This window comes from Scleropages formosus, chromosome 5 (assembly GCF_900964775.1).
Source record: "Scleropages formosus chromosome 5, fSclFor1.1, whole genome shotgun sequence".
Lineage (NCBI taxonomy): Eukaryota > Metazoa > Chordata > Actinopteri > Osteoglossiformes > Osteoglossidae > Scleropages > Scleropages formosus.
The window spans coordinates 14,956,241-15,078,136 of NC_041810.1; the positions used below are offsets into that span (position 1 = coordinate 14,956,241).

General features: G+C 48.5%; 5 protein-coding genes across 11 annotated transcripts; 2 read left to right on the plus strand and 3 right to left on the minus strand.

The window, feature by feature from the left end:
- Positions 1–1,333: 1,333 nt before the first annotated feature.
- Positions 1,334–6,762, minus strand: spry1 (sprouty homolog 1, antagonist of FGF signaling (Drosophila)). 4 transcript variants are annotated; one of them, XM_029252426.1, is made up of 2 exons: positions 6,691–6,762; positions 1,334–3,058 (listed from the first exon to the last, which is right to left on the minus strand). In XM_029252426.1, exon 2 carries the CDS (start codon positions 3,001–3,003, stop codon positions 2,047–2,049), a length of 957 nt encoding a protein of 318 aa, XP_029108259.1. In that variant the 5' UTR covers positions 3,004–3,058; positions 6,691–6,762; the 3' UTR covers positions 1,334–2,046. The 4 variants fall into 4 exon arrangements, with proteins under 4 accessions (XP_029108259.1, XP_029108258.1, XP_029108260.1 ...); XM_029252425.1 differs by lacking the exon at positions 6,691–6,762 and adding an exon at positions 3,956–4,590; XM_029252427.1 differs by lacking the exon at positions 6,691–6,762 and adding an exon at positions 3,344–3,551.
- A 129-nt stretch (positions 6,763–6,891) lies between these two features.
- On the minus strand, positions 6,892–89,712 carry afg2a (AFG2 AAA ATPase homolog A). Of its 2 annotated transcripts, none has more exons than XM_029252422.1 (16): positions 89,518–89,711; positions 89,199–89,326; positions 88,398–88,555; positions 87,828–87,886; positions 87,037–87,612; positions 86,757–86,886; positions 86,492–86,548; positions 85,755–85,878; positions 84,132–84,387; positions 74,622–74,776; positions 71,642–71,851; positions 70,164–70,217; positions 69,878–69,957; positions 68,557–68,683; positions 21,548–21,712; positions 6,892–7,081 (listed from the first exon to the last, which is right to left on the minus strand). In XM_029252422.1, the coding sequence occupies exons 1-16, from the start codon at positions 89,639–89,641 to the stop codon at positions 6,905–6,907; spliced, it is 2,580 nt and encodes an 859-aa protein (XP_029108255.1). In that variant the 5' UTR covers positions 89,642–89,711; the 3' UTR covers positions 6,892–6,904. The 2 variants fall into 2 exon arrangements, with proteins under 2 accessions (XP_029108255.1, XP_029108256.1); XM_029252423.1 differs by lacking the exon at positions 6,892–7,081 and adding an exon at positions 13,548–14,728 and having other exon boundaries at positions 89,518–89,712.
- Positions 89,713–90,066: 354 nt separating this feature from the next.
- On the plus strand, positions 90,067–103,074 carry nudt6 (nudix (nucleoside diphosphate linked moiety X)-type motif 6). The gene is made up of 5 exons (XM_029251628.1): positions 90,067–90,356; positions 90,575–90,778; positions 97,611–97,666; positions 101,034–101,088; positions 102,679–103,074. Exons 1-5 carry the CDS (start codon positions 90,131–90,133, stop codon positions 103,062–103,064), a joined length of 927 nt encoding a protein of 308 aa, XP_029107461.1. The 5' UTR covers positions 90,067–90,130; the 3' UTR covers positions 103,065–103,074.
- A 661-nt stretch (positions 103,075–103,735) lies between these two features.
- On the minus strand, positions 103,736–115,569 carry fgf2 (fibroblast growth factor 2). Of its 3 annotated transcripts, none has more exons than XM_029251630.1 (5): positions 115,440–115,569; positions 114,667–114,754; positions 111,312–112,097; positions 107,481–107,584; positions 103,736–103,941 (listed from the first exon to the last, which is right to left on the minus strand). In XM_029251630.1, exons 3-5 carry the CDS (start codon positions 111,487–111,489, stop codon positions 103,756–103,758), a joined length of 468 nt encoding a protein of 155 aa, XP_029107463.1. In that variant the 5' UTR covers positions 111,490–112,097; positions 114,667–114,754; positions 115,440–115,569; the 3' UTR covers positions 103,736–103,755. The 3 variants fall into 3 exon arrangements, with proteins under 3 accessions (XP_029107463.1, XP_029107462.1, XP_018615176.1); XM_029251629.1 differs by having other exon boundaries at positions 114,632–114,754; XM_018759660.2 differs by lacking the exon at positions 115,440–115,569 and having other exon boundaries at positions 114,632–115,087.
- Positions 115,570–116,209: 640 nt separating this feature from the next.
- Positions 116,210–120,370, plus strand: cetn4 (centrin 4). The gene is made up of 5 exons (XM_018759658.1): positions 116,210–116,515; positions 117,211–117,366; positions 119,101–119,229; positions 119,632–119,769; positions 119,883–120,370. The coding sequence occupies exons 1-5, from the start codon at positions 116,513–116,515 to the stop codon at positions 119,970–119,972; spliced, it is 516 nt and encodes a 171-aa protein (XP_018615174.1). The 5' UTR covers positions 116,210–116,512; the 3' UTR covers positions 119,973–120,370.
- Positions 120,371–121,896: the final 1,526 nt, after the last annotated feature.

A 121,896-nucleotide genomic window follows, 5' to 3' on the forward strand; every position in this document is an offset into this window, starting at 1 on the left:
TCCATTTAGGGGAGGAGGTTCTGGGACCGAAGACTGCTGACCAGCACAAAGTGATATCGTGCATGTGTAAAAGCTATGCAGCATGAATCGTTTCAACTGCAAAGGAAGAAATATACAGAATTCTGCTCTGTAATCATATCCGAATACCATTTACGATTTTTAAAAAAAATTTATTAATACACGACTGTTCCATTTTTTTTTGAGGATCTAGTAAAAACGACATGCCGTCGCACGCTTTAGTATTTGTTTACCTTGATAAACCAGAACTGCAATTATGCGAAATTTCATAAGCACACGATCCAAAAAATACTAACCAACCCCAGTGCGCTGGCCCCAGGGCTCCACCATAGAAATCTAAAAATACCTTGTGGTTAATTACTCATTCTGGCTTTTCAAAGGCAACCCTCGCATTTGTAGAGGTCGCCTGTGTTCCCCGTCAAAGCAGAGCGGCTTCCTGTCAGATTCAGTCATCCAGCAGACAGGTAACTTCCCTCTCAGGAATGCAAACCTCTTCCAAGCGACAAAATCACCGCAAGAACTCAAGCGGTGTGGTGTCAGAGCCCTAGCAACAAAGTGCAACCTATAAAAAATACTAGTGGTTTATTAGCTTTGAGCAAGCAGTCCCGGTGGCAACAAGTCATTGTCATAATCACATTTACGTGTCGGAACTTTGACCGCCTACACAGATTAGGCCATTCGGTATGAATCAAACGTTGCCCTTCCTCACAAAAACAAAACTCACCTTTTCATACCTCGGTTTTGTTAGACACTCTGGTTACAGCTAAGCTCAACATGCTTCTTTCAGTAAATTCCAACATACAAACGTGTGAAAATTGATAAAACCCAAATGAGTGAAGACATCAGATACCAACAACCTACTGTTACATGAATGAATGGGTCTAATTTCACCTCACACTAAAATCTCTCTCTTAAACTATAATATACTGAGCAGGCATATTCATCAATGTGAAAATATGACAACACAAACTATTCAGTGTATGACCATCACAGTCCTATAACAAAACCACTTTTGGATACAATGACAGTTCACCTCCTTTATATAAAGTTCCTAACAAGAAAGCATAAGAAATTTTATACCATTTCATACTCAAGGACATTCTAAGTTTGCGTTTCTTCCTCTTCCTGTAAAAACCCTTGTGACCAATGGAAGGCTGGACTGAACTTTTCACTTAAATCAAATTTTAAACAGATGTCTTCCAGACCAAAGCATTAACTGTGCAAAATGTAAAGATTCATCGTAAAAGCAAAAAAAAAGACAGAAGGCAGGATACATTTTTCATTCATTAATATATTTTCTGTATTATAGTTAACATAGTTTTTCTTTTGTGCCACCCTTTAATTTCAGTAAGTATTGATATTGTTATATTCAGACATGAGTAAATTTTCAAGACTGTTTTCTGCAATAAATATCATAAAATAATAGAGCTTCACATAATAAATATTCTTTACAACAAAATGTTTAACAGACTTTTTAAAAAATAGCCAAAATTATCTTTAGGATTTATACATACAATTTACAAAAGAATGCCACAGAAAGAACATGGATGTTGGAAATGGGGGAAAAAGTCCAACAGAAATACTACAAAAAAATGCCACAAAAGCAAAAGAACAGCGTTAACCACAGCTTTAATGCAGTACCAACTGATTACATAAAAACAATCCTGGTTGCTATGGATGTCTGGTAACAGCTACATATTGTCTAGATAGTCCTTCACAGATTTGGTGAGAGGCTGCTCTCACACGAAGCGTTGGAGAACTCGACCAGACTGAAAGGAAATTCTTTGCAACGAGTCAAGAGTGTTAATGAGTAGCTGAAGACGACACAAAGAAATGCTAAGGCAAACACTGGTTCGTAGAAAGGTCCTGAAAAAAGTGGTTTCATACTCCACACGCTCGCTCCAAACCGGATCCCTCGGAAGGGAGGTGCTTAAATGTTTGATAAACAATTATTATTATTGTTATTTTCATTATTATTACTTTTTCAATATAATCAGTCATGACAAATCTTTCTCTTGACACCGAGAATCACGCGGGCTTCTCCTGGCCCCTGGGCGACCAGCTATCTAGCTTGCAGTAGACCGTGTTGGAGTTCTTGCACCGGCAGCCGGGGCGACTGACCCGGTCGTAGCAGCCCTGGCAGGCTTTCACGCAGCCCTTAGCTGGCGGGTAGCACAGTAAACAAGGGAAGAGCACTGACATGAGCCCCATGCACAGGAAGCGGGAGCAGCAGTGTGACCGGGAGAGCGAGCACGGGCTGTCGGCACACGAGTCGCCTTCGTCATCGTTGGAGCAGTGGTAGAAGATGCCTTTCACCAGGCACATGCAGGTCCCATGCTCCACGGCGCTCTCAGGCGAGCAGAGGCAGAGCCCGCGGCAGGCCAGGCACGAAGGCAAGGTCCGGGGAGCCGTGCACTCTCCGCACTTACACCGACCGCACCGCTCACAGATGAACCGATGTCCCGACGCGTCCCCCCGGCCCGCCGGCTTGAGCGAGTCCTCCGGAGGGGCCGGAGCCTTCGGCTGCGTCCGAACGGGGCGCTCAACGCGCTGCGCCGGCCCAGGTCTGGGCTGCAGCGAACGAGGGAGGAGACCCTGCTCGGAGGAGGCACTGCTGCCGCTGCCTGAGCTGGCGGCACTCCCGGTGCTCGTGGAGCGGCTCAACACGGGTCCTCTTGTGCCAGGGTAGGGCCCCAAGGGGCTGCTGACCCGGTGCTCATAGTTGTTGTTCACGTTGACATGTATAACCTGGTGAGTCCTCTCCTGCTTCTCGGGCCTCTGCGCCGTCCGTGCCGTGGGCCTCCTGGCCACCGAGGGCCCCTCCGTGTACTCGTTGTTGGAGCGGATGGCCTTGATTTGGTCTAGAGAGAGAATGGCCGCGTGCTGAAGCTCCCGCTCGTAATCTAGCCTCTGCCTGCTGTCCGAGGACGGCTGCTGGATCGCGACTAACGAACCGCCGGTGCCATGTTGACTTTGGAGCTCCATCTGGGGTGATCAGGACTGCCGATGTTCACCGCAGACTTGGCACGCATCTGAAATCCTGCAGAAATCAAGGCAAGACGAGAGAAACCGTAAGAGCGAAGCCATTTAACGGCACGAGGAAAGATCATTAAACCGAGCCACACATCTCCACCTCCGTCACTGTACTTTGAGCAAAAAAAAAAAAAAAAAAAATCGCAGACACTTAAAATATAATCAACTGATCACAAGCTCATTTTGCGCCACAATTCCCATACGCTAATGAGGAACATAGTTCTCGCTCTCTGCTAGGATCAACCTTGACAAAATAACACGTTAAAATGAGGAGTTCAAACCGACAGCACACCGTTCAGGGAGTGCAGAAAATTGTGAGTTCAGCAGCAGCCGCCTTCATCATGTCCAGCACGTTTTGCAAAGGGCTCTTTCCGCGAACGCAGAGTGCAGGGCAGGTCGCTGAGGTTCACCACGAAGAACTTTAAATGCCCTGTTGGACACGCACACATCCGCACTGCACGACACGACACGACACGACACGACACAACACACACTTCCCCGCTCATTTCCATGTGTATGGCTCGTTTACATTGAAATGGGAGGGGGGGCAACGAAATGGGGACAGTGTGACAATGTGATCCGCTCCTTTGAGGCTCCAACAATGGTGACGGAACGCATCTGACAGACACATTGTAACGCGTCGGAACACACAGGGGAGCGCGCGCGCGCCCCAGCTTCCCGGGCTCGCGGAACACTTCGGTCACCAAGTCCGGACACTTTCCATAAACACGCCGCCGAAACACCGCGTCGCGGGGGGTGCCGATTAGAACTAAGCAGCCTCATCATGTCAAGTGCATACTGGGATCATGTCGGACCGTGGACCACACATCTCCCTCCGCAGAGGCGGCGGCGGCGACGTGATTTAACTGAGCGACGAACCGCGATACGAGGGGCCCTTACTTACCTGGATGCGCAGCCAGTGCGAGCGGGGCAGCGATACACTGCAGGACCATCTGCTGGGCGCTTCAATATAACGACCCCCCCCACCCCCACAGCCCCCTCCAGCCCAGTCTGATCGCACGGAAAAGGGTCCGAGTCTCAAGGACACGAGCGCTAACGTGTTGCTGGTTCTAACAAAACTCAGGAGGAGAGCGGAGGAAAGAAGCGCAGCGGCGCCCCCTGCGACGGCAGCCCGGGAGGAGGGGGGGGCCCGTTTGATGAACGGAGAGCACGGGAAAGAAGAGAAAAGTTATGAATGAAAACAAGCGCCGTGGGGGGAGGGGTGTTTTGTCGAGTTCCGCGACCATCCGAGAGCGCGAGCGCCTGCTTTCCTTTTTCCGAGCCCCCCGGCCGGGGGGGAAAAAAAAAAAAAAACAGACGCGCAGGGAAACAACTGGACTGCAAAGTCGCAGGACTGTCGAGCTCCAGAAGTTGCACCCAAACTTGTCACACGGCACAAGTCAGACACGCAGCGCGGGCGCGGGGCACGGATATCCGCCTCAGTCACACCACCATTTATTCCCCCCCCCTTCGCTTTATTCATTATTCCTTCCCGAGGGAATCGCGTCCGTCATTTCTCCGCACGCTCGCACGTCAGAAACACTTAACGAACTCTCACCTATGGGTAAGCGTCCATGTGGAATCCATCAACGAAAACATGAAGAAGGGCCGCTCCAAAGACACTCACTGAGTCAGTAGTACGTAACGCGGGCACGAGCACTGATCCTGTACATCCAAATGCATCAAAATAATATTCTGTCGCTATTTCTCCGTCCACATGCGAGCATTTATACACCGATGCGTCCCAGGTGTGGTAAATCCATGGTGTAGCTCTGCAGATCGACGCACTCAGTGCAGCACCGGGGTCTCTCTGCTCTGAGCGCTGATTTCGTGTGTCAGTCAACGCTTGTTTTGTTACTGAGCGCAGCAGCAAGCGCAGAAAAATGAGAAAGAGCAAAAAGAAATTGAACTGATTCGGGCGCAAAGCAAAAAGGGAAGGATGCAAAAAAAAAAAAAAAAAAAGTCAACGGTAAACTTGTATCCGAAATCGGCGTCGGTTTCTTTTTTTTTTTTTTGTTTTTTTTGCGCTGGTTTAGTGGCGTGGAAAAACTGCGAGACGCAGAGCGCTTTCTCCAGCCGCCGCGAAGCTGTGTGTGTGTCGCGCTGTGTGTATGTATGTGTGCGTGTATGTGTGCGGGTGGGTGGGTGCGTGTGCGTAGCTATGTGACGCGCACACAACCCGCCCCAGCAACTGAATGAATGAGAATGCGGAGAATGCGGGGCTCTGTGTTTGTTCCGCAGGCCGCTGCCCATTGGTCGGCTCTCGCCGCTGAAAAAGGATACATCGCATCCGCTCTTTGCTGGTTGGCCAGTGGCAGGAGGCCGGGCGACGGAGGGGGGCGGAGAAGCGCTTAAGGAGGACTGATTTGGTCGGACAATAAACACGGACGACGTTCCTGCTTTTGTCACTAAACCCATAGTGCCGTGCCTTCTGCGACACTGAAATACTGGCACATTGCAATGTAAAGTGGTATGAAGGGAAGGGCACATTTTCCAAGATCCGTCTTCGATCACTAAAATTTGATCCTTCCCTTAAACTATAATAAATCATTTGGGTCAAACATGAAAAATCTAAATCCGATAATATATCTTAAAAACTGGACAAACGTGCCAAAAGTTCAAATATCAAAGTAAGAAAAATGTGATTTCGAGCAAACGCATTGTGTCGTTTTCAAAGTAACACGTGGGCGCCACCTTAAGAAGTGCCCAGCGGGAGGGAGAGAGAGGGGAAGAATAGAAAGAAAAGAGAAGAAAGAAAGAAAGAAATAAAAGAAAAGAAAGAAAGGAAAAGAAAGGAGAAGCGCGCCCGGCGGCTCCTTTCGCCCGTGTCCACCATTCATTACATCCGAAAGCACGGCAAGAAGTCGTCGCTTCAGTTCATGTCTTTCAGATGGAGAACTCACTCACTCACTCACTGTAGTCTGGCAGTGGCTAGTTCATGTCATGATCGCCTTCAAAAAGACACAACAAGCAGTACATTTTTGGGCGAATCGAGCTGACGGAAAAGTAGTGCATGATGAAAAAGAAAACGCTAGGATCGCTGCTGCTGGTGGTGGTGAATTACTCTGCAGTCCTCGCGTTGAATGAGAAACTGACGAAGCGGAGGTCAGTCAGTGCTTCAGTTGAGCATGTAAAGACGCCGGCGTGTCTCATAATAATGATGAGTGAAAGGATCCGCTTTGGAAACGACCTAAAACGACTCGTCTTGCAAGTTTTAGCGCTCAAGCTGTCAGTGGACAGTAAACCCGCGCTAATCCCGCTGAACCGCATCTGAACCGCATCCGAACCGCATTTGAACCGCAGCTCAACTAACCCGCCGGCTTCGTTCGCTCACTGCACGGGTTAGAACCGCGTCACTTAACTCTTACAGATGACAATCGCACAAATCTTGCAGACCCAAATGAAGCCCCCCTAGAATTTTCCTTTACCACGAGCTATTTTTACACGTACTATATTAATTTTTTAAACATATTTTTTAGGCCTGTTGTTTATTGCATTTTACGAAAGCGAAATGTGAGGACATAAAGGACATAGCTGCAGACACACGTAGGACGATTCTACTTTGCGTTCCACAAACAATAAAAGCAAAACGGCAAGGAAAAATGTCAGCATTTATTTCAGGTTTTAGGTGAGCTTCACCTCGGTGGCTTGAGAACGGCTGCGGTGGTGCCAGCAGTGACCTCCTACCACCAAGCACCGCTGTCATGGCCGCGTTCTTTTCAGCAACAACTCCGAGTACCGCGGTACAGCACCTCCCGCGCCCCTGACGGAGAGTAAGAGCGCGGCCCGACGGGACGCCGGCGGCTCTCGTCCGGACAACCCGCTTTTAGTTTTTTGTCCTCTCCCAGGGACGTCAGAGGACGCGCAGGCCTCGCTGCTGCCGGTAACGCGCGTACAGCTGGACGAGCGAATCCGGGATCCTCGGCTTCACGGCAGCAAGGGCCCTCTCGAAGTGCCTTCCCGCGATGCGCTGAGCCCGGATGTCGTCCTGCAAGGCGAAAAGAGCGGCCTCCCTGCACACGGCGCCGATCTGCAACGGGAGAGAGAGAACGGACCATTTCAGACGTTAGCCAGCTTAAGCGAAACGGTAATGCGTGTATGACGACGTGACGCGTATGAGCGCTGCTCGTTCGTTGTTCATCGCTATTAAAAACGGGGGGACAAATATTTAGCATTTGCGCATCTCGATTCTGGGTGCCACCATCTGCAGCGTTTTTCCGATCGTGCCCGTTTCCCCAGGAAGTACGTATGCAAAATATTAAAAGCGAGCGACGGATTCGAAGGCCGACTTCGTACGAGGGTCAGGAGTTCAGATCCAAGGAGGCAGGACCAACCACTAGATCCTTGACTGTAATGTTTTCAGTAAACATCGAGCTGCAGCAACGCGCTCCCCTGCGAAACCGTGGACTCTGCGCGGTTTTAGCTGTGCGCGCGCGAAATAAGAAAATAATAAATAATGATGACAGGTACAAGGAAACACTCCGAGCCCCGGGTCAGAAATGCAGCACAGGAGTGTCTGCTGACACTTTTTAACTTGCATTTCACTGTCAAAATACCTGCGCTATTATGCATCTCCTCAGGTTTCAACCCTAAAAGCAGCTCTATGTCTATAGGCTGATGAGCATCAACCTATTTGGCAGGGACACGCAGGCTCCTGGCACATTAAAACAAACATTAGAGAACAATTTAGAACAACACTCCTACGCATACCTGCAAGGACCTAAAAATAAACTCATGCCACCGGTTGCAATTCTGGGCATATCGCAGTGCTATTCGGCGTTTGTTAACGTGTTCTTTCTCCGGCTACTGTGACGGTTGACTTCGCACTTGTGTTTTGTTTTGCAGGCTTGCGATGTGATACTTGAGCAGATGTTCTCGAGAGAAGGAAGAGCACGGAGCAAACTGGCGCAGAGGAGCGCGCCTCTGAAACGGTGACCTCGGGGAGGATTTCGCAGCGCTCAACATCGGAGCCGCTCCTTCCCCGAATCCCCGGAAAAGACGGCCGGTGGAGCCGAAACACGCCGAACAAAACCCGAACCCCGTAGCCTCAGTTGCGGATGCAGTTAATTTGCTTCTTTCTTGAACGAAAGAAATACGAAAGGCTGGCCTGCTTACGTTGCTGACGAGAGCAGTTTTCGCGTTGCTTGCGACTCCGAAACGGAGTACGGCCGCGAACCGAGAAGTGGCTCACCCGTCGCCAGCATCTCACGTGGAGAGTAAGAGTCTGAACATGTGATTTTACTTTAGTTGCTCATCGCAAGCTCTACCTACATCTTTAAAGCTAAACATTTTACCCATGTGGTCACAGCTGTTACATTCGGTTCACATTTACATTTATTCGCTTAGCAGACGCTTCTCTCCAAAGCGACAAACATCTCATAGAAAATACTATTTGTGGGTTACCTTAGAAGAAAGAGACATTGGCTGCAGATATGTGACTCGTAAGTACAGTTCATTTAAAAAATAAAACTTTAAATCCTCACTCAAACAAACAGCAGGCCTATCGGGACCGTGGCATGCGACCTTTTGTTTGCGGGTCTGTCCTTAAGTATTAAGCAACCTGCTGCCTGCTGCCCTAAAGAAAGCACTTAAAACTGAACTTCCCCACCAGGTTGGCTGTTGTTCCACTAAACCACGTTTATATAGATCTGCTAGGAGTGACATGTTCCCTGATCACTGCGTAGAATAGACCGTACCGCAGTTAAACGAACCTGGCTGTGCCGGCAGGCGACAGGTGTTGGTCAGATGTCGCGAAACTCATTTTTCTTTCTTTCGAGCAACTGGAAAACGAGCCACGGACTCTGTAAAGTGACGAAGGCTAATCTTCTTCAGGGCTTCCCATCCGCCGTGGAGCCGAGTTTGTCGTCTTTAAGTGGAGATATGTAAGTATGAGGTATGCAGTCGCAGAGTGGTACAACAGAGTGTAAAATACAGGTTGTAACGCCAGCCCTGCAAAACTCAGGCAGACCAAGAACGATCACAAACTCAACAACACAGCAAAAGCACACATGGTTTCAAGTATCTAGCAAAGGCATACAGGAAATAACATTTTCCCATATCAAAATGTCTCTCTTTTCAACCCTTATTTTAAAATTTAATGCCGTTTTGACTAGGATCTGCTTACCAGGAATACAAGCAGTATTACTATTTAAAAACCATATACATTTTCATAATTACTAGTTCCATGCATCCTCTGGAACTGGGGCAGCTTGTCGGTGCCAGCATGGACTAAAGGGTCCGTTCCCTTCCTCATTAGCCAGGGTAGAGGGAACGGAGCCATGCCATCCTGAGCTCTTAGCAGCTGGATTATTTACTACGCTGCACACTGGAGCTGAGTGGTCGTGAAGGTGGATGCCAGAACCGCAGGGTCCACGCAGGTGGGTTCTCTAGGCGGTCATTCACAAAAAAGGCTCACCGCAACGGCTGCCTTATCCTCTCCTCCCTCCATGGAAGGCAGTTCCGCTTTCCTCAGCAGATGTAGCGGCAAACTGCCGTGGGCGCAGCTGCTCAGCACCTGGCAGCACCAGCTAAGAACCCAGGTAAATGACACGTTGAAGCACGCTGCTTCGGAACAGATTGAAACCAAGGGCTACGAAACAACCATTCCCGGATAACAGTGATCACGATCATAACTTCTGCCACCTGCAGAAGGTACAAAATCCCATGGGGACACGTCCAACTGCTACTTGCCCAAGCTTTAGGAAACAACTCGGCAGTGCCTTGATCAGAAGACAGTATGAAGTGGCCCAACATTTCAGTCATCCTTCCCATTCATCCACTGGGGACTTGAGTCACAAGGAAAGAAACCTTGCATCTGCGACACAGGAGAGTGCACCTGCACGACACGTGTCCCTCCGCACCCACATTTTGGTATTTCGACACGCGGGGAACACGAAGCCCGACGGATCTGGATGGAGAGGAACCGCACCTTGAATCTGCGGTCTTCGGAGGTCTTTCCCAGTTCCGACCGTTCTCGTGTCTCCAAGAGTCCGGTGTGTCTGGACCAGCAGTGGCACTGAACACGTTGGAAGAGAAGCGAATGCGCAGACGATTCATCGTCCGTCGTCATCTTTCCAACCACAGGGGGAGGGAGAGGGGCAAAATGGGGGCCATGTGTGACCATAATGATACGTCTCCACAGGTTGGTAGTCACATTTATTTTTGTTCTCGACTGGTAATTTAATTGGGCTGAGCAGGGAAGGCAGCTGTGACCACCCCAAAAACGGTCCCTGCGGCGAGCATCCCCCAGAAGGGTCGGACCAGGGCGGGATGGGATCTAGGGCTGCGCTGGGTGACATCACGGCCGGTGCGTGGACGGTGACCCGTTTGGAAGCCCGTGCCATTCCACTTCCCACGCATCCCATTCTCAAGCGGCCACGACACGCGTCCCCTTTCCTCGCAGGGCGCCGGAACCCGGGCCCCAGGCCCCGAGCTGTCGTCCCGGAGCCAATTCCAGCAAGCCCTGCGCGGCGGAAAGCGCTCCTCTGCTCCTGCGGTATCTGGCGAGGGTGGGGGGGGGAGCTCGTCATCAGCCGCGTGTGCTTCGCCAGCGGTAAAACCACTACTCAATTCCGTTCAGATGGAGGAAATCTCTCACGTCAGTTTATTTTTATCAACAGTGTGGGGGGGGGGGGGGGGGGGGGGGATGAAAAAAGAAAAAAAAACCCAAAAACAGAGATGAACTCACCAGCGATAGTCAGTTCTGACGCTGTTAAACCGAAACGACGCTCCACCTATTTATTATTCAATACCCTTTTCCGTGAAAATGCATGTAAACACACAGAATGGCAATATTAATACAGAACAAATCTGGTTACATTTTTAACCAAAAACACAGAAGTATTTGAAAACACAACAAACACAAGGTTATACCACACAAAAATGTAAAAAGGTGTTTCTACTTTTTTAATTAGTATTTCTTTCTTTCTCAACTCTTGTATCAGGGCAGGTGGCAATTTGTTCAAGGCTACGTATGATACGTATGCAAAAATAACAATCGCTTATTAACGGTAGAACTGTTATAACTGACTATGACAAAGCCAGTTTTCATTTCAATTTCAGAAATTAATCGGGCTTAAATCCGATCTCTCGTTCTTCACCGACACCAGGGCACCGTCAGCACATCCACATCTCCCGCTGAGAGAAAACCCGAACGGCCGAACGTCACGACCGTTCCTCTCTCCATCCGCGAGTCAGTTGCGCTGACTTTTAAATCCAATCGTGCGATTTATTGCGGGCTTTCGCAGTAATATTTCTCGCCCTGCGTGGTGCGTTCGGTCCGCGTAAAGTAGCGGAAAAGCCGTGCGAGTTATTAGATCGCTTGCGGGAAAGACTACCTCTCCACCTGAGCAGAAATTTTTTTGTTTTTTTTTTATTATTATTATTTTTATCTGAATGCCAAATTAAAAGAAATGGAAAACTTAGTATCCTAAAAGCATTTGTGTAAAGAGCTACAAGGGCGCTTGTAAACAGAAGGTTGCAGGTTCAAAGGCCCTGCTGTTAGTACCTTTGACAAAGCTTAAGTAAAATATGTTCAGGATAGCTCAGGATAAATACATAGCAGTATAACAAATAACAAGAAGCATAAGAGCAGAAACGTGACAGAACGGGTCAATGGGTCTTACCGACCTGGCACCAGCAGGGTGCTCGTACTCGACTCGCCGGCATACGGCACGGGCCACGCGCGTCGTCTCGCGCACCTCCACCGGCGTGCAGCAGCGCGGGTCTCCAGCGGCCCGCCGTCCAGCCCCCCCCCCCCATCACTTCGCATTACGGAAACACTTACATTCTCCTTTCGCTCAAAGTCGGCCTAATCAGGCCGACATCTCGCGCCCGTGATTACATTGGCCCTGAAAGAGTTCTTAAGCAAATGAAAAATATTGACTTCCATTCCTAAAAGCCCTGCTTCCAATTTTCTGGAGGAAATTAAATAATGTATAAATCAAACGGTGGGGCGCGGGCGTGGGTTCGGCCAGAAATAAAATGTTTCATCCTCCGAAGGCAAAGAGGAAGTGTCTGCAGCAACAGGGACATGCCAAGAGAAATAAGGCCTGACCTCAGTCCCATGTGAAACCCATTTAAGATAATCAGGCAGCGGGTGCGGGGCTGAGGCGGTGGGGGGGGGGGGGGGGGGGGGGTTGTTAAAATGCCTGCACGCTTCCAAGCACGGACGCATGCGAGTTCGGGGGCGGCGGATACACTGCAGTCCCGGCAAAGGGGAAACGTTATTCGGTGAAAAGGAAATGAGAAAAGAAGGCGTCTCGAGGGACCGCACCGAAAGCGAGCGCGGATGGGTCGTGTGCTATGTGCGTCTTCCGCTCTGCACGCGTCCGGTTCCTGGCCAAAGGTTCAAGAGAGCGGAGCAGATGCACCGCAAGCGCTGCGCTCCTCTACCTCTGACATTTCGGCAGCGTCGCTCACGAGGGCTCGAAAATCCAAAGTCTGTACGAGCTCAGTTTTGGCTCCAACGTGCTGGAATTAACTGCCTCCGTCCCTCAGAGCTGCTGAATCCCTCCAAGAATTCAAAAGACAGGATTTCAACCCATTCTTTTCAGACCTGGTTCTTTCCTGTCAGTTACATAAGAGTCCATCCAACACCATCTGCTATGACTATCTATTTGCTATATGAATGTCACTCCTACAGGCAGCTACTTGAGGGACGTGAACCAGCAACGTGGTGGTATCAGACAAACGAGCTGTGTTTTGATGATTCCGTGTCTGTGCCTAAAGCTCCGTTTGTCGACATACAGCTTTCTCACTCTGGGTTCTACCTCATTCTGGAGAAAAGTGTCTTAAATGCATAAATAGAGTATTTAACATGCAGCTTCCTTCAGTTATCGATACATGCAAGGAATTCATCTTTCATTCGAAAAAGACAACTTATGACCCCGTCTGCTTTCAGGTGCTCTGTAGCACAGCTCTTCCAAGGCAGCCAGGATGAGTTTTATTATTGTCATTTTGCTTCTGTCCGACGAAATCCGTACACGAATAATAAAGGCTGGAATTTTAATGACGCAATGAAGATTAAATTTGTTTCTCTAGACTCCTGTAGGAGTGTCCCGATCACGATTTGGTCCGGTAACCTTAAAAGCCACTGTCCTTCATCTGGACACGACCAGGTGTCCCGGGATCCAAGCAGGAGGACAGCGAGCCCAGAAACCAAATACGCCGAGACAGAAAAATATACTACAAGGTCAAACGCGACCAGGACCCGAAACACAAAGGTGTTTATATTGCCAGGGCACAAAAGGAGCTGAGAACAGGGAGATAAACGCGGAGGAGGAATGCAAACAGGCCGAGGGCTTCCGCGGAGCAGGAACACCTGCGGCGCGGCTGGGGGGCGAAAGCTGGGCCGCCGGTCCGGGGGATGTTTGTCCTCACCCCTTCATCTGTGCAATGAAAGCTGTGCATTCTCACTGCCCCCGTCCATGATGGCGTATTTACCAAACATGCCCGCACCGGATCAAGCTGGAGAGCTGCGTGTGTGTGTGTGTGTGTGTGTGTGTGTGTGTGTGTGTGTGCGCGCACACTGACATGGCCTCTTCCTGCCCATGGTGGCTCAACCACAGTGGATGCATTGGCTGCTCTCTCTCCGTAAATGCAGGACAAAAAGAATGGGAACAACCGCAGTAACTATTACCATGCTGTAATATCCACCACACACTGCTGAGAGGCAAAAATGCGTGTAAGCGCAGTCGCTTCGCGCAAACACACACCTGGGGAAGTAACGCCAGGACAAAGGCTCATTACAAGGCAGCTGTTCCCCAAGGTGTCGCTCAGAGCGTGCGCTTCCTGCGTGCGGAGCGCCAGACAAAGAGTCCTGTGCCGAGGCGCTAACTGCCGGCCGTGGGGCGGGGGCTGCGCCGGCGGGAGAGGTGGAGGTGTTGCGTTACCTTAAGCTAGTTTAGATGCACAAAAGGCCCCCGCCCCGTCGTACCCTCCCCAAATGCGTATTTGGCCACGCTGGGGGATGCCCGCTGCTGCGACAGCTTCTTCAGCGACTGCGGGGCATTCCTTCTCCCCGGGACACAGGCACACTACGGTGGAATTTGGATCCGCACCCCTTCCTCTGGAAAATTCCAGTTTGTGGGCTGCGCGTTTAGCTGCAAAATGCGGTCCACTTTGCTCATGTTACTCTGCCTACAGCGATTTACCCATTTTTACTGCTGGGTAATCATTACTGTATCAGTTTACGGTACTGATCAAGGGTGATGCAGTAGGAGCTGGGATTGGAACCAACTCCTTTGGCTGCAACACAGCAGATCTAAGTAGTCCGCTACTCCTGCACTTCGCCAGTTATCAACAAGGCTACTTCCTCTCGTCCGATCGCCCCCTGGAAGGAACCGCGGGTCACCGGGTCGCCCAATCTCCGCTCGCCATCAGGGCTTCAAAGGCCAGAGGTCCCAGCAGGGTGGGAAGTGGTAAAAGTGCGAGTGTTTCTGGGAAAGGCTATATCACTGCCCAAAGGAAAGGATGTGCGTTCGCAGTCAAAGGTGTGAAACCATCATTAAACAAGCAGTTATAGGAGTCTGGACTTCAGCTCTCCTACTACGAGAACATACTTACACTACAAGGTCCATCCATCCATCCATCCCTGCTTGTCCACTGCAGGGCCACAGTGGTCCTTTTCTGGAGGCAGAGAGTATAAGGCAAGGAACATGCTGGACAGGACACCAATCTGGCAGAGGTGAACCACACACACACACACACACACACACAAAGAGCAAATTGGAGTTCACCTGACACACACAAAGGTGTTTGGACTGCAGAAGGAAACCAGAGTACCTGCAAGAAACCCACATGAACACAGGGAGAACATGCAAACTCCGCACAGACTGAGCCGTGTCCGAACCCACAGCCCAAGACCGGCGAGGCACCAGCGCTACCTGCTGTGCCACAATGCCACCTGCACAGTGAGTTTAACAAACATTCCGCAGGATGACTTTTACTTAAACCCATCACTAAAATAGCACCAGAGAAATGAACCGAATCGAAGGGAAAGAAAACACCAGGTGCGGGGAGAGAACAGTTTGTCTTGGAAGAGGAAAAACACGACAATACCTATGCCATTGTGCTCTATTTTTTCTCCGACGCTAAATAACCGCATTTTCTAAACAGGTTTTGGCTGTGAAGCGAGTCCAGGGTTTCCGGGCGAGGCGGACCGGCGATCGTTCAGGACAATGGAGGCACTCAGTACATTCTAGAAGTCCTGTGTAAACAGCTTGACCTCTGCTGGTGTTACATCACCGCTGGCGGGACACGCGCCAGCCCAGGGGCTTTCCTCCTCATCGCATAAATCTGTGGACACTTGACTTAACACACATCGCCTGTTTTCTTACATTCCTCTCTTACGCTTCCCAAAACACGAGCGCCGGTGCGCCACTGCCAGCGCCAAAATGATTGTGAAAATCGGGGGTGTCCCTCATCTGCAAGCCCCAGTGCGTTTATTATTATTATCGTTATTATTATTATGATTATTATTCTGGAATGAAAGTCCAAACGAGTCCCTGATGTAAAGATCTCCTTTTTTCATCGTTGTGTTTTTCCACAAACTTCTCAGGCACGCTGTCCACCTCCCATCCTCCGATCGCTCAACCTTTACTGCATGGAGATTATCAAATGACCCTGTTGACCTTTTGAGGAGGAGGAAATGGACCCTGGATGCCCGAGCCCCCACCCCCCAAATTAACACCTGTGTTCACTACCCCTGGGTGCTAATCTGTTTTTAAAGCAACATTTGGTGTCGGTGTGAACAACCTGGAGATGAGGACTAATTTGCAATTTATGGCTGTCCAGAACAACAGCATACGACATACAAATATCAAAATTTCTGCTCAAAACGATAATGAACAAAATGGACAGCTGGTTGTGTTGAGGGTAGAGCTGCCCAAGGTGACAGGTTCAAATCTCATCCCTGGCTATAGTACCCGTTAGCAAGGTACTTACTCTAAATCGCTAAGGTAAAATTAACCAGCTGTATAAATGGGTAAATAACTGTAAATAGATTAACATTGTAAGTTACAATGGAGAAAAGTGTCAGCTAAATGAATAAATGTAAAATCACAGTGGACAAAATCATAAAACAGAAGATAAACGCAGTGATTTCCTTTAAAAGAATATATTCACACTCAAGCAGCAAAAAAAAAAAAAAAGGGGGGGGGGGAGGACTTCAAATTCACTTAAGGCTCATCATCCAGATGGTTAAGAACACGCATGAAACCTGACCTTCCTGGTCTTAAAAACTGCTGCAGAGATTTAAAACAAAAAAGGCAGATCGTTTTCCAAAAATAAATTTTTCATGTGACAGCGAGACAGATATTCTCACATTACAGTGCTCAGAAAGTCCGGGCAGTAAATCTGCTCTGATTTACATGAGGCCTATTAAGCTGAGATACAGAAAGACCGACAGGGTTAACTTTCAATTACTTCCTTTTATCTATTTTTCGGACACTTTTCTCCAGAGTCATTTACAGCGACGAGTTTTTACACTAAACCCTTTTATTCAGCTGGGTAATTTTAACTGTTTGAGTTCAGGCTAAGAACCTTGACCAAGGGTGCAACAAGGAGATCGGGGATCGAAAGCGAGGACCTTACCCAGCACGCTCCCTGCTGTCCCACATGTGCGGTTAGTGACCATTGTGCGCATTTTCCAAGCAGTGTCCGGTTCTCTAAGTGTCAGATTTACACTCCCGGGGAGACCATGACCCCCTTTACCGACCAGCATCTGTCAGCCTTTCTGGCATGGAGGAACTGCACTTGTACACAGTTCCCTTCGGACTGGTGAAGAAGTGAGAAGAACACCGACGGTTGCCGCAGGATTGCTGGGCCCATTGGAGCGGACCATCCCCGAAAGCCACCACTTCCCGAGGCGGACAGACACAAACGGCAAACGTTTCCGCTGCGTGGATGTTTGGACTGCTGCCACCTCGTCCTTCGACTGTGCCGTGGAACGCCCAGAATCCTTCAGGAAGCGCGTTTGAGGGAGCCCCGTGCGTCGCGCTGTTGCGAAACCACGGTGAGCCGCACCGTGCCCGGAGCCAGCGATCACGTTCGCCGTCAGAAATGTCAGCCGCGAACGCCATGTGTCAGCGTGGGGCACCCGCTCTGCACGCCACTCCATCAGTCCTGTCGCTACTCCTGTCAGGGCCTGATCACGAGGCGGAAAACGAGACGGTGCGTCGTCCCCACGAGCTACAGTTCCTCACGACAACACATCGCAATTACGGTATCGGATGTTGCGCTTTGGACAGATGGGGGGAAGGAGATCTGACTCGGGAAGCCAGATGTCACAACGGGGCCCGGTCCACGCGGAGCAAAAGTCGCTTTGAAAGGGCTTGTGGCCCCGAGGGGAAGACAAAGCGAAGTCCTGAAGAACGCAATTAAAGTTTCCACCCTGGGAAATCTCCTGAGGACCTGTCAGCCGATCCCCTTCGCTCCCAGCTGAGCATGCTTCCACTTGGGGCCTCTATTTAGGTGGGCCGCCTCAGGAAGCCCCGGTGGCTGATGGGAGCGCTGGAGGGCAAACCGAGAGCCAGCCGGTAGCATCCTTACTCTTTTTTTATTCATTCATTCACCTGGCGCTTTTCCGGAGGGACTTACAATGTCACCACAGCAGTGATTTACCCGTTACGCAGCTGGATCACTTTCGCTGTACCCATTCGAGGTAAGCGCCTTCATTAAGGGTACTGCAGCAGGAGGGTGGATTCGAATCCAGGCGCCGTGAGTGCAAGGTGAGGGACTTAACCGCTAGGCCGCCCGCTGTCCGGATGGCTATGTGCAGAAGCCCTTGAGAGCACACAAAGGAGCTGCATTTTGCGGACTACTGACAGCAGCAGCAGCAGCAGCAAGAGCACACAGAGAAACTGTGAATACATCCACAAACATGAAAGACAACTGCAATATTTCAAACGTGTAATCAAGTACCATTATCCAAGAGAGAAGACGCTTTTCAAGGCCCTGTATAAAACGAAGCGTGTTAGAATAAGTTCTGCAGAGCGTCCCCTCGGTCCTGCATCGCGTGGCACGAAGGCGTGCGCCTTTTCGCAGGGCCGGTGCTCTGGCGTCGTACCGCGCCTCCGGCTCTCCGAAAGCCCTTCCGATCTCAAGAGGAGAAGGGCGAGATTTACCGCACCCTCCTTGCGCGAGTGCTTCCCGCTAACGTGGGGATGGATATAGAGCAGCGCTAAGGGTGGAGGGGTGCGCCCCACCCGCGCGTGCGGCCGCCAGGGGGTGCAGGGCCAGAACAAACACGAGGGTCTGGCTGCTTCTTGGACGGAGCGCGGCAGCTCTTCTCCGAGCCGAACACGGATTTCATTGACGTCCCGAATCCGATACGGCTGTAAACCAAGATCCAGTTAATGTCACCTTCAAACTGTAATATTAACTACGCACTGAAAATGTATCGATGCAGGAATTCCATGATTTACGCGAATAATCCGTTCCAGAAAAACTGTGCACGTCACATTTTTCAGATGGCGAGAACCTATTTTCCATTTTAAATGGGAAAAATAACAATGTGTTCCCAGCCAATCCGAAACCCCAAACTAGTTTCCCCAAAGATCACTAAAACACTGGAAAACATCTATATATAACGCAAGAGCCGCTATACCGAAATTTGGGATAAAGTGACTTGTAAATGGAGAAATGCCCGCATGTGAGAACCAATAATGAGCATGTTAATAGGATGTCCTTTTCAAAGCAACTTACAACGTTACGTTTATACATTAAGCTACTCACAGTTATTTACTCATTTATACAGACCAGCGACTTTTACTGCGTCAATTCACGGTAAGTACAGTAGGCAAAGGGACTGGGATTCAATCCCACCTCCTGCTGGTCCAAATAAGTCAAAGAACGTTTCAGAAACCTCACAAATCAACAGTTTTGATCCTAATAATTACATCAACCCTAAAAATGAAATGTATTTTTTTTTACTAAATAAGCCAATAAATAAAAACGGAATGAACATCATGAACTCGCACGAGGCAAAATGAAGCACGGTTCATGTAACTTCATGTGCGCTTTGCGTGTCGTTCATGGAGTCGCGGTGCTGAATGTCGCCATTCCTAACGTCAAGCTGCACTTCAGGGAGCGATTCTCTGTTCCTGCGGCATGACGGACTCCTGCGCAGAAAGGCATTCGGAAATGAAGTGTGCAGGTGTCCGATGTGCGGAGATAAGCGACGTTTAAGGCAACGAGGCGGCACAGACCTCACAAAGGCTCGGCTCTTCCGCCACTCCAACCGCTCGCGTGAGCCGGAGGAGCCCGTCGGCCCGCGGCCCCCGTTCCCATCGGAGATAACAGGTCAGCAGATGGGTAGACGCCCCCGCTGCAAGGTGACGCGCTCCCGGAAGCACCCCGGGAGGTTGGCGACACGCGATAGTGACGGATCCGGTCCCAGGAAGGGGAGGGTGGGCTATTGGGGTCGCACAGATGCTGCGGTGGTACTCGACGGTCGCAGAGCGGCCGGTGAGCACGCTGGTCGTAAACGGATTTTGACGTCTTTCAAGCACACTGAGAACTTGTATAGTGCCAAAACAATTTTCAGCTTGTTTATTAAGTTACTTGTAATGCCTTACTCATTTAGAGAGCTGGGTAATTTTTACTGTATCGATTCAGGGTAAGTACCTCGATCAAGCGTACTACAGCAGGAGGCAGGACTGAACCCGGGCCCGTTGATGGCTCTAACCACAATGCCACCCGGTGATCCTGTCAGTCACCAATGTCCCTGTAAACACATGAGGTGCCCGATACTCCTGTTTAATCGTCAGTCTTCCCGTCCTCTGGCTCCCATCCTTCCATCCCATAACAAAGCTTAGGACGCGGTAAACGGAGCTTCTCCAAGCAAGCATTACCTGCACAATACTAGTATGTTAAATAGTCACAGAAAGTAATTGCTGCATTATTCAGTTTACGTGACCTAACATCACCTTTCACGGAAGAAGTAATATTTCAACAATATTACCGCCCGTTAAACTCGTCGTAGAGTCTTCCAATATTCTCTGCACACAAGTCGGCTTAACAAGGAATGAAACTGATAGCTTTCCGTGTGTCCATAAAGAAACGAGTAAATAAAAGATTAAAAGAGCATTTCACTGCAGGACCTTCGCACAGTTAATGATCATTATAAAAAGTGAGGAACCCTGAGCGAGGAGACCGAGAAGAGTGACGACGACGAGCGACCGAAGGGGCGGATGATGTGGGACGATGTAGGACTCATCAGGGTGGGGTCACGGGGCATTCTACAGAAGATAAACATCATGCTCGTGCAAAACGGTCATAAGCTCTATGGCGTTTTTACTTCTCAGGGTTTGTTTTTTCTTCGGTTCTCAGGAATTTGGCCTGCTGCCCGACGATCAGGGTGAGAAGGTGCCGAAGGGATCTGACCCTCACACCTTACGGAGGTGGCGCTGGGAGAGCGACGGCGAGCCATTTGCTGCCTCCAGAGCGCCTGTTTACGATAAGGGGCCCAACGACACGTGTCCACGCGGTGCGTATCTCAGATCACACACCCTGTGCGCCACATTACAACCCATGATCCCTGTAACATGTTCTCGCGTGGGCTGTGCTGTCGCAACGATGAGGTGGAGCCGAGCAGAAACAAACCGGAAGGTGTGAAGCTCCGCCTTTTGCTGCTCACGCATTCGGACACCCGGGCAGCTCCGTTCCTCACACACGGAACACACACACACACCACAGAACGATCAGCAAACAGTCACCTCGAAGGATTAACGCTTACAGCTCATACAGAACACACCTGTGTGTTCCCTTTTTCTACCCTCTCATCATTTATCCTACTCTATCATTTTCTCCATTTTTTTTTTATTTCTTCTGTACATTTATTTCTTTATCTGATGCTTTTAAAACGAAGCGACTTACAATGTTAAGTTATTTACATCTACTTACCCATTTACACAGCTGGGTGATTTTACTGGAGCAATTTAGGGTAACTATCTTGCTCAGGGGTTCTACAGCTGGAGGCGAGACTTGAACCTGTGACCTTTGGATCCAAAGGCATCGGCTCCAACCATTACGCTACCAGCTGTGCCCCGTCTTCGGGAATTTTCTCTTGTAATTTTAAAATGCCGACATTGTCCATTTCCTTGCTCCGGATCTGCCGCACACAGCTCGTTTCAATGTAAATGTAACGTTTTATCCCGATTTACCCTGCTTTTCATCTCAGCTTCAGAGCACAGAAAAGTGAACGGTCCTCACAGAATCTGAATGACAATAGACGAAGTGAGGGGGTAGTTAATATTTCCACATGAAATGCCCCCTTGCACCAAGCGCTCAGCTACCGCTCTTCTCTGGGCACAAAGGACCGCTAAAAGAACACAAAATTGAGACCACCAGTGACATGCTCTAGTATGGTATGTCAAATAGCTGTTTGTTCACTGATTTACATTCTTCAAGGGACGATGCTTTTGGAACGTAGGGGATGATTTTCCAGAAGGAAGGGGGCAGCAGCGCCAGCGGCTACGATCCCCGATCATCTCACCTCAGCCCCCGAATACTTGTCTGTCCGGAGCACCAGGTCGTCGAGCGACACGTCCTCGGCCACGGGCATGCCACGGAACTGGAGCCGGAAGACCTCCCGTCGCGTGCCGGCATCCGGCAGCGGGACGTAGATGATGCGGTCGAGACGGCCGGGGCGCATCAGGGCCTGGGGGGACAAAAAGATGGACTTTTACCTTCTCAGGATCGAGGCTCAGTGGCATCGAGATGCAACGATTCCAGGTGTTTCTGATAAACCGAGTTTGGTTATCGAGACCAGGGGACTCGTGAACCGTCCTCCTGCTCACATTAATCCAACAGGAGAACGTAGCTCCTTCCCCAAACAATACTGTGCCGACACCGCCGGGGCGACGTGGGAACCTGCCGCTGCCTTTGTCCTCATCGGAGGCGAGCGTCCAGGTCCACGCCGCAGGACCGCGCCGCAGGACCACGGCTCCTTTTTTTTCTTTCGTAAGCCGGAGATCGGCGCGCTGCCGGAGGCGGCCCCGCCCGAGTGGCGGGAATGCCCTCGGCCGCGTTCGTCTGTCGGGGACGGGCCGTTTCGAAGTCTTGACACGGGCGAGTCGACCATCTGCGCGGATCAGAGGTAAGCCGCAGGTATCGGGGGAAGTCGTTCCTCGGCGGGGAGGGCAGAGGGTACGCTGCTGCTTTGATGTTTGTTTATACCATTGTCACTCTGCAGCAGACATCTTCAGGAAGGCTTTGCCTTCTAGGGCTTGAGAGGTGCTATTTAAGTATCCAGAACTAATCCTAATAGCAGTCCCCCCTGGAAGGGGGTGGCGGATTCTGCCCTTTTTTCAGGAGGAAAAGGAAACATGGCAGAATGGAATCATTTGTAGGGGAAAAATGTTTTTCACCGTTACAGATGGGCTGTGCTTCCCGTGCTTAGAGCTACGATGTCGATACGATGCAGATACGCAGAACTTTTTCTCTTTTTTTTACATTTACATTCATGCGTTTAACGCACACTTTTCTCCAAAGTGACACACAACTCAGAGTAAACGACAGAGGGCTTAGAGACACACACACAATCACCAAAACACAGCGTGTTTGTTTCATACAGCTGTTGTCATAGCGCACACACTCCTGGAACTACCTATAGAAGTGTCACATGAAGAGGACAATAGGTTGGAAAAAATTAACAGGTGGTGAGGGACTAATTCACAACAGTTTCAGATGGGTTTTGAGACCCGTATTGAAAAATGGCAGGGATCCAGCAGCTCTGAGGGACAAGGGTACTTTGTTCAATTACATCAGAGCAAAGACCGAGAAGTAAAAAAACTTTTTTCTGTCCTCCTTGTCGAGGACTTGGATTAGGGTCACCCATTAAAGAGGTACGGAAGCTCTCCGCTGTACTGAAGAGGACGAATGAGGCCAAGGCCAAATGCAAAAAAAAACATCTCCCACATTCCAGCAAAACTAAATCCCTGAAAACATGAGATGACAGTAGAAAGTTTTAAAAGGAAAAAAACCACCGTTTCCGAAACGATACATGCGGCGCAGCGTGCGGTCTTTGAAAAACAGAGCCAGGGTGACATGAGAACGTGCCCTTTCCATCAGTGTTGTCGCCACCGACGAACGGTCTGTCACCGCGGAGCTACGGGGCGGGCGCGGTTCCACGGCTTGGCGCGCCGGGGACACTTCCCGTGCGGCTCTCGCTGGACGTGCGCGTGACAGATACGGCGACAAACCCCGCGACCCGCCGCATATTTTCCCGCTTATCGAACGGCCCCATATGCGTGCGGAAAAACCGCACACCGCCGTGCATTTCCAGCCTCCGAACGGTGTCACATTCGATAAACAAACCAGGGAACAGGGATTATTCTGGGAACATTCTGATGTTTTTGTTAGGAGGGTCGGCTGCCACTTGCGCTCCATCACCAAACGCGGAGCCGCAACTTTTTCTCTTCCCGGTTTTGCGATACGGAGCAAATCACAAGAACCTGAAACATGATTCTAAAAAGATATGGTAATTTACCGACAAGCGCCAACCGCGGCCTGCAACCCCGGGGGCCGCGCATATTGCTGACTGAGAACCGAGGTGAGAGGAGCTCTGAGCGGGGCTTTGGGGTAATCCTCCTGTTCACATTAATCACACGGGAGCCTGTAATTGCACAGGCCTTCTTAGAAAGGTGGAGATCCTTCCAGAAACAATGCTATGTGCCCAGGCTCGTTCTTCACGCAGCGAGAGCTGCTTATGTAAAGCCAACGCATATATAACACATAAGACGCAGCCTCCGTACATCATCGATAAGTGCTTTCCCAGGGCAGTTGTCGTGGTTCAGGGTCCATCCTGGCAGTGCGAGGCGCGAGGCAAGGTACACCCTGGACTGGACGCCAGTCCATCACAGTTCAGTCACACACGCTCGTTCCCTCACACGTGCACCGCGGGCAATCCGGTCTCCCTAATCCACCCGAAACACGTTTCTGCACTGCGGGAGGAAACCCACTTAAACACGGAAACGCCACGCACGCCGACTGAGATCCAAACCCACGTCTGAACCCACGGCCTACGAGTCGCGCGGCACCAGCGTCATCCGCTGGAGCCACCATGTCAGATAAGTAAAACGAATAAATATTAAGAAATGCATGTATATATTCCCAGAACTACCTAATTCGGAGACGTGACACGGGAGATTTTGTCTTGGGGGGATATTCGCATGGAATCCCACGTTGTGCAGCGTTGCTTTCGGACATCCAATCTTACACACATTCTCGAGCAAACGGGAGTCACGCTGGAATCAATACATGTGACCACGTGACACACACACACACACACACACACACACACACACACACACCTGCCTGCAAACCCCTAAGACGGAGAACGACTGCAGAACTCATTTCATTGGCCCGGGGCAAAGCCTATTCTTCCTCTTCGCAAAGCAGAGCCATTCATCACCTCGCAGAGATACTTCCTGTTTTCAAGCTGTTCAGGAGGTAGGACTTCCAACCTAAATACTTGGCTTGGCAAGTCGAGCCAGCGTTGACGGCCGCTTTTATAACCGCCCCATTCCACCTGAAACGGCAGAGCGGCAGCGGGGGAGGGGCGGCGGCAGCTGCACGGATGGACCGGCCTGCAGGGAGGACACTTGTGCGCAGAGGACAGAGAAGACATTGTGGGACTGACTGTACGCGGCTGTTCTTCGACTGGCCACTTTCTCCAAATGTTACTTAACCTTTATAATTATTATTATTATTATTATTGATTAATCTGACCCTTTTCTACAGGGGAACTTGCGGCGTTAGGTTTGTACATTAAGCTACGTCCAGAGATTTACCCATTTACACAGCAGGGTCATTTTTACCGCATCAACTCGAGATAAATAGCCCGATCAAGGGTACTGCAGCAGGAATGCAAGGTGAGGGCTCTGACCACTACTCCGCCTGCTGTCCCGACAATCCGTGGGGAATTTATTAAGGGGCCGTAGAACCCTGCAGCGAGAGGAGAACGTGTCTTCCCGACGCCACCGCTTCCAGTGCGCGTGAGAGAGCAGCGCGAGCGAAGCGCAGCCCAGGAGACAGTTCGGGGTGTGGAAAAATACCACACAGCTGGCAGCCACCAAAACGGATATAATTACTTGTTTTCTGCTATAGGCACAAGAATGTTTTACCCGGCGACGCATTGTTGTCAATCGCCAATTCATAAAACACGCGGCTCCCATTTCGCAACGTGCACGGGCCGCGAAAATCCACACGGGCTCCGAACATGTACAAACAGAAGTGAAGAGTGCGTTCCTGAGAGTGCGAACCGCTGCCAGAACGTTGGGGGGTTTGGGGGGGGGGGGGCTCATCCGCATTTTGTCAGTCGGTCCGATCGAAAGAGAGGTCGTTATTGGCGAATATTCACGCACAGGCGCTGCAGTAAAAATGCCGGGAGTCTGACCTCCGGGGGGGGGAGGCGCGCTCCGTGACGCAGTTTCTCGACCCATCGCACCCGTGATGGTGCACAGAGAGCCTTTTCAAAGCAAGCGCAATGTCTGGAATTAAGGCTCTGTGTAAACGGCCCTTTCTTTCCGTGTCCCATCGTGCTCTCCCGCGCCACGCGTCGGCCTGGCCTTCTCCGCGCGCCTCTCCGCTGGGCCGGGCTGGAGCCGCAAAGGTAACCGAGGACGCTGCTTTTTAACGGCCGTCACCGCGTTTACCGCACCTCCGGCGAACAAAGCTCCTGCTCTTAGAGGGACACGGTCCGCGGGTCCCCACCCGGCCTGAACGTGTCGCTGAGCGAGGACTGCCTGGTCAGATCGGCAGGGATCCATCACCTCCGAGACCGTGCACCGGACCTCCGTGGGACCTCGGCCTGATTTTGCTGGGCCGCCAACGAAGCTCCCAGTCGGCGACGAGGCGCACGGCGCAGCAGAAGAACATGCTGGATGGTGAAGGGCATTAGGAGGTCTTTGCTCGTACTAACCACCATCAACCATCATAGCAACGCATTCACCATCATAACGCCATACAGTTTATTATTACACCAACCCCTTTGTCCACAATTACTTGGTTATTATTATTAGTATTATATTTATAAAGCAGGTAACTTCGTGAGATGTTTGCAGGGATACTGGCTGTACAACACTCTCCTTCAGTTACTTTTTTATTATTATTATTATTTATTCTTTCATGTGACACTGTCCTCCCCATCAGCTGACCCCTATATCCAGCTGGGTAAATCACACACACTTTCTGACCTGCTTGTCCCATACGGGGTCGCGGGGAGCCAGAGCCTAACCCGGCAACACGGGGCGTAAGGCTGGAGAGAGAGGGGACACATCCAGGACGGGACGCCAGACCGTTGCAAGGCACCCCAAGTAGGACGTGAACCCCAGACCCGCCGGAGAGCAGGACCCGGTTCAACCCACTGCGCCACCGTGCCCCCCTACGCTGGGTAAATCTTACTGCATAAATTCAGGATAGGTACCTTAATCAAGGGTACTGGGGAAGGACTGGAATTCGAACCCAGGACCTCCAAGGTGACAACAGCAAGCGCTACACGATCCGCGACCCGTAACTGGGCGTTTCCTGCACTTGTACGAAACACAGGATGTGCACGTATTCGCTATTGCGAATTATTACGGGCGTCGGCGCCAACGAAGACGCGTTCTCGCTCCGAACGAGGAGCGCGTCACGCGGCTTTTATAAACGTCGGGTGCAAGGTCACGCACGCCGGTGCTCCTTCAAGAGCAGAGCTGTGCCGCCGCGGGAAGCCGTGGAGGCTCAGTTCGCGTCTCCTCCTCAGTCACCCAGCGCGCAGGAACGGGACCACGGCGCACCATGGCGAGACCCCCCCCAATCACTGCAGGGCTCTTCTTAAGGAGCCCCATCCCATCCTATTACAGCTCAGACTGTTTACACGGGTGAATAAAGACACGCGCTCCGCATGCATGTAAACCCGCGACCCGGGGAGGCGCGGAAAAGGAGAGGAAATTGGCCAGAGTGATGTTGAAATTCCGGACCCCCGAAATAAAGCAATAAAACCCCGCCATAAAAGGGGCATGTGTTTGCTTTACGAAGAGGCGTTTCCTGCGAGTCGTCCGCGCTCGTGACCCCCCCCCTCCTCATCCCCCATCCCTGCTTTCCACAGTCCGTCAGGTCCCATTAGCGCGGTGGCCCGTTGCGGAACAGGGCCCTCAGCAGGCATGGAGCTGGGGCACCGCTGCTGCCAGGACAAAAGAAATGTCAGGAATTTTTTTTTTTTTTTTTTTACTGCCTCCCCCTCCCCTCCCGTCGCCCTTAATTCCCCCCCCAGTCTGTGAACACAGGAAATGCTTTCAGTAAACTGCCTCACAAAGAGCCCGGTCCCCTATTTCAATTAGTGAGCGGAAGTCCAGTGAAGGAGGCCCAGCCTGATCAGGGTTTGGGGAGGATGGGGGGGGGCTCTGGGTGCACACATTTAAACCCCCCCCGCACACAGACAGCCATCGTGGAGTCTGGCTCCGTGCCAACAGCCCTCTGTGTGACAAGCAAATTACAAGGAGGTTGAGTGAGGGAGGCCGGAGACGCACGCGCACACACAGAAACACACACACACACACACACACACACACACACACAGGCAGGCACCAAGGTCGGACCACTCAGCCCCCCCCCCCCCCAGTCTGTCCTCACTCGCTTGCTGCTGCTTCGGTAGTGATTAATGGTTCGAAGGCCAAATGTGCTGCTCCTAAAGAGCGTCTCACTATGAAACTGACAAAACAAATATGGCAAAACAAAGAGTAAACACTGATGGGAAATTAACACTCTGCCCCTAATAACTCTGTCTTTGTGGGAAAACTTTGATGAATGGAAGCTGGGTTGGTCCCCCCCCCCCATAATGCGTAACAGGACAACAAGGGGTTAATCCGGGGAGCCTGCGGCTGCAGCCCGTGGTGGGCGGGGCCTCCGCTGCCGTGGGCCCGAGAGGAGAGCACCGCGGGACGGCATCTGGACGTATAGGAGATGAAAGGCCGTCCCGCCACGCATTCTAATGGCCACCCGAGGAGCAGGAAGTGCCACCCAGACGAGTCTCCCCCCCCGCAGCACGCAGGTGCCTCCCCGCCCCCGGAGCTTCAGTCAGTCAGTGCACAGCTCAAACGCTCCCAACACACAAGACCCCCAGTGCTTTGTTTCCTCCCTTCCTCCTCCTCCTCCTCCTCATCCTCCGCTCCACCCAGCCTCCAGCATCTGCCCCCCGCACGTGAAACGCTGGGGCAGTCAGAGCTCCCGTGACTCTGCTCAAATCCCTGTCCTGGTGGGCTGCTTGACCCCTGACCCCACCCTCCAGCGCTGCCGCTCTGCACCACGCCTGCCCGCAGCCCTCCTGGCAATCTCATTATTCGCACGCTGGCACGGCTTTTGTCAGGCAGCGCCGCACACTTCCTTTTCTTTTTAATGCTCAACCAGCAATCACTGCAAAAAATGGAAATGTGGAATTAATGCACAGCGCTTCCTGTCCCGCCCCCTTCGAGGTGGGGGGGGCGTCACGAGGCTGAGGAACCTCTGCTCCGTTACACAACTGATGAGCACGGACGAAGAACAGAGTGGAGCCGGCGCTCAGCGCGACGCACATCAGCGGTGTATTCACACTCGCACACTTCTATCAAAGTGACAAACAACGGAGTTTGGAAAAAAGAGCAGACGGCAAACTGCGTTTTACCGCGATGCCGCTGGGACAACGCGGAGATTTACACTGGGTGACAGAACAAGCGTCTGACAGCACCTTTGTCACCTACCAGCACTTCCTCAAGCACGTTTAAGAAATGCGAGCGAGCGCGTGGGACGAAGAGGTGCCTCAAACAGTGCTGACGTCTGCTTCCACCAGAGGAGCTAATCCTTCGAGCCATTATGCATAACCACTTGTCCGGTGCAGGGTCGCGGTGACCCAGGGCCTACCCTGGAAACATAGGGTGTGAAGCAAGGAAGGGACTCCGGGTCCATCACAGCGCAATCACTCACACACACACACACACACACACACACACACACACACTCCGGGCAATTAGAGTCACCGATCCATCTGAAACGCATCTTTTGACTGTGGGAGGAAACCAGAGCACCTAGAGGAAACACACACCGGCTCCACACAGAATTGAACTGGGTCCCAACTGCGCAACTCAATTCCACTGTGGCGTCACACACGGCTTCTCGGCAATCTCAGCCTCGACCCCTCCTGCACCCGGATACCGCTCAAGGCGGCGTGACCAGGGTTGGATGCCCTCTCAAAGGGGAGGAGCCGTGCAAGCGGTCCCCCCACCTGTAAAACTAGCTTCTGGTGGCAGAGCGCTGACAGATACCCCTCAGGAGCACCGCCGATCAGCACAGCTCATCCTTTCCCACAGGCACCGCCCACCGCTGACGGACGGCACCTCGCCCACTGGGGGCCCGGGGCAGCGGCCGGATCTGTGTTTTTTCACATCTGTTAGGCGGGTGCAGCTGGAGCCCCCACCTGGAAAGAGCTCGGGCTGCCTGGAGGGCAGGGATACCAGGTGGGGGTCTAGGGCAGTGGTTCCCCATAATTTTGTTTATTCATATCTTTTCAGTGAGTTAGTTACCACCGCACAATAATTTTCAAAGGGTTCTTTAACTGAGTGAAGTGAAAGACAAGTTTAGATGACAAAGACACTTTATCGCACAATTTGAGTCTCGCTTTGTGGACGGGCCTCTAAATTCGGTAAAATTACGGCTCCGTCGATATCATCGCGTTCGGCTCAGGGCGAGAAGAGGCTCCTCAGCAGCCTGCCTGGCACACGACTATGAAGCTGGGACGTTATTTATAAATATATACTACATCAATAATCCTCCATAATTTCCCAGCGAAGTAAAGCAATCCCCTTATTACAGTAATATTTCTGTTTTTGAGACTAACCCATGACCTTCAGGGACATGTCCTTCAAGTCGTGAAAAGGCTTTGGGAATCACTGGTGTAAGTAACCTGGAGAACTTGTAAGCAACTGAAAAACCGCCCCCCGCCCCCGGAACGGGCCACTAATACACCAGCTGTGTCTGCACCCCCCGTGAGGGGGATACCGATCGCAGATCACAGGCTGGACACACCTTGCCGACAGTGCCAAGCCTTCCACACTCGGCAAACACAGACAAGGGTTCCCTTTCACATACCGGGGATCGGAAGATCAGTTCCGCAGACCCGGCCGCACCGATCGGTTTCCCCACCCCTTCCGAACCCACCGCAGAGGGGCATCACGGCTGAGACAGGGGGCAGCGGCAGCACACCTGGCTTTGGAGAGAAGTGGCACCAACAGCTAACCCTGTGCCAGCGGAAAGTGGAGAACGTTTTAACATGTGGAGCATCTCCTAACTTTGTTTCCCTTTATTTTGCTGACATTTTCTGCAAAAGTGACTAATAGCGTTAAGCTACTTATGGCAATATGGGGGGGCGCAGAGGGATAGGCCGAGGCCTGCTCTCCGGTGGGTATGGGGTTCGAGTCCCGCTTGGGGTGCCTTGCGACGGACTGGCGTCCCGTCCTGGGTGTGTCCCCTCCAACTCCAGCCTTACGCCCTGCATTGCCGGGTTAGGCTCTGGCTCGCCGCGACCTCACTTGGGACAAGCGGTTTCAGACTGTGTGTGCGCGCGTACTTACAGCAATGTACTCATTCACACAGCAGGGTAATATTCACTACATCCATTCAGAGTAAGTACCTGGATCAAGGGAACTACAGTAGATGTGGGATTCAAACCCTGGTCCTTTGGATGCAAGGCGGCAGCGCTAACCACTGCGCAGCCTGCTGGACACTTTGGGTCCTGTTCCAATGCACCACAGTAACGGCACTACGAAGCACCGGGGTCCAGCCAGCAGGACAGCAGCTGGTACCTTCAGAGCGGTGAGAAAGTACACCTGCATGCAGCCCCGCCATCAGCAGCCCCCTCATCCCACCACTCCCCCCAGGGCAGCTCCCCATCCAGAACTCCACATGTGGAGCCCTCTTCCAATGGGACGCTTCCAAGCGGGAAGGAAAAAAAAATGAAATAAATTAAGCATTTGAAAAGCGTCTAAGGCTAAAAGCTGAGTCTCCGGTCCAAGTGCCGAATCGGAGGCCAAAGCCACAAGCGTGTCGGGGCCGTGGAAGCGGCACGCCGCCCTCGCACGGCGCCGGGGTCACATACAGGGCACCCCTGCCTCTCGCTCGAAGTTGCCCTTCGGCGACCCCCCCTCCCCCAGACGCCGCACTCATACGTGGGCATTTGGCGTCTCCGAACAGGCAACAGCAGCGCCGCCCCGAATGCAAACAAGGGGCAACACAAGGTGCTCCAGCGCTCGCTCCAGCGCTCGCTCCAACGCGCTTTCCCATTTATTTTATCCGTTTCCAGGACGCGCGCACAAAGAGGTCGGATCGCTGCGGCCCCCCCCCGCCCCCCGAGACCGCAGCCGGGGCCCGGAGCGTCCCTCCGCTCACTGGAAGCAATTTGAATGTGTGCAGCGCAGATAATTGTCAGGATGCGAAATGAAAGGGCTTTGCTGCGGTAATTACGGGATGCGCTGCAGAGGCAGGCGAAGGGGTGGGGGTGGGCCGGGAGATGACAGGCAGGTATTAAAATTAAAAAGGAGAGAGGAAGGAAGTTCCCCCGCAGACATCAGGATGTGTCGGAACAGGGGGCCCGAGAGGAGAGCCGCGGGGCCCAGCGGAGGGCGTTCTGGGGCTGCTGGGACACGTCCACGGCCGGACTGAACTCTGTAGCGTGCGTGCGCGCGCGTGCGGAGGGAGCAGGGTTTTAGCCGGAGTTGCCTCATCACATCCATGCCGAGATCATCCTTTTGCAGTACTGTGTTTTTTTATGATGCGATCATTAATCTTCTTGCATTTTTTTCCACCCCATAAACCAGCACATCAATTTCGCTGCTCAACGAAACGCTTTTCAGCCTTAACAAATCGGTAAAGTGGCGGTTAAGGAAACAAACCTGGAGCTCGAAGGCTGCGATGTCACATTCCCAGAGGGACCCTGCTGTTGTACCTCTAAGAAAGACAAGTGACCGCAAGCGCTTCATTCACACACCAAGCGACATAAAGTGGTAGAACCGGATAAACACAAAGTAAACATAATATTTTCCTGGGGCAACAGTAGCACCGATACCTCACAGCTGCTGGACTGTGGGTTTACATGTGTGTTTAAATCCAGCCCAGTCTGTGTGGAGTTCGCATGTGCCCTGGTTTCCTCCCGCAGTCCCATGTTTTAAGAGAACTGGTGACTCTAAATGTCCCATAGTGTGTGTGTGTGTGTGTGTGTGTGTGTGTGTGTGTGTGTGTGTGAGAGACAGAGAGAGATTGACCTGCGATAAACTAGAGCCCAATCCCGAATGTACCAAACCTAACACCCTATGCTTCGACAGTAAGCTCTCGACCACCACAACCCTACATACAACAAATGGCACCCAACAGGACACGGACGGCTGGTACCGTAGCGATCAGAGCTGCTGCCTTTGGACCCAAAGGTTGCAGGTTCAAATCTCACTCCCCAGCTGTAGTACCCCTGAGCAAGGGACTAACCCTAAAATTGCTCTCATGAAAAAATTACCCAGCTGTATAAATAGGTAAATAATTGTAGAAAGATTTACACTGTAAGTTGCTTTGGGGGGGAAAAAGCATACAGTGGTTATTGACTATTCACAAATGAATAAAACTTTTCCTAAGTCCATTTTTACACACACCGCCTGTACAAGTCTGTCCTCCGATTTCATTACGGGTGATTTAATCTAAAATTATGTTTTGATTTTCAACTTTTTTAAATTTATAAACAGGAAAAAAAAGATTTTATATTGAAATTTAGCGGATCCATTTCCAAAAGTAATGAGCGTGTTCACATGGGGAACATTAGTGTTTTCGACTGGTGCCAAAGCTGTCAGTGTAGCTCCGGAGACGGCGGCTCCAAGTTGCAGCGGCGATGCTGATGACCGCTCCAGGACCGCTCCGAGTAGATTAAGGTTCGCGGTGATAAACAGCCATCTCGTCTCACGTTTGGCCTGCCACACTCGAATCATTCCGAAACGCTGTGACCTCTAACCCCTCCGGGGCGACAGCGCGGAGCCAACGAGGCAATGTGCCACGGGGGTCCTTCCACATCATGGGTTGCTGGCGCCGCTCCATTAGGCTGTGCCTTGCCTAAGTGAACACTGAGTCCATGCTCCGTTAACGTAAAAACTTCCTTTCGACAATTGTCTTTGCCTCGTTTCCCCCGTACATCGCCAGGGCACCCGAAGAGGGATGTCCGGTAGCTTCTGTAGGTTCTTTCTGGTTGGTCAGCAGTAGTTCTACCAGGAAAAGCCGGTGGCGTGACGGTTAGAAGTGTCATCTTGCGATAAAAGGAGCCGGGTTCAGATCCCAGCTCCCTGAAAATTACCATGCTGTATAAATGGGTAAAATCTGCGTAATTAGCTTTGTGTATAGACGTAACAGTGTAAGTAGCTTCAGAGAAAAGCGCAGGATAAACTAATAAATAAAATTTTAAAAACCATTCACTTGCACTGGGGATCCAGAGCCAATCCCAGAAAACCCAGGGTGCCGGGAAGAGATTACCACGGTCCGGTTACCATGATCGAGACTCCAATTCAGAGTCACTTAAGCAACATTTCTTTGGACTCTGCACGGGAGGGATGGTTTGCACCAACAACCCTGGAGCTGTGTTGCACTGACGCTAACTGGTACACCGCCCTACTGGTCTAAAACACTGCAGCGAACAAATGGAAAACAATGGGGAAAAAAAATCCTCCAACTTCACGTTAAAGTTTCTACCGTATAACACGAGAACGCATGCAACACAGTTCAGGATATATGGTCTATGTGACATGAGCCTGAGACTAACCCTAACCCACAGATCAGAAACTAGGAAGTTTTTCCAGGAATTCTCACAGGAAATCAGGGAGAAGGAAAAATACAACAAAAACATAAACATGAGTGACCTGCTAGTTTGGACGCTGCCAACTGTGGGGGAGGAGGGAAAAAAAAAAAAAAAAACACTGCTAATTGAGGCTTTCGGTTCCGGAGGGGCGACCTCCGGGGAGCAGCGCGGCGCTACGGGTCAGACTGGCTGTCGCCATGGCGATGACTGAGGGGGGGTAGGCGCTAACAGGACCGGAAACCCGTTAGCGAGCGGTCGAGCGCAACGGTGACACAAAGATGATTCATGAAGCTTCGGGCTTCTCTCAGGGTAAAACCGCTCGCTGTTCATCAGCAGCGTTGCTGTCCATCTCACAGCCAGGCTGGTGTGGGTGAACACCGTGAGGGTTTACACCGCTGGGAATCTCTCTCTCCCTCTCACACGCAAACACAAACACGCAGAGAGAGAGAGAGAGAGAGAGAGAGAGAGAGAGAGAGAGAGAGAGAGAGAGAGAGAGGGAGAGGGAGAGGGAGAGGGAGAGGGAGAGGGAGAGGGAGAGAGAGAGGGAGAGAGAGAGGGAGAGAGAGAGAGAGACCTCGGCCAGTAACAAATGACACTGAAAACAGGACTGGCCTCAAAGCAGTTCCTTGCGCTACGGCGTGCAACGCCCGTTTTTCTTGTGAAAAGAGCTCCAAGAGCCGGCTGACAGTGACAGATACGGCCCATTTTCCGGCAGGATATCAATTTGCACTTTTCCGCGACCTCGCGTGACCCTGCCGTAACGCCGCACCAGAAAGGGCTCGCTCGCAGCGTTTCCCTCTCGGCGCTCAAATCCCACGTTTGCGGCTCGTCCAACGAACCGACGCTCTTCTGCGGGTTGACAGTAGTGTAAAATTGGACTGAACGAGCGCCTGAACCGGACCAAATGACCGAGGGGAGAGTCAGTCCAGCGTGTGTAGAGTTGAGGTTTTTAGGGCCAAAAAGCTGGGACGCAACTCCTAGCGCCGCGCTCCGAAGGACCCAGCAAAACTCTGTAATATAACATTTTCTTTTTGTATTTTCTTGATTGGTCCGACACTTTCCTGAAAGGTGACTTTCAATGTGAGGTTTGTACACTGCAATAATTACACCGATTCACTCTTTTATACAGCTGGGTAATTTTGACTGAATCGGTGCATCCCAAGTACCTGAATCAAGGGCGCTACAGCAGGAGCAGGGTTCGAACCCAAGACCTTCAGATTTAAAGGCAACGGCTAAGTGATCCCAACCTGCTGCTCCACTCGAAGGCTCAGAAGCTTATAGGAGGGTAAACTACTGCACAATGACGATCCACTGTCATCAGGACCATGTCAGACTTCTTATCCTATGAACTGTTCCCACTGTAAGATGTTTTTGGGTTTTCGGTACGGCGCCCTCCTCTCCCGGCTCTGACATCAAAATATTATCAGTCACTCTGCCCGAATCCCTCAGTGTGCATTTAAAAACACGCCTCTTCCCCAAAACATATCACTACTGGCTAAAATGCAGAAAAACTGATGGCCAAATGATAGCGGAGTCTGATATGCGACTCCTAACGGTGACTAATAACAGATGAACTGAAAATAATGGTGGTGCAGGAGTTGGATGGCGAGCTACGCCGAAGACATGTCCCAGGTCCATCGCAGCGAGCCAAAGTCCATCAATAGCGGCTCGCAAGTTGCCAGGTTCTGCTCAACTCTCATCATTCTGGAGAAAAACGATCCGCCAACTGAACGGACGGCTCAAAGAAACGTTTGGTTCGAAAGCAAACTAAAGCCAAATAACGCTGTTTTACGTACAGCCATCCAATACCTACAATCGCTAGTTCAGAGCAGGGTCACAGCGCTCCGAAGTCTATCCAGGAAGCAGAGAATGTGCCAGATAGCACTTTGAAGACATATACTTCCTTGGGATTTTGAAAACGGGAGAAATGCAAATTAATACCCTGTACCATCAGTGTCTACGTCCTTCAAAAAAAAAAAAAACCGCATACACTGGACATATGAGCATTACCACAAGGTCAAAGCAACAATCCTTTACAGGTAACACCTCAAATTATCGGGCTCAACAAGCCACCTACCTACTATCTATGCTCACTACAACACACAACTGCTGCTACAGTGGAAATAAAGACATCAGATTTAAGCCAATGAAAGGCAGGGATTGACCGGTGCTCATTGCTCTCCCCATTCCTCACACCCACACGCCGAAGACACCGCCCTTCTGCTGGACCGGGGACTCATGGACAGAGGCATTTGAAGCAAAGGACCGAGGCAGGACAAAGTACTCGGAACCTTCAAAGTGCTTCCGAACGGTCCTCGTGATCCGCCCTTCCGATACTTGACATTCGGGATTACCCGACGTGCCCGGCTCACCACAGCAGGTCACCTACTTCCAGGCGTGCGCATCCAGTCAGACGAAACCATCCCACAGGAAGGACGACGTAACAATAAACACAGGCTTACGTTGAACACCAAGAAGAAGCAACTGCTACAGACGAATTACTGAGACACTGGCCCGACCTTGCTGCTACAGCAGAAATAAACAGGAAAATAAAGTTTAATCGCTAACCGTATGACATTTACGTTTATTCATTAAGCAGACGCTTTTCTCCGAAGCCACTTCCAATGAGTACCTGTTCACCCAAGGCGACTATCGATGTTAGATACCCTACTTACAATGGGTCACTCATCCACACGTCAGTAAAACACACCCTCTCCGTCAGTCGCACACTGCTGGTGACTTAGAGTCATCAGTCCGCTTGACCAGAATGTCTTTGGACTGTGGGAGGAAACCAGAGCACCCGGTGGCAACCCACGAGGACACAGGGAGGACGTGCAAATGCCATACAGACTGAGCAGGGATCGAACCCAGGCGCTGCGTATTAACGTCTGTGTTCAACATACTGTACACTTGATACAGAATTCACGAGAGCGGTTTAAAGCGGCGAATGCACTGGTGACTGGGGACACTTCCTCATGGATATCATTTCGCTCTGGGATCGAGAAGCACCTGGAAGGAGGAAACAAAGGAGTGCTGCTCTCCAGCACGCAACACCTCACACACCATTCACCTCCGTCCCTGTAGCTCACCAAAAACAGGCTATTACTGGAAGGTGCACCCCCGCCCCCCCGTCACAAATGCATTATCTTGAGAAAACACAACTAAACCAAACCAAACAGGGGTTCTGAATGGTGCGCCGATGCAGTCGGAAGGCGTCTCCCGTTCCGGCTTCGGTGGATCTGCCGGGCGGCCGCGTCCCCCCCCGCTGTGCAACTCCCCCCAGTGCGGATGCAGACGATTTGCTTTGGCAAATGACACTCTTTGTGTATAAAAATACTCCGCGCTGTTTTGTGCGCTCTTTGTTTGCAGATACAAGAGCACAAAGCGCCCGAGTACCGTCGGGGAGCTCGGCAGAAACGCCGTTCCCTCGTCCACCACCGATGGCCGCAAACCGAAGGGGCGTCACTATAAAAACAAACGCTAAATATGCAAACAGAAAGAGGAACCAACAACCGGCCCGAGACCCGCAAAGCCAACCGACAGAAAACAAACAGCCCCTTAACCGTTATCTAACAGCAGGGAATACAGTCACATTTTACTGGAGGGAAGTCAGTCTATTTTTTGGATAAAGGTCATTTTAAGGAAAATGTTTAAAAATATGTCATATGCTCTTGAGACCTAGCAAAAAAGGGTTTTTAAGATATATACTTAAGATTTCTAAACAGTTGCCAAAGCTCCACCCCACACATGTGGTATCATTTAAAAACACGGAATGTCCTCCGTCAGGTGCACTGCAACTCGGCATGTTCACAAGAACAGTGTTGGAGGTACAATTTTATTCACGTCCTCAAGAGTGGACAAAAATTAGTGGCAAATTTCAGATAAAGCCTCTTAAAAAAAGCCTTATCTTATTTTAACTGTTATGAGAAGCATCCATTCATTGCTTGCATGAGCCACTGAGGCACGGGGTGCAAGCACACGCTCGCAAAGAGACACTGCAACCTCCTCCTTCACGCAAACGACTTCACGATGTCCAGGTTCCCCCCCCCCCCCTTCTTTTTGTTCTGCTAGGTTATCTTGGAGAAGAATGGCTGGATCTGGATCCTTTGCTGGTGCTGCACACGAGGTGAGGATCACAAAGGAGACACCTGGAAAAACATGGATGTGCCACCCTAGGCCCCCCCCACAATCCGCTGCCTTTCACAGTGACTTTGCCCCGCAGCCACGGGAACGGCAAGCAAGCGCCACGGGGAGTCCAAAGGACAGGAAGTGGCATCCGCGAGTACAAGACGGGGCAGAGCGAGAGACAGAGGGACTGAGAGGTGACCGCGCAAACCGAGACACGCAGACACACTCAGAGGAGGACGAATCAAAGAACGACTGGATAATCTAAAGAAAGACATGTGCTGTATGCACAACGCACACACAGCCAGGACCCGGCAGGTAATGCATAACTGATCCAGCACGAGCGCACGCGCTCATCCGAACCAGGAACAGAACCCAGAGCTTAAAACAAAAAAAGATTAATTAAAATATTTTATTTATTCATGCATTTACCTGATGCCTTTCTCCAAAGCGACTTGCACTGCTAGGAACGCACTCTAAAATATTAACTGCTCCATTTACGCAGCTGAGAAATTTTTACTGTATCAGTTCAGGGTCAGTACACTGATTACGGCTACAAGCGCGAGCGGAATTTGAACCTGGGTCCTTGGAGGGTGAAGCGACCGCTTTGCCTACGAGGCCACCCGCCTCCCCAAATACATACTCAAACGCGCTGCGCGTGTGGAAATATATAGACGAAAGGGCAAAAAGACAAAAGTATACGACATTTCTGAAATAAATTCTCATTGAAGTAACATCATTCCTCACAGTGTATTTTTCACACACACTCAACAGAAAAGTCCCACAGCTAAACCCCAAATCCACGTCAAAGCTAAATAGTGCCAGTCTGTGGAAGTTGCCAAAATCCATCTGGCCAACATCCAGACTCAGTAAACACAAAATAAGTCTCACACCTTGAGCTCACAGCACTTGTAGTGCACCCACCAAACAGAGAGGTTTCATAAAAATGTGCTCCGCACGGCCAATAACGGATAAATTCGATATGACTCATGCAATTTCATTTTTTTTTAAAAAAATATTTATTAATCATCCACCTTTGGTGCTCGGTGTGTGTGGTCTGCCATCTACGTCGCTTTGGAAAAGCATCTGCTAAATGAATAAACGGAAATGTCAAAGTGGATTTATTGTAATTTCATCCATAAACAGCTGGTAAAGTATACAGTGAAGCGAAATAACGTTCCTCCAGGATCATGGTGCTACTCAGAGGAGTAAATGTGCGAGGAGTTTTTGTTCGGACGCCGTTGTGCGGAACCGGTCCAAGTGGCCATTGACACATTTACACAAGAGCGGTGGCAGTAAGACGACTCCAGGAAGGACGAAGGTCGCAGAGAAAACAGCAAGGGCCGCTGTGATAAACAAAACGTCACGGAAACACACATCAGATGTTGTGAAGGCATTGGGGAGGGGGGGGAGGGGGTTATGTGGACTGAAAAGACTGGTCTTTTCGGTAATGGAGAGAGAGATGCCGTATTTTTACACGGCAGCTTTCGAACCGAGCCCCCCGACATACACACAGACACACACAAGAAGTGCCTGTGTGAAGAGCCCAGCAGCATGGCGTTATTTTTAAAGAGCAGGACAGATCCAAGCGTCCAATCAGGACGCTTCCAGCAGGACAGATCCAAATATAATAAAGCGCAACTGAAGACGTAGGGCACGTTCAGACTCTGCTACGCCTGTTGTCTTCACTGTCTGTTAAGACAGAAGAAATGCAGGAATACAATTATTGCATGATGAAAGAAACATGATCTTTACATACTTCCAAGCATGTGCAAGTTACATATAACACTAATCATATTTCTGTTTCTAAGATCATATATATTTTTATAGATTTATGTAGAGGTTCATATCTCATCGGTCTGAGGTCTCCTCAAAACACATTTATTCACTTAACGGATGCTTTTCTCGAAGTTGTCTTACAGCATTAGGTTTGTTCACTAAGCTGCTTACAGTGATTTACCCACTTACACAGATGGGTAATTCTGAGCTCCTTTCAGTTTAGGGTATGTACCTTGATCAAGGGTACTACAGCAGGAGGTGGGGGAGATGAAATGCACAGACCTGCACGCTTCAGACTGTAATGAATGGGTGTGCTGTACCTCTCCGCAAAATAAGCAGTGCGACATTCCAGAGTAAGAGACCAGCCGGGTTACGGCGTACGAGAAAGTCCGTAAGTTTTCAGTCTTGGCCCCAGCGTGGTGGAATGAGCTCCCTCTGTCCCTCAGAGGCGCTGAATCCCTCTCAGCATTCAAGAAGAGTCTTAAACCTCATATTTTTTGGACACATTTCCCTGCTGAGATCCTCACGCATTCGTGAGTTAGCCCTTCACCACCTGCAACTTACTGTCTACCTCTTCTATTTTTCTGTCACTTCCACAGGTAGCTACTGGAATATGCGGTATCACAGAAACTGTCCGTTGACGCCCTTTTCTTTACTCTGTAAATAAAACGTAAAGCAGAGAAACAGGACAATTCGTGCTGATTGAGACCCGAGTGCAAGGAATTTGCACCAAGCACAGAAGGAGGCCAGCGAGCAGCCCGTTTCCAGCCACTTGCACGGCAAACACACCGACGTCTCCCAGGAGTTGGGGTTCCGACTCTAGCAGGCCAGACGAGCCACACCTGGAAAGCAGGAAGAGCCACCGTGGACGAAACCGTCCGTGCAAAGCGCTTCCGGAGACTTCCAGAGGCACAAAATATAACAACAGGCTGGGAGCCAACTGTCTGAAAATTTCGAAAAATTAAAAAAGAAAAACGGGGAGGAGGAGAAAAAGTACGGGACGCACAATGGAATCAAAGACTTATTGTTGAGGGGCTTTAAATAAAGGAGACAAACGAGGGGAGGACAGAGAGCGAGCTCTGGGGCCGTCGCGCATCAATGCAGGTACCGTAAAAACACCCTTTTTCAACCCATGCAAAAGCCAGGATGTTCATGTGGAAGGGAGAGGGGGGGAAAAAAAAAAAAAAAAAAAAAAAAAAACACAACTTATCGCACAGGCGCATCGAACCCGCGCCCTCTGCCTGCATGGGAGCCGGGCCTGCTGGGAAACGGAAAGGGATTCTTATCGCAGGTAGAGGCAGGGGCCATTATGGTGGCGCTGCGGGGCCATTGTTCCCCTCTGAATGACATCAGACGAGCGGGGGGCCGTCTCGCGGCTCTGCAGGTGACATTTCTGGAATTCCGCGGAGCTGGAGTGCGAGGGAGGGCCAGAAACGAGCCACCGGGGTTCACGCCGATGGTCATGGCACACGAGAGCAAAGAGGACTCGCCGGCCGCTTTTTAAATGCGACTATACAGTGACGCACACCGAGAGGGCACAATCCACATTCCGCTGTCAGCTCGCATGCAGATGTTCTGCTTGCGCTTCGGCAACAAAAATTCTTCTTTAAAAGTGACATTATATCATTCATTAATTTTAATTTGTGAGGATTAAAACAAAAGGATAGAGAGCGAAACAACACTTATTGCAACGATTCATCTTCCCCTACAGGAATAATGACAGAGCAGCACAGTGGTGCAGCGGGTGCGGATAACAAAACTGCCCCGTGCGTGTTTTGGTTTCCCTTCTGAGGACTGTGCAGGGTGTAGCTCGCATCACACCCTATGCTTCAAGGATAGACCGTGGACCACCGTGACCCCACATTGCACAAGCCGTTATTAATAATGGATGGAATAAACATTTCCTGCCACTTTTCAGGCTCCTTGACACCTAGGTTACCAGATATCGCAGCCAAACTGACACACACACACACAAAAAACCAACTGGAAAAAACATACATGTGTGTACATACCGGCAGGGGGGAAAAAAAAAAAAAAAAGGGGGGAAAAAAAGAAAGCACACACCCCCTCAGTACATATAGTTTAAAGCGCTGTAGTTTAGCACACTCAATTCTGCAAACACACCCAATCTAACACACACACACGGAGCTGCGGCCTGGGAAAAGGGACTGACATCTGACGACCGGGGACTTCCTGAGGGTTTCCTTTTGACGGCACCGTTTCCTCCATGACCAAACTTCCTGTTTACAGCCAAAATGGTAACGTGCTGCTGTGGCTGCGGGGGGGGGGCCGGGGATGAGGTGCTGACTGTGCTCTCAGGAAAGGATCTGACAGCTATACAGCCCCAGAAAGTATTTATAACGCCAAAGCTTTTCGAGGCCCAGCTCAGGAACGGGGCGCGGGGCTGTAACTCCGAGGCCCCGGAGGCCCGTAAATCCCTCGCAGGAAATTTCCGCGCATTCGGACGGCAGAGAGTGCAACACGCTTTCCGTGTGGGCAACAGTCGCTCGAAGACATCCCATGTAACGATGAAAAACCATATTGTTTTTACAGCACTGCCTTAACAGCATCAAACAAACCGCTCAAGTTTTTCATTCTTACTCAGGACTTCTTCCCTTTCAACTTCAAATTTAAATTTATTCATTTAGCCGACGCTTCTCTCCAAAGTGACTTAGGACGATTTACGCATTTTTACAGCTGGGTAATTTTTTCCTTTTGCCATGTGAACCTCTGCGTTCCATATTAACTCCATGTGCTAAAACGCTATACGGAAGGGGGGAAGGAAAAAAAAAAAAAAAAAAAAACAAAACTTATTTCAACTCATGTAGGTCCATGAAACCTTGTGCCTTCTCTCTACATTTAACCAAACGACAACTTCTATGTCAAATGTTTACGTTCTCACTCGCCGTCCAATGCAGGGTCACGGGGGTCCGGAGCCCATCCAGGAAGGACAGGGTGCACGGCTCGTCCGGGTGCGCGTTGCAATATCTTACCAAGACCTATAATTACCCCGGAGGTGTTTTAGAGCAGTTCAGAAGAACTGCGCGTCTTCCGCCGTTTGCCAGGAGAAGAGGTCGTTTTCACATATTTGGAGGTAATCGAAGAGTTTAAGGGTCCTGAGGGCAGCCGACCCCTCGCAAACACCGAGGGGAGGTACGCGGCCGAAGGACGCGGCCTTGGACGGATGTTCGGAAACATCTCGAAGCTCATCCCTCCGACTTCCTCTTTTCAGTCCGCTGACTGTCGGCCCTTTCCCTCCTCTCGCAGCGGCGCAAAAAGAAACGAGGGACCGAGAGACGAGCTCACCCTCGTCCGTTCACAAGCGCTGCCTTGAATATCTCCACAGCGACGATAAAAAGACTGAGAGAACAACCAGGGGGAGAGCAGGGGGCATCGTGGTTACAGCAGTCGCCTTACAGTCAAAAGACCCGGGTTCAAATTCCACCTCCTGCCGTAGTACCCTTGATCAAGGTACTTACCCTGAACTGATACAGTAAAAGTTAGCCAACTGTATACCATCTAACAGGTAGCTCACTCTAAGTAGCTTCGTGTACAGAACTAACAAGTCACGTTGAAGAAAAGTGTCAGTTAAAAATGGTTAAAAAATAATAAAATGTTTAATACAATACAAGCCACTGTGATAATAGTACGAAGGGAATATGACTTATTCGTATTCGTGAAAGAACAAGGGAACGGCTGCTGAGCGCAAACCGAGAAACGCGTGGAGAGGCCCGGAGAGGAGCCGCTGCGGAGGGTTGTTTGCGCTGCCCAGCGAAGCGCATCCTCAATAATGAAAAGCCATTCCTGGCTAAAAAATGGGCATTTCTGCCGAAAGACATTGAAAAGGCAGTTCCTGCTTTAAAAAAGAGAAACGGTCAATTAGCAGGCAGGCCTCTGGCCGGCCGTCTCCGGTGCGCTTGCGATTTTGATCACGCCCTATGGTGCGTGCCGAGTAACGACCGCAACTATTACGCTGAACTGAACCGCTCCGATAGCAGCTGGGAATAAAGTGTGTTTCAGGGCATGCAAATGGATGTATAACGATCTCCTCCAAGTGCTTAGTAAATCAACAAGAGCGTATCTCATCCATCTAAAAGTCAACCGGAACAGCCTGCTTAGAAGTTTTCATGTTCCACCTTATTCATACCCCCCAAACACTACTGGCTGAATAGTTAAAAGCCATCGGGTTTCGTTTCAGTTAGTCTTCGGCTTAGCCACATGGTCCATTCACGGTTCAGGGATGGTACTCAATGCCCAAGCAAGAAGGTAGAAACTGCACTTTGTACTTAGCCAATGTTGAAAGGTAATGCTCTACCGCAGCACTCTCCCAGGAAAGCTCTGCCATCACACGGAGGAGGGATGCTGACAGTGCTAGCATATGTTTCACCGCAGCTGGAAACAAACGTCACACGATCTGCGTTCACACACACTAATTATTTACCGTTATTTATGTGACACTTCCAAGGCAGCAATGTAAGTTTGTACACTAAGTGCCAGTTATTTGCTCATTCATATAGCATGGTAATCAAGTACCTTGATGAAAGGTATTACAGCAGGAGCGGGGATTCAAACCAACATTGTTCAGATTGCAAAACGACTGCCCTAGAACCCATACCACCCACTGCAGCCATCTGACATAAAGTCTTTGAATACTTAAAAATATGAGAGAGTCATCCACAGGCGCAAAAATATTTGCAATGAAGGCGTTCGGCCTAAATGTGCCCATCGCGCAAATTAAACGTATTTGTTTACTACGTTTGAGAGAGTCTCCCGTTCCATCTCATGCGTTCTCATAAAGCTGGACTTCCGGCACCAAAATGCAGACCTTAACCGAATTCAGCCCTTGAGCGCTTCATCCCAACATTATCACACAAGAACATTCGAACCTCTGACTCCACTTGAACGCAATAAAAGTCAAACCGGACAGTGACAAACGGGTCCAGGGACAGCGGACTTCACTTCGCACCTGAGACTAAACACTTTCCCTGCCAGGGACTGTTCTGAGCCAGAGACGTCCAAAGGAGGAACCTCGACGAGAAGCGGCTGGGAAAGGCCCCGTTTCAGCTGGAGCTGCGCTGAGCACATCTCCTCCCGTCAACCCTAAAGGTTTCATCAGAACGAGGAGGGGGACGACGAAGCGGAATAACGAAACCCACCGACCGATGGTGTTGAAGACATCGGAGTTTAAATCTATGCAGCAGATTTCTAGAGATGTTTCCATTTGCCGAGACCTAAATAATTTATTTCCTTTTTCTAACTGTTCAGCAGATATTCTATAGTCGGGGGCCGGCTCCGAGCAACGCGCAACTGTTTTTCCAGTTGTCAGAATGCATCCTCGCCACTCTTCAGGCCTCACATGCTGTAACTCACATGCCGTGACAGCCATATGGAAAATTACTTTGCTCTTTTATTCCACAAACATTTCTCTTCATGTCAAAAGAGTAGAAAGTTGAAATACTCATCTATAGGATTTCTTTCCCCATATCTGATCAAATATGCAAAACGTTCAAGATGAACTTTACAGGAAATGCATTTGGAGGTCCTTGGAAACATATTACTTCTTGAGCCTAAATAGTCTCCCAGTTGCAAAACCTCGCTAGTTCTTAATCGTGTGAAATGTACAGCTTCAATATATGAAAAATTAGATATTATTTTCTGACTCTTTTTCCCAAGCAGCTTACAACGTTAGGTGTCTTACGATGATTTACTCTTTCGTACAGATGGACAGTTTACCGTATAAATTCAAAATAGGTACCCCGATGAAATGTACTACAGCAGGAACTGGATTCGAACCCGTCCCTTTCGATCGATCGCAAGGTGGAAGAACTAATCACTATGCCACCGGCTGCCCCATAACGCTGATAAACAAATACACACCGTTCAGCATTAATGTTGAGACCTGTGGCTCTAATTAGTCATCACACAAAAACTGGAAACAATTTGTACTTTGGCAATACACGTTCCAAACGAAAAATAAATAAATTAATGGGGGGAACCCCAACCACCCCATCACACCGCATATAAGAACAATCTGACAGTTCTGTTCAGGCCGAAACACAAGGTCACAAACATGCAGCATTTGTTCCAGTGTATAAATAGACTGGCACTGGCATTTTAATGCCTCATTTCTCCATCACCCTCCATAACCACACGCCCTCCATCCTCCGTGGTGTCGCCCTCGGCTCCGCTCAAATTTTCAGTGCTGGTAAACTCGGTTTAGATGAGGTCATTCCTCTGACCGTTTAAGTGTCAACAGGAACAAGAGCAGGAAAATAATAATAAAAAAAAAAAAGTTTAAAAAGAGAGTAGCAATGTAATTCTGGTGCTAAACCCAAGGGATGGTCCTCCTAGAAACAGATGGACACAAACACAGCACCCCCCACCCCCAGGCACAAGCCACCCCCCATACGACAGCAAGTCGCATCGAATGGCTTCAGAAAATGTCAAGTGAAGCGAAAGAGCAATTCATACGTTCACAGAAAATAGGTGGCATAGAGGTTAGGGAGCGGGGTTTCAATCCCACCTCCCGCTGTCATACCATTCTTTAAGGTACTTACCCTGAATCACTGTAGTAAAAAATTCTTAGCTGCATAAATGTGTAGAACACTGAAAACAGTTCAGTAAGAAACACTAAGGTGATGTGGTGAAAAGTGTCAGAGAAATTAATAAATAACTCCCAGACAGTTTTTCGTGTGACTTCGGGAATCCGATTCCATGTGCTCACCGTTTATTCCCAGTGCGGGGTGGGAGAGTGAGGGGGTGTGCGTCTGTCAGCTCCTACCAAACTCCTGGGTTCAGGGAGTTGGTGGTATGCTGCTCTCAACCACAGGAAAATGGATGGTCAGAGGTGAAAGGGCACGCGGGGGAATACACAGTGGAATGCAGAGACAAGAGCTCTTGAAGCACACGACGGATATCGCTGTCAATTATCATGGAGGGGCGAATAGAAGCAGCTGGTCAGAGACACTCTGTTTACCCATGGCCAGACGATTCTGCTGCAGGAGCATCATTTGTAACCCTCACCGGCCATAAGCGCTTGTCTAATTCAGGGTCAGGGTGGTGTGGAGTCTATCCTGGAAACACGGAAACGCCCGTCAAACCCGAGCGTTGAGAGCGCTACGTGGACGTGGCATCCTGTTTTGTTGTGCCGGGACACAGTAAGGCGCAGAGGCGGCCTGGCACTCAGGCTGTTTTTGTGGAAATGCTGATGCTGCCACTCCTGTGTCGGTGGAGAGGATGCACGCGCAGCCCCGTCTCGCATCCCTACCAGAGTCCTTATCGCTTTGGTCTAATCAGTGCTCATAACGACAACTGTCAGGGCTGTCAATAAACCCCCACTGCAGTCTGGTATGTTAATTGTTCATTTATTTATTTGCCCCCCCCGTAAACCAAAGCCCCTCCATACACAAGCATACGCACACACACACTTGCAATTATGGCTCTGGCTCTGTTGAAAGGCACTAATTGCTCCATCTCCTGCTGCAGTGTTTACTTGTTAATTGGAGCACTTCCTGAGGCAAAGGCCACAAAGAGCTCAGGAATGTGTGACTGGGGGCCACTCAGATGGGTCAGTGTCTGCGGGAGGGGGGTGACCCCCTAGGGAAGATTGCTTGTGATGTCATGGCTTTGTACCACCTTCCAGAGAATGAGGGAGAAAATAATGAAGGAGAGGAATAAGACAGGGAAATTAGGAGAAGAAAAAGTAGTAGTAGTAGTAGTAGTAAAAGGAGAAGACGACAAACTACAAGAGGTGGAGGGAGGAGAAGATCAAGGAAAAGTAAAAGGACGAGAAGCAGTAAGAGAAGACCAAAAAAAAGTTGTAGCTTCAGTCATGTGACATTCCATATTTCAGGACGGTTCGTCTTCGAGCGCCTATAAATGGAGCCCAAGCCTTGACAAGAGTTACCATACTGTATTCTCCCTCCAGTATCCATGTGTTTGGTGTTGAGGCCCTTTGATGACATACTACAGTCTACTGGCCAGATTAAAGTTTCCAGGTTTACAGCTCTGAGGGCAAGAAACAGTTACGCTCGTGAGAGGTAGGTTGGTCACATCCTTGGGTCCACGAGTATCAGCCCTGCTGAACGGGATTCCTGGACTTGGATGGAGTTCAGAGGCGAACGCCTGACTAATGAGGTGGGATGGGGGTCCACGTGGCCCTCTGAGGTGAAGTATGTTAGTCACTGAAGGAGACACTACTGCCACAGATTCCTGACAAAAAGACTATTTACGCAAATCAGTAACTGAAGAGTCTCCTGTCCCATTTACCAATGCCAATACAAGACATTTCCAGTTGAGGGAGAAATACACAGGGCTGGGGGACAGCAGAGGCCACACCATCAGGCCCAGCAGTGGGGGCAGAGACCTGGCCAGACCCTGCCTGAGCCTAGCAAACAGGATGTCTGGGTTCAGGACATCCTCCTGGGCCAGCGAGGACAAGAGGAGGAGGAGGAGGCGGCGGCGGCGACGCGGGGTTCTCTGGCACACGGTGCTGTAAATGCCTCAGAGGAGCACTTTCCTCTTCATCGTTTAAACAACCGTAACAGAGATGGTGGAGATGGACCCTGTCCAGCAGGAAACTCTTCTGTCTCCTCAGCGTCACAGATGTGCGTCAGCATAGACAGGGAGAGCGCATCTGTTGCATCTCATTTAAAAGCTGTAAAAATATTTTACCTTGATTATTAATACATTTGCACTCCTACGAGAGTGACATAAACCACTGGAAAAGCCGGGAATTAGATGTAAAACCCCATTACATCTACATTCATTCATTCATTCAGCAGATGCTTTTCGGAAGAGCTGTACAACAGAGTAAACAAGGTTACATCAACAACAGACGAACAGTTTTAGCTACAGACACGGGAAAGTCAAAGTTTAATCTCTTTCTCCAATACCACCATTTTTGCCAGCGCACATTATACATATAGCTGTGTATAGAGTTGATATGAAGTATAGAGGTCATTTTGACAGGTGGTACCATACAAATTTCTGGATGTGTCAGAAGATCAGAAAGTAAGTAGATCCAGGTGTTGGGTTTCGAAACCCTTTTTGAATTCAGAAACAGATTCAGCAGCTCTGAAGGACAGAGGGAGTTTGTTTTATCATGTTAGGGCAAAAACCAGTTTACGGTTTTGGACCCCTTAGGAGTGGCCAGAAGTGGAGATTCACAGTGCTCTTTCTGGGTGTAGGAAGTGATTGGGTCCTGCAAGTATCTGGGTCCTGATCCTTTGTCAATCTTGTATGCCATAATGAGAGCATTGTACCTGAGATGGGCAGCTAGAGGAAGCCAATGGCAATAGACAAGGAGTGGAGATACACGGCAACACTTTGGCAGGTCAAACCCAGCCTGTGCCACAGAATTCTGCATCAGCTGGAGATGCGTGATAGTGGAAGACCTGACAGAAGAAATCAGCAGTAGTCCAGTGGGATATCACCAGGAGCTGTGTAAAGTGTGTTGTGAGATAAGGACAGATCCTGTGAATATCATAGAGAAGGTATCTGCAGGATCGGGTTGTGGCTTCAATGTGCTGTGGAAAGCAGAGGTTTGAGTCAATTGCTAGTCCCAGGATCTTGACCAGTGAAGTAGATGAGATGAGTGAACTGTCCAATTTAACAGAATTCCCAACCGGTCAATAGGCTTGCAGGAAGTTGTGGGAGCTGAGTCTTTTAAAAACTGAGCTATAGATGGTGCTTTGTCATGGAAACTAAGCTGTCCAAAAGGCAGACTGTGATGCAAGAGGAAAAATCTATGGCGGCTGGAAGAAAACAGAAGAAGAGCTGGGTATCATCAACATAGCAGTGATAAGAGAACACTTGAGAGACAGTGAGCTAAGGGAAGTAGTGTAGGTGGAGAAGATTAAGGGGCCACGCACTGAGCCCTGAGGCACACCACTTGAAAGAGACAGAGGGGAAGACAGGGAACTATGCCAAACCAGCTGGTATGAGCTACCCATTAGGCAAGACTCAAACCATTTCAGCAGTCATTTGATGCCAAATGTGCCAGCTGACTATGTCAAAGGTTGCAAAGACATTGTGACTGACCAAAAATTGGACGTGCTGAAAAGCCCTCTAAAGACCTCCAGCAAATGCAACAAACAATGCAATAAAACTGAGCAAGAAGGTGTCTTTATGATGTTTTATCAGCACACATTATAAACACTAGACATGAATAGCTCGCCGACAAACATCACATGGTTCCAAACTGGTTGGAAGATGGGTCTCTTTCCTGAACAACTGTGTTTGAGGGTTCCTCACATTACTGCAGTAAACAAAAGATAAAGGATTCATCTGCTTCTGAGACATTAAATTAACAGCAAGCGCAGCTACTCTGGATCACAGCTGATCCTGACACGTGTCCAGGGCATAAATTAATCCGGAGGACTTGCAGCTGGGCAACAAACTGTCCAAAAATAAATGCAAAAAAGGAGGGAGGCAACAAATAAAAACACATGTGTAGCAAGTGTGTGGGGGAAAACAATGATTAAGAGGATGGGCACTTTGAAGGCAGGAAAACACCTGGCAAACGCTCATCTAGGGGGCGGATGGAGGAACCATGCACACGCAGGCACGATGCTCCCCTGGCATCGCAAGACACGCCAAAGACCACACCGGCCTCGCCAAGTAAACTGTGGCAGCAGGAACGGATCTGTGGTCCATGCTACACCTCATCCCAATTGCTGGCGTCAAAGATGGGCAATTAAAAGCACAGTTACGTGGATGGATGAGCACACGAGCAGCCATTACCTATTGCCCTGAATTCACTCTAAACGGTCTCCTCAATACCCTGAAAAGCCAGTGGCAAACTGTAAGGTTGAAGTAGGCAGCATAGTGGTTAAAGGCATCATTTAGCAATGAAAAGCCCTGGCGGTAGTTCTCTAGATCAAGGTACTAACTCTGAATCAACACAGTAAAAAATTACCCAGCTGTGTAAATCATTTTAAGTAGCTTAGTGTACAAGCCTAACACTGTAAGTCACTTTGGAGAAAGAAATCAGGTGAACAAATTTTTTTTAAAAAAAAAAAAAGAAAAAGAAACTGCATCACTGGTAGCAGTGATTCTATAAAGACATGATTAAGGTCAAGAGAAGGTCAAATGAGAAGTAAACATCCAAAATGACTCCTTTAACTCTCAGTTCGCATGCATTCAGCAATGAAAGCAAGTCCTAAACAGAAACGCTGGACACAAAACGGAGGCGTTAACACTTCCACTCATCCTGTGGGGTATGTTTCAAGGGTTGTTTGCTCTGAGGCATGGCCAACAGATCAGATCCATTTACACTGGAAACTCATGGACCACCAAGCTTCCACTTCAAGGCCTGAATCCCAGTCACCATCCTGCATTTGAAATCAGGCCAGAGGACACCAAAAATGACATTTATCCACAGCTCCCTGGTGCAGAGTCATGTCTGTTAAATGCAAGTGCGAATAGGCCAACAAGTCATGTTGGAGTGGACGGGAGGAAAAGAAACACTGAAAGGACCATCCTGAAACTGGTGCCGTTTAGTCTGCTGCCCTTCTACTTCCGTAATTTTACTCGTATTTCTTTTTGTCGGTTAAATTTTTGATCAGTACCTATTTTCTCGCATCTATCACACCTATCAAGTAGACTTTTTGTCCATTGTTCAGAAGCACCTCCTCAACATTCCTCCAGGAACTGTCACCCCAAACATGGGTGAGATACCTACCTCAGACTTCAAGCAATGTGCAGTAATGAGGTTAATCTGAATGAGTGGTGCAACCAGGATGTGACCTGGAGGTTATCTCCACTGCAAGGAGAAGGCTCAGTCCCAGGTTCCGGGCAAGACAACAGCTCCTGATTGCACTCTGAAATCCCTGATCTCTCAGGATAGCACCGCTGGGCCCTATGAAGATGCCGGCAGTGGCGTTATCTGCTGGATGATTACCCACATGACTGGGCAGTGGCCACTTAGTGCACCACGTGCACCTTTTGGGGGAGTTTGGAGGTGTCAAACGTTCACCGAGGACAGCTGATTAGGAGAGATACCTACATCCCAAACCAGACTCAACATCTCCTCACACTTCCAGTGGAAAGCAATACAACTGCTTCTCAGACAAATGCCAGAGATAAAAAAGAAAAAAGTGAGTATATGAAAAATTCAGTTAAAAGCACTTTTGGGACAGAAAGACCATAATTCACAGAAACGCTTTTACAGTGACTTGGCAGAGAGCCCCTCCAGAGGGGCTTGCAGGAAGCACAAAATCTCACAAACTCAAACTGACTGAAGTCACTGTCAGGAAAGGACGAGGGAGGACAGGGCAGAAGATGGCATAATGGTCAAAGGTACTGCCTCGCAAATGAAGTACCTGGGTTTGAATCCCAACTTCAGCTGAAGTACTCTTGAACAAGGCGTTTACCCTGAACCTTTGCAGCAAAAATCACCCCAGCAAAACTCACCCAGCTGGATAAGAGTAAATCACTGCCAGTACATTAGCGTACAAACCTGATTGATGCTGGAAGTCACTGTGGAATAAAGTGTCAGATAAAATCAACAGATGAAAACAATGAAAAGATGTGAAGCCAAAACCTATTGGTAACTGTCCCTCCAGTGTAATGGGAACATTGTCCCCAAGAACACATTTATGTCAATACTTCCGTTTTCTTGTATTTTCTGCTTATTGACTCTTTATTAGGCATACACACTTTTCAAAAGACAGCCATCACAGCAGTTAGAAAAGCAAAAAGGATGGATCAAGGCATCCGTACAAAAAGAAAAAAAAAATACAAACTGTAGCATAATCCAACATCTGACCCTGACCACTAAAACAAACATAACCATTCCTAGTTCTGGCTCGTCTCATTTCTTTTCCTTGACACTTCCTTAAACAAAGGCGCATCCTTATTTTCCGGCATTTCTCTCACCGCCAGAGAGGTTGGAAATAATTAACACATCACTATCTGTGGTATCACAAACGATTCTTAAAAACTAAATAAAAATAGTTAAGAAATGAACGGTGAAGTCGGCCGCCTGACAAGACGCGAGTCTCACGGAGGTTAATCAATACGGTCAATGTCAACCACTTATCCTCCTTGTAAAAGTAATCTGGGAATATGGCACATCTGTTTTCCGACCACAGACAGATATGGGAGCACATTTCCTGCAGTCCATCAGCACTGGCAAGAGCAGCAATTTTTATTTATCAGCTTTGATGTACGACGGAAAAACTCTGAAGGAGAACATTCCGGCAGCCGAGCTCGAGGAGAGCCGGACGGACGGGTAGCGCTGGCCTCAACCGATGCCTGGTTTCGTGAACTCTGAGGGAATCCGACATAATTTAAAGTCCTGTAGTTTTTAAATGGAAAATTGAAAAATACGTTCTACCTAATGCACTTTTTTCGCTGAGCTTAATTGACCATTTTATTATCCGCCCATCAAAGTTGTGGGCAGCGGCTGCAAGCTTAGCATAACTTCTCAGTGAGATTTGTCAAGAGGATTTCCTCATGAAGTTCAACGTACGCTTTCATTTAACCGCGTGGATCTAAAGCCTGCCATAAATGCTTCATCCCCACAAGTGGAGCCCCAATCTATACATCAATGTACAAGTCTGTAATAACTCCCTGTAGTTAAAATCGCGAGGGCGGCACGGCGCTTCAGCAGGCAGCGCTGGTGCATTAAAGCTCCTGAGCTGTGGGTTCAAATCCACATCAGTCTGTATCGTGTTGACGTGGCTTTCCTCCAGATGCTTTGGTTCCCCACAGACTCCAAAGAGTTGTGTTTCAGGTGACCCGGCGATTACAAACGGTCTGTAGCGTGCATAAGGGGCAGCCGCTTAGCGTTGTGGTTAGAGCTGCTGCGGGTTCGAATCCCAACTCCGGCGGTTGTACTCTTGAGCAAGCTACTCACTCTAAAAGTGGCTCCAGTGAGAAATTCCCAGCTGTATAAATGGGTCAATAATTGTAAGTAGCTTAACATTGACAGTCGCTTTGGAGAAGTGTCTGCTAAAGGAGTAAATGTTGTGGAGTAAATGTGGAGTAAAAGTGTCTGTTTTTACCGTGAGATGGACCAGTGTCCCACTCAGGTTGTACCCTGCCATACACCCTGTGCTTCCCGGGGAGGCCACGGACCCTGTTCGGGAGCAGCACCCGACGACGGAAGGAAGGAGGCGAGCACTCTGATCCGGGGTTCTGGGTGTTCTGGCAGTTGGTCCCTTGTGCTGCACTGGATTCATTACCTTCAGCTGAAAAGCCAGTAGGGTACTGCTTCTTTTACTGCCTTCCCAGATCCAATCCTGGCCACTGGAAGGTCAGGGCTGGTCCTCTGGGAACAGCATGGCAGTGGAGCTGACCACAGCACATATGAGCCTTGGCAGAGCCAGGAAGCGGGAGAGGAAGAGGAACCGCAGAGCAGCTGGCAGGCCGCACAGGCGCGCACGCGCGCACACACACACGCACCTGGCATGCATGCTGCACCCTAGGATGAGTGGGGAAGCTGCAGAACTGTCAGTGGTCCAACTCCCCAGCACAAAGAACCACACCAGCGCGAGCGTTACCCTGCAGCTCCCCACTGACAACGGTGCTCTGTAGTGCTGCCAGCTCCCTAACGCCACCTCCATTAGAGCAGCCTTTTCACCCTCTGTAAAGTTGTACAAACAAAGTAGGGAACAGGAAGAGCAGCAACTCCCTTCTGGATTTGTGCAGTGGTGGGACAGAGGATCAGATCTGCAGAGTGGATATGGCAGACTCTCTGAAATCATTCACTGTCCATTTGAATTCGCCAACGTCGAGCCCCGCCGGGTAACGTCGAGGGCTGCGATGCAGGAATGGGACACGAGCACATGGCTCACTGGTCATCATGGAGATACACAGTCCATTGTGGAGATACATGCCACATCAAGAGAACAGATGCTCCCTTGTGGATTCATGCCCCATGGACATATCAGCACATGAGCAGATCTATCACACCCCTGTGCTAAAAAAAAAAGTCTCATCAATCTGCATATCTGGTGCACTTTTTTGTCTAGTTCTTAATAATTACTTATATAACTGTTGAAGCCACTCATCTTGCAGCTCGTGTGTGAATGGTGTGATTCTGCCTCCACCATAAAGGAGATGGGCTAAAGAACACCCTTCGTCCTATCCCGTGTTGGACATTTCCTACTGCATATAAAGTGCTGCATGGAAAAAAGTTCAGGTCCAGAAGGACTTCCTTTGGTTCTCCACTCTGGGAAAACCATCAAGGAGATACAAGGAAAGCTACAAGGTTTCCATTTTTGTTGCACGTATGTATATATATTTCTTCATCCTCCCTCTCCATTCTCCTTCGCTTACTCTCAATACCAAGCAACCCCCATCCGGTAGGGGTGTCCGGGCCCGGTAGGGAGGGAAGAACGTGACGACAGAGCCAGAGAGGCCTTTCTGATTGCCATATGGGGCCGACCGCAGCGACAAGGACAAGTGCGTTTGGATACGGACAAGGGGGGTGGCTGTCCTGCCAGCAACCCACTGATGGTTCACCTCGTTCATGGTTCCTCGAGACAGAAAGAGGGATAAGTGACACTCTCTCCATTCTTCCAGAGAGTCCAAGCCGGAAGGAAAGCACCAGCAGAGCCTGCAGCCTGGCCAGGGGATCCATTAACGGCGGCTGTGGAGCCAACACCGCGCGCGCTTGTCCGGGCTTGAGCTCTCACGCCTCCAAAATCGCCGGAGATTCCTTGCAAAGCAGGAAGCCAGCCTCTGAAAGGGATGACTAAAGACAGACTGACAGGCAGGCGAGGCATGAAAGACATGTCGGTTTCGCTTGGTGAATGCAAACACAGATCACTGTCACTCGCTATTAGCGCTCTTGCTGCATAATGTCCCATCGAGCCCCACAGCTCTGTCCACGAGCTTTCGGCCTAGTTTTCCGAGCAGCGCCTACCTTCCCATCGGTCAGAAGGCATTTCTGAGTCTGACAGAGTTGGGAAAACGATGGCGTCAGAGCCGATTCGCGCCATTTACGACTTACGCGCGAAGCCATCGGAAACAAGCAGCTCAAAATTGAGACAAAGGTCATAATAACAGTAAAACTATAATTCAAACGACACTTTAGGACTCCTCAGCCAGACAATGGTAGGATCCAGATCTAAATTTCCACCCTATTTCAAAATAAACCAGATAAATCCAAAGCAAGGAAACAATATTCACCCCGTGTCAACATAAAGACAGGTTTTTCGCCACATGTTTACATTTCTCTCCTTTGGTGAGAAATACACCAGAGCGCTTTTCCTGTTTGATCCGTTTGCACTGTACGATAGCTGGAAGGAGACGACTGTTTAATAACCGCAGGACCGTGACAGAAAGCCAACAACGGTGTTACACAAGCTTAATCAGAAAATAAAGATTTCCTTGCTTTCCGCTTGACGGTTTCAAACCTCGCGGCTGTTCCTGCCACCCCCTCGCCGCTGCTCTCCGAGTTTTTTTTTTTTAAATGAACCAGTCTGGTTAACCGCCACACCTCTTAAGCATAATGCAATCTAGTTTGTTAAATTCATAATAGTACCCTGGCAGGGATCCATAAATAAGTCATAACTTTACGTGCAAGGACAGCTTATGAACCACATTTCCGTAAACACCTATTGAGAGAACACAGCAGGGCTTTGTGAGCTGCACCAACGCCGGCACTAAAAAAAGAAGATCAGGACAGTGCGTGCATTTGTTTTTTTTTTTTTTTTTTTTCTTTCTTTAATGCTCTTGTTAGTTTGGAAGTATAGACGCAAAAGAGGGCAACTTTCCCTTCCACATTTAAGCACAAGAAGGCAGAATGGCCAAAAACCAAAATTACAACCCAAGCAGTCAAAGAGAAAATAAAATTGATGCAATCTGTAGAGCATGTAGCTTTTAATTAGTGGCTTCCGTCCCCTAATTGGCTTCTCCCTTCTTCCCCCCTCCAGAACGCGGGAGCCTTTCGAATCACCCATATTTAGAGGCTCTGTTTGTCTTTCGGAGAAACCGTACACCATAATCAGTGGACAAAATGACCGTCCTAGACACAGCGCGAGCCGTATCAACGACAAAGTCAAGTTCCTGTTTCTTTCCTCTAGCTGTTGCTCTTATTCCCCTTTCCTTGTGCCCAAGATTAGCGCTGAGATTCTCACCGACACGACAGCCTCTTGTAACACAGAAGAGTGCACGAGTTATCCTAACAGTACGGTAGACAAAGCAGATTTTCAACACACTTCTGCAGAAGAAGGTCGTCGGTTTAAATCCTGTGGCTCACTTACTTATCACAACCACACTTGACTTATAATAAAAGCTATTGCTTCTGTTTCTATTTACCGTAACTAGTAAAACAGATGCCAGACTATTATTACTGATAATTAGCTTCACAACTGAGCCCTGATCGAGGGTACTACAGCTGGAGAGGGATCTGAACCAAGAACCTTCAGGCTGCACCGCAACGGTCCTAACCGCTATGCCGGCAGCCCCACCTTTTCCTGAGCGGAAAAACCCAGTCCAGGGAACATCAGGGAGGCCTCATCCCAGGAATATGGAATCACAGTGCAGATCCCCCTCTTACTGTCCACTTACACACCGAGCTATTTAAGAGATCAGCACCGGAAAAGCCCGGAAAGTGCCGTTAGCTGGGGAAACGAAACAGGAGTATTACATAAACCATAACAAATCCAAATCGCTACATACACATGCAAAGAGATGTAAACAGTACATAAAATAACAGGACAGCAAAAACGTAAACTCGACTGTAATACGTTTATGTTCCTGGGCAGGGCACAGCAGCGAGGCAAGGACACCGGGCCACGTCGCCTCCATGGCGTGCTGCGGCTCAGTGACACAGGAAGCGAGAAAATAAATGTCACCGCTGTAATCTCTCACTTCCTGTCAGCTCTGCTATTTGTCTCTCTCGCGAAAGATAAATCACATTTGACCTTGTCTTTCCTTCTCGCCGTGGGGTCAGCGGGAATTGCTGCCGACAGCGAAGAGACGCTGTTGGTTGTTAACATGCCGACTTGATAACACTGTTTATCCCCAAACAAACCTCCACATAAACAGAGACTGGAGAGAGCCCCCGGCTTTGCGTAAACACTGTGGGAACTTGTGTGTTTGGGGGGTGGGCGGGGGCTTAGATATTCGTCTGCGTCTTCCAGAGCTGCCCGCCAACGAAGGGGTGAAAAATGCCGTCTGAGGTCTGTGGCCACGAAACAGGGCGGACATCTCAACAGTCGTCCGCAGCTCTGGATGTTGACACACCCCGGCGACAGTTCCTGAGCTACATTTACCGTCACCATCAGCAAAGCCTGTTCCCAGTGTGAAACTTTACACAAGGTACATATCTTGGACAGAGGGAGCATATCTGACTAGGTCTCTCCCATCTAACATGTTGAAACCACATGGAGATAAAAATCAATGGTAAATACAAGGCAAAATACAATGCTGAAATACCGCACTCAAATTACACAAGAAGTTGTTCAATGTTCCAGGTGAACTGCAGAAATATTGATGAATGTGTAATAAAAGTGTGTTTGAGGTTAAACACGATGATTCATTGCGTAGATGTTCTGGTGATGCTGCCCTACATCAAAAGCAAAACAAATCCGCACATGCGGCCGGAGCGCAGCCATGCGTAAGGCGTGTTACCGCCATTCAGCAGCTGTTGGGGGGTGTGTATGTTGGGCTGTGGACTGTCACTTTTTTTTCTGCCAAAGAAATTAGCTATAAAACTGAAATTTTCTGATTGTTGTTATTCTCATCATCATCCTTTATCGAAGCAGACATCTTTGTCTGAAGTGACCTAAAATGTTATACTGTCGATTTACAATGACTAACTCATTTATACAGCTGGGAGTTTTTACACTATCAATCCAAGGTAAACACCTTGATCACTGGTACTAGAGCAGGAGTCATGATTTGAACCCGGTTCCTTTGACCGGAAGGCGATGGCTCTAAAAACTCAAGCCACTTTCAAGTTTTGGTCAATTTATTTTGACGTGACTCCAACCCAGACAAGAGAATAAATCGAGGCAGGGATCATTCAATACGTCCTCTGAACTGCTGACCATCTGGGTACAGTTACCGCAGACCAGCCTCCGGCGAACAGCACCTCAAGGCCTGCAAGCGTGGAGCCCTTTCTCCTCGGGATCAAGGGAGCTGTTGGCGGAGATAAGGAGGAAGGAAGGAAAAGGGAGAAGCTGGCGAGGCAGTGTCACCCGAGGCAGCGGGGCTTCAGCTGAACTCCGCCCCCCCAAGGTCACCTGTCTCTCAAAAGCACCTCCTCTCCCTCTCTCCTGAGGTAGGAGATGAAAGACTCCGGTTACGGAGGACAGCCAGTGGAACATGTGAGCCGCTTGAGCTCAGGCCCTCTGGAGAAGGCCCACGCCTGCCAACAGCACAAGCCTCGGACAAATCTCTGTTTTTTCCCTACGCCTCTGTAACGCAAGCCATCTCTCCGAGTTTCGATCACATCCCTTCGTCACTTGAAGGTGCGTTGACAACGAGGTAACACGGTAAATTAGAGAGGCCAATCAAACCACTGTTCCCTCTGAGCTTCGACTAACAAACACACCCAACCAGAGAGCCCATTTATAAGGCGCAGTAGTTAGAGCCGTCACCTTCCAAGCAAAGGGGCCGACTTTGAATCCCACGTCCTGCTGTAGTACCCTTGCACCCTGCAGTATAACTGGGTAAATCAGCGTAGGGAGTGGAGCGTAAAAACCTCACACTGCAAGCCACCTTGAAGGTGTCATCTAATAAACAGAAAATTGTGTTCCGACGTGTTTTTTTAGCACATGTGCACAGGCCTGCGTTTCCAATCCCTCTCCAGGTGCGGGCCAGCATCGGAAATGTCTGCTCTACGGTTCAGCGCTGCTCTTATAATGCATCCTCCACTAGAAACCCCCCAGGAAGCAAAGCTCAGGACAATTCAATTTTCACAAGCTGCTGCCAGAAGCCGAGAGCTCTAAACCGAGATTTCTGGACGAGTCTCTCATTTCTCCATCCCCCTCCTTGGGAAGTCATTAACATTCATCTGACACAATGGGTGAGTCCACTCCATAAAATCACTTTATTCTGCACAATCCGTAGGAGTATAACAGAAAGCTTGACTTTCTCAGTGCAGCGAGATAAGGCCTATTTCTTGACTGGGGCAGCAAGTGACACGTTTACAGTCATCGCCTTGCACTCAAAAGCATTAGGGTTAGGGTTTAAATCTCCGTTCCTGCAGTAGTGCTCTTGATCAAAATGCTTATCCTGAATTGATAACGTGAAAATTAGTGTGCCGCATAAATGGGTAAATCGGTGTAAGAAGCTTAGAGTACAAACCTAACATTGTAAGGCACTCCAGAGATAAATGTCAGCTAAATACTGAATAACAAGATTAAAAAGTCCACACCAGGCTCCTACACGGACCCTCAGTGACAGAATACGCATCAAAACTTGTGCTCACATTAAAAGACCAGTTGAGATCACGCCGTGATCCTCGCCTAAATTAAGATATAAACTAACGGAAAATTACATTGAAACAGTACAAACAAAAGATCGACGTGGCGCTCGGTAGCAGCAGTTGAAGCCCCCCTCCCCATTCCTGTATACGTTACCTTACGGTACAACCTATCGCCAATGGCAGCTTCTTGGAAACACAAATGCAAACATGCTCATGACTGGAAATAGCTTCTCTGACAGCCAAGAGGGCCTTTCAGTGACCAGGAGATATATTTCAGCTCCTTCACAAAGGGTAACCTAAATCTCGAAGACGACCGAGCCGCGCAGAGGACATTCTCACACACGCGCGCGCGCACACACATATACGCGCAAGATGGGATTCCATTACGGGCGGCCCGGCGCTGCCGACTGTTCCCAGACAATAGCCGGCTTGTCTGTCTCCGGCACAGAATTGTCCTTGTTCTCGGCACTTTCCGTCGACAAGGCGCAGCCTGGCCTGCCGCCCCTGCCCACATCTTGCAACTTACACCTAATCCACCTGTAAGCGCCTCTTAATGCGGACCGGGAGCCGCGTACGCCGCTGCCTGGTGGCGGTGGGTGAGGGCGCTGCCGCGAAGCGGCACGCACAAAGGAGCGCTTATTCCCCACTTGTTTCGAACCCAAACCGGCTCCTGTTTGGGGACCTGTTAGAAAAATGCTAACATGCCAAGGAATTTTTTTACGGGCCATTCGGTTAGGATCGAACACACGGTGTAAAAAGAGCAGGGGCCCGATGGGCTCGGGACCATCCAGGAATCAGTCGAGGCAAGCAGCATTTTTCCCAACTTTTATAATTGTTTCATCAACAAAGCTGACAGTCTATGAAGCAGAACACCCTAAAAACATTTCTTCTGTTCATATTCTGTAAGCTAAGGCCGTTTCATTTCAAAATCTCCCGTCACGATGCCTCCGCGTCAGAGGTGACCGCCGAGGGTGCCGATTTGAAAATGGTGATTGTTGGAGGGTTTAAAGACGCACCGTTCGGGGAAAAAAAACAGGAGATTTCCTGGGCCGAGGGCATTCCGGGGCCCCTGCGCTGCGCGCTCGCCGAGGCAAGACGACACACGCCGCCCGTGTCTGCCAGGCATCGGAGCACACAAAGGACCCTCGTCCACGGCCGCTCCGCTCACACACCAAACAGGAAGCTGCAGGCACATGTGGGTGAGCGCCTGTGTCGTGTAAACACCTCTTTTCAGCCGAGCCGAACCTCGATTGTTAACCCTTGCGACGGGCAACGGCGTTTCCTGCAGGAACGAGTCGCGTGCGCGCGCACACACACGGAGTACGTTAATTGCCGAAGGCCTGGAGTTACAAGCAATTCTGGAACTTGGGCTGATTTTAACTATGAAACTTAAGACCTAAAATTTAATTACATAAAACTCAGGACTTAAATTTTATGCAGCTGCATATCTGGGTAAATATGGGTGCAGTTTCCTCTGGGATTAAAAACATGCTGAACTATCTATCCATCTGTGTATCTATGCATCCATCCACCCAGAGTTGCTAAATCCCTTTACAGCTCATCAGCTATACAATTAAATACTGGTTAAATATTAGCAGCTACAGCTCAGGAAATCTCAAATTCTTTTTTCATAATATCTTCGGGTTAAGGTAAAACAGAGCAAAATCGACTGACTAAAGACGGACTATTTTTTTCAAGGACTCAAACAGTTCCAGGGCGCTCCGGGGTCGGCTGTCGTGAGAAAGCGGCGCGTTGGCAGCGGTGCCGTGCAACCCAACACCAGCGCGGGCCTTGAGGTGTGATCCCACGCCAGGGAGCCACGGGCCTCGCGGGGATCGGGTCTCCCGTTACCTGGACACGCTGGCGAGGCCCGAGGCTCCGTCGGCCCGACAGCACCGCGCACTCTATTCATCCTCCTCTTATTACTAGCTTCCGCAGTCGTGCAAATGGCTTTGTGCTCGGAGACACATCGGTACGTCGGCTACCTTTTCAAATTCCGTCGGCAGAACGCGAGCGCGTGCGTGCGTGCGAGAGAGGCGGAGAGAGAAGCTACGCACGGGCTTCCTCGTAAAACGAGCATTAGCACAATGGAAGACAGCACACCCAGGGAGTATCTAGACCCCGCCGCGCTGCTCCTGCGTCCAGGCCACCAGGGAACTCGAGAAATCGGTTAAGACGGAGCAAAACAAACGCAGATAGGCATCGCTGCGTTTGGCACTTCACGGCAGAGTACACGCATTACGGGATGCTTCTCCGCTGAAAAGACAGTCAAAACAGGATGAGCTATGTGGCTCATTACCGCCCTCACGTTTTAACCTGGCCTGGCAAGCTTCTCCTCGGACGGAAGCGGAGCCGCCGCGGGCTCCCGGACACGGGCGGAGCGACGGGCGCCACCTGCCACGGGCTTCAAACTTGTATCTGCAAACACTATGTAAAGACAAACGGCAGCAGAGTAAGGCTCCTTACGCGAGAGGAACAAAGGGACAGACGATACGGAGAGCCGCGACAGGCTGTACGCGGCGTTAAAAACGCGGGGAACGTATCAGGAGTTCCTGCCCTTTTTTCCTGACGGATTACAGATAATATACTGTGACTGAAACAAGGGTTTTCACTCTCAAAAAAGAATTGCACTGAGTGAATAATTTACTTCACCACAAATGGTTTGATCTCCTATTTTTACAGTACCAAGAACAATAATTCTGAAGTAATTGAAAAGGGACAAACCCGTGCATTGTATCGTTCCCCACAAAAGATGAAACCGCCAACCTAATTGCACAGAAAATTCGGAACGGGTAAACATCAGCGGAAAGCTGAGTGCGCACTGGGAACGTTATCACAAGCACAGCACAGCACTTGATGCCGGGGTGGGGGGGTGGGGGGGTGGGGGGGCACCACACAACAACACTTTCCCCAGAGCCACTCGAATAAGTGTTTGCAGTTCATCGAGAGATTTTTCCCTCTAATTTAATTAATTTAGTGGCCACATTTCGAAAGAACGGCACGATGGTGGCACCAGAAAAGCCGGGAGAAAGGAAACGCGATGAAAAACAAAGTAGATTGTGTTAAAAGACAACTGAACAAGGATCTGAAACGTTTAAAAAAAAAAAAAAAAAAAAAAAAAAAAAAAAAAAAAACCTCTTTTGCATACAGTCATGCCAACATTTCGAGACCCTCCTTTTGCGTAGCTTCAAACGAAGGCCACTTTTCTCGAAAAACCATTAAAACTTGCCTCGCATAGCCCCGGCACCCCACACCCCTCCAGTTCCGACCAAAACATCACTCAGGGGCTCGTCCACTTGCAAGCTCGCATTCCAGAGTGATGGAAGCTATAAATCAGCATCTGTGTCCCCACCTCCCCCCTTGCGAGATTTTATTGCTTGGCACCGTCGCACAATCGATGTAGTCTGTATCCGAAGCAGTCAGAATGGAAAGGACCACACAGGGACTCAACTATACGACATAAAGGATTCCATTCAGAAAAATAAAGCCATAACAGATAAAAATTATATGGCTGTATTCCTGTGCGACTCCCATGGACTCCCTTTTTCTAGAACACACCGCGGTGAAAGAGGTGCTCAGTGTTAGCGAACGTCTGAACGCATGTTAGCGCGTGCGTATGTGGACTCTCCACAGGGGGCCGACGACGCTCACGGAAACGAATGACTGCAAAGAGAAAGCAGCAATACTCCGTCTCAGACCCGGTACGTTCACAGCACTGCGTTCAAAGTGTGCGTTTGGAAAAATGGGAGCGCGCGGCCCCACGTACCCCATCCAAAACCGGTAGGGGGCAGTGGGCCCTCAAGGACCTTCTCCGCCAGGGGGCGCTTTACTCACAAGGAGGAGTAGCAGGAGACCAGGAAGCAGTAAAAACAGGCCCATCTGCACAACTGCGACACTAACCGACAGCACAGTTTGCACACCCATCAATACCTCCTGTACCACTGACCACCACAGTGGGTCCATAAATAATTAGATCAATTACATTAGATGCTGAAGAATGGGTCCAGTTGGTAGGGTGTGCGTATTAAAAACGCTTACCTTTCTTGCAACTTTTCGACTCATTCGTCTCTTTGGGACAGAATTCACCCTTTGCGTGATGTGTCCAAAGTTTGACAGCCTGTCTCATCATCTGCACTTGCATCACCAAGTACTGGAGAGGAAAACTTATATCAGTACAACTATTTAAATCTTCTCACACCCAGGAGTCAACTGAAAAAAAATATTTATTATATTATATGGGTAGCTAGCAACGTTACAGCTACAGCCGCCACCTTGGAACTGAAGGACCCAGGTTCGAATCTCCCTCCTATTGTAGTACCCGTGATCAAGGCACTTGCCCTGATTTAATGAAGTTAAAATACGCAGCTGTACAAATCACTGTAAGCAGCTTAACATTGTAGATTTCTCCGGAAAAAGCGTCGGATAAATAAATAAGTACGGTATATATTAGCTGTGCTTTTTGAAGCGCAGAAGCAAAATCTTCCGACTTTCAAAGCCAACAAGACGCACAACACGAAAGCTTCTTGTTCGGAACCTGAACGCTCCAGCAGACATCAGTGTTCGCCCAAGGACGTCACGAGCAAACAATTTCTCCCCGTCACTCGCGCCAACTGCACTTCACCGTGAGCGTGTATTTAACGTCCATTGCAGTTTACGCTGATCCACGACAGACGTCCGACCGGGGAATAGTTTTGAGAGTATTAAAATTACAGATAATTCAAGAGCAAAAAGGCAGTGAAGCTCAGCCCAAACCCAAGTGCAACAGAGCGGTATTTGTTGTGGTAACCCGTGGCTTCTTAACACAAGTGTGTGGAAGCCACCGAAATGGCTCTGGGACCCGTAGTTTCACCACCAAAGATTTTATTCCGAGTTAAACCGGTTCAACAGGAACTGCGACGCATCACGTAAAATAATGAAATAATTCCATCAAAGCGGTAAGGTTGCCTTCTGTGCTGTTTCTGTGGATCTCGGCCTCAGAAACTGCAAATCTCAACGTTGTTTACATGGTTTACTGCAAATTAATTCCAGTATGTGAACACAGATGATAAATTACAGTCCTTAAGGAATTTATAATGTCAAAGCCATTTCCTCAATAACAATTATATGACGATATTCGAGACTTTCAAGCCGTAAGGCAAAGCTCGCATTTTTACTCTGAAATGCATTTGATGGTTTGTTTTCAGACCCGCTAGAGTGTTTTTTTTCTTACCTTACTGGTACTAGGAGGTATGCAATTAGCAGGGGACTTTTTTTAACCTAACAATTATTAAAGAAAGTTCTGGGGGGGGGGGTCACGGGGGTCAGATTCCGTAACTTTGCAATCATGTGCGGAAAATTAAAAATTACAAGGGGGAGGTAGTTTGAGAGGCAAAGGTCTTTTTTTTGTAAGGATTTCGATTGCATGCCTTCGGAAAAACAGCAATTATTAGGCAGAAGATTAAAACTAATACCAAATCAGCCTTGCTGAGACAAGACACGCAAGCGCGCGCGCACACACACACACACACACACAGCTGCCTCCACACCAACATGCAGTCACGCAAGACTGCTGTCACTGACCAGGGCAGGAAGGATGAGAGAAATGAGGCAGTGTGTGCCGTGTTTAGAGAAGCTGGCCAACGTCGCGATAAGGTCTCCTCCTCCGAACATGACTGATGAGCGGCCCGTAGTTCCTAATGGTGCGGCCCAAGCCGCCTCTACACGGTCCAGCGCAACGTCCGAATCCAGCGACAACATGCAGGAAGGCTCTAAAACACCGCAGTCGGTACAGAATGACGTCTGAATTATTGCAATGCGCTGAACAGTCTTTTAAAAATGAACAGTTTTTAACTGCTGTTTCTCGCACCTTTGATCTGCACATAAGTCATATACAGACCATGGGGGTAAACAATTAAAAAAAAATAAAGCAAGATCCAGTTTGACAACATGTACAGAACTTGGCGTGGAGCCCAAGAACACACATATACACACACACACACATATACACACACACACATATACACACACACACACAGCTAAAGGTGAGCTGGGCCAGATTTGGCGCCACCTCCTGTTTACACATCAGAAAACATTGTGTTCTGTTAGGCTGAGGCCTCTTGTGTTGGACTGGCTCACCTGACACCAGCACTTTTCTCACTCAGGGCTGTTCACCATCAGACTCGCAGTTCCAGAAAGCCCATCTCGCCATTAGCTGCTCATTACCGGGCTGTTTTCCGTTTTACCTGTCCCATCTGGCCACAAGTCGCACGTGGATTTTGCAACACTGGAAATGGGGAGGCAGGCAGAGCGGTGCACGACGCGTGAGCTACGAAAAACAGCTGGATGGAACAGCGAGTGGGTCTGCTGATGGTTTTCTCCTTGGTTGACCCCGAGTGCTACGCTATGCAAAGATGATGCAGCCACATATCGGGCTGAACTGAAACGGGGCTGCGCTGTTCCGTGCTCCCTGCTTAATGCAAGTCACACAGAGAACGATGAGACTAATTTACCGCCCAACTATGTTTACATGTACAAACAACACATCTGACACGGCGGTTACTCATTCAGAGATGATATCTGAATAAATTATGAACTTCCTTTGCAGGGATGTGAACGCAGAACAAATCTGTTCCTTATGATGCGAGTTTAAAACCGATCAGAATAGAATTATTAATGACAATAATCTTTACCTGACTCCTTTGTCCAAGGTGATTTAGAATGTTGGGAAAACAATCTGACAATTACTTATCCATTTATACAGCTGTAATTTTTACTGGAGCAATTTGGGGAACATACTTGGACCGAGGGAACTACAGCAGCGGTGAAATTCAAATCAGGGATTCTGAGGTTGAGAGGCAACAGTCATAACCACTAGGCCACCTGCTGCCCACTTGGAATGAAACCTAATCGAACCTGGCAAAACAAGATGCCAATGCTGACACCGCAAACCTCGTGACACTGTGAATTACATCTCATTGCGACGTGAATAGCGCTGAACTAATACATTTAAAAAGTGAACACAGTTTGTGTTGATGTCATTTTTAAAACAATATATTCAGTCATATAAAATATTGGCTGAAAGCAGGAGGCAAGAAATGCCAAAACGGACCACGTTAACCCTAAGCGGACAAGGTGTTCTGCTTAAAATAATCACAATCAAACAAATAAACGGGGAAAAAGAGCCAGACTAAGCGACTTCAGAGCTCATCGCCATGTACAGGGGCTGCTTTGGCTTCTGCCTGTGACTCAACCAGATGTGGCGGTGGCAAGATGATCACCCTCCGCACTGCCTGGGGCCAAAGCTCCTTCCAGCTCTCCTCTCCAAACCAGACGTCTCGGAAGCAGATAAGCAGGAAGTAGATCCTTGTTCCTGATAGCGGTGACAGCAACGGGCAGCATAAAGGGAGCTGCCTTCTCAGACTGCTTTCCAAATAACTGCACGTTGCACCTTCATGGCAACAAGCAGTAACTTTATTTACATACTGCCTTTACATATAGAGGACCGATGGCCTCGCCAGGCACCGGACTACCCACAGTGAGCCCAGTGACACCAGGACAGCCCACTCATTTTCATTTGTCTCCTTGTATAGTACAATTCTTACGGTAATGGGCTCTGTGGCGGGTGGGGAGGGGGGAGGGGTGAGGCCCCCTGAGTGCGTTGACTGTTTTCTTCCTTTAAGCCCCCACTCTGCTGGGAGGCTTGTGTTTCCCATCACGACTAATGCGTTTGACATTGAAATCAGGCCCCGGCGGGAGGGCACGCTAATTTGATTTCTCAGCTGCCACGGTCGCTTCCTGCCCAGGAGCTCCAGGTGGGACCCAGGGGTCTCTGCAGGCCTTCTAGGGGCAGCCCTCTTAGCTGGGGGGGGGGGGGGGGGGGGGATTAAGAGCAGTTCTGCCACAGGAAGTGATACAGGCCATGAGGCCGTAACTTTTCAAATTTCCTGGGGTCACTTGAAGGGGGATGTTTTTATAGCCCCAGGTGGGGGAGGCTGCCCGGGAGGAGATGGGGGTGTCTGCAGGATTGACAGCTGGAGTCTCCACACAGCTGGGGTATGTGTGTGACAGTGACAGAGTGAACACGAAGCTGGATCTTTGCATCTCCTCTCCCTCGGTGACCAGCAGGGCCGAGCGCTGTCCAGTCCGGAGACGAGCGCACGTAGGGCTGCCTGACTGCTGCACCAATTCCTATTATGGGCCTCTTGTGGCGGCAACGTGCAGCAGCGTGATTATAAATAAGGCCCTCGTCGGTCATATCTGTGTCCCCGAGCCCTTTCTGCTCTCCTTTCCCAGGAAGTGTTTTGACAGAATAAGGGTCTCCTTTGATCACAGCGCAGGATGTTTCATTAGGGGATGGCGGATAAGGGGTCGGGGGGGGAGGGGGGCGAGCGGGACCTACCTTATCTATCATGTCCGGACGGTTAGTGGCTGCCAGGATCATGACATTCTGTAGCTGTTCGATGCCATCCATCTCTGTCAGCAGCTGCGCCAGGACTCGGTCCGCCACACCACTGGAGCCGGCGGAGCTAGGAGGAAGGACATGGGAACGCCAGAGGGCTCACGTTATATCATGAGGCCTCGGTGGGTAAAAAACACTCCATGCTGACCTGGGGCAGTATCACCTGTCTTAAAAACTGGAAAAACAGCACTGCGTGTTGAAAATTGTTTCATATAACGGTCAAGGTCATTTGTGATTTGACTACAAGAATTGCAGGCGGCGCAGCGGTTTGAGGTTTAACTTCGCAATCGAAGCACCTGAGTTCGAATACCACCTGCCGATGGAATCGAATCCAGCTGTAGTACCCTTTAACGAGGCGCTTACCCCGAACCGACACAGTAAAAATGACCCGTATGTAAAAATGGGTAAACTTACCACTTAGAGTAAAAACCTTTTTCTGTCACGTCAGCTTTATACAGTATCTATAATTTACGGATGGGTGCAGTAACGGAAAGCCAATGGTGCGCAGCAAATGCACCGAGGGCAGGAAAAACCATAATCAAAATGAAACCGGAGATTGATTAGCTACTGGAAGTTCAACAAACATGGATTTAATCTGACGTCCTTATTAAAACCGCAGGATGGGCAAAAGATATAAGAAAAAACATGGGTCATATTTCAAGACAGTGAAAGCAAAAACAGCTTCACTGGACAGTTCTGTTTATTATTGCTGCTGCATCCTGCTTTCATAAGCAGGATTCTTAAATATAACTCTTTTTAATGCTCTCTTAGACAGACCTAAGCCTTGCTGATCACTCTTAAAGGTAATTCAAGATTTGATTTAAATCTTAAAAACTGGGGAGGAGGGGAAAAACACACACAAACACACATCTGTAGACTCTGGGCCGTGTCCAATCAAGTTGAGGAGCAAGGCGATGGCGATATCTGTTTTGTCTGTGTTCCCACACCATTTCGTTTCAGTGGGGTTTACTGGGAACCGTGCTTCCCATTTTTCTTCCCCATCTGTGACCGGTTTGCACAATGGAGCGCTTGTGCACCCCCATCACGTGCTCCCCGTGGGACTCTCCAGTGCAGATGTTCCTTTCCCAGCCCAAGAGGGGAGTAACTGTGCTCCTTGGACCATGCTCCAGGGTCACATGCAAGCACCCCCATGTACCCAGGATGTTGCTGATAGGGGAAAGCAGCTGAGAGCGGTGACTACGCCGCGAGACAAACAGGTATCGCAAAAACATTTGCTACGTTGCAGTGACAGCGAGCCTACCTTCCCCTCTCCACGGCAAGGGCGTCGATTTCATCGAAGAACACGATGGAAGGAGCTACTGCTCTGGCCTTCCTGAAAACCTGCGTTCAGAAAAGTAGTGGGAGCAGAAGGTAAACCAAAGTGCATTTGCACGTACTTATAAAAACCTGCTCAAACATGTAAACAGAGACGCCCCTCACAGCTGTATCTGTGCAATTGTACCTTTGTGCCATAACATCTACATAGCTTTATATGATCAAAATGCAAAAATGTGGGAAAAGACGTGTAAAGCCTGAGCTCTGCCTACCTCTCTGACAGCTCTCTCCGACTCACCCACATACTTGCTGAGAAGCTCTGGGCCCTGGAAGAGAGAGGGAGAAAGAGACTCAAAGTCCTTACATGAAATGACCGGAATTGAGTTTGCGTTCTTGTTTGTTTTTTCGCGATCGTCTACTAGAAGGTCCATTATATCACCGTTTGCTTACTTTTTGCTGCTATGCAACTGCTGCTCCCTGATCAGCTGCTATGTTCATTTTCAGTTTACATCGCTTTAAAAACCCGATGAAGATAGTTTACAGATGGATCTGTGTAAAGACGTTAGCACTGGAGTAATGTTTGAAGCAGCAGGTGACGTCGCAGTTAGAGGTGTCATTTTGTACACAAAAATCCTAGGCTTGGTTCCTGCCTGCTTGTATAATACCTTCAGTCAAGGTGCTTACACTGAACTGATATGCCACAAATGATCTTGTTCCATAAATGGCTCATTTATTCTGCCCATTTTAAGTTACTTTGGAGAAAAATGTCAGACGTCAATAAGAAAGGTAAAAGCAAATTTAACTCTATTAAAAGCCGATGTTAATAGAGAGGCAAAAACTCGCTATTTATTGTTCTGCTCCACAGAAATACTTTTTAGGTGTGAGAAGTTGAAGCACAATATTCTTCACACCTTCCAAGGACTGTGGAACATATCAATGTTAGACCAAAGGAGAAGGACTGCTACTCCGAGCTTCTGCTCCAAAGCCATAACACATCTTGTGGGTCCATGAGGTCTTCTGCTGGACCGCCACTAACACAGTTTCATTCTTTCTGATCAGAAGCCTGCTGAGTAGTGGTGTCATGAATCTGTCATGCGTCTCTCCAGGGGTCCATCATATAACTTTCAGATGACCATGGAGTATCTAAGGGGTGTGAAAACCAGGCAGACCTCCAGGGGCAACATGGGGGTTAGGGGTGCAGCAAAACTATTTCAAGGTGACAGGGGGAATGACCGAACAGCATGGACCGCCAGTCAGTAAACCAGGTTTGCAGGGAGACAGAGGGCAAGAAGGCCCAGGAAAACGGAACGACAAAACGCCAGGCTACCCACAAGCAACAAATTTGAACAGAGAAATATTTACAACTAGTACTTACCTAAAAAAGACAAAAAAAAACATTTTTGATTAGAACACAATGGTAAATCAGAGGTAACGAGACTAACAGACAGTTTATTCATCTCTCCTTATGTATGCTGGCTTCTAGCTGACTGCTGCCCTTTATTAACTGGAGTCAGTGGTTGTTCATCTGATTTTATTCAATTTCCTCTGAAGGAGGAAACAACAAGGTAACCGTACACCACAGTTCTGCTTCGCTGTTTCTTGTGCTATTCGCATCCAAAACTTCCAAGGAACTTTGGGGCAGGGGCAGAATCCCTGGCTCTCAAATTTCACAGAAACCATGGATTTGAGTAACTTGTCCACATTTCCATCCAGTCCAAAAAATCAGAGAAGCACACAGAAGACTGCGCACCTTGATTGCCAGGAAGTTCAGTCCGCTTTCATTTGCCAGGGCCTTCGCAATCATGGTTTTCGAGCAGCCAGGGGGACCATACAGCAGGACGCCCTTCGGGGGTTGGATACCCATACGGGAAAAAGCCTCGGGGTGCTTCAGGGGCCACTCCACAGCCTGTTTCAGTTTCAGCTTAACGTCGTCCATACCCCCCACATCAGACCACCGCACCTAGGTGGAAAAAGAATTGCGATTGTGATCCAGATATGACACAGAACACAGACACTTATCTATCAACCACGAGCTTCACAGTTCTTACAGGATAATATCGTCACACTTGCTGCTTAAGTACCTCCTTGGCGCTTCCCACCGGATTCTTGTAGCTGCCCATATCGAGTTCCAGACGATGGCCGTGGTACACAAGACAGACAAAGGATCTGCACCGATACCTGAAGGACCTGATACTTCCCAAATTCCTATCAAAAGCGCTGAGCTCCTCCACCTCCGGTTGCTTGGTGGTGGAACACTGAACACCTGTTGGTTCTAGGTTTTGTGGTGAAATTAATTTAAGCTGATAAATGTTAATGGAAATGTAAGCAGGATTTTGGGCAGGCGTCAGGGCAAAACATCCTCAGCCTTGGACATAGTAACGCGCCCTCGACGAGTCACACCGCAGTGAGTCATCCTGCATAACCACAGCTGGGGCCTCGACCTGCCGGAATCAGACGCTCCAAGCGCCTGAAGGAATGTCAGCGCTCCCTGTGAGCGTTGCCAGCACAGCGACACGACAGCGCTCACGAAACACATGCGTGTTCACGTGTATTGGCCTCGAGAGTTCCCGCTGTCGCCGAGGTTGAGGTCGGCAGGGTCGCACGCCGTTCCAAACAGAGAGGAAATCTGCACCTCAGATGCAATAAAAGTCTATCTGGAAAAGGCTAGTCGAGACACTTTGACAAGGGAAGTGGAAAGAAAGAGGGGAAAAACATGCGGAGACATGAGCAACAGCAGCGGATCGCCAACAGGACAGCGAGAGCACGGCATACAAAAGCAGCGAGAGCGAGGGGGGAGAGGGGGGAGTCTGCTGAGAGCCATCACTTTGACGGGCAAGAGACGGATCCTGGCCTGCCCGATTTAACTCGGGGAGGGCGTCGCGACTGGGCCACGCCGGCCTCCCCCTACCCCAGCACTGACACCCTTGCACGTACACACACTCATAATCTCCCCTGGTGACAATTTGCAGGCCACCGGGGGCCCTCTCAAGCGTAAAGAGCACCTCACGGAAAGCTGGCGGGCGGCCACATACTGTAAATACCACACGGTGAGGTCGGCGCGGCGCTGCACACTGCTGGGGCTCGGCGCTGCCGCTACCTGCTCCTGTGCTGTAAATCCGTCAGCCTACAGGAACAGCCCAAACAGGTGTGCAGATGTGCTTGGGGAGACAGTCTGGTTCTTTGTGTGCGCGCGCGTGCGCGTCTGTGTGTTTTTGTCATGGCAGGGGAGACGGTGCTGGAGCTTTGAACGAAGGCAAAGATCTGTTTTATCAAAACAACAAACGTGGTGGATAGAAAGAGGTACGGCGATCCAATTATCCTTGAGAGAGGGGTCCCACGCCATCGCCCATGTCGCAGGGCGACCCAAGGGCCCTCGGAGGATGTAAATGAAGAGGTGTCCCTTCGAGCGCCTCATCAAAGCAGCAAAAAAAAGGCCCACTGGCCGAGGCCTGTCCAGTTCCACTGGAAGTGGGTTACACACACGGATTAGAAACAAATGTTTTGCTCTCATGTGGATATAATCAAGTCGGCCTTTGCGGCCGGCCCTTCAACTCGGTTGAGCAACTGAAGCCCTCCTTTGTCTCCAGCATCTGGCCGCAAAGCTGAGCACTCAAGGGTGATCTCAAGTCAGCCTCGGAAGTTCAAGATTACTGGCACGGAGCGGCATCGTCCGATCTGCTTTCAATTAGCGAAGAGATGGTAATGCACCGCTCTTCCTGTGTGTTTGGCCTTGCATGTGCACTCTCCAAACAGCTCATAATGAAAATAAAACTGTGGTAATCCGTCATTTACGGGGGGGGGGGGGGGGAACACATTATTAGGGTCATTATTTATTTCATGTTTTTATTCATGCTTGTTTTGGTTAATGCTGAGATTAAACATTAACAAACATCACCTGCAAGGAAGCTCAGGAGGAGAAATTCAAGTTAGTGAACAGAGAACCGGACACTGTGACCCACTGGCTTCACGCAGCTGTTCTTATGTTCAAGACTGTCCAAGGGACGGCCTATAACACAGTCAACTTCGGCTGTTTGGTGCTCCCACTCAGAGGTGTTCAGTAATCAGAAGTAGACTGGTTCTGGCTTTTGGAGCAATGTGGTAAAATCAGCTCCCTGTGTCTTTCGAAGCTGCTGAATCCCACCCAGCATTCATAAAGGGTGTCAAACATGTCACCTTCAGAGCAGTTTCTCTTCATCAACGAGACAAACACTATCTGCTGTGATGATCTATGCATTTGCTATTTGAATGTCACTTCTTCAGGTAGTTACTTGAGTAGTGTCATCCAACAACATGGTGGTATCAGACAAAAAAAAAGCTGTGGTTTCATAATCCTATGTCTGTGTCTAAAGCTTTTAGCCTGTTGCTCATATACTTTTGTTTACTCTGAGCTGAACGCCACTTTGTTGAAAAGTGTAAGCTAATTGCAACAGGGTTAATTCTAAATGGGTGCAAGGTAAAATCTCTGCTTCTGGATTCACAGGAAAGGTATTCAAATTGCTATAAAATATTCAGTGCTAAATAAAGGGGATTCTGGGCACAGTGGCATGAGGAGGGAAAGTAAATAAGTTTTTAATCGTTAGAAGTATTTAATTGGAAGAGCTCACTTATTTTAAAAATAAATCACCGTGCAATTTCCCCAGAAAACAATAAAGTGTTTATCTACCTACGTATGTACCAGTACTCAAGGTGTCCACGTCCAATCACGAGCCAGTCGACGAGAGGGCGCTCACCTTGGGAACATCAACAGCCACCTCTCTCATGGCGCTGGGCTTCACCTGGGACATGGCCAGCTGGAGGTCCTCCAGGGTGACAGTCACGGTGCCCATCACCTGCTCATCCACCAGATGAGGGTCTCTGTTGAGCACCCGCCGCAGCGCGTGTATCCCTGTGCGTGAACAGCTCGTGTCAACAGGGGACGGCCTCAACGCAAGCATGAGGTGCAACTGTCAATCACACGGTTATCACTGACAGGTGTTTTAACTCACTGTGTGTGATTACAAAAGCCTTATCTCCAGACAATAACGGTGATTAACAATAAACGCAGTATTTGACGTCAAATCGAGCTCATAAACACACAAAGCATAAAGAGAAAGCGTAGCACCTCGAGATGCAGGAATAATTATTGTAATATAACGGTATATCAGAATAACAGACACGAACGCAGGGTACTAAGTGACACAATGGTTAAAGCCATGCAACCGGAGAACCTGGGTTCAGATCCCAGCTTCTGCTGCAGTACCCTCAACCAAGGTCCTTAGCCTGAATTGATGCAGTAAACTACCCAGGTGTACAAATGGGTAAATCACTCTAAGTACCTTAAGACTGAGTCGCTTTGGAGAGAAGCGTCAGATAAATGAATAAGTAACGACAATAAAAATAGTAATGGAGGGGTTATGCTGTACGGCCAATTTCCCTGACAATATGCTCTGGGCAACCACGGGTTAAAGCGGTCGAGGGTACAGAGGAAACGAGGCGATGTTAACTCTGCGACGACAGGGCCAGTTTCACGGGCAGGGAAATCCAGGCTAACCTTTACACAGAAGGACGGCAACAAAGAGGAGAGCTCTGCCCGGCTGTCCTGCGGAGATGGCTTTCACGAGCACTTTGTCTCCAGAGTCGAGAACGTACTTGTCCCCGCTGTGAAAAGGAAGCTTTCTGAGCTCAAAGACCTGTTATGATGGGCTCAAACACAGGCAGCTGACAGCACACGCATGACTAGTCTCCCTTTCCAAAGGCTTGGGTGTGATGCTGACAGAACATCGTCTCATTGGCTGCTTCTCTGTAAACACGGCTTTTACAGCAGCTTTCGTGAGGCTGTTTATTGTCATCCATTTCTTCTCTGGGCTTACCAGATGATTTTGTTTCGTTTTTCCACACTTAACCCTTTTGAAAAGAAAAATTCAGGTTAAGCACTTAGCTTTAGGGTACAGCATCAGGGCTCAATCAGACTCCAAAACAACAAACTTTCAACCTAGGAGGAAAAAAAAAAAAAAAATCCTTCACCACCACACCACCTGCTGGCCTGCTTGGCAAATTCACATGTTTGTGTGCAGTGGGACTCCCAGAAGTAATTAGTGAACTTTAGCAACTCCCACTGCAGGGAAAAGCCACCGCAGGTCAAATCATCCATAAAAATATCAGCATCAACAGCTCCAAGGTTTGGAAATGTTGCTACACGGAGAAATATTTTTGGTCCAGCGAGTTATTAAAGGTTACTCCCACTCAGAGGAAAAGGTCTTGGATGCCAACACCCCAGAATGCTGCAAATATGAGCATCCAGCCTCCTCTCAGTGCCTTGATTACCCCAAACAAAAGCAAGGCCAGTTCCAGAGAGCAATCTGCCCCAGTGTTTCGGAGCAAGATGCACTTAAATCCCCATCAGGCTTCCCTCATGCAGACGGGGGGGGGGGGATTTACAATCAGACAAGGCTGTATCCTGTTTATATTTTCTGAGGATCTGACTGAGACTTTCAACAACACCATTAATGGCTGGGCCAAAGCGCGGGGTCACGGCGGTCCATCTCGGCCCTCGCTTGGTCCCCGGAGCCCCACATCAACACTCGTCACGAAAAAAAGGAGAAGGAAAAAACTGCTCGGCTCAGCCGGATAAGACGGCTATCGCTTTGAATTAATGCTCTTCAGCAGCACAAAAACATCTGCTGCAACCCTCTATCGATGCAGCTAAATCACATTAGGGCCAGAACTCCTGGGTCCATTCTGGAGGAGCTCAATGGGAGGGAATCTGACTGAACGTCCCCAAGCTGCTACGCGGCCTCCTCCTGCTCACGGGTTCCGAAGCCGACCCATGATCAACCGATGTCGGCGCTAAGGCATTACATTTACATTTGTTCACTTAGCAAACGCTTTTCTCCAAAGCAACTTACAATGAACTCTATGTAGTGTTATGAGCCCACACACCTTATTCACCAAGGTGACTTACACAGCTAGATACACTACTTACACTGGGTCACTCATCCATACATCAGCGGAACACACTCTCTCTGTCACTTACACACTGCAGGTGAACTTGAACAGCATGTGTTTGGACTGTGGGAGGAAACCTACACAGACACTGGGAGAACATGCAAACTCCACATAGACCGAGTAGGTATCGAACCCACGTCCTCTCACATCACCCAGGTGTTGTGAGACAGCAGCGCTACTCGCTGTGCCACCGTGCCAACCATTACTTGTTCCCCTGTTAAAACAAGTGGCCTAGTGTCTTGACGAGGATTCAAAGGGGGGCAGAAAGGATAGAGTCGGTATTCGAAAGGGCAGCAATCACCACAAACTGTCCCACAAACTGACCGACTGGTTTAAAGGAATAAAAATTTGGGGGGGGAGATGAGGGTGGTGACAAAAGGGAAGGACCACACTGTGCCAGCAAAGCGCTGTAAGAAGAGAGGTCTCATCAAAATAACGTGGGTTTCGTGGCCGACCACTAAGGGTGCGGACACACGTCACCGGGCATCGTGGGTAAACAGCCCCTGAACTCAACACAGCATGGGTGGCCGAGCGTCCCGTCCATAGCAACTCTGTAGAGAAGCATCAGGGAAACGAAGGAGTTGAATTCACGTGCATTTACATCTCACGAGAAATGGCTGTAGTTGGGATGTATGAGTACAGCGTCCACAAACAGGGTAAGAGTGCAAGCCAGGTCTACTGCAGTCATGGAGAGGGATGAACTATCCACCACTGGAAAACGTAACTCTTCAGCATCAGGTCCCTCATGGGTTTGCCGCTGGTTTAGTGTTAGCCGTTCGGTGTTAGTCTTTCCTAGAAGTACTCGCAGTGAAACAGGCCATGACGGGCCAGATGTCGCCCTCAAGATCGGAGCTTGGATCAGTCCCAGGATTTCCTGCGTAAGGCCAGGACTTAAAGGAGATGAGCAGAATCACAGGCTGCAGCACTGCTCTTGGATGAGAGTGACCCAAAGGTTGCCGAGGTGCTACGCCCCAAATGGGACAAAGTGGAGCACAGCAGAGCAGAGTTGCTTAGAACTTCCAATTTGGCCATCTCAAAGAACACATTTGGTTTAGTTAATAAAACATCCGCAGCATTGTTTAGCACAAAAGAAAAAAGATTTAAAAAAAAAAAAAAAAAAAAAAAAAAAAGAGGAAAACCAGAACCGTATGTGGATTCCTGTTTTCCCCCCCGTTTTTTGCTTGGAATGTTTTGAATACATGGGCAATCTGGAAGGAATCGAGATTGGAGGCCCCAACTCCCAAAACGCTCGTTTGCAAAACACGGCGCTGAGCGATATTAGCCGGCTTAAAGAGTTAAAAACCGGGGCATTCTTTTAATCATTAGGAAATGATTCGAGAAGGGGTAAGCGGAGCCTGGAACCGACCATTTTGTGGTCGCCAACCGCGCATGTTCCCAATTAGGGCGTCCTGAAATAGCATCTCTCCGGCTGCGAGTGCGCTGCAGAGGGTCATCCCCAGCAACCGCGGAGTTATCATGGCCGTGGGGTTGGAAAACAAAACTCCTCAAAAGATGGCAAAAAGGCAATTCGAGCGAAAGGCTACACTCGTGCACCGCTCTCCAAAGTAAACACCCTCGGGGTCAGGGCTGTATCGAGAAGCGCCGCCTCGCAGAGGATCCGCACGGCAGGTCTCCGCCAAAGTTGGAGCCGTTAGGACGGGAGTACGACTTCAGCGCCCACCGTCACTTCTGTGGCTCGCAGGAAAGCACCTTCTCTCAAGACAAATTCAACTCATGTTTCAGCCTAGCGTGGAGTCCTTTGCAACAGGTTGCTAAGACGATGCAGAGAAGTACTCGGTGACTCCTCGAGTCACAAATGATCGGATGTATTTTTCAGGTCACTAACTGGATTTCTCAACGGATCCACTTCCTCAAGCTACTCATTTACACACACACACGTCTGAAACCACTTGTCCCGAGCGGGGTCGCGGCGAACCGGAATCTAACCCGGCAACACAGGGCATAAGGCTGGAGGGGGAGGGGACGCACCCTGGACAGGATGCAAGTCCGCCACAAGGCGCCACAAGGCACCCCAAGCGGGACTCGAACCTCAGACCCACCAGAGAGCAGGATCCAGCCAAACCTGCTGCGCCACCGCACCCCCTTCTATTTATTTATTGTGGAACAAACGCAACCTGCGTTTTCCCTCCGAGACAGTAGGTGGCAGTGAAGAGCACCAAAAGAGAACGTGAGTGAGAGACCACATCAATTCAACCACCTGCCACAGTGGTTACAGCTCTGTCCAGGGTTCCCGAGGAGCGTCCCACATGTTTATGTGATAAATCAATCCATAACTGGCATCGAATAGGAGTTTGTAGGGAAAATTGATTTTTATTTCTAGTATTTTTTTCTTAGGTATTTTACTACAGTTATATCCAAGGGACCAAATCCATAAATAAATGAAAGGATATCCACATTAAACTTTCATTAACTGTGGCAAAATCGCCAACAAAAACTGATTTACGAACAGAATTCCGGTCCCAACTGTGTTCATCGCGACAAAGATGCAAAGTTTAAAATGAACTGCAGGCAGGAAAAAACCAGCAATATGGAAACAAACCGAATATATAGCGGAAAAAAGCAGCACCTGGCAGAGCCGTGGAAAACAAGCGAGCAGACAATGAAGGCATCCTTTCCTAGCGAACCAAAGGGACGTGGCACGGCACGCGGGACGCGCAAATAAACCGCACGCCGGACACGCGAACGGGATGGCCTGCGCCTGTAATGTCCCAAACGCGGCCGGCAGTCAAAGGCAGGAAAAAACAAACACAAAAATAACACCCGGAAGTGTGCAAAGGGACACCTGAAGCTCTCCAGAGCTCACCTCTAAACAGGCAACGCTTCTGGCGCGGGACCGGTCGGAGAGCGACGGTCCGAAAGACGAGGACGGCGTTGAACACGCGCCTTGGGTTCCGGTCCACTCCCCGCACCTGTATTTACGGCACCCGGCAGCTGTCCGGAGCAGCGCCCCTCAGCATGCGGCACATCGCGAGGTGGATGCGAGGAGAAGGGTCAAAGAGTAGACGCCGGACATTTCCGGATCGTATAAACACAGCAGCTAAATAAACCCTACGTTCGGATCCAGCGATATTTATGTTGGTTGGACCCGAAATGTCACCCCGAGCCTTAGAAGGGCCCACGGCTTCGCGGCACCGCTATATAAGGAAGTCGGCCTTTCCAAACACCATCCAGCATTTAGCAGTGTTTATGTCATTCCGGTCTTTCCATCAGGATTTATATCAAATAGCGGCTTGTGCTTTGTGGTCTGCATTTCTTTGGGCCGCCGCCCATTTTCTTTTAGGCTCATCTCCGTGACGTGCTATTGAAATCCCCGCTTTTCGGCCGTTTCCAAGGTTGTTAACGTCTTTAAATAACACGAAACAGAGTGGGCTTCTATCAGACGGGATCTTTCTTTCCATAAACTTCGACGAACTGGGGGAGGAGCGTGAAGACGGCTGTAGTCAGCAGTCGCAAAGATGTCATACGGAGAGAAAGATAGTAATTAAGGACCCTTAAATCCTCTCCCCCAAGAAAAATATATATATATAAAAGCTATTTTGGGGAAAAAAAAAATGACCTAATGGCAGGAGAACCACAGTAAATGTGTTTACCCTCACCCATGCATCCTACAGCCTCTCCCTCCCCGGTCGCTCCCCGCTGCCTCTTTAGGAAGCTCTGTCGAGACACACGGAGGCCGCACGCTAACTCGTACTGGTGACGCCGAAGCGCACGATTCATCTGCCGCAGGGCAACGCGGAAAAACGGGTCGGTTCCGAGGGAAACGGCAAGTGGCACGGCGGCACAGCCCACCCCGAAAGGAGTTATTCTCGGCTTTTTATGAAATAGCTGAGGGAAGGAAAAGGAAAACACACCGAAATAATCGTCATTAACTAATCCGACATTTCCCCGAGCCGACTTAGAACGTTTGGTTCGTACACTAAGATTCCCACAAGGATGTACCCATTTACACAAATGGGTCATTTTTACTGCACCAAATCTGGGCAAGTGCCTTGGTCAAATGGCTTTAACCGCTTTGTTGCCTGCTGCCCTCATATCCTTCGAAATAAGCAGTAAAAAGACGGAATTGAAGGTTTAATGAGCCGGATACAAAGGTAAAAACAGGAAGTCGGTGAGCACCGATGCGCTATCGCTCTCCAGAAGGTTCACGAAAATGCTGCTGAAGACGACGGCTCTGCAATATGTTCCCTTTGAGAAAAAAAACCACTGCCGCAGAACTGTGGCCTCCACACAAATCACTGCAGGGAACACGATGGGTTCCAACAGTTATTACACATCCGACGCAAAGGGCATCTCGAGTCGGAAAATCTTGTCGCCAAGTTGAGTTTTCAGGGCTCGAGTACCAAGTGCCAACAGAAGCAACAGCGGGCCTGTTCAGCAGAGGGCACAAAGTCCCCCGACCCCCAGTGTGCGGTCAGCATACGGTCCTGGGGTTGCAGCTCAGGATCTCAGACGGGAGATGCTGAAAGATGTATCTAGTAGGCCTCAATGCCACTATTTATTATGATCACCTTTTATCTGTCAGTTTTGTTCAGCATGATTTGAAATGTTATGGTCAATTAACGATTTGAATTCAATACACCAAAGCAGCTCACGGCAAGTACCTTGATCAAGGAACTACGGGGACTGGAACCTAGGACCTCCGTCACCACAACAGCTGTCACGTGTACTGCGTTGTCGTGTGCCCCATGCCTGGAGAGCACGTTTGCCTCAGGAGCCCCCGGTCAAGGAGCTGCTCCAGATCTCTGACCTCGCCTTGCCAATCCCCTCTTTGTTTCAAGGATGCCAAGCTCCCAGGGGCTTTTGAGGGTGTAAATATAGAGGCGGGGGGCACTATTGTGAGGGGGCGGATGTCGAGCCGGCTGCGTCTCGGAGGCGAGCAGATGGCCGGGAATCGGGAACGGCGTCTCGGCAGGAAGCGGCTCCGAGGGGAGGACATTGTTACCTGGCGCGTGGCGTGAGGAGCACTTCCCCTCGGCGACCGCGGAGGAAAAAACAAGGTTACCCCATCAGACAGGTCGGTCGGGTCGCTCGGCCCCTTCCCGAGGTCATCGGAGGCACGCTGCCTCGCAAGTGACCCGCGCGCTTTCGGAACCTATCGGTTCTCCTCTTCACCGCCGTCTTGCCGAGCGGAAAATGACATCAGCGAAAGTGTTTTGAAAAGCTCTTCCTCCTGTTTACTCGGTGACATTTTTGGGGGAACAAACAGTGATGCGTTTCCAGAAACGTAAACTTGACGAAACTAAACACGACCCTTCCAGTTCTGTTCTCCTGCTGAGACAAACGCTGTGCTTGTGGTCCTCTGAGGGAACCAATTCGTGACCACAAGAAGTGAAGGTTTAACTAACTGGTAGTTAAACTACTCAGTCTTACTGTGTTTTACCACCAGTGTGGTCACTGGGCCAACTCCACGTTTACAGGCAGACAGCAGAGGCCTACATTTCACCTTCTGGGCAGTGAGCTCACATTGAAGTTACTGACGCCCGTTAAGAACATTTCTTGAACATTTTCAGTTTTAATTGCATTTCCTTCAGCTAAAATCATCGAAAAACTTTTTCTGCAGAGCACACGGGACTTGTGCCCCACAGGTGGCAGTAAAGAGCACCCAAACAGAATAGGAGTGTGGGAACACCTTAACTCAACTCTCTTCTACATTGTTTACACCTTCTGTCTTGTGTTGCTCACTGTTGGTGACTTGATAGAAGAGACACTGAATAAGAGGCAAAAGACAGACTGAAGGCTCATCAGCCTGACTATTAGAGGGGCAGCTGGTAATGTAGTGGTTGGAGCTACTGCCTTTGGGCCTAAAGGTCACAGGTTCGAATTTCAGCTGTAGTACCCTTCAGCAAGGCACTTACTCTAAACTGCTTGAGTAAAATTATCCAGTTGTAAGCCGCTTTAGAGAAAAGCGTCAGATAAATGTATACGAACACCAAGTTCGACATTTTTCACATTACCAACATTATTAGCAACATACTTACCTAATAGGAAGTGAAAAGGAAGGAAAGTGTTTATATAGGCTATCAAGTGAGTGTGAAGTTGGCACCGATTTGCTAACCGAGTGACTGCTGATGGTGACCCTTTGCCGTTGACTTTACCAGTTGCTATTACCTTATTGCCAGCTGATGTCACTTTGAACAAACTGACTTACGGACTTGTGATCCCGGTCGTATTCGTAAGACGAAGGGCCGCTGTATAGATTAAAGTTTAAATTAAGGCCTAGATCTGCTGCATTCAGACAAGTTTTCATCCCCAGGCCTGTGGCTCTCCTTCCGCCTCTGGCCTGAGCGCAGCGCCGTGTTTGTCTTGGTATAAGTTCGAGCTCCGGGGAGAGGGAAAGCAGCATCAACCTCCTTCAGCAAACACTGCGAGTCACATCTCCTCCTGGCCCGTAAATCACGCCAGCGGAGCTGCTCTGCTCGGCCAGCGCTGGTAACGCAATACGCCGTGCCGTTCCGGACCACCCAGGATCCCAAACCCGGTGGCGGAAGAGACGGACCCGCTGCGGAACCAGAGGCTGCGGCACTGATCGGAATCCCCACCGCTGTCACGCCGGACGTTCCACTGCCGCGCAAGAACTCAAAAACGGAGAACCACTTCCTTACCGTGGGTAAACCGCACAGGGAACAGCTTGGAGGACTGAGGAGGCCTCAGGCAGAACTCCTGAGAAAACAGAGTTCTTCACATTTCAGCACTGCAGGAAATCTTTGCACTGGATAAATTTTAACCATTCATCCACAGTTTCTTGTTTGTCAGTGCTTGTCCAGCGCAAGGTTTTTGCAGTCCAGAGCCTATCCTGCAATTATAGGGCTTGAAGCAAGGTACGGCCTCGACGGGATGTCAGTCCATCACAGGGCAATCACGCACGAGCACTCGTTCTCTCACACACAAAGGGCAATTCAGCGTCACCAGTTCACCTGAAACACAGGTCTTTGGATCGCGGAAGGAAACCAGAGCATACGGAACACCTGAAGGAAACACACAAACACTGGAAAAAACAGGCACTCCATACAGACTGAACTGAATTCCAACCCACATCCAGTCTCACAGTCCAAAAACTATGAGGCAGCAGCACTCTTTAAAATAAATCAATACAACTTAAGACGAGGGCGTCAGCCAGGGCTGGAAAATTGCCACTACCTTTCAATTAGTCACTGTCTGACACCTGGGAGCCCAGGTGAGCGGGGCACCACGCCAGTCCCAGTGACAACACATGCCATAGGCACGTATGCACTCACCTGCCTCCTTGCAGACGGCGGCCAGGTCCGCCCCCACGTAGCCATGGGCGCTATCGGCCAGCGCGGCGAGCTCCCCCGGGGAGAGGCGGCAGGGCATGGAGCTCAGCTGCTTGCGCAGGATGTCGGCTCGGTCCACCGCGCTGGGCACGCCCACCTCCAGCTCCTTGTCGAAGCGGCCGGGCCGCCGCAGGGCAGGGTCCAGAGCGTGGGGCCGGTTAGTGGCCCCCAATACCAGCAGCTGTCCACTGTGGCCCTCCTGAGGATGCGGGATGGGGTGAGATGGTGCAGGACATCAGGATCTCGGGCACCTTCTTGATGAGTGTAGACTGAATTAGACACTTTCACATCCGCAAAGTGCACAGCAGCATGGAAACGCCTTGTGTGCTGCGTTCCTAAACGGCTCCGCTCAGTACAACACAGGTTTAAAACATTACAACAATTTTTGGTCCATTTCTCTGACACTTTACCCAAAGTTTACTCATAATGACTGATCCATGTGCACAGCAGAGTAATTTTTCCTGTATCAGTCCAGCGTAATGACACTGATCAATGGCACAATAAAAAGAATGGGATTTGAATCCAGGTCCTTCCACAGAGCACACCAAAGGACTGAGTGAAGGCGCCTGCTCAGCGCCGTGACTCATCGGCGACTATGACTCCAAAGATGGAAAGAGTCGCATTCTTTGTAACGTATACAGTTTATACACCCAATGTGGACAACTGAGCAACTGGACACTGCAAGCGGCCTGCAAAACTGAACTGCTGAGGGTGGTCCTGCTGACAATTCATAAATAACATCCCACCCCCCCCAGCGTAAACCCACAAGGGCAGCAGGGGAACCGAAACACAAATAAACAACCTCGTGAGCCGGACCAGGAAGTGCATTTGCTGCAATCTGGGGGAACGGTTTCTCTGCTCTGCTACCTTCATCCGATCAGCCATCCTGTGGGTCTGGAGAAGAGATAAAGGCAGTGCTGCCCATCCCTCCTCCCCCCAGCCTGGCCCCCAGATATCAACACGCAACTGCACAGTGGTATGGAGATCTGCTTGTGTTTGGACGGTGCCAACTTGGCGCACGACGCCTGCGCTGATGGCCTTAGCAGGCGACGCTCATTCCGCCATCGTCCCGGACCGACTCTGCTCTCCCCTCAGGTTTCCCAGTGAACGTCATCATCTCAGGAACCTCTCCCGAAAAAAAGCGACATCTCGGAAAAGGTACGTACAGGGTTCTACAGGATGGATGCGTGGGAGCGAGTCCTTGACACTTCTCAGATCACATTTCAAATAAGACTTCAGATGAGAGCAGCGTGGCTCTTCCATACAGTACTAAATAAGTTTTTTTTTTTTTTTTTTAAATAAAAAAAGGGTGAGCCGTAACATCATTTTGAGTTAAGAGTTACAAGGTCATGCTGGACCCAGAGTGATCACTGAAAAGTAATTATGTCACACTGTCTTTTCTACAAAACAGCTCAATTTCCAAAGAGTACAGCTTGAGTCACACGAAGCTTTCTCTTCGTCAGCAACAGCAGCACATCGTTCGTGGTCATAGCAGCGTAACTGCAACGCAGCACACCTGTGTGAAATTCAGAGACGGGACTTCCTGTTCCACACACACACACTCACCGCACCGATCCCGTCCATGAGGGTGAGCAGCGACGCCACTACTCTCTTTTCCACCTCGTTCTGAGCGTCCTCCCGCTTCGGACACAGCGCGTCCAGCTCGTCGATGAAAATGATTGCAGGCCGCCTACCGAGACAGTCAGCCCGGGTCAGTGAAATTGGACCGATATCGACAAATACCATGTGAGACAACAACCCTTCTTTCTATCAGCTCTCGTAAAGAGAACCACAAAGGTAAGGCAGTGCACAAACTCGGTCCACCAAGGAAGGACTGGGCCTAACAGACTACCTGCTGTAACACTGGTACTTCCCACAAGGTGGCGCCAAAGCAGCTGAAAATATTTCTCCTGCAGTCCCCACTGGACATTAATACTGTGCGACCACAGGGCAAATGTAGTCTCTCTCCACTCCACTATTGAAACCCTCCACATATCATCATATTCCATCTTGTCATTATACTGCTTCTGTTTCCACAGTTACTAAAACCAGACTGATGGACTTTTCATTTGCACCGAAAAGTAGGGTAGTATTTACACTTTCCTTATTTAAATGTTGCCAACACAGCCTCACCAGGGTCAAAAAAAAAAAAAAAAAAAAATTCAATCAACATTTTACTTATGAATTGACATTATGCCCAGCCGTACACAGACTCCTTGCGTGGTTCATCACAATACAACAATTCACTAAGCTAAAGAACACGCAAAATGTAAAATCATATAAAATCTGCCATGACCCGTCACCTTTGGGAGGCGTCTGCGAAGATCTGTCTCAGCCGTGCTTCCGATTCTCCGTAGTACCTACAAAGTTTAACCCAGGTGCGGATGTTATTGAAAAGCCACACTTTTCTAGCAAACACACACCAAGCATCATCATCATCATCATAAAACTGGGCATATTCTGTATCTAACAAGGACAACAACTTCACAGCAGTACAAACAGTACCGTCAATGAATTAAAAGGAATGCCAGCAGGAGAGGCGCTTCAGTGACAACATCCACATCTTACTTGCTCATGATTTCAGGCCCGTTGATAACAGTCATGTGAGCTCCCACCTCGCTGGCCACTGCTCGCCCAATCATGGTCTTCCCCGTGCCCGGGGGGCCGTACAACAGCACCCCCCTAGGGGGCGGAATACCTGTGGAAGGACACAGGGAACCCTCACACCAAGTGCACTGTGTGGCACCAAGCAGACATCGGAGGAACGTGATGTCGCGCAGCAACCCAGCAGACGGCTGCTAGAGAGGCTCTTTTCGAAGAGGCGTTTAAGGCAAGTCAGTGACAATACCGTAGCTCTTGAACAGCTCCGGGTGTTTCAGAGGAAGCTCGATGGTCTCTCTGATGGCGGCCAGCTGGCTGCTGAGGCCTCCGATCATGCTGTAGGTGACTTTGGGAACATCTTCGACCTCTGTCCTTCCCTGCTCACATCTCTCAGTGAACCTGATCTTGGTAAGGAGCGAGATGAAGTAAAACGTGTCACTGGATGAGCGCCCACCTGGGGGTGCCATGGAAAGCTGGTCAGTCAGGGCTGGTTCTGCGGGTGGGGCCAGCTCCAAGGCCGGGTCGCTGCAGGGCAGGGGATCCTCGCAGGGTGGGGAAGGGGTCTGGGCCTTGCAGGGGGTGCTGGCAGTGGGGCCCGTCTCCTCATCCTCCAGGTTCAAGCGGCCGAGCTGCATCGACAGGTCCTGGGAGCTGGAATTGACAGTCGGGCTCTCCGACAGCACCGACTCCATCTCCTCCTGACCCAGGGCGCTTCTCTCCAGAGTGACCCCATCCACCCCGGTCAGCCGATCCACCCTCAGGCTGCAGGGCCGCGCAAAAAAAATGAGAGACAGGACGTTTCCCGGAAGTATAATCTTCCCATCTGGTGGGGCGACAGCATCAAATTGTCAGTCCATTCCAAGCACTGTAGAAATGTGCCTAAATCCTTAAAATAATATTAAAATATATATATATTATATATATGTAAATATATCATACTCAGGGCATAATCCATCATTTAAAAGACTTGTAACTGTGCAAAGATCCACCAAATATTGAAAAATTTATGAAATATGAAAAATGGAGGCAAAAACTCACCCAGAGACCGTAGAACAAAATCTCTAAATTCTTCCATATTTAGAGTGTCAATCTTGTGTCTACAATCAGAAAGAAATGTGATTACCACTGCGTAAATGTCCGTGACATTGTGACACGGTCGGGACAGTAAAACTGTGTTATCGAGCTCCTCTGCCCTTAGGACACATACATCCTGCCAACAGGGGGCGACATACCTCTAGTTGTGGATGTCAATCATAAATTTTATATTACTTATATATTTTATTTTTCTTAAGAAAATTAAGAAAGTAAAGCTATACAGACTAGAAAAGCTCAATCGTGAACACATATCCAGCGGTACTGCAAATTAATGGTCTAGTTCTAGAAAATCCAATGAGACAAATCTGTACCGATATCAACTCAGTTCAGGCTACTAATTCTCTGACTGTCTTATTGTGACACATCATTTACCGCAGGTACGTTAACATTCTGAAAACGAGGGATGTTTTTTACCGCGCGCCACAGATATTTCAGGTCGAGGCTTGAAACGGAGCTCGTCGTGCAAATTCGCCAACGCGAAGGATGGCTTGGTGCTAAAAGCGAGGACCATACCCGGGGGTGAGGCGCACCTCCTCGGCCTGGACCACGGGTCCCGTCAGCGGCACGACGGAAACCTCGTCCCCGGCCTTCGCGCCCAGGTTGCGCCGCGTACCGCCCCGCAGGCCCACCTTGCCCCCCGGGAACGCGGCGGTGGGCCAGGCCGTGCACACCTGGGTCACAGGGACAGGGTTCTCAGGGAGACCGAGAAATCTGCAATATTTACTCTAAAGCAAGGAAACAGTTCACCGTTTATCCATTTTGACATAAATGCAGGAGCATCTCGCATTTTAAGGCACGACGAGTTTCAAAGCCGGGACGCGAACCCGATCCGTTGTGGTTACGGCTGTCGTACGAGGATGAGTCAAAAAATATCCGCAATAATTCGATTCCGCCCAAACTTTATTGCAGGCGCTTTCTGACTCCACCCCATTGCCCATCATCATCATCATCATCATGTGCTGTGTACATACTGTATGTATAACAGATATAAAATTGCACTGTGTCCTCTCCCGGGTGCCCTCCGCTTTAGCTCAGTGCAGCTTCTACAGCAAAAAGTAACATATTGATCAAGCGTCAGCCATCACACTTATTTGTACGTGACACTGATTTTTTTTTTTTTTTTTTTTTTGTTAACGTTACACTCACTTCTATACTGACCAGGCTTCCTCAGATTTGCATAAAAACCTTCGAAGTAGCTGCAGTGTCTGTAATAATTCTCATGCGTGTTAAATGTTAACAGTCTGAAAGAGAAGGACGGAGTAAGTAAGAGGACCTGTGTGTCCCCGACCGACCCCCACGGGACTGACAGCGAACCTCCTGCCGGCCGCTGCTCCCGCCGGTCACCAGGACGGGCGACCCGATGCTGATGTCCGCACACTTCATGCTGCCCACACTCAGCTGGACCAGGAAGCTCCTGCAGCACTTAGGGACCTTCTCGTCGGCTGCCAACACACACACACACACACACACACACACACACACACACACACACACACACACACACACACAACCCGCGTCATTCATCGCAACCCGACGATCGATGATGATGACAGTTATTAATTAACGAGGCACCGGCGCGGCGTTTGTTTGTTCCGAGTCGGAAGGACTCATTTCTGCACTTTTCTCCTCACACCTTTGTCGATAAAGTCGATGACGGCGAAGGAAAAGGGGTTTCGGGGCCCGCAGTCGCCCGCGGCGGGGCTCTCGCTCCCGCCCGAGCGCTCGCTCTTCCCTCGGCTTTTCCGCCGCGACGACATCCTCCGCCGGAGACGCTACCCGCAGCAACACAGGAAACCGGGTTCCTCGCGAGCAGCACGTGGGTGGCCCGCGCCGCTGTGTTATACACTTCCGGGTCAAAGTTTCGTTTCGCCTCCAACCGTAATTATTGTAAAATGTCTCCTGTTTTTTTCAGCGCTTTGTGTCCCCCCCCCGCACAATTTTCTCTATGTGTCACCGTAAGAAAGGACGGTGGAATAAATACATTATTGGACGTTTTCAGGGAACATCAAAGTAGGCTTTCATATTCTTAATTTAAAACCTATTTTTCTGCACCGAGTCTGGTTTTGGTTTCTGGTTTTATGTGTCGATATAATTTACGCCGCCGGCTGGGCTTTTCTAAAACCCGTCCAACCTCGGAGTTATGTACAGCGGAGGTTCCGGGCCCGTGAGCGCGCATGCGCACACGCACACCAGGAGCGTGCGTTTTTACTTGACTTGAAGTTAAGAGGGGAGAAATCAGCGCGTAAATGAGCGCACAGATTTGCGGCAGAGCCGCGCTCCTTGCGCTCCGGAGCGTCAGCGTGCTCGCGGCTACTGCTGGGACGCGCTCGCTGACGGGGACGCGGAGCGGTACCGGCGGGACAGGTGTGCTGGACGGGAAGGTGGACCGGTTCGGCGGAGTCACGGTGGATGTAGGCGACAAACTCCTTTCGGCTGACATCGGAGAAGAGGAATTCCGCCTCCTGCTGCGCGGTAGGACTAAGGGGGCAGTAATGATAATAATAATAATAATAATAATAATAATGGTGATGATAATAATAATGAGCAAATGACGTATGAGTGCCTCAGGTCACCTGTATCAGGCAGTGTCCATCACGTGACAAGGAGCGAACGGCTGTGTGTGTGCGCATGCGCACGCTCTCTGAGGACACACACCCACGTGACCGTCATGTCACACGTGCGTCAGACAGACTCCGTCCGGCGCTGGAAGGCCGAGGGCCGCGTGGCCGTCTGGCTCCGCGTGCCCGTGTCCCACGGACGCCTCCTGCCGGCGGCCGCCTCCCAGGGCTTCGCGTTCCACCACGCCCGCGGGGACCGGGCGACCCTGTCCCTGTGGCTCGGCCCGGGGACCTGCCGGCTGCCCGACTTCGCCACCCACCAGGTCGGGGTCGCGGGTACGTTCCGCCTTCCGGCGCGCTCCCCGGTGTCTCCCGTTCCCTCCCATCTCAACCATCACGCTGTGCTTCGCCTTCCTCTTATTCCGCCTTCGCATCCAGTGAAATCCTTCTGGGGAGTCTGTCTAGGACATGTGGGTGGGGGGTGCCACGGTAACTTGGGGCAGCAGCTGGCATAGTGCTGTAGTGTAGCTGTTGCCTTGCTGTTGAAGGTCCCGTGCTCAAATCCCACCTCATGCTCTGAGGGTTACTTACCCTGAAATGCTATAGTAAAAGTTACAGTGTAATTGATTAAATCAGTGTACGTAGCTCACTGTACACACCTAACATCTTAAGTCAACATGGAGAAGTGTCTGATAATCGAACAAATAAATAGTTACGAGTTCCTTTTCGGCCGCGGGCCCGCTGCGTGGCGGGTCTGAGGTTCGAATCCTACTTGGGGTGCCTTGCGACGGACTGGCATCCCGTCCGGGGTTCGTCCCCTCCCCCTCGAGCGCTGCGCACCGTGTTGCCGGGTTAGGCTCCGGTTCGCCGTGACCCGACTCGGGACGAGCGGTTGTAGACATTGTGTGTGCGTGTGAGTTCTTCTTCAAAATACTAAGTAATTTAAAAGGAAACACAGACCACCTTAGTAGATTTCAAAGGGGTTCACTGCATTAACCTATAATAAAATGTATGTCAAAGCAGTGGATGAAGTCATTGTTGTTAACGATTCATCCAGCTGCCTGCAGTGCGTCTCACTTAGGTGTGTGTGTGTTGCGCCTCCAGCTGCGGGAGGTCACTGGCAGTTAAAGACTGGCCAAATGCGGACCAAGACAGAGGAAAGTGACCCCAGGCGCTCCAGTGAATGTACAATCTGGAAAAGAGTACGGCGCGGGTTTTGGAGCAGCCGAGTTAAAGTCCAGCCATGTTTCCATGGAAACGATGCATTGGGCCCTTATGAGAGCAGTAGATGAACAAAGACCTGGCACTGTCAGGGGGAGTAAACAGAGGCCAGACCCCCAGCACAGCCGAAGCAATGGTGAAAACTACAATTTCAGATTACTACTACTAACAGGGCTCTCTTCTCACATGTCTCTTCTGTTTGTTTTTCTCTTACATTTATTCATGTAGCTGACACTTTTTTCTAAAGCAACTTACAATTGCTTACGCATTTATACAGCTGTTTAATTTTTTTTACGGGAGCAATTTAAGATAAGTACCTTGTTCAAGGGTACTACGGCTGAACATGGGAATCGAACCTACAACCTTTGGGTCCCAAGGCAGCAGCTCCAACCCCTACGCTACCAGCTGTCTGCTCGGTTGTGATTCGCGACCAAGTCGGCACAGCTGCCTTGTTTCTGGGTGAATAAATAACGGCAAAATAAAACCTATTGTGTTATTTTATTTATTTGAAACTTTTCTCCAAGGTTATTTACGGATTTTTGAGGTTTGTGCGCTCAGCTGCTCAAAATTCCCCATTTATCCAAGTGGGTAGTTTTTACTGCTGTAATTTGGGGTAAAGTGCGCCGCTCAGAGGTATGTAGCAGTGACTTGAACGTTGGAATCTGATTCAAATCGCTGCACCAGCCGCAACGTGTCACATGAGGGTAGCTGTATCTATGAAGAGGAGTACTTGAGGAAAACACATGTCCTAATGTGTGATCCACAGAACCCAGGGGCTTTTGAACACACACACTTTCTGAACCGTTTGTCCCATACGGGGTCGCAGAGCCTAACCCGGAAACACAGGGCATGAGGCTGGAGGGGACACATCCAGGACAGGACGCCAGTCCATTGCAAGGCGCCCCCAGTGGGGCTCGAACCTCAGACCCACCGGAGAGCAGGACCCGGTCCAACCCACTGCGCCACCGCACCCTCTCGGCTTTTTAACATTGCTGATATAAAACGGAGAAAAACACGGCGGTCTTCACAGTGGCAAAACACACAAATAGCCCGCCTGGCGCAGACGGACTAGCTGCGGACCAACTCGGAGTCCCGTGCGATGTCACGCGGGGTCGTGCAGGACCTCCGGCCCGCAGAGGAGTGAGAAGATAGTGGTGAGGTGGCAAAGTCCCAGCTGATCTAAACTGAGCCCTGACAGTAATAAGAGTCACGCTGAACACCTGCGGAAACAAAACCCCTGCCTTTCAACGGCTGGTACGGTGAACTCGGGTCATCCGTTCCCACAGTTCATTGGCACCGTTGAAAATCACTTTCAGAACCGCCTCCTGACAACACTGCTACCCCGCGTCAGAAAAAAGGGCCTTCAAATTTAAAGCAAAGACCTATTGATCTGTTTTTGTGCTTTATTTTTACCTCAGTAGCAGGTTGTGTAGTAGCTTTGGCCATCTTCTTCCAGCCTGATGGTTGTTGATTCCAGTCCCTTCTGCTGTTGTACCCTCAATCAAGGTACTCGCCCTGAACTGATGCAGTAAAATTGCCCAGTTGTACATTTACACATATTCACTTAGCAGATGCTTTTCTCCAAAGCAACATACATCTCATGGAAAATACAATGTGTGCATTGCATTAGCAGAAAGAAACACTTAGATGCAGATGCTTGATTTTTAAGTGCAGTTAGTTTCTTTCCACCATATGAACCTATGCTCATCACATGAGTATCTGCATAAAACTTTATCCAAATATCGACAATTCCTTCCGAGGATTTTTGTTACATAACATAACATAACATAACACAACACAACACACACACATTTTCAGAACCGCTTGTCCCATACGGGGTCATGGAGCCTACCCGGCAACACAGGGCGTAAGGCCGGAGGGGGAAAGGGACACACCCAGGACGGGGCGCCAGTCCGCCACAAGGCACCCCAAGGGGGATTCAAACCCCAGACCCACTGGAGAGCAGGACTGTGGTCCAACCCACTGCGCCACCGCACCCCCCGCGGTAACATAACATGTTTATATATATATACACACACACTGGCCGAAACCGCTTGTCCCGAGCAGGGTCGCGGCAAACCGGAGTCTAACCCGGCAACACGGGGCACAAGGCTGGAGGGGGAGGGGACACACCCCGGATGGGACGCCAGTCCATTGCAAGGCGCCCCAAGCGGGACTGTTTATATGTATAATGAGTAAAACAGGTAAATTATTGCGAGAAGCTTGGTGTACGAACCTGACGTTCTATGCGAGTCGCTTTATATAAGGGGCTCAGCTGCATATTAACGTTTATTTTCTTCTTTCAAAGTGCCTCCTAGGTCACTGAGATCGGGGGGGTCTTTCTCTCCGTCAGTGTGCGGTGTTGACCAGCAGAGGGTGTCCTTTCCCCCAGGGCCCTGTGGGCGCTGAGCTCGGACATGTCTCGACATGTCTCCCTAATTGTTTAATAGCTCACTTATCGCTGGCGTTCGCCGTCATTTCCACCCGTGCGGGGGACGCGTCGCCCTACCGCCGCTGGCTTCACCGCTTCCCGAAAACATCGTCCGTAAAGGGCTTCCAGTAATTTTACCGCACTCCCACGCTCCCGCGCACCTCGCCTTTCCACCACACACCATGTTCCTCTGTGGAGCTGCCCTCGCTTATCGAATGTCCCACTTTTCTCTGCAAATAAAGTAAACACCTTCTCAACAGGGTGTCTTTATGCTTTTTTAGGCATTTTGGGCCAATGTGGCAATTAGCGTGCTTTCCGTCACGCTAAATGGCTCAGTGACTCACGCCGGAGGTTTTGCTCCATATTGTTTTTTATTTTGCAGAAATATTTCCACTGAGACAAACTTAAATGTTTCCCTGCAGGATTTAGGTGATAAAATCAGCTCAAATTAAGGTTCCTACCTGTGGTCCAGCTTTGTCTTTTAATAACTTGTAAAGCCACCCAGAGGTGAAATTTGACCTCATTGTTTCTCCTCCTGTCTCACATAATGTACGGTGCACAAATCAGAAACGATTCCAAATTTTAATGTATTTTCCTCTCCATTACCTGAACATTTCTATACATATTAATTTTTTGCCCGTAATCAAAAGCAACACTAAATAGTTTCAGCATTGGTCACTTGTGGCGGAAAGTTAAAAAATGATCTCCACGTTCTCTTATGTTACTAAAAGCCATGGATCGTCTTTCCACCTCAAGAGGGACTGAAGAACCCTTATCTGGCCCGAACGATCGCTGCAGTACAGTAATATCAGAGACAGATGTGCATAGTTTCCATGGAAAGCCTAGTATTTCGTCAGGAGGGGATGGAAACGGTCGAGAAAAAAAACACCATCTGACAGTTCAGTCTTCATCAGAAAAAAAGCGGCACGCAGCCCATGTCCCGGTTCAGCCACACAGCTGGACGTGGCATCTTGGCGTGACGGAGGCGGCGGCTCGGTTATCGACCCTAACGATCCCACGAGGCTCGGTGCGTGAACATCCGTAACCGTTGAGCGACAGGAGCAGAGATTAAGGACCAGCGTTGCGACAAAATTATCGTCCTTCCCGCTTGAAGTCGTCTCGAGGTGAAGAACTCCAGCGGCGTAGACATTTACCTCAAATCACCGCAGTAAATATTCACCGCACTATAGAGCAAAGGGCATATTTACAGAGTCCCGCTTGTCCGGATTTCCGTTTGCTCGGCTTTCCTCGTTCTCCGGCTGCAGGTATTTGTCGTCTTTTATGCCTCGCGTTTCGCAAAGTGCCTTTGATTGAAAGCCTGTCCGTTGTCCCATCAAGCAGAGGCGTTCGCCACTCCTTGAACATGTTTCATTTCACATGCGGCTTGTTTCATGAGTTTTTTTTTTTGGCCTTTATCAGTTCTTCGCCATATTGTTGTAATGTGATAACTGATTCAGTTGTGTTTACCTTATTTGAAAAACACTGAAACAATGATAACCGCGCCTAGGGTTGAATTAAAAAATTAATAAAAATTTAATTACTGAGCCTACCAATCAAAGCCTACCTATTCCAAATACAGCTCGTATTACACATGGTTTGGTATTATCTGGGTTTTTTTGCTATCCAGTTTCCCGCTGTTCCCGTTTACTCCAGATAATCGAGACCTTTGAATGAAAGCATCTGCTTAGCTACTAAAAGATTTTACAGATGCAGACATGCAAAGTATTGCTCATACTTCACAAATCATTTGCCCAGTGTAGCATCACGGTGGTCCAGAGTCAAACCCGGAAGCACAGGCTGTGAGGCAGGGTACACCGCGGTTGGACGCCAGTCCACAACAACATACGCTGAGTACATTTCTCACCTCCCGTGAGGCAGGATATGCACAGAGAACAAAACGTTTTGAGTCCGGCGAACCCGACGCAGAGTCCAAGCGGAATCTCTCTACCATCTGCCCGAAGTCCGAGCTGTTGGTCGGGGCGGCCCACGGCTTCCAGAGGCCTGTAATTCTTCTGCCCCGGCCGTTTGGTGTCTTACCTCATGCTGCTCCTTACAAATTGCGGTTTAGGAAGCTGCTTTTCCCACACATGCCGCGTAATGACAGCCCTGCGAGAGCTTTACCCCCCCCATGCAGGACCTTCGATGGGCTCCCGGCGAGTGCGATGACATCAGTTTCCACACGGCACGCCAGAAGCACAGACAAATGGCCCCATCCCACCCATGTGCGTTTGCTGGGAAGGGCAGCTGAAGATGCACGGAAGGAAGAAAGGGCTTCTCGCCTCCTTGGAATCAACCCATAAAAAAACAAGCCTCTTAAAAACACAGTAGTGGGCTGCACAACTTTCACAAATTCACAACCTGTAGAGGACACTAAGCCATTGTCAGGAACAAGGCACCAGGCACTCGTCCCCTCAGGAGAATCCCGTAGAGAAGAGAAGCACATCACCGAGAAACCACACAGTGGACCATGAACTTCACATCGTTGAAGAAAAGCTGTAGAGGAAGCAAGCGCGTCATCAATAATCCCGAAGCTGGCTATGCTACCTGTCCCATATACCCAATTCTGAAGGGAAGGATGTCATTATTGATAATCCTACACTGGCCCACAGTACTCATCCTGTAGAGGACGCTATTCCTTTATCGTTAACAAGGGATTAAAGCAAATGTGTTGTTGTTGAAGCCACAGTGGGCCGTAGAGCGTACCCCTGTAAACACAACTTGTAAGGGAGTCTAGTGTCAATAACCCCACTCTGAGCTATAGAACTTAACATTTATTCACTTAGCAGACACTTTTTTCCAAAGCAACTTACAATGGATACTATGTACTGTTATCAGCCCACACCTTATTCACCAAGGTGACTTACACTGGTAGATACACTACTTAGAAAGAGTCACACATCAGTGAAACACACTCTCTGTGTCACTCACACAGCTGAACAGCATGTCTTTGGACTGTAGGAGGAAACCAGAGCACCCCCACACAGACACAGGGAGAACATGCAAACTCCACACAGACTGAGCGGGGATCAAACCCATGTTCTCACAGCAGCGCTACTCACTGTGCCACCATGCCGCCCCGCTGGGAACACCCCGTTCACATAAACTTTAGAGGACACAGTCTTGTCATTGATAATGATCATGGGAGATTTACCCTCTGAACTCACCTGTCCCCAAAACCCACAAAGGACACAAGCCTGTTGTCAGTAACCCCATCATGAGCCATGGAACCCTGCAGCACACGTGAGCACATTTTTGATAACACTGCATTATAGGAGCTGCTTGGGCCACAAACACACATTTGTAATTCGATGAGTAGTATCTCTAGGGGTTTAGAAGATCTCAAAAATCACTGTATGTGCATCATTGATATAAAGCATGAGAGCAGTAGCGCACTGAACAGCTACACACACATCCTGTAGCCTTCAGTGAAGGAAACCTTTTGCTCAATCCTCAGATGTTCAACCTGCACCTTCAGCGATGGGTCTGTTGAGTAACTCGGCTCTGCGTTTCATGCAGGTGCGGTCCTGGATGAGTCGAATGGGAAAGTTCTCGTCGTTCAAGACAAAAACAAGGTTTGTCCACCTGTTTGCCAGTCCACATATGTACATACTTTTTTTTAGAAAACAAACTCAATACTTGAAATTGTGACGGCTTGTAACCGTGGAGCTTCAGATGTCAACATGGCTGTGCAAACAGTGCAGAATGTGTGTCTGCAGACCGAAACATTCGGTGAAATCTGAGATGAACGGCCGTTGCGACCTCCTCCCACGCTGCAAAAAAGAGTCATTAAGCGGGTTCATTTAAGCAGAGTTTCCTGCATCCAGCCCCCCACTCGTTCCACCCACTCACGATTAGAAGACTTTCTCTCCCCAGCGCCTCTGTTCCATGGCTGGTATAGAATGTGGAGTAGAGCAGAACATGGAGTTCACGGAAACATATTCCAGCGGGAGAGAGAGACTGCCGTCTTCGGCACGTTTCCCAGTGTTCCGTTGCTCCGTCGCTCACTCGTGATTTTTCACGCTGCAGCTTTTCTGGTTCTTGAAACTTTGCTCTCGCCCTCAGCCTCTCAAAGTGTGTTGTGCCCGTAGACAAATAAATTATAGGTAGAGCAGCCCCGGCGTGAGAAGGACCTTCTGCTCGCTGCAGTCCTCGTGTGTTCGCAGAGAACGCTGTTGATGGAAATTCGCTTAAACACCGTGTATGTTGGGCACCCCAAGCGCCCGGTTTATGGTGACGGTGATGCGAGCAGGAATCACATTTTGTGGCCGTTTCCCCAGATGGACATATGGAAGCAATTCTACAACAAGAGGTATTCACGCTTACCATGTATTTCCTCATCTGCAGGGTCGGGCACTGTAATTCAAGGGGCGCTCGGGGGATTGCGGAGAAAGCGGACTCGGTGTCAGTGGCAGCATGCCGGTGTGCGTGGTTAGCTAGGAGGCGGCGTCGTGGTTTCCCTACAGAAGCAGGGTCCCGTTAAAGGTATGTTCCAAAGTTATATGGGACCTGGGAGCAAATCAGATTTGGCAGCATCACTGGAATTTGCTGCTTTTGACACTCTTATTAAAAGCAATAAATCGCATGCCCGTAATGCCGCTGCCGGGCTGCCGAGGCCGTCTTGCTGCGTTTCTTCAAGACTGACGGGAGGCGTGTTCACACTCATGTTTCATTTTTTAACAGCTTAGACGCGACCCGCGTAGCTGACCGGTTTTACACGTTACGAGCGCACGCGGCTGGATATTCGGGGTAGGTACCTTTGTCAAAGCTCCAGCAGCGCGGTTCCTCCTGGGATGCGAACCTGCAACCTCCTCACGTCTAGCCCCTTTTCCTGGGGGCAGTGTTCTCGTCCCCCGTACTGAGGGTTGAGGGCTGAGCTGTACCTCTTCATAGCAAAGGGCCTTCGTGCAGAGAGCCTGGCCGGTTGATACTAGGCTACGTACGCAGCGAATCCGGTCTAGGCTTCTTGGAGAAGGTCCCTGGGCAAAGCTCACTGTGTGACATCAGCATGAGGAGCTTGAAAACCGAGCCAGTGGTCCAGGGTTTTGTGATCCTGGAGGCCGAGACAGCGAATTCCCAACGCAGCAGAGCAGGGTTTCTTATCAGGCTGTTCGGAACATAACCTCATCTCTGCTGATTCAGCAGAGCTCGCCGTCAGCCAACCACCTCAAATCAAAACATTATTCGACCGATCCACGTCTTCTACACGGTTGAGTCCGTTGCTTTGGAGAAAACGTCTCCCAAAAGAATGAATATAAAAGTTCTTGTTATATAAATGTTTTATTTATTCGATTTATGTGTAGCCTGTTACATTGGCTCCTCAACTTACTTGTAGACACAACTTGCACCTGAAGTTTGGTTGTAATTCAATTGTTTGTAACGCCAATGTCAATTCTACTGGTAAGTCACAATCAAAAAACCTACTTAATAGAGGTGTCCATCCATTTATTCACAGGTTAGGTTCTGTAAAAACCTCACATTGACTTTCAGCCATCCATTTTCATTGACTGCTTATCCTAAACAGGGTAATGATAGCCCAGAGCCTATCCTGCAACCACTGGGCACCAGGCTAAGGGAGACACATCCTGGACAGCACACCAGTCCATGACAAATCAACCAATAATAAATTTAAAAAAATAAAAAATACTCAGCACCATTGATCCATAATCGCTTGTCCAGTGCAGGGTTGTGATGGTTTGGAGCCTATCCTGGATAGGACATCCGCTCATTGTAGGGTAACACATTATTTTTGCTAAACTCCAGACTACATTAGAATTAAAGCACCTTTAAAATGAGTAAATATAAAAATGTCATCCCCACAAGCTCCCGTTCGACCACGATTGCTGACTGATTGCGTTTCAGGTAACGGGGGGAAAAAATCCTGGACGTGTCTATGATACATAACACTTTGGAGCACTTTTCATTTTAATGTCTGCATTAAGTTTAGTCTACGTTCAAATTTAATGTGTTTTAAAATCACTAAAAATAAAAACACATCGTCTCCACAAACTCCAGTGCTGATTGTTGACCAATTCATGCCATTAACATGCACAAGATTCTTCGTCTTGTTATCGATCACAGACACTCACAAGCAGCAGATACAAGCTGAAAATTCCATGGATGAGAGCGCAATTGATCTGATCCCACTCCCCTGCCGTTCGGGTTCGCTTAGCTGCCGGCTACAAGCGGGCTGTGGAAGCGCGGGTCAGTTTTGCTCTGCAACAGACAGAAAATTTAGGAAACGGAGTGGAGGAGAAAAGATAATTAAAAATAAAAAGAGCGAAACACGTCTGCGTCTGCGGATACCCGTAACGGGAACGCTGGCGACACGAGGAGCCAGCGCGTATGCAAATTGGTTTTAAAGAAAATTGTAATGCAGCATGAAGTAATAAGGTACCTTTTCATTGTAGCATCTCTGCCAACGTGTTATTGCAGAAACATGATATGACCTTGGTTAGAGCTGGACATTAGACAGGGTTCACTTATTAGAATGTTTTTATTGGTAATGGAACAAGTCTCGTCAAAAAGCAAAAACAGCAGCAAAACAGCTCAATTAGTTACCACTGCAGCGCAGAGCAGCACTACAAAGTGCTTACAGTTGTGTGGGTAAATGTGTAGGACTGGGAACATAGCAGTCGCCTCTGACTTACATACATGTATTCAATACAAGGCTGAACAAGTAAACAACAACTACAGTATAATTTACCAGCAGCATCTTTGTTTTTTAAATATAGTTGAAGCACGGTGTAACATACGTATAATGGAAGTCAGCAGAACACCTTACTTCATCTTAAACTTGTGATATGAGAGTACAAAATCTGAAGGAATCACATTGAATCCAGATAGCAATGCTGACAAGTAGTTGCGGCAAAACCCGAGACGCGGTGCTCTGTGGACCAAACTCAATATTCATAACGTCTTAATCTCTGGGTTTTGTTGCAGACGAAAAATGCGTGGAAGTTTCCTGGCGGCCTCTCAAACCCGGGGGAGAATATCGGTGAGAGGCCACTTTGCCTTTTTAAGCAGCGTCTGGGCGCTGAACATCGACCGCCTTTCCCCCCCAGCTCAGTACATAACACCTAAGAGCTCCTGGTTCACATCAGTGGCGTCGCACTCAGAGCATCACTCATCACTCAGCATGCCCGCCTCAGTCAGCCAGATTTTTTCTAGACTTGTATCTACACATAAATATAAACTGATTAAATACGGTGATATTTTAGCGAGAAAAAAAAAAAAAAAAACAACATTACACACAGTACTACACAAATACATATTTAAAAAGCAGCTTCAGAGTCCTATTTAATTATAAAATGTGTTGCGGCAGCTTTTCATAAGGGATCATCATCAGGTTTTGTCGTCAACCGAATAATTTCCTTTAACATCCCTCTTTTGAAACAACACAATCTTGAGTACAAGAATAACCTTCATATATCGTTATATCAAAATAAATTCTAAAAAGGTACACATTTCTATAAAATATATTGGTTTTTGCTCCACTAAAAAGTACAGAGAAAAATAACTTACTATTTTTGGTGGAAAATACATTAGTTTTTGATAAACTTCAGCATAAAAATATAGCTGTAATATTTTTCATGTGGATTTCTTCGGAACAGTTTACAAAGTAATGTTGCAATGCGACAAAAGAATAACTCATCTTAAGTAAAAGGATGTGACATATTCTATGTCCTTTTTTATATCTATGAAGAAATATGGACTTAACTTTTTTTTCTTAAATAAGACTTGAAACTGAAGTTGTTACTTCTTAATATGCAGGTCAAAATACAGACTTTCTTAGTGATCCTGCAATGTTCAACAACCAGTGGTTACAGCATAAAGGACTTAATTTTGATTACAGTAAAATGATCATTAACGTATATAAATGACTCAGAACTTCTAAAATGGTCACATCTGGATGTTCTTATATTGAGTATGAAACTCAGCAATTGACTCTCAATACCTGCAACTCCAGCTTATAAGCAGTTATTGAAAATGGAGAGATCAATAAGATGTTGCTGAAATAATAATGTCAAGCATCAGCATCATGTTTGGGTTCCTTCATTTTACATTTTGCACGTCATATAAAACATGTTCCCTTTTAAATTAGATTTTTTTCCAATTTGGGTTTCCCTTTGTTTCCATCAGGTCCAGCCACTGACCCATAACTCAAAATAACAAAACTTTAGAAGCTGGTGATGATGTTTTTTCAGGGTTATTCAATAGCTAATTTTCTTAAAGCATTATTTAGTGACTTAAAAGGCACTGGTGCTCTTCCCCAACATATGGAAGTCATCAGGAACGGTAAATTTACAAGCACTTCCTGTTTCTATTTCCATTCATGTTGCCATACAAATGAATGAAGTATAAGGTACAAGAAAGGGTAAATGGCTGTATGAAAGGCAGAGTTCTTACAAAAGGATTTAAAAAAAAAAAAAAAAAAAAAAACTGTTTTGAAAGGGGAGTTAGTGAATTTCTAGAACGCGAGACAGCCCTGGCTGGATTTTCCATCACACCATCATCAAGAAACGCGTCGCCTCGGTATTCCCCAAACAAGACTGAGTTTTCCCCACTGATCCCTTTTTCACGGCAGGAGTGACAGCAGTGCGCGAGGTCTTTGAAGAGACAGGGGTGCGGGCGGAGTTCAGGTCCCTGCTGAGCATACGGCAGCAACACAACCACCCGGGCGCCTTCGGCATGTCCGACATGTATCTCATCTGCCGCCTGAGCCCTTTGACCTTCCGCATCAACTTCTGCAGGCTGGAGTGTCTCCGGTGCGAGTGGATGGAGGTGGGGGAGCTGGCTCGCACCGGCGACACCACGCCCATCACCAGCAGGGTAGCCAAACTCCTCCTCTACGGCTTCAGGGAAGGCTTCGACAAGGTGGACCTCTCCATGGAAGAACTGCCGGCTGCGTATTCCGGGATGTTCTACCAGCTGTACCACAGGGAGCTGCCCGAGGCGCACAGGCAGCCCTGAGAACCTCACGTGGTCCGTAGCAGCCAATGGACCAATGGTACTACTACAAAGCTCCACATGGGACTGGACTCGATCACCTTTCGATCATCACTGCAGTTCATGACGTTTTACAAGGGAACGGACTCCATGCAGTTTAAAATGAGACTTTTGTAGTAAACTAACAGTTTTGTTTTTTACGTAGCTACGAACGCGATGGTTTTGCGGACCTCTATGGCGTGGGGTTTATAACTGGGTTCTTGGGATTTAGAATTAAACATACGCTGGGACTGATTCAAAGGTGCGCTTTCAAGGCAACTACATCGCATCCTATATTCAAATGACCTTAGGTAGAATGGAAGACTTTTGGAGGTTATGGCTGGATTTTACTCACTTCTTTAATGTATTAAAATATTAATGTGCATAAAACTGGTACTTTAAGTCATCTGCTGCTTTTCAACAACAGTTCCCTTTGTGCTTGCTGAAATGTAGGACTCTATGAATTCCTTATACTGCCTTAAAAAACCTACACTCATTTCATCCGTTACTCATTCAGAATAATTCACATTATGTTGATTTTCTTAGTAATGCCGTTTGATGATGTTACTTATGCGAAAAGTCAGAAGGCCAGCTGAAGAATGGGAAGGGGCCGAGTCGAGCGTATGCTGCATTTTCACATCTGTCAGTACCTACTGTTCCCTGCTGGTTTTAGAGCTCAGCATTTTGCAGACATCGGGAGAAAGAGGATGGCCTTCTGGCCCGGTCCCGTTTTGGAGCCTGACTTGTACTGTCCCGTCCTCTTCAGAGCCACGTACCAGTTGGGGTATTTTCGGGAGCGGTACGTGTTGTAGTTGTTGGCCTCCAGTCGCTCGATGAAGTAGCATTCGTCTGTTGGGCGTCTCTGAATCAGCGGAAAAGACCCATTAGTTAGTACATTTGCACCAGTTAAATTTAAAGCAGGTATGAATAATATCATTAAAAAGGCTTTCAAAATGACCTTGTGCAGGAATGTCCAATGGATGGAATCGCGTCACTCGGATTTTCACATTTAAAGAGCAGCATTGCTTTGAGTCCAAACGACTGATCGATTCAACCGATTGATTTCAGAATCATGGCCGAGCTCAGTTGCTGTAGTGACGCTATTTGGGGCGACCTTTAAAATAGCTAACAACCGAAGACACAGTAGCCGTGCGTGTCCCACGTTGCGCACGACAGAATAGCTAGGGGCTGGACCGTGTCACGGCAACTTCTTCCTGCTGCCCACAGGGCTAGGAAATGACTCGCGCAATTTAATTACTTTCTCGAGTGGAATGTCCGGTGTTTACGTAGGTAATGTGGTTCCGTGTTAAATTACGTAGCAGTTATTTTCCAATTGTTCTGCAACACTTGTCTTCATAATGTCTCCTTTCACTTTCTTATAACATTCTAGAGGAAACATGACCGTCAATAGTTAAAATACTTCACACTATGTCACAAATGCTGGTTTGACACGTGACCCTGCTGGTTGTCGATCTCAATTTTTCCCCACTGACACCCCAGACAAAGTTTCCCTGAAGCTCGTTATACTACTGAAGAGAATCGATAAAGTGAAAAAAGTAAGGAATATAATTTTGCAATGCCTCAAAATAAAACAGAACTGCTTCACCTTTCCTCTATTTCTGTAAGTTGCTACACAAATAATTTTCTTTATTAAATATAAAAAAAAAAAAAAAGACAGTCTTTGACAACTGACCACTCATAAAATAGAGAGAACGGTCACCACTGTGTGAATGAATGAAAGAGGACAAAAATAAAAAATAGATTCTGAGGTCAAAGAAATGTATGGGAAGCTTAATGACATAAACCCTCACATCTGGCTTGGATCTTGGTTGCTCAGGGCAACTGGGTTTGCAGAACGCTGCCTGCACAACAAGGCCCCTGTTGTTCGTGAGGCCCTACCTCCAGGACCGGACCTCTTCCCTGTCTCTCTGTGAAGGCCACTCGCAAAACCTGCTCAAGGGTGACTATCACACAGCAACCAAGAACGAACCAAAATGTTTTGTCAAAACTTTTTTCAAAACTGTCAGCAGCAAGTTGTATCTGTCAGTCAACCTCACAATTCATGTACTATTGTTCTCCCTTTGAAAGCAAGACTCAATCAGTGTATAAGTGTCATTATAAAGAAATAAAATATGAATATATTCCCCAAAAAAAAAAAAAAAATATCAGACCTGCCACTGTGAATGCCTGGGGGCAGGGTGGACCATGGGAGGGGGACTTTGCGACATCCCCCACGGAAGCGAATAAGTAGCAACCCACCCCCCGGCTGACCCTTGTCCAGGTGCCCTGTCACATAATAAGCTCGTCAATGGGTGGCCAGGAGCTCCTTGTTGGGCTGCAGTGAAATACGCCTTGGGGTTAAAGCAGCGGTCAAAGCAGCTCTCTGAACTGCAAAAACCACTTCCATATGCCCACCTCTGACTGGCCACTTGTGTCCAATAGCGCTGTACTTTCACACGAAAAAGGAGCTCATCAGCATTAACTACACATGTTTTATGTACATTCTTTTTTTAATTTAATCACTTAATTGACATTTATCTTAAATGACTTCCAATGAGTGACCCATTTATGCAGCTGAGTCATTTTTGCTTTATCAATTAAGGTTAAGTACCCTTGTGGGTACTACAGCACGAAGTGGGGTTCAAACCCAGGTCCCTTTAATACAAACTTTATGGGCTATGGAACCTTCTGTTGGAGTTGAGCGGAAATACACGGTATATCTACAGTAAAGGCGAAAAGCCCCTCGGAGGGCCACGATAATGATCAGTGAGCTATCAAGTGCAATTGAGCTCGGTTGCAGAGACCACAAAGTGTGTGTGTCATGTGTCATGTCCCCTTTGAGCATTACAGGGTTGCTTCTTGCAGTGTGTTACAAGCTGAATTTGGATTATCAGAGGCAATTACAAGCCCAGAACACGCAACTATTGCTACCATGAGCACGTGGAGGAATCGCACTGTTGACCGGAAGGCACTGCGCTCTTAAGGTTCCTACGTAATCAGGCAGGTTATTTCAAATTCATTCAAAAGACCCACAGTTTAAAAGCCACTTCCATATTTTAAAAAAGGTTCAGAAGCCGAGAGGAGGATGGCAGTATGGCCGCAGCCTCCGACCCAGAGAACCTCCGTCTCCCGTGTATCTCACCAGAAGCGCACGTGACAGCGAGTAAGGAGTCGGTTAGAAACCCAGTGTGCAGGTGTAGTCTGAGGAAACCCGAGTCCTTCTCCCAGAAACCACGGGCATTCGCCCGTGACCGAGAGCCTGGCTCTCGGCTGTGCCAAGGCTGACCGCAGTAGATTTATGCTCAATAGCCGAGCCTTTATTCCTTCGGAGCTTCTGTTTACAGTTCCCACACCGGCAGCCTGCTCTGTGTTCCTGTGACTGGTGTACAGTACAAATACTTACTCTAAAGGCAATTGAGAAGTATTCTGATACACATTAATAGGGAAATATTTACAAAACCTTACATTCTTTGAGTATGACATCATTCAGAACATACAAGATGTTCTTCCTGTATAAACCTAGTGTAAGAATTGCAATGTACGCATAATGTCATCAGAAAACACTTTAAACCACCACACCGTGTGTCACTTGACGTATTGTGGGGTTTTATCTTCAAGGAACAGATTCCACCCAAAATGATGCACACCCGGCGTGATGAGCGGCACAGACGTGGAAAGAGCAGCCCAAGAGACGGAGATGTGAGGTCATTCACACAGGCCCAGAAACGCGTTTGTGTCTTCAGGGCTCACATCATTAGTTCACACCCGTTGCGCGGACAGACGGCGCGTTAGTCAAAACAAACTTCAGACAATGGGAACAACTGCAATTCTTCATGAGGTACGTAGTTCTGGGTGGGAGAATCGTGTCAAGAAAATAACATGCAAGCCTCAGATTGGTCTATTTCACAATATATGACAAAGGCAAGGCTGTTTTTCGTCACCAAGTGTTAACTTTAGAATTGAACATCTTCTTAACACCCTTCAGCTACTGTGATGAAAGCACTTCACTTATTCTGAATTAATAATCAGAAATAAAGGTCATCTAGCTATTTGTCCATGTCATAAATATCAAGCTAGCGTCCACCGTTAATACCGTGTGCGTAATACGCGTATTTCCATTCTCTAGTTCACAGTGTTCAGTCCGCAGCAGACAACCCATACTTGTCACAGGCTCTAATGTGCACCTCGAACCACTACTTGGCCAAATACTTTTTCACTCTTTTGTTTGCTTGAAAATATGTTTATACCGTGTACTGATTCATTCTTCTTCATTTCAGTGCTGGAGAACACACGTTAAACAATCATATTACTAATGTGATCTATCCAAACTAATCTTTCTCAACAAGGCTCCTCCCGGGGAAACAAAACAGGCAGCTGATAGATTATGTTGTGGAAACTCACCATCCCAAACAGTCTCCCGTCGGCATTCATGGCAAGGTATCGGTTGGCCGAGAGTCCCTTTATCACCACTTCTCCAACTGACGTCGCCTGGAGCTGTAGCTTGACTGAAATGACAGAATCGTCACACATCAACAAGGTCTCCCTGTGGTCATTTTGATACATTTTTCTTTTTTTTAATAAAAAAAAAAAATTTACATGGCGTTCTGTCCCCCCCCCAAATATATCCCTAGCAAACGGGCTGCAGTCCCTTGAACACCAGGCAAAGTGACCTACGGGGATCTGCCAAAAGCTTTGCCCTCCGCATGGTGTCAGACATGGCAAAGTGGAAGTGGAAAGAGACTGTTTATAGTGTCTCCGACTCACATTCTTCCGTTTAATGTTCCACTCTTCTCTCCCAAAAAAAACAGGAAGGGTCAAGCGGTGACCTTGCTCTGCCGCATGACAAAAAAACCAATTCCAGTCTGTTTAACACTTCTTAACCTTCCTCGCGAAATAAGGCTCTCTTCAGGATGCGCTATAAAGTCATACATGAAAAAATAGCTGAAGAGGACACAAGCTGCATGCTTAAATAGCCCCTGTGCATCAGACTGTAGAAACGCAGAGTTTTATAAGCGGCCGAAATGAGGAAATGTCGTAGGAACCACCGGAGGGACGGGAGACGCAGTCTGACGATAACCTCGGCTGCTCTACATCTCAAACGGAATAAAAGGGGATATCTGTAACTTATGCAAGACTCCGTCGCCCCGTGTTTATCTGAGATCACGACTGGACACGAACAGATTGTTCACCGAAGGAGAAGGAGGAGGCGCCAAGCTCCCCCCAGGCTTGGCAGGATTACGGCGGCGGGATCTTCGACATTAGTCAGCGATCACATTTTTCACCTTCCGATGGCATTGAAATCATGGATTATCAACTCTGCATCCAGTACCATTACACAGCGGTGTCTGCCTACATCTGCCTGTCAGAACTTTTCATGTGGTTTTGGTCAATGAACAAATCTTTTTTTCCCCCCCAGTGACTAAGTTTACCAAATAAACACAAGGTTTTACATTTCGCATGATATTTCTTCTCTGTCAGGACAAGTTAAATTTCGGGCCTACTGTCCTTGGATACACTTGCCTCACTACGGTCTATTTTGGGTTTCCAGACCAAACTCTGGTGACGATATTCTAAGAACCAAGAAATAGCGGTTACTCTGCGGACACAGCTTGTGTAAACGCTTTTAATTATTTGCGCTCGACATAATTGCTTTCCCATCTTATGTAGCTACGTACTGTAACGCCCAATCCTACGTTTCAAGAAATGCCTGACAGGTCCTCTGTCTTCGAATTCCAAATCTGGTTTTAGTTGAAAGTGTTTCTCGTTGGAAGTTTCTTAACAGAAAAGAAAACATCAGTTTCGATGAATAGCGCCGTAAGTATTCTTATGAAGCAATACGCAGTCGTGAGTAAAGCCGCCCTTCTGCCAAAAGCATTGTCCTGTGGACTTCACAGATTATATGTACGCAACGGGACAAGAAGGTAGCGTGACGGCGGATCTTCTCCCACTACAAGACTTTTGCACGTGAATGACCGTGAAGAGCTGATCGATGCCATTTACACATTTGTACCCCAGGTCTTACCAACACACTTCAAACAGGCTTTTTTCTTCCTATTCTTCTACAAGCTATTAAGCTTTGCGGGGTGTTTAATCCCTCTTGGCCCGAGTCTAAACAAGAGAGCAGCATGCACTTATCGGGCAACGGGGCTGCTCTCCGCTAATTTGATTTCCTGTAACAGATGGTCATAACCGAAAACAGACCGTCGGCGCTCTGAATGCAACCATGTGAGATGGACGGAGGTGGAAAACAGGCCGGAACAGCTGTCTGACCGCTTTCATCCTTCACCCTGAACGCTGATCGTGAGCCTCTTTGCACAACTAATCAGTATTTTCCTTCTCCAGCGAGTGAGTTGAGTTCCACACAAAACAGTTAACATCTCTAAGACGTTTTCTTCTCCTTTCATGAAAATACTTGTCTATTCTCATCTCAGCGTCTTAAAAGAGAAAAGTAAACGCTGCCTTCTGCTATAAATGTCTGTCAGTACAGGTCAACAGTGAGACCGCTGTCACGGAAAACAATCCAAGCTCTGTTCGAAGGACATTTTTGTTGACTATTCTTCATTTAGCTGACGCCATTGTACGAGGTGACAGATCGCTGCGCTACATTGCGTTGCGTAAACAGACACGTTAGAAATGTTTGTATCTATGCCTACACACAATCTGATTAATTACTGAAGCGATATGAGTAAAGTGCTTTTTGTCCAAATGCACAAATGTGATTCCCTTCCGGGCGTTTCAGGCTACAACGCTCCGAGCCTCAAATCCTCGTCTTCAATCTCTGCCTTCCGAGGTCAGAGCCGGAGGGGATTTGTGCACCTGCTACCGCCGTCCGACCGCCTGCAGTTGTGCGGAGTGACCGTGTCGGGGACAGGAAGACCGTTTCCCCAACGTCCGGACTTAGCATCATACAACTTCCATCGCAACAATCACTGCTGATGAACTGTCAGACTGGAGTAGTATTTCAACCTTAATGACTTCCGCAGCCGCTCACACTCACACTCACATGTCTGATGCCAGTTAGCTGTGCGAAGGGAACACCCTGTTTGGAAGTACAAAGGGTATTTCCTTATGATGGAAGGATCGCTCTACTGTTTCCTCCTCCATCAGACTAGACGACATCTCCGTGATGTTCTCAGAAATGGCAGGCTTTTGGTCTCACTATTTAAGATTAAGTGCTGCACGAAAATCAACCTTTATTCTGAAACATACCAGTCACTTTAATTTGAAACAATAATGTTGTTTACTGTGTTGTAAACATTGAAGTAAATTTCGTCAAACAATAGGATTTCACTTTCATTTTCACTTTCAACGTGTCTACTATGACACAGTCCTTTGCCACTCATTTGCCAATAAAAGCGATACCCTTTCTCCCATTTTTATATTTCCGGCAACGAAATGTTTTCTCATACAGTTTACACGGCAGGCAACGGGTTAGACACTGCATCAGTAATGTAGCTTCTATACAAATAAATTCTCAAATTGAGTGACTCTTCCAACACTAATTAATTTATCACCGTAAAAATATTCCACTTTCATAGCCATACCTGGCAGCTGGCGTTTAACATCCCCTGCTTGATATATAAAAAATATCAGAATAAATTTCAGTACTGATCATGTCAAAGATTTTTTAAATTTATTTCACCTCAAGTGTCCATTTTAATTGGTCAATGTCAATCTGTCACCACGACTAAACATAAGCAAACGAACAATGCGGACAGAGGAGATGACCGGCAAACGGCTTCAAAAGAAATATTTAGTTGGAACAGATTTCTGACAAAAAAGGCAGAACTTTTCACCGTGTTCCTTCTGTGTATGTGTGTGTGTGTAAATCAGAGATTTAAAGGACAAATCAATCATTTTCAGCATATAACTCTTTCTGCCTGAGTTCCAGGTAATGAGAGAGTGTGATGTTTTGGTGAAATGTGCCATCCCTGGCAGTCCATCGCAAGGGGGAGGGGGGTCACCATAGGACAGACAACGCGAAGCCCTCAGTTAACCTCTCCAGGAAATTGCCTTGACCATTTCGTTCGCACGAACTTGCTATAAGTGGGAGCCATGAACAACTCGCAGTGTGTGAATAACAAGGAAGCACACAGTAGGTTTGCTTCACGGGAAAACTGAGGTCAGTGCCCATGTGCACTGGGTCTGAGTGGGTGCAGCACTCCAGGAAAATGAATAAAGAATCCTTGTTGCTGTGAGAGAACCCTGAGGAAAAAGGACGGCAGTACTCACTGTGGGGATCGCTCTTGTCCCGAATGCCGTCCACCCTGCCGTCGGGGTGTATCCTCAGAAAGTACCCCCCGTTTTTACAGTACAGCCTCTTGGGCTCCTTGAAGTTGCCCGGGGGGAACGTGCCACTGCCCCCGTCCTCGGGTACGGCAGGGAGGGTCGTGATGTCCCCGGACGCCATCTGGTCCAGGCTCCTGGTCTGCACGCTTCCTGGCCGGAGTGCTGCTGCCGCTGCCGCCGCTGCCGCCGCCGCTGCCGCTCCTCCTCCTCGGTAAGGCCAGCGGTGCGCTGCGGAGAATAGGAGCTCTGGCTAAGGGATCGCCGTGAAGATGGCGCGCATTCCTCGGTGCGGGAGGAGAAAAGTGGCAGCGGAGCAGAGTGGAGCGGAATGAAGCGGAGCAGAGCAGAGCAGAGCAGAGAAGGGACCCTCCTCCTTCGCTGCCTCTTGTTCTCCCGCTAAGCAGGAGGAGGTGTAGCAGGGAGAGGCGCTGGATTCTCACATTCGTGCTATCAGACAGACAGGTCCCCCCACCCCACCGATTTCTCTGGCTCTGTCATCTACAGAGGCCCAGCTGGTGAAGGCGCAGTTGGGAATCAGTGTAATGTTACCTCCAGGGCCCCAGAGCGCATGCGTCAACACCCCGCCCCCCTATTCACACACACACACACACACACAAACACACATGGACAGACAGGACCATGCCCCCTTTTACTCTCTCTCCTTCTCCACCCGGGGGAGGGTTGACACCACCAATTCTGTCACGTGGCCTTCTTGGCAACCAGGAGGTCCTGCAACAGAAAGGTACAACAGTTTGGAATTATGAAAGATAGACCGCTGGGGGACATTAGTCTGAGGCCTGATGTAAAATAAAAAAAAAAAAAAAAAAAGAAAAACACACACGTCAGGTCAGACACAACAATTGCTGATGCTCTTCAAAACTCTTCAATTACATTTCACACTGAACGAGTTGAAAGGTGTTAAAACCAACGCTCCCGTGAACAGTTACCATTACATGTTGTATTTTGAAGATGCTGCTCTTTGCTTTTAGCAGCTTGGACGCCTTCTGAACTCATTGAACAACAGCGTGTGCTGCGGTATAAGAACAAGGTCCCAGTTCCCCAAAGGTGAGCCGCATCACCCTAGAGGTGGAGAGACTGAAATTCACAGAAAACTGTCACGTTGGCCTGAACGGAAAGAGTTCGAAGTTGACCCTGGCCTGAAATAGCGCCCCACGGCTCCCTCAGCATGGTGCCAAGGGAAGGCGTGGGGGAGTTGGACCTGGCCATGCCCCCACAAGACTGCCTCCAAGGTCAACATGAGAGGAGAGGAATGTTATGCAACTTACCTGCTCACCAAGTTCACACTATGCCCATATTTCAACCTCCATTTTCTACTGCGCACCCCGTGTGCCAACCGCTCTGTGATCGGGACCTTGAGCCAAACTTGCGGTCAGCATGTGTTTTAACACTGGCGTCACTCAAGACACTGTTTTGATGCAGCTAGTGAGCTCCTAGATCACTCATAACAGTTTCCAGTGAAGTGAAACAGCCACGTTATTCTGACAGGTCCGGGGCGATAAAGGTCTGAAACCAACGGTTGCATTCCAGCACTGGAACGCACAACATTTCCGTAAAAAGCCCTAATTTTTCCAGTGAAATTCAAGGCATAGAAATGCTCTGCAGACAAAATCAAAGCCCCAGAGGGTGGGTCTCTGAGGGATTTCAGCTCAAGATCAACAATAAATCAAATGTGATTGAAGTCCCTTTATAAAGATCATTTGGGGATAGCAAAATCTCACCATATTTTTTTGTCCCATTGAGTCTATTTTACGCTGTGGCTGGATGAACATTGCGGCGTAGAGAAAACCTCAGCTGCGCATGCACATCCTGCCACATCTGACAGCTGCAGTTGGATGAATGAACTGCATCCTCCACGGAAAGGAACTCCAGCACGTCAGATGGCTTCGTCGCCATTCCAGCTTAATTCGAGCACTATTAATTGAACTTCTATTACTGTGTTGTTGAAAAAGTTTTACGTAAACAGTTGTGCCGCTGCACATTTCTTTTACTCTGTACTGCTACTTTATTTTGCCCGACTTTACATATTTATACAGCTGTAAATTTTTACTGGAGCACTTCAGACTAAGTACCTTGCACAATATCACAATGCCAAGGGCCCTACTGTGCCAAGCCAACAGTTTCGAGGCAGAATGTTTTAGTTCTTAAACAGTACAGTACTTGCAAAATTAAAAGCTTTTCTTCATGTAAACCTCTTCCCTCGGTTCTGTTGTAGCCTGTCATGGATTCACCATCACTGTCACGCTGATGATATCCCAAATATCACTGCTTGACTCTCATCTCTGATCGGAGGACTCATCACTACCTTCCACTCAACATCTTCAAAACGGAGATCCTTCGCCTCCCAGCTGGCCCGTCCACTTGTCGAGAAGCCTCTACCACACTGGAAAACCCGCTCATTTCATCTACCTCATCGGTTAAAAGTCTGGGAGTAATGACCCACTGGAGTCTCTGATGAAGGGGGCACGATGGCGCAGTGGGTTGGACCGGGTCCGTCTCTCCGGTGGGTCTGCAGTTCGAGTCCCACTTAGGGTGCCTTGTGACAGACTAGTGTCCTGTCCTGGGTGTGTCCCCTCCCCCTCCAGCCTTACGCCCTGAGTTGCCGGGTTGGGCTCCGGTTCTCTGTGACCCCGTATGGGACAAGCGGTTCAGAAAGTGTGTGTGTGTGTGAGTCTCTGATGAACGCACTGTTGCCATAACCTGGTCCTGCAGATACATCCTGCTTGGCACCTGCCCTTAACTAAAACACCTGACAATTTGTTGTCCAGGCCATGGGGATATCTCACCTGGAGTACCGCAACTACTCACTACTAATCTCCTGTCTGGCCTGCTCCATCAAACCTCTCTGTCTGATATAAACCACATTTCCATGCACAGAGCAAAAAAGAACAGTGAGGAGCACAGCACTTGTTTGCTCCCACATCTCGTGTACAACTTCTCATCCCTTTACCTCCATCCAGGCAGCTGTGCGTTTCCTACCATGATAATGTCTGTCTGTCTTTAATTTATCGTGCGTGTGACTCTGGCCATTTAACTGCTCGTGTCCCATTCGCACAACAGCTCGTAAACTTTAGACAATACCGACCTTGCACCACAGGCATTCCAAACCAAAACCAAAAATGTTCTCCTCCTTCCAGCTGTGCTGCTTCAAAACGACTATGCGTGTTTTTAAAGGTTTTGCGTTTCCAGGGATGTTCTGAAATGTTTTAATAGCCCTCTCTGTGTTTTTAACATTTCTAATGTACCTTCCGTTAAGGCTATGGAGACGAAGTGGACGCACCGCTGAAGCTGAAAGAGGAAATGCCCTCGTCGTCTTGTCCTCTCAGCCACCTCCAGTGCCTTCCGGCAACTCACTGGATCCCATTCAACTGGACAAAGAAAGCTTCATTGTAGGACGGCTCAGGCTGCAGCCCACACAGATTAGAACATACGCTTCTGTACAGGCACACGCGGGATTAAAATAGAAATGTTAACCTGCCGGCTGATCAGTAATTACAAACCTGTTACAATTACTGTTCACTTAGCATCTGAGGGGGCAAAAGTTTGTTTTGCCAACAGAAAACAAATCACTATTTTGAGATTGTACTTTTATTTATTCGAGGAACAGCTGTCTTTCATTTAAATTCCAGCCCATGTCTCTAATGACATCTAGCTCAAACTAGGAGTTACTGAAAGGTCACCCAGCAGTTTTAGCAGGGAATGGCTATTTAAAGAGCATTTACTGAAAAACTTAAGAAAAGTAGAAAATGACAGGGGACCTGACATCTCTATTTGGTCCCGAAAACCGAGCAGATATGGGCAGTTCCGGGCAGTTACACGCAAAGCGTTTTCAGTAGAACCAGTCTGTGCCTTGACTTTCTGGACTTGGCTTCCATTTCGGGTTTGTATCACTTTTCGTTTATCTTGTTATTTAACTGCAGAATGAGTCCCCTCAAGACCCAAGGCCTCGCTCTAATGATGTCATTTCTATTAAACCTCATCTTTCTTTTTTTAAGAATTAAAGGAGTTTACTACACCTACATTTTACTACTAGATGATGTTAATCAGACTTACCATATGTTGTCCAGATGTCTGAGTCTGATTTGCAAACTCTATACGGCGTTTTATTTTTAAAGAATTAGCTAACAAACTACTATTGACAGAAACCATTTGTTAAAAATGTGATTTTTTTTTTCCCAACGTTAGTTAATATGAGGTCTAAAACGCACTAATTTCTGAAACATAATGTGGGCTACAATTTCATGATACTTGTAGATGGTACTTGTACCTATGACAATAAACTTGAACATGTCTTAACATTATACAGCGAATGTAAAATCTCCAGATATGCGCCCCCCCCCTCCCCTCCCGCACTCAGCCCCTTTACTGGCTTTAGTTTGGCTACTTCTTGGGGGGTCGTTCGGCTGTTTACATGCGATGTCTCCCTCTAGTGGTACAAGTCACCCAGCAAGCCGTCAAACAAGCTATACCTTCAGTGAAAAGTCCACATTGAATACTAATAAACAATCATTATAATCACAATATGGAACAAGCGGTTCTGAAGATGTGTGTGTGTGTGTGTGTATAATCACAATAGTGAAAAATGCCAAACTTTTAGATTCTTGTTAATGCAGGGAAAGAGAATTCTGAAGTGTAAAATGCACAGCTGCTTTTTTAGTGTAATGATAGATATATTTTTTTATACTGTTGACTTTGTAGATTAAGTCGCAAAAGATAGATTGAATGAAAAATTAAACTGAATTTTCATTAAAATTATGACAACATACAAATGGGCAAATAACCCTCGAGTGCGTAAGTTGCGTAAATACGAGGTACTCGTAAAAAGACGCCTTTCTTCGTTGCATAGCAACCGTGCGCTCCATTGCTACGGCGAGGCGCTTCCGAGGGAAAAGAGAGGAAGAGCGGCAAGAACTGTAGACTATCAGTGGCTTCATAGTTGACGGTCTTTTTTTTAAAACTAGGTTATTTTAACATCTTTTTCTTTCCCTGTTGATCCGGGCAGCTGTAATTAATTTGCTGTGGTGAAATATCGACGTGGTGGCGGTTGTTCTTTCTGTGTAGCAACCGACGTCTGTGTGTTTGGACGGGTTCGCCACCAACAACACACACTCTGGCTGGAAATCGTCATGGTGAGTATTCCCAAAAAAAAAAAAAAAAAAAAATGGCAGTAAACGCTAGAAAGTTTTAGGAATAACTGCTGCGAAAACCTTCTTTCGGCCGGCCAATGCCATTCCCCCATTGTGTTGTCGCGGAACTGCGGGCTACTTAGCATGGCGGGAAATGGAGAACGCTAAGCTGCAAGAAGCTGCCTCGGGGCTCGAGCTCACGAGAGTGCTGCGCGCTGAGCTCTTCGCGCGCCCTGTGACGCGCCATTGATTTCTCCGCGCGCCCTCGGACACAGCTGGACGCGCCACGACGGCTACTGTTAGCTTCAGCGTTAGCATCGCCGCCCGAAGCGTCACTCCGGGACGAACATTACGGTAGCTACGCAAGTGCCTGTTGTTGTACCGCCCCGCAGCTACCCGTGGAAGTGGGCACATCATGTACTACATGTAGGCAGTTCTGTTCCGTTTTCTAGTGAACTCCCGAGCGCAAACACGATGAAAAGCGACGAGACACAATGAATGATTTCGACTCGGAACGTTATCGCGTGTTCTGCGCGTGCAGATTATATTATTGTGGCGAACAGCCAGGTTAATAAGAATGGGGACCGCGAGGAGCGCTTCGTTCGTTCGTTCGTTCGTTCGACCGGGACGGTGTCCAGTCCACACACGCAACTCGGCACAAACTAAGGCCGCTCTCGCTTGTTGTGTTTGAAACTTAGGCGTCCGCTTCCAGGAAGGCGCCCTCTGCGAACCCGCGCAAGAAAGCGGCGGGGCCCAAGCCGGAGCTCACGGAGGAGCAGAAGCTGGAGATCCGAGAGGCCTTTGACCTCTTCGACACCGACGGGTCGGGGACCATCGACGTGAAAGAGCTCAAGGTATTTCTTTCTTTCGTCGTGTCGGGCTGTCACCGACACACACAGGCCCTGCGGCGCTCTCCATCTAGAAATAATATTAATAATAATACTAGTAATAAAGCCTGGGCAAACTCAGAGAAGGGCGCTGCGGGGATGACGTCACACGCGCACATGAATTACTGTGCCCCCCGCAACCCCCACAAGAGGCACTGTACTGTTCACTCCCAGTCACTCCTCTTCTCTCTACCGCCTCATTTGAAGAGAGATGGCCCGTCGCTTTTCCACATTGTACACGCATTTCTTAGTATCTACTTTCAGCTTCCTTTGTTTCCTTTCCTCCACTTTTATTTCACACCCCCAACATCCTGTCACATGTACCTCTCGAGTGGGAGGACCACTGCCAACAGCCAAGTGACACACACACACACACACACACACACACACACACACCAGCTGGTGCTTTTCCCTGTCTGCTGGTCAACTAGCACCACAGTAATTTTAAAGATTAATTTAAAAGTCTCGCACCAATATTTCATACCAGACATATCCTTTAAGAATGACTAGTCCCTGCATTTTGTGAGGCCCCTGGTTACAATCAATTTGCAGTGATTTTGATGATATTCAACGTGGAATCTATCAGTAAACAAAGTATGTAACAATTTGACATCTCACATTCACACTTTTTCAGACTGACATTTTTGCATTTACTGAATTGATTTCAAGTGACTATCAGAGTTATGAAGCTGGATTTTCCTGTAGCAGCTGGAAGTACGTTGCTTGATGGTATTACAGCAATACCTGTTTCTTACACCTTGACAAATTCCAGCCGTAATAACGCGTAACCGCTACGCTACCTGCTGTCAGGTATGCTGCGGTAAAGCCGACAACTTGCACAAGTCTGTCCACGGAACGCCTCGCATCGGGAGACGGTGGTCAGATTTCCCTTTTCCCAGCGTTCCGCCACCCATCAGAACCGTGGAACACAATGTCTGTACAAAAGAAACCGCCACTGCTTTTCAAAGAAGTGCAGCTGTAATACTGACAAATCTTGGCAAAGATGTGGCGTGAGACAGGTTACTGAGAGCTGGGGTTGGCTCATGTATGAGACTGAAATGCAGTGTGTCCACCTTTGTACCTGTTCACATAGACCTTAAAAATATTACATTTAAAAGGTGTGATGTAGCACCAAGTGAAGGAAGTAGCCCTTCATTTCTACATGCAATTTGCAGACTCAGAAGCTCAGACACACACACACACACACCCTCGATCTTAAGTCTTAGAATCCAGGTCCAGCTAAGATTTTACAGTGTGTGCTTAACACCAATTGGCATCATTTTGCTTTTTGTTCAATATGGAACAAAAAATATATCTTTGAGCTTGCTATTTTAGTACTGTAAATTTCAAATTTGTTGAGTATTTAAGAATCACTGAAGACTTTTTCTCAGTGCTTCACTGGGGAGAATCGCAACACTTCTGTGGTCTTTCCCTAAATCTGACTGTATTCCACTCGGATTGCTCATTATTTTAAATTTTTCGGGATTACTGCGAACAATCTGGCTGAGTCCTACTTTAACCACATTATTTATTTGATGCAAAATTCAAAATTTCTGCCTTAGCCAGCCTTCCACTCCACCACTGGAAGCTGAGAACTGTACATATGAAATCCACAGATGTTTACGGTATCTATCGACGTAAAGTATTTTGTGAATCCTACCATTTCTTGACTTGACCTTCATTATATAATGGCTATTGCAGGTGGCAATGCGTGCCTTGGGCTTTGAGCCTAAAAAGGAAGAAATAAAGAAGATGATTGCTGACATCGACAAGGAGGGATCTGGCACAATTGACTTCAATGATTTCTTAAGCATGATGACACAAAAAATGGTGAGTCTGAGGAACATCCTGGTACAACGGCCGTTGCACCTGAGAGCACAGTGAGATGACTGAGATATCCATAATGAGGAGTCTGTGTTAGACAAGTGCTTTGGTTAGCGCAACACAAAGTATATATTACTGGAAGCCACAATTTCAACAGCCCAAACTGTAAAATGTTACTTTTTTGCAGTTATGCACTTTCTGGACACATTAACTATAATTTTTTTCCCATTAAGAACATGTTTTGCCTGAAGTATTTAAATTTGTGAAGAAGGCATGAACTTGAAATTACAGTAAAGCAGAAGCAGCATCATATCCTATTTTGGTTTCAGTGGAAAAAAAAATATAAATTTTGAAAACATTTAATGTTTACATTAAAGCATTTTCTTTTTCAAATATTTGTTATTGTAGAGTGAGAAGGACTCAAAGGAGGAAATCCTGAAGGCCTTTCGGCTGTTTGATGATGATGGCACTGGAAAAATCTCTTTCAAGAATCTCAAACGGGTTGCCAAAGAACTCGGTGAGAACCTGACAGACGAAGAGCTTCAAGTAAGTCATTCATAACGAAACTTTCCGTGACATTGTTAAATATCTCCTTGCCTTTAGACCATTTCATTGTTATTCTTGGATTCCCCGTCGTTGACTGTTGTTTTCCTCACCAGGAAATGATTGATGAAGCTGACAGAGATGGGGATGGGGAAATAAATGAGCAGGAATTTCTTAGGATAATGAAGAAGACCAATCTGTATTGAAAATTTTGGGACATTCTTATTCCTGTAACATGATAAAGTTCAAGAAAAAACCTGTTTGTGTATATTATCTACTCAACTTTAAGGATGTAAAAATTACTTTTATAAACATAACAAATTATAGTTTTGTAAAATAACATTCCATTTTAATCTTCATCTAGAACTGCATTATTTACATGTTGATCACTAAATAGCATAATTGCATCTCAAAGTCCTTCAAGTGATTCCTGAGTTGTGATTTACTCTGCTAGTTTTTACCAAAGCGATTGACAATCTTAAATATATATACAGGCTGGAGAATTTAATGAATGTTAGTACCTTGCTTCATTGTTTACAAGACTTCAGATTACAATATGGTGTCCTAACCACTATTCTGCTGTGTCACCTTTTTTTTTTCTTTTTAACACTTCTGGGAAATCAAGAAAGTCTATAGGAAGTACTCTTCTTGCCCATTAGAGGGCACTAAATATTGCATTGGGTCCAATTTTACCCAAAATATGACCCAATGGAGTACATAATTCCCTAATAATATCTGAAAATAATATGCCTCATTGCCTACACTGGTTCTCAACTCTCATTTCAATAACTAATTTTGACCTTTCAAACAAAAATTCAAGATTACACTAATATAGATATTTAGAGTAAGGGTAAAATAACCTATAAACAAACACACACACACTGTCTAAAACCACTTGTCCCAAGTGGGGCTGGGGCGAGCTAGAGCCTAACCTGGCAATACGGGGCGCAAGGCTGGAGGGAGAGGGGACACACCCAGGATGGGATGCCAGTCCATTGCAAGGAACCCCAAACAGGACTTTGAACCCCAGACCCACCAGAGAGCAGGACCTGGCCAAACCCACTGCGCCACCATGCCACCGCATCCCCCCTCCTATAAATTCAGAAATGATCAGTTGATGAATTTAAAATGTTTAATACTGATACACTGATTTTGAAATGCCATTCTCTAAAAATCTTGCACAATGTACATAACACCCCATTCTGAAAATAGGGACATCTGTGGTGATGGATTATGAAGTATTTAAAGGATTACAGAAAACATATACATTCTGGAGACACTAAGGTTGGCCCCAACAGGACAAGAAAAACCTCAAAGACACTAATACCCTGGTGTCAGCCCACAAGTTGAAAGGCTGAGGTGGAGGGCTTTGACACCTATTTCCTATTCCACATAAATACTGCTAGTCATTATCATTTCCCTCAGAGTAGAAGTGACATACTTCTAGTCATTTTCTTGACAGGAGTACAATATAAATGCTAACTAGTATGTGAATGTAGAAAGTGTTAGGTGACACTTGTCCGTGGTGACTTGCAGTGCTAGATACGGTACACTGAACTCCCCACAATTATTCACCCATTTATATTGCAGAACCAGGTAACACACACACAAAGGAAATGTAAAGTCGCCAGTTCACGTAAAACTTGTCACGGCACTGTGGAAACTGTAATATTAAACTTAATGTACAAATACTGCAGTAAGAAACCTCTTTGCATAATCAGACCGTTATTGCAAAAGCTCTGGTATGTTTTTCATAGCACCTACACTTGGGATGACGTCTCATGATTAAACTTTTCCAGATATGACCCAGCAACTGCCAGCTTTTGATGTTTTTTAAGGTCGAACCACAACGTTGCCTCAAACGGGACAGAGACAGGACCCTAAGCTTGAATGGGATGGACAAATACCCTCACTTTTGGAAATGGTACAACAATTTGCCATTCCGTAATCTTTCCACTTTCCAAAACAGCCTGGTACCCTGTGAAACATACCGCGGCTTTTCATTTGACAACTACACTCACACCCATAGCGCTAATAAAACAAGTTGAACAGTAAACATTTAATTTCACAAGAGTTAATTTTATTTTTAAGCTGTTCACACAATTTTGGTGTCTTGAGCAGCTCAAGAGT

Excerpts from the sequence above, each read along its gene's own strand:
- spry1 (XM_029252426.1), bottom strand. The coding sequence starts at position 3,003 with ATGGAGCTCCAAAGTCAACATGGCACCGGCGGTTCGTTAGTCGCGATC.
- afg2a (XM_029252422.1), bottom strand. The coding sequence starts at position 89,641 with ATGTCGTCGCGGCGGAAAAGCCGAGGGAAGAGCGAGCGCTCGGGCGGG. Across the intron at positions 87,887-88,397 it reads GAGGTGCGCCTCACCCCCGG|ACACAAGATTGACACTCTAA; the intron begins GTATGGTCCTCG and ends TTCTGATTGTAG. Across the intron at positions 85,879-86,491 it reads TTCGCAGACGCCTCCCAAAG|GCGGCCTGCAATCATTTTCA; the intron begins GTGACGGGTCAT and ends CTGTCTCGGTAG.
- nudt6 (XM_029251628.1), top strand. The coding sequence starts at position 90,131 with ATGAGCGCACAGATTTGCGGCAGAGCCGCGCTCCTTGCGCTCCGGAGC. Across the intron at positions 90,357-90,574 it reads ATTCCGCCTCCTGCTGCGCG|ACTCCGTCCGGCGCTGGAAG; the intron begins GTAGGACTAAGG and ends TGCGTCAGACAG. Across the intron at positions 90,779-97,610 it reads CCACCAGGTCGGGGTCGCGG|GTGCGGTCCTGGATGAGTCG; the intron begins GTACGTTCCGCC and ends CGTTTCATGCAG.
- fgf2 (XM_029251630.1), bottom strand. The coding sequence starts at position 111,489 with ATGGCGTCCGGGGACATCACGACCCTCCCTGCCGTACCCGAGGACGGG. Across the intron at positions 107,585-111,311 it reads GGACAAGAGCGATCCCCACA|TCAAGCTACAGCTCCAGGCG; the intron begins GTGAGTACTGCC and ends CTGTCATTTCAG. Across the intron at positions 103,942-107,480 it reads ACGGGAGACTGTTTGGGATG|AGACGCCCAACAGACGAATG; the intron begins GTGAGTTTCCAC and ends CCGCTGATTCAG.
- cetn4 (XM_018759658.1), top strand. Across the intron at positions 117,367-119,100 it reads TCGACGTGAAAGAGCTCAAG|GTGGCAATGCGTGCCTTGGG; the intron begins GTATTTCTTTCT and ends TGGCTATTGCAG. Across the intron at positions 119,770-119,882 it reads TGACAGACGAAGAGCTTCAA|GAAATGATTGATGAAGCTGA; the intron begins GTAAGTCATTCA and ends TTTCCTCACCAG.